This window comes from Leptonychotes weddellii, chromosome 1 (assembly GCF_054177405.1).
Source record: "Leptonychotes weddellii isolate Sample4059 chromosome 1, ASM5417740v2, whole genome shotgun sequence".
In the NCBI taxonomy this organism is placed as follows: domain Eukaryota; kingdom Metazoa; phylum Chordata; class Mammalia; order Carnivora; family Phocidae; genus Leptonychotes; species Leptonychotes weddellii.
The window spans coordinates 172,427,948-172,572,126 of record NC_138369.1 but is presented as its reverse complement, the minus strand read 5'-3'; positions in this window follow the sequence as shown (position 1 = coordinate 172,572,126).

Genomic DNA, 144,179 nt, shown 5'->3' with positions numbered 1-144,179 from the left:
TTTCTGTGCATTGATTTTGTATCCTGCCACATTACTGAATTGCTGTATGAGTTCTAGTAATTTGGGGATGGAGTCTTTTGGATTTTCCACATAAAGTATCATGTCATCTGTGAAGAGAGAGTTTGACTTGTTCTTTGTCAATTTGAATACTTTTATTTCTTTTTGTTGTCTGATTGCTGTTGCTAGGACTTCTAGTACTATGTTGAACAATAGTGGCAAGAGTGGGCATCTTTGTCGTATTCCTGATCTTAAGGAAAAGGCTCTCAGCTTTTCCCCATTGAGAATGATATTCACTGTGGGTTTTTCATAGATGGATTTTTATGAACTTGAGGAATGTTCCCTCTATCCGTATACTCTGAAGAGTTTTAATCAGGAGAGGATGCTGTATTTGTCACATGCTTTTTCTGCATCAATTAAGAGGACCATATGGTTCTTCTCTCTTCTCTTATTAATGTGTTCTATCACATTGATTGATTTGTGGATGTTGAATGACCCTTGCCTCCTGGGGATAAATCCCACTTGGTTGTGGTGGATGGTACTTTTAATGTATTATTGGATCCTATTAGCTAAGATTTTGTTGAGAATTTTGGAATCCATATTCATCAGGGATATCAGTCTGAAATTCTCCTTTTTGATAGGGTCTTTGCCTAGTTTGGGGATCAAGATAATGCTGGCCTCATAGAATGAGTCTGGAAGTTTTCCTTCTGTTTCTATTTTTTGAAACATATTCAGGAGAATAGGTATTATTTCTTGAAAACTTTAAATATGCATGAGACACTTTATCTGATTCCCACTAACCCTATCTCTTTTTACCTTCTTCCTTCGTCTTTATTATCCTTACATTCCAAAATTCTGAACACTGAGGTTTGTTCAACATGCCACATCTTTTTATGTCTCCATATATTTTACTCTACTAATCCCTGTAACATGAATGCTCTATTTTCAATTGGCCTTTCCTCTCTAATGATCCAACTTTCAATACCTATGCAATATAATCGTGAAGATACCTTTTCCAATTTCCCTTGATTTGGCAACTAGGATTCAGGGATAAAGAAAAAGAGACAATAAATACTCCATCTTCCTAAGAAAGAACCATCAATGTATTTTAATAATCAGTCATAAACATTTCTGAGAAGTTACTAAAAGATGATCACACTAAGTCTATAACCCCACAACCATTGCCCCAGCTGCCCATTCATCTTTGTTTATATAGATTGCAGAGAGGAATAAATGGAGAATCATGTTACCTGGGGATTTCTGAGACATTTCCTTTCCCATGCCTGAGCCAAGTCTAGAGATAATCAGTCATAGATAACGAAGTGTCTACTGACAAGGGAAATGAAATCTTGATCCCTGGCAGGAAGTTTGATAAACTGGGGAATTAGCAGTTTAACCATGCTGGGGAAAGTGTGGGGGAGGGTCCACAGGACAACTTGGTATCATGTAATTTGGGGGGGGACAACTATGACCACAGAGACTGGTGTTTGCTTCTTAGCTGGAGATGTTTGAGCATGAAATTGTGGTTTAAACAGCCCATGCCATCAGAATGAGAAGGGATGACCAAACAAACCCTGAGTTAATTAACAGCCTATGGGAAGAAGAATTAGAAGACTTTGGAAGTCTCTGTGAATTTTCTTATTTAAGACAACACTCAAGAATATTTTCCTGTGAGTGCATTGTTCATGAATATTTTCTTAGAGAAAATATGAAGAATATTTCAAAAACAGTTTTGTGAATGTATTAGTCACATCTTTTCCTGAATATATTAAAAATATCTTCAGTTAATATATTCTAATTATATTGTCAACAAATACAGGCAGTATATATTCCTATATTCTAAAAATGTATACATTTATTGAATTTGTATTGAACAATACATTTATTGAGTTTTATACTTATGATGGACTTTGTCTCTGGGTGCACAAGCAGAGAACTCTGATAGACACAAATTAACAATACTTAAAAAGTTATTAAAAAGAGAGAGAGAACACTGGATACCAGAAATTGAAAAAGGACAGGTTTTTCTAGAATGAAATCATACTCCCCCCCATCTCCCACTCAAGGAGACTGGAGTTACACACTTAGTGAAACATTGCTACATTTCCTCACCCACTCCACATCCTTAGTACAAGCATGCATAGTGCTGGGGGAGCACAGGAGATGAAATCTGAGTCAAGGTTAAGATTGGTATTCTCATCCAGGCTTTCATCACAGCCTTGGGAAGAGGGATGAGGGAGAAACTTGATCTCATCGAGTGGAAAGAGCCTGAGCTTCAGAAAATGATAGAAGTCAATACTCATCTATTTCCTAACTTTGTGACTTAGTCATATTATTTTCACTTAGATTTTTAGTTATGTTAGAAAACTGGACCATTAATTCTATCTGGCTAGACACATTTGGCACATGGTTGGTGTCCAAATCTTTTATCTCTTTTATTGGTACAAAATTTCCTGACATTTCCTTTGGCAATTACTTTTTCCTCTTCTCTCTTTATTATCACAACTAGCCTCATTATCATATTGTATTCTAATAATTAATAATTTCAAAATTTTTCCTATTACTCTGTCATCTCCTTGACAACAGTCACAGTATTTTCATCATCTTGGAATCCCCACTTCCCAGCACAGTTTTTGATATATATTAATTTAGTTCTGATGTCCAAGCAATATTGTCTGCTTGCTGTGTTCTAGCACTTGGTGATACAGAAGTCAAAAGAAAGTGTCTCTTAAAAAAAAAAAAAGTCTCTTACAAAGTAAAGAAGACAGGCAAATCTACAGGAAACTTCAGTAGAATAGACATATGCTTAAAGTATATGGTTGTTCATAAGAAACACTTGCTCAGACAAGTGGTGATGACCCAATTTCAGCATGCAGTGTGCACATTTCTTATATTTCTTGTATAACTACTGCCCATTTAAATCTGGAACATAAATAGGGATGAGATAGTTGAAAGAGTAAAAAGGTATTATAAGTCAGGGGTTGGCAGATATTTTCTGTAAAGGAAGAGCCAGATAGTAAATATCCTAGTATTTAAAGGCCATAACTCTCTATTGCAGTTCTGCCAATATAGAATGAAAGCAGACATAGACAATGCATAGGGAATGGGTTTGGCCGTGTTCCCATAAAACTACAAAAACAGAAAAAACACTGACCTCTGTTTTAGGCAAAGACATGGGCATAGGATGGCTAAGTATAGTTTGCAGAGGGATCTAGAAATGAATGGCTATCAGTGATAAGTTTTGTGAACATGTAAGAAGTAATGAGAGTTAAAATAAGGTTTTCATATTGAAGGGAGAACAGGATAAGCTTTATTTATCACTTTAAGCAGCGTGGATTTTTGCCAATAACTCAGGGTGAGAACGGATAGCTAAAAGGTAGTGATGAGGTCTGAAGCAGAATCACCTAGGAAGATTTTGAAAGGAATAATTTCACTTTATGCCATATAATAATGGGGAAAGGAGTGGGAGAGGTTGGGAATACTCATGTTAAAAAATTTCTGTCGCTAAGCTTTTCCTTTTGAGAAGCACCACAATGTAGGCCAGGATGACATGGAGGAATTTAAATCACGGTGATGGCACGACCATATTTCCTTTTAGATGTATCATTCATGGGAGATTATGGACACTTATTTAAGGGGGTCAAATGGTTAAGAAAAATTCTGAGATGGTCCAAGTGAAGGATGATGAGAAATTTTACAGGTCAAGAATGGGGAGGATGGTGAGGATGGTGAGGATGGTGAGAACAAACAAAAATTATTAACATTTTGGAGATAAATTTTGCTGAATGGGTAATTCATAACCATCAGGGAAGACTGAAATAACACTATCCAGTCTCTGTATTTTAACTTGAGCTAATTATAGGAGGTAAAAAATTCAGGAATGGAGGAAATTGGTTACATGTGTGTACAGGGAACTCAATGACTTCATTGTTGAAAATGTTAACTATTTTCATATTAATTAGATAATATAAAAACAATGACAATAAAATTAGTGTTCCTCAATAGGAAAAAGAGATTGATTGTTTTCTGGTGGAACTGCGTACTTGATTTGCCTATGAACTCTTGTTTTTTCAAGTAAGAATTAAGGTTAGAGAAATGCTGCGTTCATGTGTCTTTTTTTCTGAAAAATTAGACTTCACTTGGGCAATGTCCATGTTATTAGTCTTTTCCTCTTGGAAAGATAAATGTTGCATCACATCTAAGTCATGATTTTTTTTTTTTCTCACAGTGGGGAGAGGGAGAAGGAGAGGGAGGGAGAGGGAGAGACAGAGACAGAGAGAGACAGAGAAAGGGAGAGATGTGCACTATGGGGAAATGAGTCAAAGGGGTTTGAAGAATGACTTTATATTCCCATGTAGCTAATTATAATTTTCAGGGGCAGAAATTTGACAACAATTTTAATAAATCTCGTGATTTTGTACATATCTGTTTTGACATATGCCTCTAGTTGAATGTCACTAAAACATTTGGTTTCTTCTTTCCTTGGCAGCACAGAGCTATTCAGTGCTAAGTATGACAAGAGTGAGTGGTAAAGGGTCTTTCAAAGGATTTAAAGCCATTGCTGAGGGGAGAATGAGAAGGAAATTCCATTTATAAGAACCAAAGAAGAATAAAATCCCCATTAAGAACCCAGACTTGAACATCACTTAACAGTGTCTCCTATCTGGTCTCATGTATCACTTGACATGTATTGAAACTTCAAGGAAAAAGTGGGATAGGGTAAGATTAAAGGTCTAACAATATCCATTTTAGAGTGAGTTTCCAGGAAGGATAGCCTAAGATCACAATTCATCTTGACTTTTCTTTGTAGTTATTGTTTTGGGGGTATGTAAATCATACATGTCTTTACATTTTACTTATTATTTGTAGGCATCATGCGTACATTCATAGTTTCCAAAGTGGCTTGAAAGCATGATACAGACCAGGAATAGCTCTAATGTCACAGGATGGTGTCAGAGACCAGTATGAGTAAACTCTTCTATCTTCCTCAACACATCACCAGTAACTGAAAGAACAAAGAAAAGTTGGATACTTTGCATACATTATCGTTCCTTTTGGATTTTTCGGGGTTTAGATAATAGAGCATTTATGACTTCTTTTTTCCTTAATATATTTGTCTTAAGGATTAAAAAATGTCATCCAAATGAGGTCATTTGAATTACATTTATTTCTATCCATTTTATATATTTATTAACACTCTAACTTTATTCCTCAAAATTTTGAAGTAACATAAAATTACACACAATATAAACTTTATTTTTCTTTTTACAATTTAATATTATGTTAGCTGAAAATTCAGGAAGTAAGGCTAAAATAGATTTAAATCTATAAATCTAGGCAAACGTGATTGGTAGGTAACAAGAAAATAAAGTATATGGCACAGGATAAACCATATGATTAATTTAGCTGGGATGTCAGGAGTCAAATGCCTGACATCCCAAGCTGTGATCATGAATCAGCTGTGAAACTGAGTAAGTTATTTTACCTCCCTCTGTCCTGTGTTATCCATTTATAAAATCAGCTACTTCCCATGAATGTAATGTAGATTTAATGAGTTATTAAATATAAATCACTTAGAAAACCAGACAGTACATATTAAGTAATGAATAAATGCTAGCTATTTTCAACTATTAGCTATTAATATCCTTTTCCCATAAAAAATAATTTTGAGAAAAATCCATTTGCTATATTTCTTTCATTGTTTTCCATGGCATACAGTGTAATATAGTTTATAAAGTGAATGCAGAGACACTAAACATGTCTGTATTTAACATATGCATTAAACATGTCTGTGAACAGATACTAAATTTCATATTTAATGCTCTACTATAGAAAACACTCTGATTCACAGAGAAATTAACCTAGACTGTTTCCATGTAAACTTCCATGGAATGATTGATGTTGTTATTCAAAATAAAATGAAGAGTTGGCGTATTTTCCTGGTTAATATAGTCTCAAATATTTATACTGAAAGTGAGCTCTTTATACTACTTCTAGCTTCCGTTCCTGCTAGGGTTATCTAGATTTATAGTAATCACTATGAGAAAAAAGAAATACATATTAAATATCCAGGTACGTGTATAGGCACATAGATATCTGTAACTATAAACATGTTTGGAAGCTTCTGTCCCCAATATACACACATTCTCTCTCTCTCTCTAATATTATGTTAATAATTATTACATTAATGTATTATAACAATAATTACAGGAAATATATATGTGTGTGTGTGTGTATGGCCAAGTATATCTATAAAGCTAAACATAGTTATAAAGCTAAATATATATACATACATATAATTTATATGTGTATATAAACCATATATATGTGTGTGTGTATATATATACATATATAGATAGATAGATTTATTTGACAGATATCCTCAATCATGCCTCAGTATTCAGGGATAATCCAACAGAAAATTACTGAAAACAAATCATATTTTTGAGAACAAGAAATAATCTAAAATTGGGCGCCTGGGGGGCTCAGTTGGTTAAGCGACTGCCTTCGGCTCGGGTCATGATCCTGGAGTCCCGGGATCGAGTCCCACATCGGGCTCCCTGCTCGGCAGAGAGTCTGATTCTCCCTCTGACCCTCCCCCTCTCATGCTATTTCTATGTCATTCTCTCTCTCAATAAATAAATAAAATCTAAAAAAAAAAAAAGAAAGAATCTAAAATTGTCCAAATTAAAATGGGAGCATTTCTTTGCTTGTTTGCTTGTTTGTTTTAACACTGAATCACTTCTGGCAGCTGTGTTCTTGCTATATTTCAAATTCTATGGATATGATAACATCAGTGTAGTTATCTGTGTTGACTTACTTCCTTTATTCTTTGTAGGGGGACTGGACATATCTCTCCATATATAAGCCAGTCTAAACAAAACTGTCAACAGATCATGCTTAATAAAGACAGAGTTGGAGCCATCATTCTGTGCAGACTGAAGGATCATCTCTGTCTGTAGATGGGAATGAAGGGCATTACTTTGATATTAGCTTATTTTTAAATCTCCCTGAGATTTACCAACCTTCCCAAAAGAATCAGTCCTCTCTCTGCCTCAACCAGAAGATAGACATACAACTCTTCTCTCAATGACTTTACATTGCCATTACTATCCATGTGACATGAGGGGAAAGAGACCCGGATATTGAGAAGTGGAGCATGACTTTTTCTATATCTCACTTAAGTAGGTCCCTTTCTGAAATATTTCCATCTTATCAGAAATATCTGAAAAGAGAGGTTGCTATGGGTATTTTTAAATTTTTGTTTTTTAGGGATGAAAGGAACCTGGTTCAACGAGGACCTACATTAGGTGAAGTCTCTGGAAACAGTACAATTTAGAAATGCACCTGAGGAAGAGATTAGAATAGACATCCTAGAAACTTAGGCTGGCAGATTTATGGTAGATTAACAGCCTCAATATTTTTGGTTCCTCCATGGGCACCTGGGTGGCTCAGTTGGTTAAGTGACTGCCTTCGGCTCAGGTCATGATCCTGGAATCCCAGGATCGAGTCCCGCATCGGGCTCCCTGCTCAGCAGGGAGTCTGCTTCTCCCTCCCCCCTCTCATGCTCTCTCTCTATCTCATTCTCTCTCTCAAATAAATAAATAAAATCTTTAAAAGAAAATATTTTTGGTTCCTCCAGTAAAGATCACAAAAAATATTGCTAAATCGCTAAAACACCTTTGCAATAACCTAAGTGCTTACAGCTTTATTCCAGTGTGTCTCAGTTACTAAACTGGAGCAAAAGCAATTCTCTTGTGTAGAAAAACTGGATGACTGTGGCTTCACAGCAGATTTGCAATTATTAATATTTATGCCAATAATAGCTTAACAGCACATCTATTAATATATATGGAGAGATAATGCACATAGACAGATGTGTAAAACTGGAAAATAAACATATAATAAAAGAGATACATCTATTGAACAGATAATATATACATGCACATCAAATAAAGCAACAGCACTAGTGACCATGATATTTATTTCTCATTTTAAGATTGGCTACATTATTGACAACCTGGAATGGCAATGGACAATATAGCTAAAGGGAAAATCTCAATCAAAGTTTAAAAGTAAAGAGTATGTATAAAGTGTGTTTCTTTCTGCTTTTGTAATCTTAAATTGCAAAAATTTATACACTTAAGTAGCCATCTGTTTTTTTCAAGTAGAACTCATTCTCTTTTCTCTTTTTCTTACCCTGAAGACAGCTGTCAGCCAGGAGGGCAGAGCTGAAATTTGTTGTTCACATCACATGAAGCATGGGACAGACTTCACTATTCCTTCAGACTCAAGGGGGTGCCGGCCTGGCTCAAAACTTTTCCTCTTATAAGGTTGCCTTTGTTTTGCCTGGTTGATCATCACCCTCTCCTTTTTCCTTTTTTGTGCTTTTCCTTTTTCCTTTTTCTGGTAATCCATTTCGCAGGTGACTAGGTTCTGTGTTAGTTAAGATAATTCACTGCTAGTAATTGACAATTAGTCACTATCTGCGTGTTTGAAAGGTAGCCATCATTTTGAATTTTAAAACCACATGTTAATTTTTTGGCCTCTGTTTCGATGTTTTTTTCGTTTTTTGTCTTTGGAGTTTTTTTGGTTTGGGTTTTGGGTGTGTGTGTGATTTTTTTTTTTTTTTTTTTTTGTAAATGTCAATTCAGTTTTTTTTTTCCTGAGGCACGCAACAGTTCTCTCATGCATTTTTAAGCTGAGCTAAAATCTGTACACAGTTAAATATACAAATATTAAGTGTATGATTTGATAAGTTCTGACAAGTGTACATTCCTGTGTAAACGACACCTCAATAGAGACACCTCAAATGTCCTTAGAATCACCTAAGGACATTTTTGTGTGTGTGTGCCCTGTTCTAGTCAGTATTTGCACACCATAAACAAAGGCTATTGTGATTTCTGTCTCCTTAAATTTATTTTGCCTGGCTTTAGCATTTCATATAAAGGGGATCATATGGTGTACATGTATTTTTTTGTGTCTGGTTTCTTTCTCAATCAGCATGTCCTAATTAAAATTCATCCATGTCACGTCATAGTTCATGGGCACCAGCTAGCCAACTAAGAAAGATGGTTTATAGAGTTCCATCCAGCCTTAGCATAACAAACCTGAACATAGAAAGCTAAGCTTGAAGCACATCCCTAATAGTTTAATAAACGGCACAAGCAAAGAGGTAAGTATGAAGGCTATTATAATCATTGATAGTGCATGGTCAAGAATGAAGAGAAGGTAAGAGAAAAAAGAGCATGGATTAAACAAATACAAAACAGTTTTTGACTTCAAAATAGTTGTGGCAGACTGAGACCAGAAGCTAGCTTAAACAAGCAAACAACTAACTAACTAGAGTGGAAACATGGAGATATTGATACCAAAATTTGGAAGCTATTCTTATTGACTACAATTGTTCAACTATGATTTGACTTAGATTGGGAAAAGTGATTATGGGCTTACCCATACTTTACTGGTGGGAAATCGAGAACACTTACCAGCAGAAACATAGAAAGAAATTTCGTTTATTTTCTAACTTTAAAGTCTGACCCAGAGACCCAGATCTCCACTAACTGGAAAACCAGATAGTTATCATTATGCTGTACAGTTGATACAGTTTGAAGAGGTTTTTTTGTACTCTTGCCCATAGTTTTATAGCCATTTGGGAATTGCAATCCTAAGAAATCAATGCAACAGGGAGTGAGAAAGACTGAAAGTGGTGAAGAAGGATACAACATTGCAGCCTAGAAGCACTTTCATCCAAAATAAAGCACTTTCAGCAGGGTGGAAATGAGAACATTCCTGGAAATATTACATTCTCAGCATCCTGCTATCCCCTATTTTTGATTATCAGAAAACCAAGCAATGGTCTTAGAGCTTAGTACAGGAAACCTATGTTCTATGGAGGTGGTTGGCTTATGGGAATAGGGCAGAACACTGCATTTTGTAAATCAACTTTTAAGTCTAGATATGAGGAGGGGATTTAACTAGTGCTTATATGAAAAGTGTGCCCAGATAAGGCATATTTTCATATCTTGATTAATGAAATGATGCACCTGAATAAATTTCTACTTGATCAATCTATAATAAAGAAATTAAAGAAAAAAGGGTGAAAGTTCCTTTGAAATTCTAGGTAAAGTGAAGTAAAGAAAGCACTATCAGGAAGATGCAAGAGAAGAGCAAATATTTGAAAATTATCTATGGCAGAAACCCAAAGAAAATTAGGATATTTTTGTCACAGAAAAAAGTGACATTTATAAAAGAAGAACATAAGCTAGTAAGCACAAAATAGGTAGCTTGCCTAAGTCTAAGAATTTTTGGTTGTAAGAAATAGAAATCCACTTCTACCAAGATTAAGGTGGGAAAAACACATGGGAGATTTTGTGAAAGGATCCAGGCTGTGCCAGGGAATTCAAGGGTAGCAAGCCCTCAAAGGGTCTCTGTCTAGGCAATGGGAAGTATTTGGGAACCTCTAGCATGATGGTCGTTCTGTTTGTCTTTCAGTCATATTCCTTTACATTTGCTTCACTTTTCTCTCCACAGAGGAGTTGCCCATGGAACACGGGCTTAAAAATGTTCTGACCAAAACAACTTGGAGCCCTGGAGAAAATATCATTCACCAGATATTGCTTGTTCTCTATCAGGCCTTTATATTCCTACCTCTCTCAGTCATCAGATACGGGCTGTCCCAGCATGTGACCTTCAGTCAGGCAGCTCTCTATGGCTGAGATGAGGGATGAAGGAGATGAGCCGCAAGTGCTTTCTTGAAGGGGAATCTGGATGGAGCATCTCTGTGACTACCACAGTCCACCCCTTGTGCCTCCTGGATCTATGTCTCCATACACTTTTGGTGATCAGCTCCTCCATGAATCCATGGGGCTCTTTTCCAGAAGGGAAACAGAAGAGAGAGGTTAGCTGGACGAACTACAGGCTCAATACTATAGCTATTCTCTAGGCCCAGCTGACACTCATAGATTCTTTCCTCCACTATCAGGCTCTTGCACCTTCATCCTCAGGTACTACTTCTAGGGGCTTCCAGGATGACTTAGTGATTGGGTCCATACCCCCAATTTCTGAGAGTTTGACCTCCTTATCATCATGACTTCTCAGGTTGCTGTATTTGTCTTCTTATAGTCACCATTGATCAAGGAATCACCAAGAGGCACCTAACTGGACTACCTGGCTTCCATACATAGTCTTAACTTCTCTTACCTTTTTATGATGATCAGGATCAATTACCACTGCTAAGATGGTGATTTTACTTCTTATGGACTTGTCTGTTATTGACTTGTCTGGGCACTTTGTCCCCAAAGTGCCCAGGGGACAACTATAGTTTATAGGTAAGTGGGACACCTACTGTTTGTCCTGGCAAGAACATTAATCTTTTAGAAACCTAAAGACCCTGGGGTGCCTGGGTGGCTCAGTCGTTAAGCGTCTGCCTTTGGCTCAGGTCATGATCCCAGGGTCCTGGGATTGAGCCCCGCATTGGGCTCCCTGCTCCATGGGAAGCCTGCTTCTCCCTCTCCCACTCCCCCTGCTTGTGTTCCCTATCTCGCTATGTCTCTCTCTGTCAAATAAATAAATAAAATCTTAAAAAAAAAAAAAGAAAGAAAGAAACCTAAACCTCCTATTCCAAAGAGCCCAGTGTTGCAGAGATAAGAAGTATAAAGTCCCTTAGTGGGTCACTGGAATAATGGCCCCTGAGACTCCTCCTGATTCCTGCCCTTGTATTATAGAATGATGTATTCTTTCTATTGGGAACACAGAGCCATATAAAGATTTTTGAATTAGTGCATATCCTGCCTCCAGGGTGATGACATCCCGTTTTCAAAGAATATTGCCTCCAGACTGCTGACTTACATATGTATCAGCCATTGTTTCAATTGCATATCAGGTCAGTAGATCCTGACTGGTATAGAATATAATCTGATCAGTGGATCCCATGGCCATGTGTCTACTCATGTGCTTAAATGTGTGTCTCTCGGTGCCAGAGAATATTAAGTGGGGTCCAACCAGATGGATTAAACACTCTGCAAACCCTCAAATAGTGGTACTTGTTGAGGTCTTGAGGCCAAGAAAGGCAAACTCATATCCAGAATACGTATCTGTTTCTATGAGACCAAACTGGTGACCGTATTGTTATGGAAAGAACCTAACATAGGTATCTTGCCAGTGAATGACTGGATTGTCTCCTAGAATAGTGCCACACTAGGTCCTCAGTAATGATCTTTATTTCCAGCAGGCTAGATTTGACAATGGCAGTAACTAGATCAATCTTAATGAGTGTCCATTCTGTTGGACCCATACATATTCTCCACTTCTGCCATAGTGACCACTTCTTTCTTGTGCCTATTGTTAGTTCTGGGATGGTCAATGGCAGAAGCTGTTAGATATTAATCTACCCATTGATTTTGTCCTCTTGTTGGTTAACTTAACATCTGTCGTGGAATATCCTCGGGTGGTTGTTAACATGTAATAGACAGATCTTCACACTGTGTGTCCACTCCAATGTGTCATCTTCATGCCTCTCCCCCTGAATTCCTTGCTCTTCCAATCTTTTTCTTTTCAGGCCCTTGACCAACTGACCAAGCCATTTGCACCTGCCATATGACCATATATTTGATAAACCTGAGTTCCTTTTATTCTACATAAAGTAGACTATGTGATGTTGCTCCTGAAATTGCCCATTGGGAGCATTCTTACTAAACTGTATCTTTGAAGATCACCCTTGAAAGAAACATAATGCAGTCACCATCCATTTTGAATTTTTAATCACATAGAAATCCAGGTCATCTATAACCAAATGGAGTGTTTTTTTTTTTTTCCTCTTTTCCTAAAATGGCCTTAAGGAATGACCTATGTTGAGGCATGAGTTGAAAGAAAGCACTGATGTAACAGTGTTGAATGTCATGGAGTTCTGGTTTACCTGCTTGTGCATCTTACTTTTGCCTTATAGTCACACTCAAGAGCTCAATCGCAAATGTACCATTTCTTTGTTAAAATGGATGGTCCTGGGTCCATCTAACCTAATGACTTGGTAAATCTGATAGGATCTAGCTAATCATGGACTGCTCTGGTCTTACGGTCACATAGTATTACATGGCCAAGTATTCGTTCTCTATAAGTCCAGGATCTGTTTTTCACAAGGTTCATAATTCTCTACTGCTGACAACATCATCTTGTTCCAGAACTCCAAGGGCCTGTGTTATGATTTCCCACTGAGTGTTAATACAACCTCTACATTTCCATTGATACCTCCTATAGTACAGGGTCTTTTGGATAGTATGGGCCACATGATAGGGCTGTTTCCTCTGAAGCCTAGACCTGCTGCAGACTCTTGTCCTTCTCTGAATCCTACTTAAAGCTTGCAAAATCAAAAGTGTATGAACCATAACAATATTTACAGGTACGGAACATGTTGCCACCAGAAACCCCAAAACGTAACAGACATTATACTTCCTTCTTAATGGTAGGACTACAAGGTGTGTTACTTTTCTTTTGTATTTGAGAGGGTGCCCTTGATGACTATTTCCCTAAATATTTTACTTATATGGTAGGCCATTGAGTATTCATGGTGCTTTTCTCATAGTCTGTGGAGCACATGTGTCCTACTAATCCCATTGGTGGATTAGCCACATCTAGCTCATCCAACCAAGCAATAAACATGACTTCATCAATATAAAGGATCAATGTGATATTATGCAAGATTTCCAACTGGTCCAGGACAGAGAATACTATGACGAAATGTATATTATTAGTGTTGCAGGGTGATTCTTCCTGATCACGTAAACTGACACACAGTTCAGAGTGCAAAATATTCACTAGGGAACAATACTTTTAAAAGGAAAGGAGAACAAGTAATATTATGAAGAGGGATAAATTGAACTGCAATGTAGGCTACCACTTTGTTAAATGCTGAAGTGAATATTGCTCATGAGGTTTGTCCATCTGGACTGATATGGCTAGGCATTTATAGTCCCACCACACTCTGTCACCAGATATGGGTTGTCCCAGGAAAATCATGACCTAGAGCAAGACAGTTTTGTTTTTGTTTTTTTTGCATTGGAGATTGACCCTGAAGAAGTTGACAGCTGGAGGCTGAGTGAAAACTGTCTTTCCTGCAGGTGAATAGTATGTTTTTTCCTGAGTACTATCTAACTGACATATCTCACTATCTATCACAGAGGGCTATATCTTTATGAAAGAAGGTGTTTGGAAATTGTGCAGACACCCAAAACCGTATTTAATATTGGAGTAAAAATGAAGACCAGATAAGATGAAATAAAAAAAAGAGGATGATAAAATAAGATAGAATTGCAAAAACTTCTTAAATAATTTTAAAAGAACTGACCAAGAATATTAAAATTTAGGATTTGTTGAAGTGCTCTGCCCAAATTTAGGCAAGGTCAAAAGAGATGAAGGAAAGAGATTTTCATAAATATTAAGTCAAGGAAAGAAAGAATTAATATTCCATTTTTCCCTACATTTTAATATTTTTGAAAGAAAAACAAAGAGGCTTACAACAAATACCATAATTTAATTGGCAGGGCTTCTATTTCCATAGTTAAATATAAAATAATGGTATATTGTACCCCTGATGAGGATATGAACTGATAAAACTGGGTAAATGAAGAAAAGGAACTATCAAAAAAACAAAAAAAAATGAAAGAAGCAGAATTAAAAAGACTGAATTTTCAATTTGGATATAGATTGAAAGGAACCTTCACCTCGAGAAAAGACCAGAAACTAGAATTTAAGTTCTATGAAGTCAAGCATTTTGTTTACTATTGTATTCATAGCTCCAAGAATGTTGCCAGGCATATAATTGAAACAAATAAATATTTTCAATTAATTGCATAAATTCTCATATCAGTTTAATTTATTTAAAAAATTATTTATCCTTCCAAGAAATTTAGCATATGCTTTAAGAGTACTCTGGAGCTACAATGTCTGGAATTGAAACTCTGGTTTTGCCATTATCATAAATACTTGTAAAGATTACTGATAACTAAATCTCTTTTCCTCCAAACCATGTGATAGGATTATATTTCTGAATCACCATATTTGTAGTTAAGGCCATGTGACAAGTTCTGTCCTGTGAGTTTGGCCAGTGTATGTTACTTCTGTTTGAGTCATTTAGTTGCCAGTGCAAGACCCTTTTGGCCTTTCTTTCCCTACAACTTTGGGCTTCGAAGCACACATTGGGCCATCAGGTCAAAGTAGTTGAACTTTGAACTAACATAAGGAGCACAGTTGCTTTGAAAATTATGTGATTCTGCACAAGACTTTTACAAAATGTAGCCTTTTGTGGATTTTTGTAGTTGTTAGTTACCACAACATAATTTAGTTGTATCGACTAATAAGGCATTTATGCATTGAGTGACATTATATATTTAGCCTTCTATAACTCGGTTTTCTTATCTTCAAATTGTTAATGATCATACATACCTCAAAGTTTTTCAAGGATTAAATGTGCTAATCTAAGTAAAGTAGATCTGAAAGTTCCTGGCTCATATTCAGAGCTTATTAGGTAAAGGAACATTTTATAAATACAGGAAAGTTATCCACATGGGAGGAAAATGAGATGGGCCATAATTTGATAATATAAAGGAGTAATGTGTTCAGAATTAAGAAGGAAATAGTCTGCTCCCTCAGTAATTTTATCACAAATGAAATTGTCTTTTACATGTGAAGGCCACAAAAATATTCTCCTATATTAGAACAGAAAATTATAGACACTTTGAAAAACAGATGTTAGACAAATGCAAAGAGGTTAATCCACAACATTAAGAACTCAAGGTTGAGAGAATTATAAAAATGGCTTATCTAGATTTATCTCACCTGGTTTGAATCTCATTCTAATGAATCTTGTTAGGTAGTATTTTGTTAAGTATTTCAGTTGGATTCCACATCTCTGAGGTAAAACTAAGTTCTACCTGATTTTGCACCCAATTTCTTCTTCTCTGTCAAGGAATTAATAGAAGGAAGAAAGATGTATTTTTGAGTGGGTATCAGGCCTAAATAAAAAAAATATATTTTAATTGGAAGATTTTAAAAGCTAAGAATGTTTTATGTGTGTGGTAGGTTGAATAATGGCCTATTGAATTGTCCCTATCCATCGAGATCCCCAGAATCTGTGACTGTTACCTTATACAACAAAAGAAAGTTTGCAGATGTGATGAAGTTAAAGATTTTGAGATGGGAAGATGAATGTAGGTTATCCAGGTAGGCCTGTAAGGACAGCGGTCCGTGTATATGGGACGCAGGAAGAGTTTGCCAAACCTAAGGCAACACAACTATCAAAGCAGAGGGACAGAGAATGAGGCTTGAAAGATGCTGTACTTCTAGGTTTGAAAATGGAAGATGAGCCAAAGAATGTAGGTGGCCTCCGGAAGTTGGACAAGGCAAGGAAATGGAGTCTCCCTAAACCACAATCCTGGTGACCCATTTTAGACTTCTAACCTCCAGAATGGATAGGTGTTGTTTAACTTGTTACAATAGTAACCAGAAACAAATATGTGTTATTTTGAAAGATGATTTTTATGAAGATCATTGTGTCTTTTTTTTTAAATAGTTGGGTTTTGAGCTTGTTGGTTATCAATATCTTGTGTCATTGAAATATTTTGAATATTTAATTGTCAGTAATATAAGTAGTGTGATATACTTGCCATTTTTACATTTAGTTCCTAAACTCATTTGTTTTCTCATTTTCATGAGCAAAAATAACCATACACAGCTAACATTTTATATTTCTTTGAATTACATGCCTGTGTGACTATATAATTTATAGTCCTATTCATGCAACACTAATAAATAAGCATATTTAATATATCAAAAATGAAATTCAAATGGAAGAGACAGAACACATGTGAATAGAATATCTAATACCTTCACTTCCTTCAGCACTTCAGTGGGCCATATTGTAAATCCCTTGGAATTTTGCTTCTTGCATTAGAAAGCACTGTATTAGATAACCAGTACAGATCACTTCCTACTGTTTAAATGATTATCTCCTTTTTCTACTGTGAGATATTAATGCCAAATGTAGTACAGATTTAGTTAGATGCTATGGGGTATGATACTGAATAAGCAATGTGACTAATCCTCATTGTGTATTCCCAAGCTGACTCTTAATACTCTATTTTCATGTCTCTTGAGCACTATAGCTTATTAAAACTGTCTATTTCTGCAATGTTTCAGTGAAAGGTATTATGATGCAATGCATTTTCTTTCTCAATTTGCAAAGGTGATGAACTAAAATTATATGATCATTTGGCTAATGACATTAATTTATCTGTGTGAATATATATTTTTGAAAAATCACACGCTGTTATGGCAGGAAATAAGATTAACTTTCTCACATTTTGAAAAATCAGATAATATACATGCCACAACTAAAAAGACATTTTGTTGAATGAGTCTATTTTAATCTCAGTATGATGATGCCAGTCTTGAGGTTTTTCATACTAGAGTGAAATGTAGAACAGAGCTTTTCTATTTCTAAAAATCCTGGGTTTCTTTCAAAGTTTCTGGCCTTCAGACACCCTAAGTGACCTAACCCATCATTACAACGGGCCTTAATTTACATGAAAGAGAAAAAACAACCCATAGTTGCTACCATTAATGAGATGGCTCCAACTATCTGCCAACATTGAATAATTTAAGTGCAAAATGACTTAAAAAGGACTGCAGTGTTTTGAAATTTAAAACATCTGCTAAAACTTGCTTTTCACAAAGGACCCTAGTAACCTCCTGTAGTATAACCAAACTCCTGGCAGTAATATTAAGGTCATTAATAACAAAGACAGAAATAACAGGCAATCCCCATTAATGCATCTTTGCCTTCAAACTTAAACTTGATTTTTTTTCCTTAAAATGAGTTATTTTGCTACCTTGGGATACAATTATGTCTACAGACTATTATAGGTTCCATCTTGCAATCAATACCCTGAAATCATCTCTCTTGCATAAGATTCACATGGACATTGATAATTACAAAATATTACATCTGACACAAAGAGTAGGACTGTCTGAAAATGACCCTGAAACTTTGCCTTTGGCTACAAGGAAAATGATCCAGGGGGATCTGGAGGGAAATGGTACCACCATGGTGCTCTGGTAACCTTACATGTGTCTACCCAGGGAATCAGGGCAAAAGCTTGAAGCACTATTGTCTGAATCTTGACAGATTTCCTTGTGGTCTTCTCTGAACAGGAGAAGATGGGAGGCTTGTGAGGCATTACCTCAGGGCTATCTCTCACTTGCCCCCTTTTTCCCCTCGGAGGCCATATTGAAACAGTTTCTTGTTGTCTCCAGTGTTCTGAAGAGGTGTCTCCACTCTGCTCAGGATAGAGCTACAGACTGTGGAACCAATGAGCTGCAGGTGAGAATTAATTTTCAGTGGATTTTCCCACAACTGGCACTGCAGCCATTTGGTGCTTTTTGTTTCAGTGTCATCCCTTTTGGTAAGTGGGTTATGGATATAACCACCTTTGGCTATTTCTTCCTTTCATTGTATATATTAAGTAATAAACTGTCTGAGTCTTAAAGTGGCTGTTGTATCTTTACTGGCTGAACTGTCAGACATGGCCTTGGCCTTGCTTACTGTGGCCTCACCTTCACAAGACCATGACCATTATTCTTCTAACAGAAGTGATTGCAATGACATTTAGCTCCTGCAGAACTGAGAGGGATTCAACTTTCAACATGTCCCTATTTTCAGACAACTCTTAAAAACAAGTACAAACCAATCCAGACTGCCTGGCATCCAAATCTGTAACTCATGTGTGTTCCTCCATGGATCAGACTCCTTACCCTCAGAGAGTCTTTTCACTAGAGTATAAACCCATCTCGTGTGCCTGGTGGATCACACAATCACCAGCATGATGAGAGGATGGGCGAAACATGCTTGTTCTCCCTTTGCTGAGTCTTGGCTTCTAAAATTGTCCTTTCTCTAAGTCCATTCTATTGAAGGTATGAAAATTTTCCTGACACCTAAGGTATGAGAGGTAGTGCCCCTGATGAGATACACATTTTAGAACCCTAATATTTAAGGAAATAGGCTGTTATGGGCTGAATTGTGTCCTTCCAAAATTCATACGTTGAAACTCTAAACTTTAGTACCTCAAAATGTGACTGTATTTGGAGATAGGGCTTTTAAAGAGGTAATTAAGGAGAAATGAAGTCATATGGGTGGCCCTAATCCAACTGACTGGTGTTCATATAAAAAAGAAGGAATTTGGACATATAAGGAGACACCACAGATGTATATGCACAAAGGACCAACATGTGAATAGGCAGCAAAAGGGCAGCCATCTGAAAACTAAAAAGAGAAGCCTCAGAAGGAATCAAACCTGCTGACACATTGATATTGAAATTCTAGCCCTCAGAACTGTGAGAAAATAAATTTTTGTTTTTTAGGCCACCCATTCTGTTGTATTTTGTTATGGTGGTCCGAATACACATGCTAAATAGGAAAGAATGATGGAGCTGAAATTATGAATGCACTGACATGAGAAAAGTCATTTATAGAAAATTTTTATGTAAAAATTACCAGCTTTCATTTGCTTTTGAGCTTAGAAAACCCAACTCACATAGAGAAGGACACCTCAGGAGCTAGAGATGTCATGCCTCATCATGCTGATACTTTCTCAGGTTAGAGAGTTTCTGCTCTAGTCGAAACTGCTGACTCTGGCCACACCACAGCAGTCCTTGAAACTAAAACATGCCATGTTTTCAACTTTCTGGACCATCTGAAATCTGACAAGGGTGGACTTTTTGATACAAAAACAATAAAACAATAACTGATTCTCAAGATATTCAGAGGATCTTCCATGTTCCTTACCATCCATAGACATCTGGTATTTTTGAGCATTCTTCAAAAACTGGTGTAAAAAGTTTCTGACTACTACCTTTATCTCTTCTTTGTTCACACAGCTTAGTAAGGGAGTTTTGTCATTGAATGTGACTATAACCAGAAAGGGATAATCCACTCTCAGTTGTTTCCTAGGTACTGATTAGGATGAACAAGTTGGGAGTTATATACACCCAAGTCAGGTTTCTGCCCCCACCATTCTTGGGTATGATGCTTCATTCTTTTCCCTAAAGGCAATACCAGGTCAGCCTGATTAGTATATACTTTGAGTGGCAGCTTGGACAAAAGGTTCAGTTACCTGGAGTCTATGTCAAATTAGCATAGTCCTAGGTCATAAAGATAAAGACCACATGATTGAATATACTACCGTGTGCCATGCCCACTGATTTTGTCCACGATTTGATCACTACACTCCTTCACCTTATAGATAAGTTTATCGAAAGCAGTAGAGGCTGGCTCTTGATCTTGCATCTTCCAAGGAAAACACCTGTTAACACAGTTGTACTATTTTCTCCATGCCCATTTCTATGGCTGTCACCCAGTCATTTCACATGGACAGGAAGGCTCTCTGGTTGATAGTGTGGACAGATAGTATAAATTGAACTTAATGCCCGCAATAGGCTCTCCAGAAACAAGGACTAATCCACTCTATTCAAACTAAACTGGGAACTTCTGGACTATAGTTCTTGAGTGGAAGCCAGGTATTTACCTGCCTCCTTTCCAAAAACATAGCTGACTTGTTCATCAAGTGTTTAAGGAAATACTCCTCTTGCCCTAGAAGACTTTCAGGCTATCTTCAACTCACTGGCCAGTTTGGATGTTGTTTGCCCTAGAATTCTTTCTTATAGGCAAAGATGGGGTCTGTGTAATTGGGACTACAGCCAGGTACTACACCCTGTGGCACTGGATTAATGCCTCCGGCCATGTGAAATAGCCAGTTCAGAAACCTGAGGAGAGCAGCCCATGGCTTCCTAAGGTATATCCTGATTTGTTCAGCTGGTTAAGACCAAGATGCTAGGGCATGTTTGAAAAATGAAGGCAGGCCTCGTCCTGCTGCTTGGAGTCATGTCGATAACACTCTAAGGCAAATGCTGAAAAAGAAAAATTAAACAGATTTGATCCCAGCCACTCACTATCGGATTGACCACGGTAGTCAAAGAAGAGGTGTACTTATGAGGAAATTTCCCAGAAATCAAGATTATAAAAAATGAGGGTCAGATATTGTTGGGAGACAATCCCCGATAGATGTCTTTTATGTCTGCCTATCTTGGTATAGATTCTTTTCAGTGATGTTTGCACAGCAAAGAGACTTGGGAGCTAGAAATAATATCTCCCTTCAAAACAGTAGAGAACATCTAGGCCTCTTCTCAGTATTTGACACTGAGACATGCTGCGAATATAGATAGCCCAGTTCTTATTCTTTAAAAAAAAGAGAAATTATTACAAAACCTATAGAGACGATATCCAGTCATTACTTAGTATTATCTCAAGTAGAAGATTAAAAGAAACTTGCTTAAAACCCCCTAAGAAAATGTCTGTCTTGGGATTTTTAAAATTCTTTCTTTGGCACTTTTATATAAAAAAAAAACATTTAATTACTTTAATGCAAAGCATGGGGAAAGAGTATCCCCTGTTCTTTGGGAAATAAGCCTGTAAGAAATTGAACAAAAGCACTATTGAATAATACAATAGAAAGAGTAGGAAGGAGGTCTACTGATGTAAAGGACTCTGGGAAGTGGTGCAAAGGGAAAAGGCTCCCAAACCTCTATCTCTAATACAGCTTGTTCTCATAATCTGCAGGTCCACATATTGAGGGTGGTGTTCATCCTGGTTGCGTGGGTATTGCTGTGAACATGTGAAATACACTATGTTAGGCAGTTAAAGCTGCTGTCCCATGCACTTAAGCACCGTCTGCTTGGACTGGAGATCCTTGCTCCAGCCCTGCTATGATGGACTGCCAACCATCCAGCACTTAAGCTCCTCTTTCCCTCCCGGCCGGCCTGCAGGACCTTACTCCAGGGAATTAGCCATCCACCCTGGTTAGCCACCACTGCCTGTGCTCTACTAGTTATTAAATTCTTTGAATATCATGACTAATTATTAACTTAGGGATCATACTGAAATCTCAGTTAACATATCCAAAATCAATATTCTTTTCTTCCCTCCAAAACATATTTTCCTCTTCCTCTGAATTCTAACTCAGGGAGAGTCACCACTAACCCCAATCAGCCTGTTGCCCAAGGAATTTTTTATATTTTTTCTCTCTTCTCCACATCCAAATCCTTTTTACTCTACTTGTTATCCTTGTAATATACTTCTTACTTCCTCCTTATCTCCTTTATCACTGCCTATCTCCCTCTGCCAGTTTCACCCTCCTGCAATCCATCCATGCTCAAGACAGCCACTGGAACAATCTTTCTAAAATACAGTCTTACTTGGTTATTCTCATTTAAATTCTTCAATAGCTTCAGTATGAATTTTTTACCTGCAATTTTGAAGCCTGGTCTCTGGTGACCTATTTAACCTATTTCTCACCAATCCACCACTCATACTTTTGCTTCAGCCATAGCAGATTACTCTTTATTCTCTATAGTTGTTCCATTCTCTTAATGCCTCTGTACCTTTACCACCAGGAACAGTTTCTTCACTTCTTTCCTGTGTTAATTTCCACTCAATTTTAAAAAACTAGGTGAATAAATAATACCTCTTCTCACCTGTATTATGCCATTTGTATATTTCTTTCTGTATTTGTTGTTTGGTTACTTTTTCTAGCTCTTACAGTTCTTTTTAGTGTTGGTTCATGACACACTGTAAGATCTCAATAAAGGTTTGTTAAATGAATACATTTATTCCTACTGAAATATCTTAAAAGTTAACTGTGGGTATTGTGTCAGTTCTTAAAACTATACATGACAGTGTCATGTACCAAAAAATCCTGAAATCTTGATAAAGAGAGTAGCTATCAAGTTTTCATCATGTCATAGAGTATTCATGGTAGTAGGATACAAATAGAATATCAATAAAAAACAAAAGATGTCCAAGTTATGGGAAAATCCAGGAAAATTAATATAATAAATATAATATAATAATAAAATATAATATAATATATAATCCAGGAAAATATAATAATTGTAACATAGTTCCCTAGGCTCCACATCCTCTCCCCAGAATGTTCATATATAAAAGGCCCATAAAAATTAATGAAAAATTTTCACATGAAAATGAAGATGTATTCCAATAAATTATTTTCCTTAGATTTAGGTTAGGAGAGTGCTTACTCATTTATAATTGTTTTTATTATTTGTTTAATAATAAATATTTTAGCAACAGGAAGAGCTAAAGAATAATTGTCCTAGAATGTGAAAGTGTTTGAGTATGTCAGTAGAAACTGGTTGATGATTTGTCTTAAATGTTTAAAAGTATGTCATTTGCCTTTATTTGGTACTAGTTTTAAACTTCTGTCTATATTGAATTTAATGGACTAGAAATAAAGCTATGAAGTGAGTCATGGATAACTAGCCATCCCAGCCCCCAAACAGAATGGTTTCTTTTTTCGGTGGGGAGGGGGAAATTCCAATTATACATTTAAATTTCAAGGCCATCTGTGTATGTTTTCATAGTATTTCTTCACAAGGAATGGTTTCAAGGTTCAATGTAGGTGAAGAATAAGATGCTGATATCTGTGGAAACCTTCAGTAATTAATCCAGGTAATTTCTGGGTGAGCAAATACAGTCCTGGTAGATTATAAAAACTCTTCCTAACTAGATGTGTTAGTGAATTACATTAAATTAAAGTGGAAGAAACTCTGTATTCTGGTGAATTTTTAAGCTACATCAATGCTGTTATCCAAAGATTACTATAGTGTTGTTCAAGTTATTATACACATGTTTTCTTATTCTTTTCCTTCCTGGCAGCTAAATTTAATTGCATTGAGTTAGGAAAAAATTATTCTATATACTTAGGTTCAAAAAGAGAAACACTTTCCATGTTTCAGCTTTCTGTCCAGTTATTTAAACTTTATACTTTTCAATTACATTTTTTTCTCTGTCTTATATTTAAACCATGACTTGGTCTCATCCATTTTTCTTAATGGAAGAGTCGAGAGCTGTGGATATTTAAAATATTGCTACTTCGTTTTGTTCAGTCAAGGCACATTCCAGAATCAACATGGACTCAGGGAAATCAGGCAAGTGATTTTCTTTTAGTTGGACAATGTATCCAAATTCTGTAGTCCTGGAATGTGTCTCTGCATCTAAAGAAGCAAACAACTTCCACAGTGAATTATATGTCACCTTAAAAAATAATGTGAATAACTAATCTAGCACAGCTTCTGGGCAGCTTAAGTCCTTCTTCTCTGAAAATATATCCCTATCTTAGACGGTTGGACTAACAATATTTCCAGGCAAAATGATGTCAGAATCTTTGATTGCACATGGCTCAGAGACTTATGATTAAGTCAGCTTTCCTTCAGGTTCCCCTTTAAACTGACATTCTGATTCCAGAAAATGGCACTTTTTTTTTTTTAAGATAGTCATCATTCCAGAAGCTACCAATAAGTTCTGTTGACATCAAATGTGTTATATGGCATACACCCTGGATATTGAACACTGAACTTCCTGACCACTGCAGGCAACCCAAATAAGATATTCTTATGTTGGTCACTGTGGGGTATTCTCTCTTGCTACTCTGTTTCAAAGACCTGGAACTTGGGAAAAAAGGGAGACTCCTTAGAAGACAATAATTAGGTCCCAGTCTCTTCCTCTACATCTGTTTTCCATTCTACTCCTATATCTGATGCCATGTCACCACTATTAGGGTTATGTGGATTCAATTTTTTTTAAATTAAAAATCCTCAGATATAACTTTAACCTAATTAAAATTCCACTAACAACTTTGTTAGAATGATCTCCAAGTATATGGTTTTACAAATTTGATGCATATTGCTTTGCATATTATTTGCCAGTTGTTGCCCACAATCTCTATCATAGACTGACTTACCATATCCTCCAACCAATCAGCACCCCAAACGCATTACATTTGATAAAATGTGGAATGAATGATAATTACTAGGATGCTTAGAGTCATAGAACTTATTTATGGCAGGAATTGCAAATACCTCTCTACATTTACCAGGCAGAAAATTTAAGTGTGTGAAGCTGTTAGGATGCAGACTCTTGTTCTAACATTGAACATGCTGGAATGCAGAGAAAATTATGGCATTGGTTTTGTCAAATTTATAATATTTCAAAATAATTAACATTGTCATTTTTATATAACATCTCCCATTGTTAAAATATTGACTAATTTTTTAAAAATTCCACAGATCAAACAAAACATATCTGAAGACCAAATTTTGCCCTTAGGCCACCAGTTTGCCATATCTAATTTAGAGATTATTTTTTGTTTCTTGATTTTTGTTCTCTCTTTTGATGAGTTGTTACTTCCACACATAATCTGAGAATATTTCATGAGAAAAATAATTCATAATAAGGAAATCATTTGTGATTCATAAGACAATTAGCAAAGAATATTTAATGTTAAATCTATAGTTAGATTTTATGTAAACGACATGTTCCCTTTTACTACTTTAACCACATACATTTATGAAATGCTATAATGTTAGATAGAATTAACATTTATCTCTGAAAGAAACATGCTTTCACTTGATTGCATTTACCTGTAAAACTTATTTAAAAAAATACTGTTAATGGATTATTCTGCGGAGCTTCCCAGGGTGTGTGTTTAATATAAACTTGTGCCATAAATGAAATACTGTCATCCATTTAAGGATTACTTCAATGGCCAAAACACTGATCTCTCAACTGAATCTTCTTAAAAAAATGGATGTAAATTAAAATCACCTAAAGCAATATTAAAAATTCATTTGAAAGGAGTCAATCTGAAAGGATTTTGTTCAATTATCTGGAGTATATTTGCAGGTGGATAGAAAAATCACTCAAAAATAAAGAAGGACAAAGGAGTCTGAATATCACAGTTATCACACTGGAACTAATTGACATATGTAGAACACTGAACCCAACAAAAATTGAATTTACCTTCTTTTCAAGTTCATATGTAAGGTTCTCAACATCAGCCATATGGTGAACCATCATAAAGCCTCAACAAAATTTAAAATATTGAAACAATTTGAAATTTTAAAATACTTGAGGCAATTTAAAGTATATTTTCTAATTATAGAATTAAGATGGAAAACAACAACAAAACTGTACTAGAAAAAGATGTACTACCTGGAAATTACGTAAAACATTCTTAAACAACTCATGGATGAAGGAATAAGTTAGCATAGAAATAGAATATTATTGAGCTGAGTTATAATAAAATATGACAGATCAAAACTTGTGCAATATAGACAAAGCAGTATTTAAAGGGAAACTTAGCCTTACATACATGTATGAGAAAGAAGAAAGGGTAAAAATCAACATTTTAACTTTCTATCTTAATAAGGAAGAGTATGAAAAACAAAAGAAGGAATACTAAAGATGAAAACAGAAATGAATGAAATCTTAAAAATACTGTAGAATAGAGAAAATAATAAAGCCAATCATTAGAATTTTGAAAAGACTGAAAATATAAATTGTTGATAAATCCTTTTTATTTAATTTATTTATTTGAAGAGAGAGACACAGTGAGAGAGGGAACACAATCAGGGGGAGTGGGAGAGGGAGAAGCAGGCTTCCCACTGAGCAGGGAGCCTGATGTGATGTGGGGCTCGATCCTAAGATCCTGGGATCATGACCTGAGCTGAAGGCAGACACTTAATGACTGAGCCACCCAGGTGCCCCAATTGTTGATAAATCCTGAACAAAATTGATGAAGGCAAAAAAAATTGTAAACAGAAAAACAAAAATAAAAATGGAAAAGGGGGAATAAATATAGATCTATAATATAAATAATAAAATAACATTATGAACAACTTTAAGCAAAGAAATTTGAAAATTTAGTTAAAATGAACAAATGCCCCCACAAATACAATTTACTGAAGTTAAGGGATGACAAATAAAACCTCAGTAGTGAGGCATCTGTTAAAGAAATTAAATTTGTTATTACTTAAAAAAAAATTCCCACAAGAAACTGTACAACCAGATGGCTTTAATAGTGAAATCTCTTCCAACTTTAAAAAGAAATAACCTCAATCTTGCACAAAGTCTTCTGAAAACAGAAAAAAAAATGAAGGTAACCTTTTCTAACTCCTTTTATGAGGCTAACAAACTTTCAATTCTAAATCCTGTCAAGAACATTCAAGAAAGAAAAAAAAAAAATCACATCACGAGAAACCAAAAAGAAGCATTTGACTAAAATTCAACAACCTTTCATGAAAAATCTTTTAGTAAACTCAGACTCAGTGAACATTTTTAAATGACAAAGAATATCTACAGAAAATCTAGAGGGTGGGGCACCTGGGTGGCTCAGTTGGTTAAGTGACTGCCTTCGGCTCAGGTCATGATCCTGGAGTTCCGGGATCGAGTCCTGCATCAGGCTCCCTGCTCAGCGGGGAGCCTGCTTCTCCCTCTGACCCTCTCCCCTCTCATGTGCTCTCTCATTCTCTCTCTGTCAAATAAATAAATAAAATCTTAAAAAAAAAATCTAGAGGGCTATACATTTAGTGTTTAAAAAAATTAAAAGACTTTACCCTACAGAGAGGGAAGAGGACACTATTTCCACTTTAATATAGTAGTGGAGAGTCTGAACATTGCAATATGGCAAGAAAAAAAAAAAAAGAGACAGACAGAGGAGCATAAATATTGGAAAGAAATAAATAAAACTTATTTTCTTGGAGATAACATGACAACTAAAAACTCTAAAATATTATATGAATCACTATATTAAATTAATGTATATACAATTATCACTGGACCCTTGATCAATATGAAAAAATATATTTCTATAGAAATAAAACAAAACAGTTGGAAATTTAAGGACCAATACCCTTTACAAAGCAATAAAAATAATCAAATATCTCAGAAGAAATCAAACAAAGTTTTACAAGGACCTTAAACTAAATAAATTATTATTGAATAAACCAATGACCAAAATAAACAACATAATTATGTATGAAGACTCTATATGGTAGATACATCAGTTCTCCTCAAATTTATTTATTTATTGGCAATACCAATCAAAATGTTCAGAGGCTTTTTTTTTCTCAGAAGTTGATAAACAGATTATAAATTCATAAGGATAGGCAAAGTGCCAAGAAAAGACAAAGTAATCTTCAAGTCGAAGAACAAACTAGAGATATTATAGTACCAAATGTAATTCTATTATAAGGCTATAAAACTATATTAAAACCTTGCATCCTGAAAAAAGTAATAGGAAAAAAAAAAACATGATGGAACAGGATATAAATTCTGGGAGTACATCAAATCTATATTATGACATCTAATTATGACAGTGACCACTGTCATACTTCAGTGAAGTGGGAGAATGATTGTTCTATCAATACATATTGACTGAAAATCAACTTATGAAAAGGAAATATCTTTACCTTTACCTCACACTACACACAAAAATGAAATTCAGATGGATTGCAGATCTAAATGTAAAAGAAAAAATCATAAAGTTCTGGAAAGGAGATATCAAAGAACAACTTTTATATCTTGGAGTAGACAATAATTTTTTAAACAGGTTGTAAAACTTGCAAAAAGGACAAATTAAGCTGCATTAAAATTAAGAGCTCCAGTTCATCAAAAGGCACAAGTAAGAGAGTGAAAATTTGAACTACAGAGTGGAAAACGATATCCAGAATTCATATATCTAATAAAGATCTTACAGCCAAAATAAATAAACTCCTACAAATCAAAGAAAACAATATAAATCTTTTTTAAAATGGGCAAAATACTTGAAAGCTTTGCAAAAGAGAAGGTTAAAAAGGCCAACAACCAATAGAAATGTGGTTCAATCCTAGTAATCATCAGGGAAATACATATTAAAAGCACAAGGTGATACTACCATTCACTCACCAAATGGCCGAAATGGAAAAGACAACATTAAGTATCAGTCAGGATGGGAAGCAATGAGAACTTAAATGTAATGCCAATGAGGGTATATTTTTAAAGCCATTTTGATAACATTATGGTAGTATGTTTCTATCCATCTAACTATGCTTCTATCTATCTGGAAGAGGACTGCAACTACCTCCATGTTGACCTCAAATTTTCTAATTGATTAAGTTCTTCTTTCCAGCTTATCTCTTAACTCAGGTAAAAGACCCAGTGGGCAAAACATCCCTTGATGGGAACTGAAACTTATCCCCTCCAGCAATAAGGACTGCCCTGAACCAGCAAGACGCCTCAAGACTGACAACTATCAACCTGATATTTACTGCCCACTTGCAGTATCCACTGAGTTTTGTCCCACATTTTCCTTATATAAATCTAGCAATATTTTCAGCAGTTTGGAGACAGTCTTTGAGACTATAGTCTGCTGTCTTCTGGGTGTTGGGCTCACTGAAATAAATTCCTTTTTTGTTTCACCATCACCACCTCTCTGCCTTCAGATTTTGTCAATGGTAAGTGGCAGAATCTGGTTTGTTTGGGACCCCTGAAGCTAGGTGCTCTTACACCCCTGTGCCCGGACTACATATCTATCCATGTTATATATGTTCCCCATATATCTCATGTTCACCAACCAGGAAGGTTTCCAAGTTTCATTGTTCAGGAGTTTTTAGAATCCAACATCTAGTCCCCTTCCCTCTCCAGAAGTCAGAGGGTGGGGCTGAAAGTTCCAAATCTCTAATCCTGTGTTTGGCTTTCCTGGTTATCAGTCTCCATCCTGAAGCTATCTAGGGGCCCCTGCATGAGTTAAACCCTATAACATAAACTCAGGTGTGGGACTCTTTATGAAAGCAGAAGACACTTCTATCATTCAGGGCATTCTGAGGGTTTTAGGGGCTCTGTGTCAGGAACCAAGAAGAACAACCAAATACCTATGATACCACAGTTTTCTAGAAAGAACATTCTCTAGGTTTGAAAAGACTGCAAAATTCTCCTGAGATTTGCATTTTTCCAAATCTTCTGCAGCTTTTAAGTGTTTCCTTAAATCAGGTTTCAGTTAAAAAAAATCATTTTAGAAATGAAGCACCATCTATTTTTTGCCGATTTGTATGCACAATATCTTACAGCTTTTTCCCTTTCTGCACAAAAGGAACCTGTGTAATTTCATCTGATACAGTGTTTCCTACATATTTAAATATAATGTCCTTTTGTGTGTTTGTGAAATGACTACTAAATAGTTTTTAAAAAAGTTTTAAGGAATATAGATTTGAAACACAGTCATTTTCATTTTTTTGTCATTTTCATTTTTTACCTCTTCTTTATATGATGTTAGGAAAACCTGTTCTCAGGGGGAAAAAAAAAAGTAAGTTTTCATTCAAGTATTATATGTAAAATTCACAAGATAACCAAACCTAAATTCCCAGTATTTCTTACATTTTTTATGATTCTATAATATATTTGTCTATTTAAATATGTTTTGTGAACTCATTTCCAATTCAAATTTATCTAACAGTGTGAATGCTTGCATATTTTATTTATTGACCATGTTTGGGGATATACTTATACCTAGGCATATATTTATATTTTTGTCAGTGTTTTAGAGGATTTGTTCCTCTGCTTCGCTGAAATTCTACTTCCTCCCTTCAAAAAAATCAAAGTATCCTTTTGTTTAACTCAGACACAATAACTGTCCTCATAGTCTTGATCATTATACCTTCAGTGCAGGTCTATAGAAGGAATTTATGTTTCCCAAAGCAGTTGTATGATATATGGACTTAATCTGGGCATCGCCAATGGCTTCCACCTCCATTTCCTCAAAGTTTAACCCGCAAATACGATCTTTGAAGGGCAGGGCAGGAGATAAACTGCCCATAGTCATCATCACAAGTGCCCCAAGGCCTAGGAGGTTTCCTCACAGGTAGTCCTGTTGTTGGTTGACTTTATATAGTTAAAAGCTCCAACCATAACTGGTTCTAACTATATTTCCTGGGGTTCATCATTATATGAAAATTGACCTTCCTGCAGCAGCTAGTAGTTATGTGAGCCTCTCAAATTTCATATCAAGACTAATCATCCAGTTTTAATTCCTTGGAAGAGAGAGTGTGTGTGTGTGTGTGTGTGTGGTGTGCTTATTCTTAAATTTGTATATGCATATTTTTATGTTTATGTGAGCGTACACATACATATAAATCAGTTAACTAGCATGCCACTTGGAAATGTTTTCTGAATTTGTCCTTTACCACTGTGTGGGCATTAATGCACTCTCCCTCCTGAATATAAAGAAATGGAGTATGAAACTGGTGTTTCCATTTGTTAGGATTTTGAATGACTAGAGAAGAAAACACACATGGCACTTTCACTGACTGCTCTGCTCTGCTCTGGACTGAAAATTTTCTGCTTATTGGATAAATTTCTGTTATATATCTTATTTAGGAATCTCTTTGATAATGACTGGAGATAGTCCTTGAAATTTTGGTTTCCGTCAATTTGAATACTGCCAAAAATAACAACCTCAATATTATTTTCTTTGTTTAGAATGCTTTAGAATAGAGAACCCCATACTAGAGAATATATTTTTCCCCAATGTCCCCCAATGCCCACAGTCTTCATAATGAAGTATCTCTGAGGCTATGGTTCTCTGCCCCAAGTATAGGGCACTGGACTATTTTAAAGTATCTATTAGTGAAAAGTATGCCTTTCCAAGACCAGGATATTCAGAATATAAAAGTTTATAAATTGCCATCAGAAGGCCACTTTTCTATCTTCTTCTTCTTCTTTTTTTTTTCTGTTTCCACTTTCAACCTCCTTACTGAGTTCTGGGCCAATGTTCTATATGAATTTGTGATGGTTGTGGAAGATGAAGTTAGCAATATTCCAATTTCTACTTACTTTAATGTGGCTGCCAAAGTAACAATCTTCTTTGCCCTGTGGCCCTCTCTTTTGCTCAGCATTGTATGAACTTGAGTCAAGACACCATCTTAAACTCCTGCTATGAATAGTGTGTGTGTATGTGTCGAGGGGGGGGGTTAGGTAGGGTGGACATTTGTGTGTTATGACTTTCGCCTTTCCACCTGAATTAATTCTAGCAATAAAGGGGAATTTTGGTTGGGGGGGGAACTCTAAAATTCCTCGAGAGTCAGGGATTGAGGCTAAAATAACCCTTATAGGTGAGGTGAGTCCCACCTACAAGTTCTTGATCATTGCCTGGCTTTCTGAAACTCAGTCCTTGGTCTCCCCTCTGCACTGCCTTTTGTAAATAATATTTTCATATTATTACAAAACTTAAATTCTTTTCAACTTCTTATGCCAGATGGTCTCACACTCCACATGTGTTTCCTTGGCAATTTCTCTGCTGTCAAACTTCATCGAGTGCCAGTAACCAGTCATGTACAGGTAACGTTGGAGTCTTGGCTTTCACCCCAGGCACCACCTCAAGACTAGGCCCCCAAAGCTTACATCAATTGTCAATGTTTCTCAAGCTCTCAGAAATTTTATGTTATAATATTTCTTTCTTATGTTCAGTGCACCATTCAAATGCTTCATTTTTCAACCCTCACTTTTCTTTCCTTGTAAAATTCCTCAGTTTTCTGAGCTGGTACAGTCCAGACTGGGCTATATGTAGAAAAAAGTTAATGTACCAGACCTGAGACTGCTATCCTTTGAAATACCTGCTTGTAATATTGGCCCTTGTCTGGCATCTGAGATTTAGGGAGGGTTTCTACTATTGCCCAAACTAAGAATGGCTTACTGTGCCTAGACTGTTTGTACAAACAACATGGTTTATGCTGAACACTTGCTTACCTTCTGGGAGTCTAGAAGTTTAGAACGTGCTAGACAGAGGGTGCCTATGTGACCTGCCCTCAATTAAAACCCTGGGTATTGAGACTCCCACAAATTTCTCTGGTAGACAACATTTTACACATGGTGCCACAGCTCATTACCAGAGGAATTAAGCACTTACTGTGTGACTCAACTAGAAGAGGACTCTCTGACTCTTGTACCTAGTTTCCCTCTCAAAAGTGCTATATTAGTTAGTTTGGGTATCCATGACAAAAAGCTACAAACTGGGTGGCTTAAACAAGAAATTTATTACAGTTCTGGAGGTTGGAATTCTTAGATCAGGGTGTCATCATGGTTAGGTACTGGTGGGAACTCTTTCCTGGCTTGTAGTTGGCTACCTTCTCACTGTATCCTCAGATGAGGGAGAGATGTAGATATAGATATAGATAATATAGATGATATAGATATATAGAGATCTAGAGAGAGAGAGGTGAGAGCCGGCACATGCTGTCTACTATCTCTTCTTATAAGGCCCACTAATCCCATCAGACCAGAACTCTACTCTCATGACCTTACCTAATCTTAATTACCTCCTCAAATCCTTATCTCCAAACACTATCCAGTAGGAGTTAGGGCATCAACATATGGATTTGGGAAGAATGTAAACATTCATTCAGTCAATAACAGGCCCCACATACCTTCCCCTTTGCTAATTTTGTTTTTTCCTTCTGCTGTAATAAATTATATCTTTGAGTATGACTATGTATTTAGCCCTCCTAATGAAAGACAACCAAACCTGGGATTAGTATTAGAGACCTAAAACACAGCATGCATCACTTGAGATATACTTTATTCCAGGGCACCAGCCCAGATACCTGGTGCTTCCTATGTCTTATCTGTTGCTTTGAGTCTTCCCACCAACTTCATGATATTGCTCAGGAATCTATCTTCCTTTTCTAGAAGCAAACCTACTTTTTAAACAGTTACGTGTTGGACAAGGCATGTATGTGAACTATTGTCCACAAAGCTGCTTTGCCTTGGATGTCTCTTATAGAGCCCTGTCTGATAAAATCACAAGGCAAAAAAAAAAACAACAAAAGATTCACTTTTCTTTAGGGATTCATTCTCAAAATAAGACCCACCAATTAACAAAGTTCTAGAGTTAAAATCACTGTTGTTCATGATATCCCCTTCCTGAGAGAGTTAATCCTAGGGCCATTATTGCTTTTGTCAGATGCCTTTTTGCTTTGACAAAAATTAACAGTTTAGCTGCTATGACGACCTGAAAATTGACTTAATTCTACAATGTGCTTTAATACAAATTCAGCACTATAATATGCTTGGAGACATACTGCATTCCAGGTCAATTTTCCTACAGATTAATACTCCAAGAGACTTATTCTTAAAGTTTACAAGAAAGCAAAGTATAGCCCATAGGTCTTAGATGATCAAATTATCCTCTTCTTTCCTTCCGGCAAAAAGAAGGTACACAATGCATTTTTCTGTTTTCCTTTGCTCCTATCAGTCTGTATCTAAATCTAACTCAGATAGATATAAGGAAAGTCTTTCTCTGTGATCTCTTTTTCTCTTCCTCCATTGTCTCAAACCTTTCTGCTCAACTTTTGCAATGGGATCTGCTTCTTCATCCTTTAGTCCTATGATTCAGGCTGTTTTTTGTTTGGTTGTGTCACATTTTCCTTCCATTGAACTAAAGACACATTACATTTTTGCTTAAGGAAACAGGGAATTAAGTGACAGTGTCCTTACTGATCCTTCACAAAAATCCAAACTTTCCATGGTTTATATTGATCAAATCATGGTATTAATGTGCAGGGCCTAAATTGTTATCTATGACCATGAAACTCACTTTTAAGAAACCTGCATCTAACAAAAACAAAACAAAACAAAAACAAAAACAAAAACCCTCTCGTCTCATAATTGGCATATAAATTTTATTCTTGATATCTCTACTTGATTTGAACAACATGTCCCACCTTAAAATCATGATTGACTCCTTTATTCCCAATATAGTCTTCTTCAGTGTACCTCCATCCATCTTTTTTAAATAAATTATAAACCTAGAGGTTTTCCTTGACATTTTCTTTTCTCAGACCCCTTAATAATCAATCCTTCACCAAGCCCTATCAATTTACCTCAGAATTATGTCACATCATCTTCTCTCTTTCTCTCCGTAACACCAACATCTTCATCTGGAATATTGCAATATCCTTCTGAATAATCACTTTTAACTTAATCTTGATCCCATACAATCTATTCTTCACACATGATAGAACACACTGTTCATTTTTAAATACAATTTGATCATGTCACTAATCTCAGTGAAATATTCTCCAGCTTCCTATTGGCTTCAGGACACAGGTCATAAATGAGCCATTACCTATTTGAGATCATGTATATATGATCTCTTCCCCATTGCTCTTTTGCTTTCTTTCTGTACTACAGCGTGCCAGTCTTCTTTCAGTTCCTCAAGCATGCCATCTCCCTTTATTTGCACAAGGAGAACTGTATGCTAGAACAACTTCCCCCAACTCTCTCTATGTAATATCTATTACTTCTTCATTTCCCAGCTAGGTCATTTTTTCCTCTCTGATGGTTTCCATAATGGTTATAACCAAGTCAAATCCTACTATTAATGGCACAATTCATCTCCCTTTTATGGAGATAACAATAGTTTGTAAGATTATATTTATTTTTGGGTGATTATCTGAGTACTGTTTTACTTACAAAGCTCTGGTCTCCATGGGGGTAGAAAACATCTGTGTTTATTTACCATTGAATTCCCAATACCTAGTATATACACAGCTCATAACTGGTTCTCAATAACTATTTTATGAATTAATAAATGTATGGACTATTCTTTTGTGTTATTATTCAAAAAGTATCTATTTTTTTTTCTTTTCAGCTTTTCTAAAGACCTCATTCTCTTAACATAACTTGGGATTTCCCAGGGATCCAGATGTAAAAATGAATATACACAACATCTTGCAATATATGCATATGTGGAGGGAGGAAAGAATGGAGGAGGAGGATAAAATATGTAAAAAAAATTCTAATACATTTCACATTAAAAAATAATCTTGGTTTTACAAAAAGCAGTTTATCCAAATGTTAGATTTTAGATTTTAAAACGAATCCTAGAACCCAGAATAATCGTCTTTAAAATATCCCTTTGATAATTCTTTTTAACTAAGCACAGTATATATTTTAGTATTACTTTCAGTCTTTTCAGTAGACACATCCCTGAAGCAATAGTCAACTTATTTTCCTCTCTTTGGCAAGTGGTGAATGGTACTTAACATTATCAATGTAAGACATCCAAACCTAAAGAACTGTTACATCTTTGAGATATGATAACTGCCACATCAGGTTAGGTAATTTTCTATCTTTTTTGTTTCCCTATATACTCCTAAATGTTAATTCTAACTTTATACAAATGCTCTTGTATCTGTCTCAACTGACCTCTCTTTCTTCTGTGCTCCTTTCCATTTCACAATTAAGCAGGTTTTACTTTTTCATTTTTGCCTTATGACTAACTTTACAGCTCTTTTACAGATGTGAACAGTTGTAGACTCTTGTCTCTGAGGTGAAATTTGATGCCAAATGTGTGTATATATATATATACACACACACACACACTTATATTTATATGACATATATACACATATATATTCTTATATTTATGTGACATATATATGAATATATATGTATATATATGTATTATATATATATATAATATATATACATATACATGAAGAATAGGAGGTAAATGAGTCTTATCTGTAGACTCTATGCCCACTCAGTCATGATCCTTACTTTAGGGATTTAATTAAAATTTTATATAGGGGCACCTGGGTGGCTCAGTTGGTTAAGCGACTGCCTTCGGCTCAGGTCATGATCCTGGAGTCCCGGGATCGAGTCCCACGTCGGGCTCCCTGCTCACCGGGGAGTCTGCCTCTCTCTCTGACCCTCCCCCCTCTCATGCTCTCTATCTCATTCTCTCTCTCAAATAAATAAATAAAATCTTTAAAAAAAATTTATATATACATTAATGAAAATATTGGTTTGCTTCCTTTGACTTTGGTCCCTATCTCCCTCATTAATGCTATTAATTTTGAATTGTAGTGTCTTTGATGTAAGAAATTGCGACGAAGCTCTCTGTTTTTCTTGGGTTATGAGGTATAAAGCTTTCTAGACAGGTCCATTTGCAAAATTCCTAATATATACTTTTTAAAAAATTCCTTTTTACATAGATCTAGTCCTTCTCTGAAACACAACAAAATACCAAACTTTTTCATAAGAGCTCAAAATATATGTTGAATCCCCAAAGGGAGGGACAATCGATGACACTGTGAAGTTCTAAAAGCAAAATCAGGAAGACCTGCTCAGCAGTGACCAAAAACAGGTTCTCTAACTCTTATCCTGCAACCACTTTTAGCCAACATATCCAGACAGAGAAGTTTATGAAAGAGGATATTATTTGTTTAAAGATAATCCTAACCACTGCTGTGCATTTACCCTTTCTGTACTTTCAAGCCACATAGGTCCACTGAGATTGAACTGTAGGACTTGGGGAGTATGGGAGTGTCTCCCAGGAGGAGGAAGCCAGATTCTCATTAACACGTCTTGGTCCAGTGTTGCTATAGCACAAGAGTAGAGCAAAGAAAGTATTTGGAGGGGAACAACTTGAATTATGGGAATTTTTGGAGTACGAAAACTGTGCCTGACTCTTTCTTGGAAAAATCTAAATAAAGATGAGAGGCTGCTCTGAGTTGCCTATGAAGATAATAAAATCTTTTTTCCAGGCTATGTTGAGAGCCACATTTGTTTCCAAAGTTTGATGTGGCAAAAGTAAGGAGCCCTTTACTGAATTAAGTAGACAAGGTAGAAGGAAACGAATTCAGATGTATTTTGATCTTTTCCAAGCAAATTACTTTTGGAAGTTAGGGGACCAAAGAATGGGTGTACATAGTTGACTTCTGTTATGGGAAATCTCAAGGTGAACTGGAGTAGATGTCATCCGGAAGTCCCAGTATGACTTTTTGGGAGGTAGGGAGTGGCATGAGAAGAACACACATGAAAAAAGAGCTGTTGGTTTCAGAGGGACACCAATGACAGTTAACAGTGGTTTCAGTCAAGCACTATCTTTGGTTCCCTTGTTTCTTTTAATACCGGTCCCTTTCCCCACCCAAATCTGTCAATTGCTAGATGTTAAGTGTAACTGAAATTTCATCTAAACCCTTTTGCTTTTCTCATGAAACCCAACAAGGTCATGAATGCTCAAGGTGGCACTTCCTTCCTTCTACCTCTTAAATATTTTTATATATTCTGTCATGATTCTACACAAGCCCACAGCCACAGTAAATATGAATAAATTCTGTTCTATGAAAATAACTAGGTGTGGAAAAGGGTTTATTTTTTCAAACAATATTTAAGTCTTGTCTTGCTGATATGGCTATTTGTATCATTTCTACAAGGCCCTACATGAAAAAAAAAATCATTCTGAATATAAAGAATTAATAAAAGCTGTTAAAATCCCTTAGAATTAACTAATGGTGGGGCGCCTGGGTGGCTCAGTCGTTAAGCGTCTGCCTTCGGCTCAGGTCATGATCCCGGGGTCCTGGGATCGAGCCCCGCATTGGGCTCCCTGCTCGGTGGGAAGCCTGCTTCTCCCTTTCCCACTCCCCCTGCTTGTGTTCCCTCTCTCGCTGTGTCTCTCTCTGTCAAATAAATAAAATCTTAAAAAAAAAAAAAAGAATTAACTAATGGTATTAATTATTAGCCTGATATGATTTCATTACGTATTAACACAGAATAACAAATGGCGATATGTAGAATTGTCTTCTTTAGAGGTAGAATTCTTGGACCTAAGCACATTTGTTTGGAAAGAGTAAATGTGGTATGAAGCAGCTGTACAGTTTTGCTTTTCTTTTTTCTTTTTTTTTTTTTAAGATTTTATTTATTTATTTGAGAGAGAGAATGAGATAGAGAGAGAGAGCATGAGACAGGGGAGGGTCAGAGGGAGAAGCAGACTCCCTGCTGAGCAGAGAGCCCGATGCGGGACTCGATCCTGGGACTCCAGGATCATGACCTGAGCCGAAGGCAGTCGCTTAACCAACTGAGCCACCCAGGCGCCCCGCTTTTCTTTTTTCATCTCACGTAATTTCTTGAAACAATTGCCTTTTTCTGTAAATACTTACACACACAGCAGTTAGCGTTTTTTACCTGAGGCTTTATTTTAAAGCAAACGATGCCATTTACTTTTCTTCTCCTTCACTTCTGCCCCCACCATATCGCTGGGTGTTTTCCGAAGGTGTGACTAGACCTTCACTTAAGCCAAGGGAAAATCACCCGGGTAGTTTAAACAAGGGCACTTTCTCTCTAGAACAAGGAAGATCACTTACAGTTACAGCAGTGGTGAGAAACCTCAGTTTATCAAAGTAAAAGCAAATTTCCCAGCGATCAGGATGGATAGCTCCAGTATCATGGTAAATGACCAGCAGTAGTGTAAGGTTAGGAGAAGTAGCCCCTCACGTAACACAGCAGAGGTGAAGCAACCTTAACATCCACCAGCGGCTGGCAAAATATGAATGCCAGAACCTTCATTGACTGTGGATTTCCTTAAATGAAATTGCATAAAACTGAATCCACAAACAGGTCAACTTTCTCCTTTGTATGTTATTTTTCTGAGTTAGTCAGAAACAGTAATGACAATGCAATCTTAAATCAGTAGCTTCCTCTCTCATACTAGCGATAAAGCCGCTGTCTGTTCCTTTATGAGCTCACAGAGGGAGTAGACAAGTCTATGATCACCCATATACTTCTGCTCTAAAGCCAAACCATTGGCCACATTTAGCTGTGAGGGGTGGGGAGGCAGGCTAGTCTATTGAGAAGGACGTGGCTAGCAACTCCACGGTCAGTGAGGGCTGCAGTACGTGATGGAACACGGATGCCTTTCCGTTTAGGCTACCACGTGAATGTGCAAGAGGGTGGCCCTGGAAAAATAATGGGGTCTGACTTTTGATTTTGTTGCTTATTTGTAGGTGACTTGGGCAAATTACTGTAATGATAGTGGTCTTAATTTTTGTTACCTTAAAACTGGGCTAATTAAACCTAACTTCTGTGGTACTTGTGACAAATAGAAATACTGTTCCTGGCACATAGAAAACAATGAGTTATAGCCATAAATATGCTAGTTTACAAAGACAGGTATCAAAAGGATAGTTCTAGGGGCGTCTGAGTGGCTCAGTTGGTTGAGTAGCTTACTCTTGGTTTTGGCTCAGGTTCCTGGGATGGAGCCTTGCGTAGGGCTCCATGCTCAGCAGGGAGTCTGCTGGAGATTCTCCCTCTCCCTCTGCTCCTCCCCCATTCGCATTCTCTCCTCTCTCTCTCTCAAATACATAAATAAATAAATCTTTAAAAAAAAACAAAAACAAGGATAGTTCTACCAAGTTAAAAGGACAGGGTGATAATAGAATCATGACATTAAGAAGTGATAAAATAGTGAATATATAGTGAATATAGTAGAAATATCTAAATGAGAAAATTGAGACCCTGGGAGATGAATGACTCCTCTCTATTAAGATTTTTTTTTAAAGTGCATAAGTATTCTTGTATGTCTTACTTCTTAATTCTTCTACGTATTTCTCCTCCCAGAGACTCTAAGTGGGACAATATTTGACACACATGATTGTTAATAATATGTGGTAAAAAAGCCTTTTCCAGACTGTTCAGATGCCCCCTTAGAATTCTTAAGGCATTTTTTTAATGTTCTTATAGTTAGTACTTATTTAAAAGAACTATAGATAATCAATAAATAGAAAAACAAAAGCCATGTGTAATCTCCCTATTTGGAGAAAACCAGTGTTATATTTTCCTGTTTTTGTAATTAGCCATTTTAAAATACACATAAAGATCAATTATATATTAAAAATCAGCCAGTAATGGGGCGCCTGGGTGGCTCAGTCGTTAAGCGTCTGCCTTCGGCTCAGGTCATGATCCCAGAGTCCTGGGATCGAGTCCCACATCGGGCTCCTTGCTCAGCGGGGAGCCTGCTTCTCCCTCTGCCGCTCCCTGACACTCTGCCTACTTGTGATTCCTCTCTCTCTCTCTCTCTGTGTCAAATAAATAAATAAAATCTTTAAAAAAAAAAATAAGCCAGTAATGAAAACTTTATGGTGAACTGAAGAGTATAAAAATATGGCATCATTAATATATAAAACTGTACATTCAGTTCTAGTTCTCTGTCTTCACTACTTTGGGTAATATTACTTTTTTGTGTGGTTATTTTAAATTTTTACATTTTTTAAATTGTTATTATGAAGTATGGTTGACATACGATGTTATATTAGTTTCAGGTATATAGCAACAATGGTTCAACACTTCTGTATATTACACAATTACTTTGGTTAATATTGCTGGAGATATTAGGATATAATATAGAAAATGCAATATCTGTAACAGAAAACACTAAAGCAGCAAAATTTTAACTTACACAATCAAGTTATTATTATAGTTGTGGTAATAATGATAAAAATCTGAACATGTATTTTTAAATAAAAGAAACATCATCTTCGGGTGGAAATAATGACATAAATTTTTACCAACAGCATTGGTAAACAATGTTATCAGTGGGTGCCTAAATATCCCAACAAAACATAACCAAATACTATATGATTTGAAGAAGGAAGTTTTCAAAAACATGTGAAAGTTCTGCTTAAATAAGAGTAATTACTTCAGGTTTATTAAGCCTCTATTATAGAGGAGCTAGGAAAATAAAAGGAATTGGTAGCTTAGAGAGAAATGAGAAGTTGTGCTAGCTTTCTACTAGTAACAACACACTGGTTAGAAGGTGAGAGCCATAACATAATGCTTCTGAGTTGCCCACTCTGTGCCTGGATATTTACCTGATTACTTCGGACTCAGAAGAAAGAGTGTTCAAAGCACTGTACTTTGCAAAGTAGGCTTCTTTTGGGTCTCTAACTTTTCCTCTATTGGGATTCAGGATGAATTCAACACAGTCCTATTTGCAAGGCCTGGTCAGCAGAAGAAGAAAAAGCTGAGGTTTCCCTCAGCTGCCCACAGAGAGCATTGTCAGGGCTTAGGGACATATGAGGCTGTTCATATTCTAAGGGACATTGCCTGCTCTTATTCTTCATTACATGAAACAAGTGTGAGAAAGTAGTCTTGTGAGTGGAGAAAACAAAGGGAGTTTGGTCTCAAGCAATCTAGAATTTTGATGCCAAGTACTGACGGAAGTTGTCTGGGAATATCAGCTGCACAGAAAGTTTGGCTCCCATGACATATTCTATCCTCTTTGTCAAAGAGCAGCAACAACTTGTCCCCTGGGAAGCTGAGATTTGGTGCAGTCCTTTCTGGTGAGACAATGTGGCGCTAGGCGGCTGGAGCTCCCAACTGGCTCGGTGACCAGGAAATTCAGAGTGAACACCCATGGTCATTTTTGGACAATTCTATTCATTTCACCACAAAATGACTGGAAGGAGGCATTTATTTATTTATTTATATTAATTTTTTCCCTATATATATATATATACTATTTAAATTTTAGTTAACATACAGTACAATATTGATTTCAGGAGTAGAATTTAGTGATTCATCACTTACATACAACACCAGTGTTCATCACAACAAGTGCCCTTGGAAGTGGTCCTTTAAACCAAACCAAATTTTCAGTGGAAAAATTCACAATAGGATAGCATCTTCCTTTGTACTATATCAGAACAATTAGAGTAACCCAGTCTTTTAAAAGACATGATGCTTTCTTAGGGAAGTCATGGACTGAAATGTGACTTTAGGCTTTTATGCTGCTTCTATGTTCTGGAAATACAGAAGCAATAAATCTCCAATAAATAAACAGAAGGATTAGGCAGAACATTTTTGTTTTAGGTACAGAACAGAACTGAAACAAATGTGAAACAATGTTGTAGATAAACAGTCAAAACATTGTCAAACCTAGACAAAGAAACAAGAGCATAATCCTAGCCAACTTCTAGAGAGCCAGGGCTGTATACAGCAGATGGCTTTAAATAGACCATAATGAGGCAGGGTACAAGGTAGTTTACATCTGGGTGAGTAAAATATGTGAAGCAGCTTTAGCAATCATTGGTTTGAGGAATCAGAATCATAGTGATCCATGCAGGCTTCCTACACCCACAACTGGCTTCCAGAAGTAAGTGAATGTCTTTACCCATGATTTGTTCTTTTAAGAGGTGATAATGAAAATGATGGAAAGGAACACCATGGAGTTGAGCTCTTAAACTTGTCAGTCACAATTTGAGTCCTACCTTATTTGTAAAATCATTATAAGTTTTTCCTAATTTAAATATTGGAGTGACAGTCTAGGGTGGATAATAAATGTGAACGGACACTGAAAAACATACACTTCTATTGTTTTATTATTAGATAGAATTTTTATCTGTTATCAGATCTTCAAGAACATAGTACCTCTAGAAAACTTGTTTTGTTGGTAAAGATTTTTGAAGTGCTCATTGGTTTCGGTGAGATCAGTATATTAGGAATCACCGTTTTTCCATTAGCCATCCACATGATCCGTGATATCCTTGAAAGGCATAGACTTATCTTTAGAAATCTGTTTTTATTCTCATTTCCACTAGGTGGTCATTCACACTTCACCATCATCTTCATCCTCATCCATCTACTAAAAGCAAAATAGACCTTTCTGCCCTAAGAGAAAATATGCTTTAGTAAAAGTGAAAGTGGCAACTGATTTCTAATTTTTTTTCTGGTTTTACTGTATCAGCAGGAATTATTCATTGAAAAGCAGATGCTTTCAATATGACTTCTCTGGAGGGGTTGTTCTATCATGAATAAAAATTTCACAGACAAAGAAAGACAAATACCATATGACTGCACTTTTATGTGGAATCTAAAAAACAAACAAATGAAAAACAGAAACAGAATCATACATTCAAAGAACTGGTGAAAACTGGTGGCTGCCAGAGGGTAGGGGTTAGGGGTTGGGTGAAATAGGTGAAGGGGATTAAACAATACAAACTTCCAGTTATAAAATGAATGAGTCATGGAAATGTACAGCACAGGGAAAGGTACAGTATAGTCAATAATAATATTGTAATAACTTTGTATGGTGACAGGTGGTAACTACACTTATTGTGGTGAGCATAGCATAATGTAGAATTGTCAAATCACTAGGTTGTACACCTGTAACTAATACAACATTGCATGTCAACTCTACTTTAATTTAAAAAAAATCAAAATTTCATATTTTATTCAGGATAAATGACCTGTGATTCATTCACTCGTTCATGCATTCCACAAGTATTGTGAACGTGCTATCTGTAATCTTTTTCTTTTCTGGCTGATAGAATGAAACAATCTTGGAAACCGTGATTTGAACATTTCTTCCACCGTTCTGTCACTCCTGAAGACTTACCTAAACTCTCAAGCAAGATTGGTACTTAAAACTCTTTTTAAAATGATTTTATCTTGGAGGCCTATTTGTTACAGTAGCAAGTAATACCCTAACCAATACAATTGTGCAGGAAGCACGAAAGAATGAGTAGGCTATAGAGTAGACAAGTAATTTGATATGTTGCAATACTCTGGTATTGTGTACCAATGGTAATAGGATGGCAGTTAGGGAAGTGCAGCAGAAATTAAACTAGGAATGTAGATTGAGGTAATGCAATTTAAAATTCCCATCTTTTTTCTTTTCAGAATATTGAACAGGCAAATGCATATGTGAAATAGATCTAATCAAAAGTTGTTTAGAGTGTGCGTTCTTGTGTCTGATGGCTTTTTTTGGATTCTGGCTTGACCATTTATTAGTTGTGTATCTTTGGGCATGATATATGTTTGCACATCTATGTGAACATCTTTGATATCAGTATCTTATAGTTGATATTGTCTTAAAATTGCTCTCAACCAGAGAGCAATCATGGCATAATAGTCACAGTCTGTACATACTGGGAAGATGAATATCCAGTTTTAAAATCTGTAGAATGGATGGCAGAGACATAGAAGATAATCTGAGTGATAACATGGGAGTTTTCTTTTTATCTTCCAGATTGACCTAGTTTGGGGCAGGCCTCAGGTTGCTGGTGAATCAAACATGGAGAGCAGTAAGCTCAGTGGTGGCATTTTTACGAAGTTAGCTTAACATCACATCATCAGTGGTTTTTAGTTAGTTCATAAAGTCTTTTAAGAAATATTGAGAACTCATAATGACACAGAGGAAAATATTATTAGTATTATCAAAAAGTGATTATTATATTCTGAATTTTTTTTTTAAAGATTTATTTATTTATTTGAGAGAGCGAGAATGAGAGAGAGTACATGAGAGGGGGGAGGGTCAGAGGGAGAAGCAGTCTCCTCGCTGAGCAGGGAGCCCGATGCGGGACTCGATCCAGGGACTCCAAGATCATGACCTGAGCTGAAGGCAGTTGCTTAACCAACTGAGCCACCCAGGCGCCCTATATTCTGAATTTTTAAAAAATATTTTATTTATTTATTTGACAGAGAGATAGAGAAAGAGGACAAGTAGGCAGAGAGGCAGGCAGAGGGGAGAAGCAGGTTCCCCACTGAGCAGGGAGCCCGATGTGGGGCTCGATCCCAGGACCCTGGGATCATGACCTGAGCCGAAGGCAGATGCTTAACCAACTGAGCCACCCAGGTGCCCCTATATTCTGGATGTTAATTCATTTTAGGAATACCTGAACTAATTACTTTTACTTATATTTCTACTTATATATGTACAGTGGTGACGGCTGACTAATGAAATCTGTGTCTAATTTGCTTAAAAAGCTCTAAGTGATAAGGAGGAATTGTGTCAGATTAATTAGCACTTTAAAATTTCTTTCTTGCTGATCTTAGTATCTTATTTTTTATGAGAAGTAGTAATAATACATAACCAAGAAAGATTAAATTATTTAACCCATGAAAAATGCCCTAACAAAGAGAAAGAGGTCCCTAAAATATATTATTGTTTAGTGTCAATGGAAAACTATGGACATAGACCATAAATCTGAAATAAAATAATAATTTGATGATATAAATTATTTTAAAGTATTCCTTGCATTATCCAGTGTTTATTACTTTAGGATTTTTAAAAACTGTTAATGAGCCAAGTTAAAAGTGCTCCATTCTGAGGTTGCATTTGGAAAACTTTACAGGTATGACTCTTAAAGCAATCTGAAAGAAGAAAACGATGGTCTGGATTATCTGAAAGAGAAGGAGACATCAGCATGGAGCAGAAGAAGTTTATTTATTCTATCTGCTGAAAAAGTTCTGATTTTTTTTTTTTTTTTTAACAGACCTCCTGGTCTAAACATGAGTGGTAATAACTGCTAGCTGTATTACTCTTCCCCTGAGATCCTATTAGTTCTTTTGTGCTTGACCTTCCCTGGTCTGGCAGTTTTATTGGCCAGTTCTTCCGGGAAACTTGGTGCACTTGTGAAGCAAAAGAAGCACTAAAATATCCTCAAGTCCCGCTTCTGTTTTGTTCAAAAGATAGTGCTTTTTTACCACAGTCCTACCCATTAGCCATTAGCCATTGTGGGGTTGTGGAAACAAGTCACGTGCAGTTCTAGCTCAGCTTCCAACACAGACTGAGCTCTACAGAAACTGGGATGAGGGAAGGGAGGCAGGGAAGGCCTGTCACATCCCTCTAGGACGCCCATTTACATTTTATTTTTGAATGACCTGGACGGCTCTCACAAATACCAGTACTTTGTAGTTTACTACATTCTTCTTTCCTTTAGATAAGAGTGCCTATTATTTTAAGACCGATCAATTTTATTCTATTTATAGGCTTAAATAATAAATCAAATCAGCTTTCAGATTGAGGAAATATCGTTACTACTAAATATTCATTGGGAGTGAATACAGCAGTATGTCTTTGTTAATATGGTCTTCTGGGTTTAGTTTTGTGACTTATTTAGCTAAATTCAATTGAACTTAATTGATTTAGCAAAGCCAGGCATAAAATATAGAGAAACGGAGTGCCTATGAGAGAACAAGGCAGTTATGAATTCATAAACAGAGACGGATATAAGAATTAAAATAAGATCCAGGATGCAGAGCATAAAACTTAAGGAGATAAACACTGAAGAGTTTATGACATGTTTGCCTCAGTCAATCTATTCTCATTTCTCTAAAAATATTTAACTTCCGCATCTCAGCAGCAGATTAATTTTGACCCATCCCCCCACCCTCTGCCCTTAATTGCATCATTTTGTTTCTAAAAGCAGAGCTAATGTTTCATGATGCTTATCTGGAGGCAGGGGCCTTCTTTAGAATCATTCAAACATTTATTTTATTCCCAGGAGCAGAATTCCTTAATTTATTCATTCATTCAAAAATATGTTTTGAATCTCTACTATCTGCTAGATACAGATTGGATCTGATTGAATGCAAGGAAAGGAAAAAAAAAAAAAAAAGAAACCAGCATGGTATCCAGGATTCTACTATCTGAGAAAGGAAACAAAGGATGGAAAGCGAGTTTGAGGCAGAGGTGACAGAGTTTATGATCTCTGTTTTGATTGTGATGAGTTTGAATTATCTGTGGGACATATCAGTGAAAATAGCAATTAGGCAATTGGATACATGGGTGAGAGGCTCAGAAAAACTATCTGACCTAGGGATAAATTTTGAAAGCATATAGAATTAAAAAGGCATATCTTATTTAAACAGTCTGTAAATATAAAACAAGGACCTATTTTTTTGTAGGTGATATTAATTATTCAGGGGTACTTATTTTTTTAGTCAGGTTTATTGAGGTATAATTTGCATACAGTAAGATTTACTCCCTCTAGATATACAGTTCTATTAATTTTGAAAAAAGTATATAGTTGTGTAACCGCCACTGAAGTCAATATAGAGACAATTTCCATTATCTCAAAAAGTTTCTTTATGTCTGTTTTCAATCTCTTCCCTCCAACCCCAGTCTTTGGCAACCTGTAAACTTTTTCCTGTCCCTTGAATTTTACCTTTTACAGAATATTACATAAAGGTAATCATACACTATGTAATATTTTTGAGGGTGGCTTCTTTTACTCAGTGTAACACCATTGATTTATTAATGTCCTATGTATCAATAATTCATTCCTTTTTATTCCTGACTAGGATTCCATTGTATAGGTGTACAACATTGTGTTTACTCATTCAAAATGTGGTGGACGTTGGAGCTGTTTCCAGTCTTGAGTGATCATCAATACAGCTGCTATGAACATTCAAATATAGATTTTTGTGTGGATGTACATTTTTGGTTCTCTTGGGTGAATATCTAAAAAAGGATTGCTAAGGCATATAGTTAGCATGTTTTAACCTTATACGAAATTGCCAAATGTTTTCCAACTGGTTGTGCCATTTTGCATTCCTACCAGTAATGTGTGAACACTCCAGTTGGTTTGAATCATTAGAATTTAATATTGTCAGTATTTTTAAAAAATTAATTCTAATAGGTCTGTAGTGGTATTTTATTATGATTGTAATTTGCATCTCACTAATTATGTCATGCATTTTATTGTGTTTATTTGCCATTAGGATATTTTCTTATTAAAATATACTCTGTGGCTTTCAGTGTATGTCTTACAGTTTTTGATTAAGTTTTATGCTCTTTGATGGTACTGTTAATGGAATTGTCTTAATTTCATTTTTACATTATTCATGTTGATTTTGAATCCTGCAACATTTCTAAAATAATTTATTAGCTCTACTAGTTGTGTGTGTGTATTATTTTATCATCCACAAATAGAGATAGTGTCAGTTCTTCCTTTTCAATATATATGTTTTATTTTCTTGCCTAATTGCCCCAGCTAGAATAATACTGTATATTATTGAATAGTACAATATTGGATAGAAGTGGCAAAAGCAGACACCCCTGTTTTGCTCTGGATCATAGGTGGAAAGCTTCCAAGATTTCACCATTAGCTGTAATAGCAGTTGTAGGTTTTTGTAGATGCCCTGTATCAGACTAAGTTTCCTTCAAATCTTCCTATCCTAGTTTGAGTGTTTTGTTTTTATCATGAATATATGTTGGGTTTTGTCAAATGTTTTTTTTCTGCATCTAGTGAAATGATCCTTTTTTTTTTTCTTTATTCTATTTATATGGTATATTGCATGGATTGGCTTTCATATGTTGAAACAACCTTGCATTCCTGTGATAAATCTAGTTTGATTGTGGTGTATAATCCTTTTTGTATGCTGCTCATTTGGATTTGCCGAATATGTAAGCAATGCTAACATTTTTCATCAAATTTGGGAAGTTTTTGACCATTTTTTCAAAAATTCCTTCTTCCTTTCTCTCTCTCCTTTCTTTCTGGGATTCCCATTATGAATATGTTGATACGCTCCATGGAGTCCCACAGGTCTTGGCTCCATTCATTTTTCTTCATTATATTTTCTATCTCAGATTGAATAATCTCATTTGACCCATCTTCAAGTTTGCTGATTCTTTCTGCTCAAATTTGCTATTGAGTTTCTTAATGACTATTTCATTTCAGTTATACTTTTCAACTCCAAAATCTTTATTTGGTTCCTTCTTATAATTTCTATACCTTTATTGATATTCTCTTTTTGGTGAGATAGTATTCTCATACTTTCCTTTTTTAGACATAGTGTTCTTTAGCTTGTTGAGTATGTTTCAAATAGTTGATTTAAAGTATCTGTCTAGGGTGCCTGGGTGGCTCGGTTGGCTAAGCATCTGCTTGCAGCTCAGGTCATTATCCCAGGGTCCTGGGATTGAGAGCGTGTGGGGCTCCCTGATCAGTGGGGAGCCTGCTTCTCCCTCTGCCTCTGCCCCTCCACCTCCCCGCTCATGCTCACTCTCTTTCTCTCTCTCTTAAATAAATAAAATCTTTTTTCAAAAAAATAAAGTATCTGTCTAGAAATTCTTATGTTTGGCTTCCTTATGTCTGGCTTCCTCAAGTATAGTTTTTATTAATGGCTTTTTTGCCTTGTTTATGGGCCACACTATCACATTACTTCTCATGTCCCTTCATTTTTTTTGTTGAACACTGGACATAAAACACTGGAAATGAGATATACTTCTTTGCCATGTTTTTTTTTTTTTTTTAAGATTTTTTTTTTTTTTTTTTTTTTATTCATGAGAGAGAGAGAAAGAGGCAGAGGGAGAAGCAGGCTCCCAAGGAGCAGGGAGCCCGATGTGGGACTCGATCCCGGGATGCTGGGATCATGACCTGAGCCGAAGGCAGACGCTTAACCATCTGAGCCACCCAGGCGCCCTGCCCATGGGTTTTTATTGCTACTGCTTAATGTAGTTATTTTTGTTTGTTTAATGACTTTTCTTCACTAAATCTGTAAAGTCAGTATTTTTTGTTGTGTTTGGCCACTGAAGTCTCTTTTCTATTAGCTTAGTAGTCTGTTCATGGTTGGGCAGTATTTCCTTAAATACCTAGAACCAAAAAAATCTTCCAGTGTTTGCCGAATGGTTCTCTGTACATGTTGGGGTGCACCTTCAACACTCAGTTTACAACTTTGCCTTAACATGCACGTTCTGCCTCCACATAGACTTAAGATTAGTTAGAGTTAAGTACTGAGAACTTGTTCAGGTCATTTCTGAACATGCACATGACTCAGGGCATGTGTGCGAACTTCTAGATTCCCAGGAAGATGTTGGGGCTTTTCAAAGCCCTTGTGAATATTTCATTAAGCATCCACTTCTCCCGAGCTTTTCAGTTAGTCCTTCACGTTCTCCAATTTTTATTTATCATCTCTGGCAGCTGTGACTAAAAGATTGTCCTATGAACATCTTTGACAAACAACCTACAGAGTCAGATTTATCATGGAGCCAGTTCTGAGTCAGGTGAAATGCAAGATTTTTGAACTGGTCTTCCAAGGAATGTCTAGACCGGTAAAAAAATAATAGTACTAATGACAATTATTTTCAAATGAGGTCTGTTCTGTTCCCTCCAGTACAGGGAATGTGGGCTGTTATTTTCAGATATACTGCTGAACTAGGGAATGGTATCAAACTGGGATAAGTTAAAATACCACACAGTTTGCTGTGCTTACTGACATTCAGCTGTTTTTCTTGAATAAGCACTCTCTGTCTTGCTGCAAGTCTTTAGTTACGCACCAGACTTTGAAAGAAAATTGATTTTGACCAGTTTCCTTCATTGCTTTTATAGAAGGGTGAGGTTTTGAGTTTCTTATTCCTCCATTTTGCTGATATTCCCCCCTTGTCCCCAGAACAATAAAGTGAATTTCTTATATACGCCATACATTTGGGGCATGCTTTCTTATCCAGTTTGATTAATATTGATTCTTTTTTTTTTAAGATTTTATTTATTTCTTTGCCAGAGCAAGACACAGTGAGAGAAGGAACACAAGCAGGGAGAGGGGGAGAGGGAGAAGCAGGCTTCCTGCGGAGCCGGGAGCCTGAGGCAGGGCTCGATCCCAGGACCCTGGGATCATGACCTGAGCTGAAGGCAGATGCTTAACGACTGAGCCACCAAGGCACCCCTAATATTGATTCTTAATTAGTATGTTAAACCATTTACATGTAATGTGATTATGGATGTTGTAGTATTTCAGGCTATTATATTGCAGTTTTTTTCTATTAGTCCTATTTTTATTTTGTTCCCTCTCTTTTCTTTTTATTAATATTATCAGAACTTCTGTATCCTTGCTAATTTTCTGTCTGATTGTTCTAGCAATAACTCTCTTCTTTTTTCTTGGACTCTAATTACATGATGTTAGACTATTTGATATTGTCATATAGATTCAAGATTTTTCTTCCAATATTTTTTCTCTTTGTGTTTCAGTTTGTATAACTGTATAATATTCAGGACTACTCTTGAGATGGTTGAAGAAAATCTTCATCGTTGACATCATGACTCTTAATTCTACTATTTCAATTTGACCCTTTCTTATAAACCCCCCTCTTTGCTGAAATATTCATCTCTTCCTATATGTCATCTACTTTTTCTAGTAAATCTTTACCACATGGCAAATTTATCTCCCAGAGAGGTTTTCTCTGACCAAGCTCCTCTATTGGGTCATCTAGTTTGTTATTTCAGAGTTTTTATTTTATTTTATTCATTTATTTAATTTTATTATTTTATTCCTTCAATTAAACTTAAGTTCCTTCAGGGTAATGCTTCTGTTTTGCTCAAAACAACTATACCTCTCACCATTTCTAACACAAATAATTAAGAAACAATATATTTAACTGATGGTTAAACACATGAACACTGATCTTTTTATACTCCCTTAAGATGTGTTTAGTTGCTTCAAAATGCATAATAAACTTCTATAGATAGATCTTTGTGAGACTCCATATGATAATAAAGTTTCATAATATGAGGACTCCACGTGACACAGCTCATTCTCTTGAAATGGTGTGATGGATTGAAGGGGGCAGTATGAAATATCTACACTTACCTTAAGATTTCTCCTTAATGTTAGCATGGTTTGGTATATCGACCCTGTCTCTGATATTTTGTCATAATTTCTAGAAGATCCTAAATATTCTTGCTACTATGTAGCTGAACCCAATTTAGAAGGTTTAGAGGAAATTTTAATTTTTTTAGAGGAAATTTTCTGCCAATTTAGTGTGAGATAGAATAACACATACACAAGACATCTGATCTTGGTTCAACTGACAGCTTTACCACTTACAAACTGCATGCTTTTGAGCTGATTATTTAATCTCTTTAATATCTCACCTATAAAATGAAAGAAAAACTAAGAATACATAACTCACTGTGATATTGTATGAATTAACTAAGAGATAATCTATGTCATACACAGTATCTTAACCATTCTAAAATAGTTATAGTTGCTGTTGCTATTATTATTGTAAATATTATCCTTCTTAGGACTGAATCAAAATCCTCCCCAAGGGTTACATCAGGACGTCTTCAAATTTGAGTTAAAAAGAAAAGTGTGCTTTTTTTTTATTTGCAGAAGAAATTTGACCATGAGCTTATTCTGTTAATTGGTCTTTTCCTGAAAAATGTATTGACCCGTGAGTTTTCCATCGGTATACTTCTGACTCAGTTTTTCTTTATGCTTACACAGCAATTTCTGATATATAGGAAGCTCTCATTAAATATATCTTGAATAACTAGATATTGAATTTTTCAGTAAGCTACTTATTTCAAAGTATAATGTAGAAAGAGAAAAACAGACATTATTTTTTTTCCTCCTATGCATTAAATTTCCCAATTTTTAATATACACAGCAGTCACTGAGGAGTTTTTAAAGAGGAGACTCCTGAGCTCCATCTTAAAGCAGGTGAACCTGAACTTCTGAGTGGATCCTGGTTCATAGAACAAGTAGCCCCAAACCTGCTCTTTTAAAAATACTGCACTAGATTGTGATCCGATCTTGCTAGTTTTCAATCAAACACAAGGAGGAGAAGGAAACACATTCTAAGTTAATTAAGAGAAACCACAGACAAGTTATTACATTAATCTTTTTCCATAAGCTTAACAATAGCATGAGTAGCAAGTCATGAAATGATTGAATCTGGAAGATGTACCTAATGACACAATGGTAATTGAAATACATGCTTAAATTTTTTCAGTTAAAGATGCAGCCTCAAATTTACTTATAAGGAAGTCTAAACAGAATTATTTACAGTGATGCTCAAAAGTTAGAAAAGGTTATTCTTATGGGAAGTAGCACATGATTTGTGTCTGAAAATACGTTCACAAGTACTTTTTTTTTTTTGAATATTTTTGATAGATCAATCCAGAGGTTAAAAAAAAATAATGCTGAACAATCAGTGGAATACACAAAAGAGGAGACATTTATACTTTTGTCTGTATTATGCATAATACCTACTGAACTTGATACGAGCTAAAAACATGTATGTCAGTCTCATAATTGAGTATCATTATTCCTTTTTATGTTGAATCTCAACTATTATTTTCATGACAAATAAATGATTTTAGAAGCAAACAATACCATTCAACTAATGGTAAAGAGTAAGAAAAAACATAACTGTCCACATTACCAAAGTCGTTTTCAAGTAACAAATAATATGCTTTTATTTTTTTACATTTATAGTAATTATAGTTTTGATAACTTCCATTTCATCGTATTTTAACATGTGTCAAAACCCCCATATTATTAAAATTATTAATTTTTCATTCAATGCTTAGAAAATTCTCTCTTTCACACACACACGAACACACATTCCAAACAACCAGCCCCAGGAACAAAAGCACTGCTTTTGCACTACTTTGAAAAAATGAATTTACTATTTATGTTTTAGTAAACTAAATTTGCTGCCCCCGAGCTAAAAACATTCCCTTAGTCAAATAAAAGTACAAAAAGCAATAGTTAGATCAAGGAGCAGACTAAGTTATTGTTTAAATAAATTAATCACATATTAATTTCTATCTTTAAAAATTGAACGCATAAGAGCTTTTGGTGTCTGGATGGCCTGGAATTAACACTCAACTAATTGGTGGAAGCAAGGCTCAAATCCATGCTCCTTCTTACTTCAATGTTTGCTGTGCAAGAATTTTTGCCTCTGTCAAGAAATCTGGCAGCTAAAGTCATGATTAACAGGGGCATGGAGGGGTGCCTGGGTGGCACAGTTCGGTTGAGCTTCTGACTCTTGGTTTTGGCTCAGGTCGTGATCTCAGGGTCATGAGATCTGACCTCAAGTTGGGCTCCGCACTCAGTGTGGAGTCCATTTGAGACACTCCCTCTCCCTCTGTCCCTCCCCCTTGCTCTTTCTCCCTCTCTCAAATAAATAAATAAATAAATCTTTTAAAAAAAAATAGCGGCATGGAAATGTATTTGTCTTTCTGGGTTTTTCTTCCTTTGATTAATGGACTTCAATTCTTAAAGCAGTTTAGTTTACTATACAGTACAGTGTGTTTATTTAGTGATTGAAAGACATCTTGGTTGCATCAATATGGGACAATTATGAATAAAGTGGCTATAAACATTTGTGTGCAGGTCTTTGTGTGGATATGTGTTCAACTCATGTGGGTAAATACCTGGGAGCGTGATTGCTGGATTGCATGGCAAGAATATATTCATTTTGTAAGAAACCACCAAACTTTCTGTCAAAGTGTCTGTGTTATTTTGCATTCTTACCAGCAATGAATGATAGATCCTGTTGCTCCACATTCTTGTCAGCATTTGGTATTGTCAGTTTTGTGATTTTAGTCATTCTAACAGGTGTAGCATGGTTATCTCATTATTGTTTTACTTTGCAAATCTCTAATGACATGATGCTGATCATGTTTGCATATGCTTCTTTGTCATCTGGGTATCTTCTTCGGTAAGCTATCTGTTCAGATCTTTTGCCCAGTTTTACAAAATTAAATTTCCGAGAACTAGACATGCAAGCAGATGAATTAAAGAAAAATTATGTTACAAAATCACTTTTGTTTTACTTAAAAACTCACCGTAGATATACTTTAATGAAGTGCTTTAGAAAATTCTAAATATTATCTGATTTATACAAGTTTAAAACCTATCAGTAGCACAAAACAAGATGCAACTATATTACAAATTTAGACAAAATGCTCAGAAAATGCACCATTTCCTACTATGTTCTTCAAGAAAAACACAGTTATTAATTTTATGTTTGGTATTTGATATCCTAATATAATTCTTGATTTAATATTTACAAAGAAAATCACTTTGATTGTCCTCTTCTAGCCTGATTATCTCCTTATAGGGAAACATGAAGAGAAGATCCAGGCTGATCTTACTTCTAAGCTTACCCTTAATGACAAAAAGCTTTCTTTTTCTTTTTTGAAATTTTATTATGTTTAAATTCAATTAATTGAGATATAGTATATCATTATTTTCACAGGTAGAGTTTAGGTATTCATCCATTGCATATAACACCCAGTGCTCATTACATCACATGCTCTCCTTAATGCCCATCACCCAGTTACCCCTTCCCCCCAGTTACCTCCCCTCTAGCATCCCTCAGTTTATTTCCTATTGTTAAGAGTCTCATGGTTTTTCTCCCTCTCTGATTTTGTCTTATTTTATTTTTCCCTCCCTTCCTCTATGATCCTCTGTTTTGTTTCTTAATTTCCACATATGAGCAAAATCAAAAGATAATTGTCTTCCTCTGATTGACTTATTTTGCTTAGCATAATACCCTCTAGTTCCAGCCAAATCATTGCAAATGGTAAGATTTCATTTTTTGATGCCTGAGTAATATTCCATTGTATATATATGCCACCTCTTCTTTATCCATTCATCTGTCGGTGAACATCTAACATTGGGGTGCAGGTGTCCCTTTGGATCACTATGTTTGTATCCTTTGGGCAAATACCTACTAGAGCAATTGCTGGGTCTATTTTTAACTTTTTGAGGAACCTCCATACTGTTTTCCAGAGTGGCTGCACCAGCGTGCATTCCTATCAACAGTGTAAGAGGGTTCCTCTTTCTCTGCATACTTGCCAACATTTTTTGTTTTTTTGTCTTGTTAATTTTAGCAATTCTGACTGGTGTGAGAAACCACTCATTGTGATCTTGATTTGTATGTCCCTGATGCTGAGTGATTTTAAGCATTTTTCATGTGTCTGTTGACCATTTGTATGTCTTCTTTGGAGAAATGTCTGTTCATGTTTTCTGCCCATTTCTTGATGGGATTCAAGATCTATAAAGAACTTATCAAACTCAATACCCAAAAAACAAATAATCCAGCATTTATTTTTCTTATGTGAGGATCATGTCTCAAGCCACCACAAACACCAAGCTTAGAAATGGGAGATTGGAGAAATACCTCCCATCCCTAGGGAATTCCTGGGAAGTATACAAGAGAGCCAAAGAGCAGAGGATTAAACTCACAATCAGAAAACCAAGTTCAGGCCCTGCTATGTTTTAGTCATATAATCATGTTCATATTTACTCATATGTGTTCATTGTAATCATATAACTGTGCTCATTTTGATGCTCTGGCTACCATTCCCTTATCATTCCCTGCTAGTTAAACTAGCAAGTATGTTCAATGCTTTCTAAGGTTTGCTAGCTGGTATTCTGAGATTCAAAATTCTTGGAGAGCTGCCCATATATAAACTGAGCCTTTACTCACACTGTGGAAAATAAAAATATGTGGAAATATGTGAAATATATATATATGTATCTTAATATGTGTGACTTTTTAGTATTGTGATTTAAAATATGATTATTTTAATGCAATCTCTGGTATCACCTTTTCTGAGAAAAGAAAGAATAAAAATAAAGAAAAAATAAATTATAAAATACAGAATTATCACCAGATTATTCACAATGTGATCAGTAAATTGAGAGATGTTTTGAATATGGATAAAATCATTTCTCAAAAAATATATATACACACACATATAAAGGTAAATGCACACCTCAAGCTTAACCAGTTCAATAAACGGTATCAAAAATAAACCCAACAGCTAAACAGGGAGGAACTCAAGTGTCCATAAACATATGAATAAATAAGTAAAATATGCTATATGTATACAATGAGATATTATTCAGCCTTATAAAAGAAAGAAATTCTGGCACATGTTACAACACAGATGAAACTTGAGGACGTTACGTTAAATAAAATAAGCCAGACACAAAAAGACAAATGCTGTTTGATTCCACTTAAATGAGGTACTTAATGTAGTAAAAATCATAGAGACAGAAAAAAGTAGAATATTGTTTGCCAGCGACTGGGGAGAGGGAGGAATGAAGAGTTATTTTGTAATGGGTATAAAGTGTCAGTTGCATAAGAGGAAAAAAATTATGGAGGCGGATTGTGGTGATATTTGCACAGCATTATGAATATACACTGAACTGTTCACTTAAAAATGATTAGGATGAGGGGCACCTGGGTGACTCAGTGGTTAAGCAGCAGCCTTCAGCTCAGGTCATGATCCCAGGGTCCTGATTGAGCCCCACGTCGGGCTCCTTGCTCACTGAGAAGCCTGCTTCTCCCTCTCTCTCTGCCCCTCCCCCTGCTCATGCTCTCTCAAATAATAAGTAAAATCTTTAAAAAATGGTTAAGATGATACATTTTATGTTGTGTGTATTTTACTACAATAAAAAAATTGGAAGAAAAAAACAATCAACATATCCATTAAACTACTATATAGTAGTAGTTCAAAATCAAAACCACCAGAAACCCAGAATTTGAATTTATGTTCATAAATGTAGTCATGCATTGTTTCCTTTTCTTATTGCCTTGTCCGCCCATTATGTTTGTGGACTAAGCATGCTGTTGTGTGTTCCTATAGTTTGCTCGTTTTATTGCTCTAAAGTAATTCACTACCACTGCTTACCCATTTTATTATTGATAGAAATAAATTTACACTACATAGCTTTGTAAGTAATGCACTATCAGTGTTTAAGTTCATGACTTTGTGCACATTTTTGTTGGGCATACTCCTAGGAATAAAATTACTGTATAATTTGGCATGTCTATGTTCAGGTTTCGTAGTTAATACCAATGAAGCTTCCAAAACGGTTTAACAATCTATGTTCCCACGAGCAGGTATGAGAGTTCCTGTTGATGTACATCTTCAACAACACTCAGTAATGTCAGGTTTTTAAATTTTCAGATGTTTGGGTGGGTGGGTAGTGTTGTCTTATAGTTTTAATTTGATTTCCTCTGGAAACTAGTAAGATTTTGCACTTGTTCATGTATTTGTGGGATACGCAATAATCTTTGGCAAAATGTGTTTAAGGGCTTTTGTTCTGTATTAAGATTGACTTGTATTATTTTATTATTTAGAGAATGATAGTATATAATCTGAGACTACATATTTGATGATTAAATATGTGGGAAATGTAGGCCACCGCCATGTCCTGTATTTCACAGATCAATGATAGCTATTGATAATAACATGTCCTAATTTAGACATTGTATAATTTCTTCATGTTTAGCTCTTTTTATCCTGGTCAAGAAATGTTACCTTATTCCAAGTTCATGAAACTTTTTTATTAAATTATCTGCTGGAAGCTTTTTCGTATTATCCCGTAGAGTTACTTCTTCGACTTCCACCCTCCACCTGGAGTGGGTTTTTGTATATGATATAAAACAGAGTTCAGAGTCATGATTATTCATTGGTCTGTAGTGCCCTTTGTGTCATAATCAAAGAGTCTATATGAGTGTAGGCCTGTTTCTGGACAATCTTATCCCACTGAATTATTTTTCAATCCTTGTACTTAAGGACATTGTTGTAATTAGCCATGCTATTTTAATTAGGATAAATTTATAAGTATGTCATCTTGCAATGTGAGCACTTCAAATTTGGCTGCTATTTGTGATTGCAAATCACTTTTAGAATCAATTTGTATGATTTTACACACCTATACGTGCACATGCGCACTCAGACAATGCTGAGATTTTGTCTGAGATTATAATGAATTGATATCGATTTGGGTATATGTAGAGAGAAGTAATATCTTAAAATATTGAGTATACCAATCCATGAACAAAGTATATATCAAATTACTTTCAGGATTACTCTCAATTATTTATTTATATTTTTCTGTACAGAGATTTTGTATACTTCTTAAAATAATTTTAAGCATTTAGATGATTGTTGATTTATTAGAAATTATAATTTTATTTTGTTTTCTGATTTTTTGTTTTTGATAATATGGAAACAAAATTAATGACTGTAAACTGACCACGAATTCAAAGATTTTCCTGAATTATTTTATTCATTCCAATTGTTTATCTTTATTTTGTAATTTCCATGAAATATTTCCATCTGAGAAAAAAACAGCAGCTTTATTTCTTCCCATTCCATCATTATATGTTTATATCTTTGTTCTTATTCCACTAGTAAGTACATCCAGAACAATGTTGAATTGAAGTGATGATTGCAAGTATAACTAGATATGATTCCAGTTATAATTGCTGCAAAAACTAATAAACTATAGCAAACATTCTTATTAAAATCTAAGCAAAATAGTATTTTTAGAAGGAAACTAATGTACCAAAATATAATAGCAAGTAATATCCTAAATATTGGGATAATACAATCATTTCTCTGTAAATTAACAATTAAACAGGATTGTCCATTTTCACTGTTGTTATTTAACAGTGTTGAAATTACTAAAACATGCCATGAGAAGGGAATACTGATGATTTATAAACATTGCAAAATATAAACTTAAAAATTCTCTTGTACTAGTGATGTATTTGTCCATCTAGAAAACTCAAGTGGCCTTAGTAAATAACTTCTAGATAATGATAAATAAGTGATAGAAAATTTAAGTGTACAAACAATAGATTTCCTCTACTTTGGCGATAGGTATGGAATAGTTATATGTAAAATGAGAATAATAAGAGCACCTATTTAGTCAATAATTGTGAGAAGATAATAAGTTTAATGAGATAATGAGTTTAAAGTGTATATCCTACTTCAGACATAGTGCTCAGTGAATATCATGTGTTTTAATAAGCCATATATTCAGGTTTATATCTCAAGATTTTCATACACATTGACTGTTCTCTTGGCCTAGCTCAAGCTAACTGCTGCCTATGGGCCAACAAACTCCTGCCTATTTTACTGGAAAACAGTTGTGCTCATTTGTTTATTGTGTATCATCAGTGACTGTGTTCCCCGGCAACAGAGACCATGTGGCCTGCTAAGTGGAAGATATGTATTCTATGGCTCTCTTATAGAAAAGCTTGATGCCCCTGGCCTATAGTGGTCTATCTCTAATTTTCTTAGCTGACTGTTATATTCTTTTGGTTTTATCTTGTATGTCACTCTCTTAGTTAGATTTTATATTACAAACTAGACTATGTTCTCTCTCCATACGACCCAGCAATTTCACTACTGGGTATTTATCCCAAAGATACAGATGTAGTGAAAAGAAGGGGCACGTGTACCTCAATGTTCATAGCAGCGATGTCCACAATAGCCAAACTGTGGAAAGAGCCAAGATGCCCTTCAACAGATGAATGGATAAAGAAGATGTGGTACATATATACAATGGAATATTATTCAGCCATCAGAAAAGATGAATACCCACCATTTGCATCGACATGGATGGAACTGGAGGGGATTATGTTAAGTGAAGTAAGTCAAACAGAGAAAGACAATTACTATATGGTTTCACTCATATGTGGAACATAAGCAATAGCACGGAGGGCCATAGGGGAAGGGAGGGAAATCCAAAGGGGGAAAAATCAGAGAGAGAGATGAACCATGAGAGACAATGGACCCCGAGAAACAATCTGGGGGTTTCAGAGGGAACGGGGTAACAGGGTGATGGGTATTGAGGAGGGCATGTGCTGTGATGAGCCCTGGGTGTTATATTTACTAATGAATCATTGAACATTGCATCAAGGACTAATTATGTACTATACAGTGGCTAACTGAACATAAAGAAAAACAAAAAAACCTTGTAGTTCTTTATGAATTTTTATAATGTGTCCCCCCCATAATTGACTATAACTTTATAAGGACAAGGAACCTACCTTGTTCATTGCAAAACATTATCTAATTTCTGACATAGCCTTTAAACACAGTAGTTATTCACTAAACAATTTTTTAATTAATGAAGAATGAGTGAATGAATAATCTAAAACTGCAAATTGTCTTTTATAATTGGTTTAATCCAATTATTTTTATTAAAATATAAAAATAAAAACTAAAAATAAGCAAACTCATTCAAAGTTCTGTAATCCAAATGAATCACAGTTACCATTTTAGCATATGTATCTCTATATATCTATAGACATAGATATATCACAAAGATGGTTTCATAGTCTATAAAATCATACTGAATTTTAGCACATATATATGAGATATATATCTCACAAAAATGGTATTTAATTTTATAACATTATAGTGGATGTTGCTACTTTTTAATTTTTACTACCTTTAAATTCACTTTCTACTTTAGCAGTATTTCTATTGTGTGAGTCTTGCTGAGAGCATGTGTCTTTCCATTCTACTAAGGAATCTTAAAAGGCCAGATAATGCTCAGATGACTTGAGCATGTGGCCAGGACTCAGTAAATTGGATGTTCATCAGAGGTGGTGGCACTATGAGGTGAGTGGTGGTGAACCCACGTGACCTATAGCAATGCCACCAACATATCTCAGCCACTTGTTTCTGTGGGGTATCTTTGAATTTACTTCTTAGTGCTTGGCCACCTTCTCTAAGTTTTTATCTCTAAGTTTCTCTAAGATTAGCTTTTATCTCTAAGTTTCTCTAAGATTTCCAGACACTCTGTGATCTTTCTATTATCTTTCCAGTGATAATTTTTTCTACTTAAGTTAGCTGGAGTCCACTAATCTTATTTTGACTGATAATAGTATTCATTTATGCATCTATCCATCCTTTTAAAGAAGTTTTAGCCATGTGCCAAGCACTGTGCCAGGTACTTGATATCTACTCTTTGTAATTGTGTATAATACTAATTAACTTGATTTTGTTCCTTTTGCTTGGGCAAGATCTCAGTTTGTGAATATGTCTCCACCACTTTGGAGAACTATTTCTGAGAATGATAGAGGAAATTTCGTTGTAGATTTCTGGAGGCATGACATTTCTGACACTACCTGATTTTATTATTGCTAATTTTACAATAATAACTGTGTTTTTAAGCCAACTTTTCATTCATTATCTGAGCTTATGATTTTCATCTGTGACATATTCAAAGAAAGAGTAATGTGTTCTTATAAAGGAGGTTTGCTCCTGTCATGGTTAGTATTTCTGAGGAAACGTGTGCTTGGATTGAAAGCTAATGGTTACTGAAAGTCAATTAGAGGGCAAGGTATATAATCAAGATTTCTTGGCAAAAATTAAAAAAAAAAAAAAAAAAAAACACAGCACCAAATGGCTCCATTGCTACATGTCACCTACTTTATGACTCCTTAAAAACATCCTTTCAAACTTCAACAGCCACTTCCTCTGGAAGGTTTATACCTCTGAAGTAGATTGGATCAAAAGAAAGCACCAATATCAGGAGCTAAAGAATTATCTTCTGAGGCCTTAAAATATTATTTCAAGACAGATCTTTTGGTTTGCTGACCATGTTTCGTTATCTCTGATTCCTATACTGCTTAGAATTTAGCTAAATCACTACAAACATAGCCTAAATTGCTCAAATTAAAAAAAAAAAATGGTGTCAAACACACACTTACATTCCCTTCCCCAAAAAATTATTTCCTTGCCTTCCTCTCAGACCAAGGAAACTCTTTTTCATTTATGTAGCATAACCCTAAAAATGGAAAGTTTTTCCAATAATTTTCATTTATATCTAATCTTATTAAATTGGTTTCTAATAGCGTCTAAAATCTTTCTGAAATTTAAACTAGTCTTAAAAACATAATCTTTTCAAAATGTTCTTATAAAATAGTTTGCATATGTATGCATTTCAATTTGGGTTATTTCACTGGTAGAGATAAAGATTCTGAAAGACTGAAGTCCATGGCACATCTACCTAAGCCACTCCTTGGTAGCAATAATCCACCCCAACACTTAACTAGTATTTACACTGTCCCATCACTATCCCTTAGTGTTGCTACAAAATTCACCCATGGCTCATTCTCTTTGGGGGCTCTTTTCTGATTTAAAGTGCCCACTCATTGGGGTAAAGAGTTTGGCCACAGCAGGATCTCACTCGTAAATCGTTGTGTTTGAAGTAGTGTTTTCACAAAACTGAATCAGTTGCCTATTTTTATTTTTTATTTTTTTTAAAGATTTTATTTATTTATTTGAGAGAGAGAGGATGAGAGACAGAGCATGAGAGGGAGGTGGGTCAGAGGGAGAAGCAGACTCCCTGCCGAGCAGGGAGCCCGATGCGGGACTCGATCCCAGGACTCCAGGATCATGACCTGAGCCGAAGGCAGTAGCTTAACCAACTGAGCCACCCAGGCGCCCCTGTTTTTTATTTTTTTAAAGATTTTCTTTCTTTCTTTCTTTCTTTTTTTCTTTCTTTCTTTCTTTCTTTCTTTCTTTCTTTCTTTCTTTCTTTCTTCTTTCCTTTTTCTTTTTTCTTTCTTTCTTTCTTCTTTCCTTCCTTCCTTCCTTCCTTCCTTCCTTCCTTCCTTCCTTCCTTCCTTCCTTCCTTTCTTTTTAGAGAGAGAAAGAGGGGGAAGGGGCAGGGGGAGAGGGAGAGAGAGAATCTCAAGCAGACTCACACTGAGCCCGGAGCCCAACACAGAGTTGATCGCATCAACCCTGAGATTAAGACTTGAGCCCAAATTAAGAGTCTAACACCTAGCTGACTGAACCACCCAGGTGCCCCAATTGCCTACTTTTAAAATGTAGGGAATTCACATTAAAATTGCAATTTCTAGCTCTTGGAAAATGTCAGAAGATCTAGAAATGCTGTGCTGACGCCCTGATGGAATCCATTGGCTTGAGCTCAGTAGCAGTTGACTGCTTAAGAAGGGGTCACTCAACCCAACATAACCCTATGCTTGTGTTACTTGCTTGGTCCCTGTTGGAAGTGGCATATTCAATCCCTAAAGCACAGAATATTAGTGAATGTCTCTAGAATCAGACTGCCCAGATTCCAGACCTGGGACTTTTGAAGCTTTAGTGTTGCAACTCTATGTTTGTTGGTTTGTTTAAGAGGAATACGATTGGAAATGACCTTTGGGGTAATATGTGAATTTGTACCATCCTCTTAATTAGACCTATTTTTACACTGTGAATTTTTAATAAAGATATCTGCCTTTTATCTTTCACAGGTGAATTAATGAGGTAATATATTGGAAAAGGTTTTTGTAAATGTCATAAAAAAACTGCATCAAGTTTAGCTGGTATAGGAATAAAAATGTAACACGGCTTGAGTTGCTTCTGTTCCATCACTTTTAACTTAAGAAATTTGTACACTGGGACCCAGGTCCTGGAGCCAGCTTCTGTGTCCAGCTGTCAGGAATGTCACAACTGAGTCAGGGTGTTTTATGGGGACATCCTCCTATTCCCTAGCTAAACCCAGGGTCTCTTTTCCATTGCCTGGGCCATCTATTGGTTGGACCTTGCCTGCCTTATAATAATTATGCTCTCAAGCATAGTGAAAATTGAAACCAAGTTCCTTCTTGTGTTTCCAGGGGTTTAGACATTTCTGTCTTTGCAATCATACTGTACTTCATTATCTTGTATGAGCATTGTTTTTGTGGCCAGCATTGTTCCAGAAAGTGCAGAGGACCCTGTCTGAAAGTGAGTCCTGGAGTGTTTCCAGTTCTTCTAAAGGGCAGTTGATGTTATAGCAGTAGCTGACATTTCAAACTGTAATACAAGATGAAGAAAACAATATTTCAAAAACAGGGGTCATAATAATAGCAAACACTTCTGTAGTACTTTCTATGTGTCAGGCATCATTCTAAATTATTTCTAAGTCATATATATTAATTTAATTCACACTACAACCCTACAAGGTAGGTACCTTTAACTACTGTTACAACTCTAGAAATTCACTTACTCTTTTTGAATCTTGGTATACTAGTCTGAATAATGACGATAAAGTGGAATATTATTGTTCAGGACATAGAAATACTGTCATTCAGGAGAAAAACAATCCACTGTGAGTTTGTGTATGTTCGTGTATTAAGCATTTGAAATTGACTTTATGAACTACAACAGTAATTTAGTAATGCTGTAAATCAGATAAGGCTTAACATATAAGGGTTTGGTTTTCATTCTTTCATTGTTCCAATCCACAAAGCATCCTGTGAACAAACCCGGTCTAGGTACTTATTTAGATGGCAACTGATTGGTATGTATCTTCTGCCAATACAGGCATTTGATAGAGAAAATGACATTGGGGAAATTAATTCTGTGCTTTTTTTAAACTGGTAGCTCATAACAGAATAGCTAAAACAACAGATATTAAGGGCACTCAATTACAGGTTTCTTTGCCTCATGAATTGTTAACACAGACTATGGTCTATTGGACTCCACGGCTTTTTGTCGGTTAAATACAGGGTGAGCTGAGGTTACAGTGTAGATACTGTATTAAAATGTTTGCCCACATGATTGGGTTGATTTTTCATTGCATGTAGGCGTCAACTGCTGATTCTTTCCTTAACAGCAGATGCTCCACTCTGTTCTCCTCAGGATCCTCAGATAATTACACACAGCTCTTGAATAGTCCCATTTTCTCTGGGTGTTATTGCCCAATTTGCTTTTTTTTTTTTTTTAAATATTTTATTTATTTATTTGACAGAGAGAGACACAGCAAGAGAGGGAACACAAGCAGGGAGAGTGGGAGAAGAAGAAGCAGGCTTCCCACGGAGCAGGGAGCCCGATGCGGGGCTCGATCCCAGGACCCTGGGATCATGACCTGAGCCAAAGGCAGACGCTTAACGACTGAGCCACCCAGGCACCCCGCCCAATTTACTTTTTAACAGACCCATATCATTGTTGCTAAAAGATGTGCTATACTCCAGTAGTGAATCTCCCTGACAAAAACAGACATACAAGGAAGAAATAAGGCACAAAAATTTTCTTGTTAATTGCTATTAAATGATTATAGGTCCACTCCATTTCTCCCTGACACTCTTATTAAATAGTGTAATAATATCAAGGATTCCCATAAAGACTAAAAAATTCCCCAGCATTGAATCATAATTCCTTTTATATAACTAATAATCTCAAAGATTCCTCTAGTTTTCCTTGCAGGCTCAATTACAGAAAATCCACCATTTTTCTAGAGATAATGCCACAGAAAGGAATCATACACAGTACATAGAAGGGTATATTAAAATTACATGGCAGAACAAAAGGTGAATTGGGTAAGTCAATGTGACATTTAAAAGTCCTTGTTATGATGGCTTTTAAAAACTCAATTCTTTAGGAACATTCATTTTCAATTCTCAGAGGAATAATGACCCAGTTATCATTATGCTAGTTGAGGAAACTCTAAGGGTATGACATGAAAATGATTTGCTTTTGAAACTGGGTGTATTTGTCATATTTTTTTAGTGCTAGTAGAAGAAGTATTTCATAAAATTAAAAAAAAAAACATGAGCATGAAATGCCTTTGGATTTTGTTCTAGAAAAAAAATAAATAATCAAGAATAAGAATGGTTATGTGGTTTGTAGGCAGACCAAGGGGTGAATTTTTAGTAGGTGAGCAGATTCAGAATTGTGGTACCTTTGCTCGATATACTCAGGCAGTTGTCATATTTAGGTGTCATAATTTGACTGTCCATATTACCAGGAATCATAGGGGAATTTATTAACTCAGTTAATCCTGCCATTTGTAAGAACAGGGATGGACCCTGAGGGCATTATGCTAAATGAAATAAGTCTGAGAAAGGCAAGTAATACTGTATGATCTCATATGAGGAATCTAAAAAACAAAAACAAACCAAACTCATAGAAAAAGAGATCAGATTTGTGGTTACCAGAGGCAGGGGTTGGGAGAAGGGAACTGGAAAAAGGTGGTCATAAGGTACAAACTTCCAGATGTGAGATAAACAAGTATCAGGGATGAAATGTACATGATGATTATAATTAACACTGCTGTATGATATATAGGGATAGGTTTTAAGAGAGTAAATCCTAAGAGTTGTCATCACAAGGACAAAGGAATTTTTTTCTTTGTTTGCTTTTTTTTCTTAATGCGTTTATGTGAGATGATAAATGCTCACTAAACTTATTGTGGGAATAATTTCACAATATATGTAAGTCAAAAACATTATAATGTTAAAAAAATTTCTCCCCTTATTTTTTGCTCTTTTTTTTTTTTTTTTTAAACTGGGACTGTAGTCTACATGCAGTGAATGGACTTTACATACCTGTTCTATTCAATTTTGGTGGACATTGGTGTAATCAATTTACAGCTGTAGGAAATAAGGCACAGAGGGCTTAATAACTTACCAAAGTGACAAAACTAATGCAGTAAACCACAGAATCAGGATTGGAAGACAGGCCACACTCAAAATCTGTAGTTTAGAATTTTGTGTTTTTTTGTTACAGAATAATCGTATTCTATAACCATTTTAAGAGTTACATTCTGTATTTAGTGTCAGAATAGTTATCTACTAATTTGTTACATTTTAAGTGAGAAAATAGAAGCCCAGGCCTCTTATCCTAGGTATTATTTAAGATAAAATGTGAATATCCCATTTTGTGTTGACAAAACTCGTATCATTGGTTATCAATTTATAGACACATTACCAATGTTAGAGATAGAAGTCTTACGGTTTTAAGGTGTTTAAACACTAACAGACATCATTCTTATGTTTTTTCATGTTTACATGTGCCTGTTAGGACAAACAGTAAGTGCAACAGCCAGATGCAGGCTATGCTCAAATCTTCTTTTACTCAGAGAACTTCTAAATGCTTTATTTCTAATCTCACTGGATGACTGTAAGTGATTGTACAGAATTGTGCTTTGAAGGTTCGAGACATTTTCAGGCATCTCTGGTTCCTGTCTACAATATCCTTTATGATGACAATACTGCCTTTTACCTTAGCCTGGTTATCCTGGAAAACAGTGAAGGTTAAGACACCCCCCCTACCCCCCACCCACATTTTTGTGTTCTGAAAAAAGGCCAACTGTAATAAGTCACCCTTCCCCACATGACTTAGATAAGGTTCTTGGATGTTTCCCTAGTTTTCCTATGACAAAACCAGACACAAACTCTCCAAATTCCTATTCTTGGCTTCATAAATGAGCAGCTGAACTACTTTTCCCCACTGGTCAATCAGAACAAAATGCTTGTTAAAACAAAACAAAACAGAATAAAACAATTTGGGGCAAAGCTTCTCTTCTTCCCCAGGTCCCTAACTTTGGCTGGCATGCAACTCCTTAACTGTTCTCCTTCCTGAGAACAGGTTGGCCTCAGACTAAAACATTCTCTGATCTCCTATCCGATCCTGCTTCTCTTTCATCCCACTTCCCCCACATGGTTCTTTTAGCCTTGTTCACCACTCTCTAGAACAGAAAATCTCTCTTTGCCTATAATCTTTGAGACACTCTAAGATCTTATGATCAGAGTGTTCTCATTATTGAAATTCTTCCCCTCCGCTCTTACAAGAGTCCTTTTACCCTTGGAATAATCCTTTCAAGTCAAGTCTCTGCTTACTAAATCCACATTTGTTTTTTTGTTTGACAATGATGAAGAGAAAATAGAAACACGGCACCTTCATTCCCTTAGTATGTAGCCTCTATGATAAAGTGTATGAAGAGGGGTGTTATGCTAGTACTGAAAAATAAAATGAATAAAATGAGATGCTTTCATTCAGATCAAAATTAGTAGGTGTCATGTAAGCCTGGCTTTAATGGTGGGTACTGGAGCAAGGCAGGATGCTTCTCTTTTTTCTGTGAACATAACTAACAATCTTTACGAATCTAAAGAGAGACTGCAGCTCATAATAAAACATGATTTCAGTAAGGATTTTCTTTACCTGCTCAAAGATGAAATTGTGGCTCCTGGTCCACAATAGCATTATAACTACCTTGTGTCATTTGTGATGAGCAGTTGACAGGTGGCACTTATTTTTCTGAATAACCACTCTGAAGGAACATGAATACCTTTCTTAATAAAATGGATTCATTTTGATAGCACCCTTTTCAAGGAATTTTACATCCAAATGTAGAAATGAAAGATATGGAACAATTATTTTGTGGTAATAGGAAACATGGATGTGGGTAGGAAATTGTTATAAAATTAGCTAAAATAATTCCACCAAATGACTCAGCAAATAATCTTTGACTGGATTGGGATTCAGTCAAAGAAGCTAAGTAGTTTGGAGACAAGTGAGCCACCATCAGTCTACTTTGTGCCAGTTATAAGAAAGAGAATTCCAGGTAATGTAAGAAGGCTATAAACTTTGCATCATAAAAACTTCTGATCACTCATGGTCACTCAGACATTAAAAACTTCCCAGCAATCATGGCCTCAAAGGAATGTTGAAGAAAAAGAGGCCTCTATCCTAGGGCAGACCATCTCTGACACAGGATACTGCACAATGCATAAGCAAAAGACATTTTCTAAAACTGTAAGAGTGTGATTTCACAGGCTCCTCAGCAGCTCAAATATTTTCCTGCTTTTTGCAGTAGCAGAGCCTTGCTTTGTGAAGCATAAACGTTTTCTTTTTATTTCATATTAAAAACAAAATATTTCAGGGGTGCCTGTTGTGACTCAGTCAGTTAAGCATCCAACTCTTGGTTTCCACTCAGGTCATGATCTCAGGTCCTGAGATTGAGCCCTGCGTCTGACTCTATGCTCAGCAGGGGATCTGCTTGAAGAGTCTCTCCCTCTGCCCCTACCCCCCACTCTCTCTCTCTCTCTCTCTAATAAATAAGTAAATAAATCTTTAAAAAATTTCATTAGAATGGAAATGCATAATTAATTCTGTCTTGAGACATTCTCAGGTGAGACTGATTTTTATATCATTGATTTCTCAATATTCTCTGTGTTTTCTCTTTCTGGAGCTCCTTCAATTTGGATGTTGGAACTTACATGATTTCTTTAAGTCTCTTACCTTTCTTTATACATTCCAGCCCCTTTTCCTTTTGAGAACAATCCTCATTGTTGACTCCACGTGCTTATTAACTTTTGAGCAGTACCCACTTTGCAATTTAGTCTATGTATTGAGGGTTTTTTTAATTTTTATTTTATGGTGTCACTCAATTTGTATGTGTATGTATGTTTAAAGTCTTACTTTAAAATCCAATCTTATAGTTTTGTTTCTTTGTGTTAAAATGTTTCTCTTCATTGAGCCTCTTGTTTTCTCTGTTCTAGTGTCTGCTTTCCTGTCTTGCTTCATCAGTCTTGATACTGTTTTGCTGGGATTCCCTGCTGAGAATGGAGACTACATTCACACAGCTTACAGTCTACATTAACAGGCCTTTACTCCTCCACTGACTTCATGGACTTAATTTTAGTATTGCAGAAAACTCTTGCCCCAGAAGGTGAAAATTGCAAATAATTTCATTTTTCATTCTCGGATCTTTCTGAATGTGAAGACCCTTTGTAATACTCACCTCAAAATTCTCTCCTCCCTATGTGCACAATCCTAACCAATGTTGTTATGGTTCTACCCAATCTTAACCAAGCCTCCCCACTGAATGATTCACCTTATACAAGACTTTAAAATCTCATTAAGTGCTCTTTCGCTTTTGTCAAGGTGGTGTTCTTTACCATGGCAAGAAATGAATCCAGGTTTGTCTCATCTACTTGTTTTGTTGATATTTTAGAAAACCAGCACTGAATATTGCTTATTTATGAGCAAATCGTGTAGGAGCTAGGAAATACTGACTGCTTTGTGATGTTTGTAGTGAGAAGAGAAGCAAGTTAGCCCTGCTGCTGGGTGGGATGTCCAGGCAGGGAGAAATATCCATTCCTTCTGCATGATACCACCTCTCAGGATCTGCCTTCCTCTCTCTCTAGTCCCCCATTCTCACTGCTTGCCAACTGAAGTCAGACATCACAGTTACTGCTCACTCTAATTAGACTGCCACCTGTAAACCAGAAATTTAGAAGCTATAATGAATTTATACCTAATTGTGAATCAATTCTAATTGAGTTTAGGCTATTAAAAAAAAAGTGCAAATAATTGGATATCAGATTTTTTTTTTTTTTTTGACTTACAGACAGGGACTGTGACGGAAGCAGAAAAGCCCCAGACAATGGTTGCTAACAGAAAAGAAAATGATTGTAGAAAATGATTCTGTCAGAAGATAAGCCTCAAGGAAGTCATAACCTTGATTAAGGTGGCCCCAATTTATTTTAAGTTCTTTGGGGAAAAAGGTACTGAGGGCTTTCCATTAAAAAAAGACTTACATAGACAGCTGTTTTCATTATGAAGATTCATTCTATGTTTGAATAAAATAATTTGGTTTTAAAGGAATCTATTCTTTGAGGAAATGTTATATTTTATACACTGATTATTTTTCTGAATTATTTTCTACAAATACTATATACTTTATTTTACAAAATATCTTTGAAGTTTCACTTTGCAATATCCATTGTAAAAAAAGCAAAAGTAAAACCAAAACCAATTTTTTCTTTCCATCTTCTATTTTTAAAATCTCAAGTTTGCTGCTACTTATTTTATTTATTGATTTACTGCTAAATGTCAGGTCCTGGAGATTTAAGATGGCTTATACAAGTACTTTAATGGAGCAGGAAGATTTATGTTTAATTTCCAATTCATCATTCTTTCGTAACATTAAACCATTAGTAAATGCTTAGATTAATACAGTTAATATTCCACATATTCACCTCCATATAACTCGGTTTGATCTTGAAAAGTGACAATTTAATATAGTGTCTCCAAAGCTGGAGGACTTGTCTGTTTAGATGTAATTCTAAGAAGGTCAGGATAACCTGAAACCATCAGTCTTCATCACTGGTAATTCTTATACTTGAAAGCAGTTTTTGATCTTGAACTTGTACCCTCCGTACAACATTTTAATCCATATAATAGCATCATTTAAATACAGTTATGATGCTTTAGTGGAAATGAAAGTTTTAAACAAATTGTCATTCACCCACTGTCTTACAACTTTCTTCCCTAAATAACTGTCATCACATTCCAACACCTTTCACAATTTTATTTTTTTCATACTGATAAACATTTTGATATTTGAAGCAATGATTAAATGAATGAAAGATAAATAACGGCACAGTAAGGTTGCAAAATCAGTGATGGACATAAGCAGCTCATATCTACATATTCCTCTACAATTTCTTAACTTCAAGATAGTATGCTTTCTTTTTTATTGAGCATATCCCACTGATGTAGGTAAAAATAATGGTACTCTTCCCACTTTCCAAATGTGTAAACTAAGATTAAAAGACTGTTTGATTATGATCAAATTGTTAGTCAATAGAGTTGAAAGGGACTTTTACATGTTAATATATATCTTAAAATTATTCAATTGTTACCATAATTCCTATATACCTATAGAAGTAAAAAGTATTTCTCTATTCTTGATGTTTTCAGAGTGAAGATTACTTGTCCTACTCAGAACTCATGGTGGTCTTTCAGTTTGAGAGCACATCTTCCTATATTTCTGGAAAAAAATTAATTCACTTCCTATTAAAGTATAGCCTCTCTTCCTTATCTCTTTCCTCCAATTTCTAGTGTTCCTTTAAAGACATATATCCAGGTTCTGTCCTGTCTGCTTAACTCAGTCTTCATCTTTAAACTCACTGTGATATATTTTTGATATTTTCCTCAGATCTACTGACCAAATAATCAATTAAACAACAAGTAACTTATTAACTCTCTAATACATCACTTTTTAAATTTAAACACCAATGTTATTTATTTCTGGAATTTATGTATTTTTAAAAATGTCCTAGGCCCATTATGAAATCTATTTCTTTTTTTATCTCTCTGAATAATTTAACTGTATTGTAAAATAAATTTCAGATTGTCCTAAATCTCTAGATTCTGGCTATGGATTTTCCCTTTTATTCTCCTAATTCACTTTTAGAGGAAAGGATTCATTCCCATGCTTTTTGATATTCTGCCTGAGCCCTTCTTTAAAGGCATTGTCTTCAGAAGGAGTCTCATGTGTTCCTTAGGTTCTAGAAGCATCTGGGGGGACTGGAGTGCATTCAACTCTCCTGGGCCCTGTGCCAATTTCCAGGGTTAAATGAGCATCAACTGCACACCCTTTTTGTAGTTTCCTCTTCACTATGGAGGAAAAGCAGGGAACTACTTTTTTCTAGAAGCCCTGAGTTATAGTTCATCAATAAGAGAGCTCATATAATATTTAGAAGGTATTTTCTTCCACAGTTATGGGCAGACAGCAGTCACAGGAACTTCTCAGCAAGAATGTGAGAAACTCCCGTTTTGGTGCTGCTGATGAGCCAGTCAAGAAGAGCTCTCTACCTTTCATGCCAGCTCTTGAGAACCAACCGATTGAGTGCTTAAGATGAAGATTTTGAGTTTTGCTGTGCTTCCTTCCCACCTGCAATGGCCTTGTATTTGGTGACATTTCCTCTGATGGCAGCTCCCCTATCTCTCCCTACAATCATGTAATTCCAATGCACTTATTAAACCAATCATTTCATTAAAGCGACTTCGTTTTCCCAATGGAATCAAGACTGATAACAAGGTCTTATGGAAACCCTTGATGTTAGAACAATTTTCATGTTAGGATTTTAAATAGAAGATCTGTCATCAGAAACTTTGGAGTTCAGACTTAGGTTTCTGTTTAGCCACAAATGATACTCTTTCAACTCATAATCTGTCACTTCAGTCAGCTTTCTGGTAATAGTCAGCAGTGTCTTTCCCCATTCACAGATAGGATGATTTCTTTTGGTTTTGTCACGGTCCATGGTCTTGTATCCACCATCACTTTCCAGGTGGTGCTATTAATTATGGCAGCACAACAGACATCCCAGGCAAACCAGGTCACCTTATGCACACACCACACAGCTTCTGCCCCTTTTCCTCATTTGCTACTAGATGACCTGAACATTCCCTTTGTCAATATCAAGCTTCTCTCTCTCCATATCTAAATATATTACATATTATACATATTGTTCATATATCATATTCAGCACTTGTATGTCTCAGTAGCAGAAACCCAGCATTCTGTCTATCATCTTAGCCAGATATCTGCTCCATGCTTCCTTTCATAATTATACTGCTTTTTCAGGGTAATCAACAAAGACACTTCCTTATACAGTTGCTAATACAGTAAAGATTTAAAATAGTCTGTCACATCATTTATACTGATAACATATTTTAGTAGAAAATCCCAACTTATGATAACTATATAGAAAGCTCTAAGCTGGAGGCCTAGAAACCTGGGTCCCAATTCTTGCTCTGCTTCTAATGAGCTGTGTAGCTAAGGCAAACTCTTACACTACTCAGTAGTTTCCTCTTTGTAGAGTATGTGTATAATAATTGCTAGTATTGGGTATCTCTTCCACTTTAAAGATTCAAGTTGATAATTCAAGTAAGTATATTGTTTTTTTTGTATGTACCCAAGGAAACGTATTTCAGAGGTAGTCTTGAGACTAGAGGAAATATTTGCCCTTTGATTATTAAAACATGACCTCTGAAATTCTCTTGTTTTTCACAGAATCAAATTATTTCTCAAGTATGGAATATTTGCCTTTGACAGCTCTGTCAGTGGTGAGCTAGGCTACAAAGCCTAATCAGGATTCAAAGACTGACAAGAATGACAACTCAGACTCAGCGAAAGTTGCCGTCACTTTGGTTGACCACTGTCCTGGCAGATAAGAAATATAAAAGATATACAAGATGAGGATGTATGTGTGGGAAACAGCTCCTGGTGCTTTCCAAGTACCTTCCTGACACCAGGTGAAGGTCGTTGTTGAATGATATATCCCATGTAGAATGAAAAATTAATCAGGTCAGAAAAACAATGGGCTTGCTGCCTTTTATCACTTTCAGCTAATCAGGGACTCCATCTCTCCTAAAAAGCAATGCCTCCCTGCCAGAGTTTCATTCTTCAGTAAAATGATTCCTTCTGCCCCATTTGGGCTTAAGGTGGCCCTCATTATGGCCTACCACAGTATTTTTGATGGTCAGATGTCAGTCTGTAAAATAAATACACTTCTTTTCAGAAACAATTTAAAGAAACATATACTTTAAATTTTAGAAGCAATGACAATGGTTAGCTTTGAGTCTTGCTGGGTAAGAACTACATATTAATTGTATTTTACTTTGGATTTTCTTTTGATTTATTAAATTAAGAAGGACACATTAAAAATGTGATGGTCTAGGTACTTAAAAGTGATGATCATTATAACAGTTATAGGTTCTAATATTAGTAAATAAAACTTATAACATTTACAACTATGTGAATGTTAGGTGCCAGAAACCAATAGTTATTAAAATGCTAAGTAATTTAGCTATAATTTAATAGGTCACTCATAACTATATTGACTATATTTAATTGAATTTGTATTAACAAAATAGTGAGGGGTATGTAGAGAAGATAAACTGTATCTTTTTTATATATAAAATGTCTTTAAGGTATTCAAAATTGTTGAATTTATCCAAAGTCAGTTATTCACAAAGATGCTTGTGTCCTTTGGAAACACTTAAAAAATGTTATACTCACATAAAATTGCAATGTACTAACTAGGAACACAGTTTGAAGAATAAACGTCTGAAATTAGTGTGTATTTCCAATCTGGTTCATCGGTTTTCCATTTAAGCTGCCTTATGTATTTTTGTGGAAAATTAAAGCTGGCCACAAATTCTTGACACTTTTCTATCCAGAGATGGAGTTGATGTTCCTTCTCTTTGAATGTGGGAGGTTTGTATGACTGCTTTGACAGATAGCATATACATCAGAATAATACTATGACAGCTTCTAGGCTCAGGCCTTAGAAAAGTAACAATCCCCACTTCATGTCTTTTGGAAATATCTCTCTTAAACCCATCATATCCTAAGAAGAGCCCCACTTCAAGGAGACCCACCAGGAAGGGAGCTGAGATCCATGGCTGGCAGCTCTGACTCAGCCAGCAGCCATATGAACAAATCATCCTGGAAGTCTAGCCACCCCAAATATTACTTTGTAATATTTGTAAAGTAAAGAGGAACCATCCCACCCTAGCCCTGGAGAACTGTAGATCTGTGATCAAAGTAAATAACTGTTGTTGTAAAGCCATAACTCTCGAGGTGGTTATCTACACAGTGATAGAAAACCAGAACAGTAATGTTGACAACTTCTGATACTACTTTACTTATGTATGCTCAATGCAATTCAGTGATATACAGCATCCCTTTATTAACTTAGAATATATTTTCGGTCTCTATTTGTGGCTAACGTGTAGCTAAAAATAGCGGATTTTTTTAACAAGATTTTCTATATATAATTTATGTACTTCTAATGTTTGTTATTTGATATGGAGATGCTGGACATTTGCAAGAATATGTAAGGTTTTTCATTCTGAAATGTGGGCAATTTGGATAGATAAAATTTTTGTACGAAGGAATTGGTGAGATATATCATATGATACTAAACATCCATTTTATGAGACCCAAAAGAATGATCAACAAAGTTCATAACTTTTTTGTTAATTTTGCCTAATCTTTACTAAGTGCTATTATAATAAACTTTGAAGTTGAACTTGGGAGAAATACGAACTTTTCTGAAATTTTATTCATTTCATCCAAGTTGCATTATTATAAGCTGATGAAATATCCCAAAGTAAATAAAGTTTCCTAAACGTCTAGAGGCCAGACTATTTGCCAATGCCATAAATTATTCTAGGCCTACTGACACAGCTTCAGCTAAGAGGAGAGACAGAAATGACAGAGATACAGATAGACATGGAGACAGAGGTAAAATAGATTGTGTCAGTGAGAGCACTAAATACATAGCTGGAGAAAAGGTTTTACTGAAATAGTGATACTGAACGATAGAGTTTTTGTTTGCAGCATCTTATAAAACTCACATGCATATTCAGGCACATCTTTCTGTCTCTGCCTATTATACACACACACATGACTATGCCGAATCCTTCCAGATTTTCAGGTTGGCTTTTAGCCTGAAGAATTGTAAAAGTGGTTTTCTACTGAGACACATATAGAGATCTGAAACCAAAGAACACAGAAATTCCTCATAAGAATAGCTAAAGCCTTGAGTTACTGTAAAGAGTTGATTTTATTTTAAACCAACCTCTTCTAGAACTTAATATTAAAGCTGACAATTGCCCATGGCCTTAATTGAGTACTAATTGATACACATTTGAGGTACCACAGATTCCCTACCCTGCTTTCAGATTTTTACACTCCTTGAAAGGAAATGGAGCACAAGATTTTCTCTCAGAACATATTTTCTTCAATAGAATTTTGGAAGCCATTCGGGGCTTCTGAATCTTTCTTTTGCAGGACATTTTTTTTAAGAATATACATTTTAAGACGCTTGCAAATAATGTGAGTTTCCCCATTTTCAACATTCTTTATATTTTAAATGTGTTTGTATTTTTTTCTTTTCAGTTTCCAGCCCTTTCTATCTTTTCATCATTAAATTGTGGACCTAGCCAGTACTCTGGCTCTGTTTTCTGTTTTTCATTTGCTTCTTAGGCTTGTTTTCAAAAAACTAAAAACAATAGAAAATAAATGAAAGCACCGTTTTCAGTTTACAGCTGGGATTTTGCTCGGCATGTAATACTAACTGCATCTGTGCGGAAAGTCCACCATATGGGTGGGAGGGGAATCATTTAATTTAGCTCATATGCATGAAGGAAATGAAAGTTGACTATATTTTAGATCTTGCCAAAGTCAAGCAACAACAGAGCTAGGAACAGAATCCAGAAAGTTTCATAATCCATCTTATGCTCTTCTTGGTAAACTTCTCCATTTTTTAAGGCTGTTCACTTGTACACTACAAGTGATATATCCTTAGATTGAAACTGTATTTTTTTAAATGTAGTTTTTGCATATTAAACTGTGTAAAGAGTAGATTTTATCTACAATTTTTAACTTTTGATTATATGCCTTTGATTTCTTTATCAAAAGGTGTCTTAAATTTAGACAATTTAGACAATTCAGGCACATCTTTCTGTCTCTGCCTATTATATACACACACATGACCATGCTGAAATCCTTCCAGATTTCCAGATTGGCTTTCAGCAATTTAGAGGAAATTAAACTGTATATAATACTCAAAAATGGCAACCATTTCTGGAAAAAAATCAACATGTATTGTATGAATAAAGATATAATTTAACCTAGCCCAAGTATGTAATTTAGCTGATGTTAAGGCTGTAGAGATTGAAGGAAATATATGAGAGCTGATACTGAGTATGGGACTTGGAGGAACATTTGTCAGTCAGAGATAAAAGGCAGAGAGAACTGAATGTAAGAAAGACTATCTCAAGAGCAGAGACCATGGACCTAGAGAGGAAATTTACTATGTCTCTCTCTCTTCTTTTTTAATTTACTGTCCTTATATTCAACAAAGTCACTCAAAATATACCATTTACTTTATAATAATCTTTCTACAAATTATTTCAAGGGATCTTTGAACATAAGTCTTCAGTTCCCTCATCTGTATTACGGAGATCATGGCTATCAGGTGGCATGACTGTGAATATTAAAAGGAAGTTATAAGCATCTGTTTTATATCTACTTGGAGAAGAGACTTTTAAGGAAGGTGGATTCACTGTTCTTTTTTTTTTTTTTAACTTTATTTACTGCTATGGAAAAAAAAATATGTCCTCTCTGAAGTCTTATTTAATTATGGGAACATCATTCAAACTATGAATTGAGTCATTACGTCAAAATAAAACTACGGGATTCACATCTATTAAACAAAAACAAAAATAAAAAAAAAAGGAAAGGAGAGTACTTCTTATATACAAATAGGTATTGTTTTAATAAATTCCCCATGTAGATGTTCCACATGGTAGTATCTACTTGCTATGAAAGCTCTCTCAACTAGGTGGCAGCGAAGTAGCCATTAGGATTAATCCACATTTTCACTGCCACGTTCTTGTAATTACTAATTTAAATGAATAATTTAATAAACTAATGAAAAATGTTTGCAAATAGTCATTTATTTTATTCTATTGAAAATAAAATAAATGGTTAACTTGAAAAAGGTGAGTGATTTAATCAGTTGTCATGTTAGAATTAGACAAGGCAACTGTAAAATTTATAAAATTTACTGAATATCCAGATGTTTTAAAAAATCCTTGCTTTTTAGTTATTTCCTATTTGTCTTTAATTTCTTATTTAAACTTTTAATCAACATAATATGAGTGTGATTTATTAAAGAAAGATTGTATAACCTTGAAATCATTTAAAAACTTTAGACAGTAAATGAATAGAGGTACTAACTAGATAGACTACATATGCATCTGTCTTATGAGTCTCCATGTTAACTGATTTGCTGATTAATAAACTAATTACCAACCCCAATTATGTAAGAACATAATAAGGCTTCTTCTGTATATTCTATAATGTATTCATGTATTATAAGTATTTCAAATGTATTTTGTGGGGCACCTGCGTGGCTCAGTTGGTTAAGCATCTGACTCTTGGTTTCGGCTCAGGTCATGATCTCAGGGTCATGAGATTGAGCCCTGCATCTGACTCCATGTTCAGCATAGAGTCTGTTTGAGATTCTCTCCCTCTGTCCCTCCCCCTGCTCTCACTCTCTCTAAAATAAAATAAATAAAATCTCTTAAAAAATAAATTAAAATGCATTTTGTGACCTACAGAATCACAAAAGTTTTTGAATAGCATAAGACAAAAAAAGTTCTTTGAAGATTTTACTTAGTTTCAACTGATGATGATGTAGAAACTTTCAGCACAATATCCCTGCCAGTTAGTCATCAAACCCTTATTTCATGGAGTATTTAGGTCACATTTAGGGGATATGTTCCGGATTTTTGGTTGAGTTGTATATATTGGGAGGTAAAACCATGTTGTATAATTATGCATTTCATTATACTCAAACTAACAAATATTTGGGTACAAAGATGGGGAAGAGGATAACATGAGAGTGTCTCACAGAAGTAGCTAATATGAATCTAGGTATTTTTTTAAATAAAATCCTGTGTTACTATTGTACTATTGATTTTCCTTAAACCAGTATGTAGAGTATTTGTAATTTAGTATTTGTCTATTCAAAGATTGAGAAGAATAGCTAAATATTTCCTAGTAACAGTACCATAGCATTTAAGGATACAGATGAAATGTACTGAAGTATTACTTTATTAAGAACTTTAAACCCATTGCTTCATTAGTTCTCACAAATTCCTGTGAAGTCAATCTTACTATGACAACTTTAGAGATGTATCATTATTGATAGAAGATACAAAGAATGCACAGTGAGAGGATAAGAAATTTTGAAGACAATTATTTCTGAATTAAGGTCTAACTTTGTGGTGGCAGGCTTGTTAACCATTTTGTTGGCAGGAGTTAAAATAAGCAGAGGTTGGAAAATGGTACAGTGAGAGAAGCATTTTTTATTTTATAAGTTTCGATTATAATATCTATGTTTGAGCTGCATGGAAGAAGTCCAGGTCCTAGCTTCTATGATGTGACAAACATCAGAGTTTCAATAAATTGCCTAAAATCCTGAGAGCCAAAAAATTCTATGTGAGAGTTACTATCTAGAATCGAAGACTCTATTGCAAAGTGATCTTAGTAGCTACAAACATCTTCTAGTGATCTGGACAAAACTCATCACATGAAGCAGCTTATTTATTTAATTTTTTGGATGATAAGAGAAATAACTGCATGGAATATTGACTATATGCTAGGCATCATATTAGGACTTTGCATATGTAAATATCAGTTATTCTTTAAAACCATTTTGTGAGGGGTGCCTGGGTGGCTCAGTCGCCTAAGTGTCTACCTTCATCTCAGGTCATTGTCCCAGGGTCCTGGAATCAAGTACCGCATCTGGCTTCCTGCTCAACAGGGAGCCTGCTTCTTCCTCTGCCTGCCATTCCCCCTGCTTGTGCTCTCTCTATCTCTCTGACATGTAAATAAATAAAATCTTTTAAAAATAAATAAATAAATAAAACCACTTTGTGAGACAAAGATTACTAAACCCATTGTAAAGACAAAGTCCTTAAAGTTCAGAAAAGTTTCATGGGATCAGAATTTGTGCACAAATATGTAATGACCCTATGCTCTGTACCAGTTTAAATAGTTTAACCATTCTTTTTTTTTTTTTTTTTTTTAAGATTTTATTTATTTGACAGAGAGAGATACAGCGAGAGAGGGAACACAATCAGGGGGAGTGGGAGAGGGAGAAGCAGGCTTCCCGCTGAGCAGGGAGCCCAATGCGGGGCTCGATCCCAGGACCCTGGGATCATGACCTGAGCCGAAGGCAGACGCTTAACGACTGAGCCACCCAGGCGCCCCGAGTTTAACCATTCTTAACCATTCTTTTGTGGCTGGAATGTGGAAAGGGAGTAATTCTCCATCTTCTCCCTCTCCATCTTTTAAAGGAACTTTTAAAGGACTTTTAAAAGAAACTCAGCTAAGAACAATTTGCAAGCCACATGTTGCTTATTGGATATACATAACTCATAACCAACTTACCATTACATCGCTCTCATTTTTTAAATACTATATGTCAAACACTTGAAAGCTGCTGGGGATATACAGGCCAAGTGGTCATTGCTTTGAAGGTCCCATAGTCTAGGGGAGAAATAAATATGAAAGCAATGAAATATTATGTATCTTACGTACCCTTTAAGAAATAGGCATACATACACTGGATGGACAAAGAAGAGAATTGTCAATTTATTCAGGAAGCTTGAAAGAGTCATCATACTGTGGGTGATCCTTCATGTATATCTTAAAAGAAGAAGTCTTATGAGATTTTCAGTAGTTTTGCATTGAGAGTTATAATACTTTCTGTAGCTTCTAAATAATCTCTATTTAGAGATATCATTATAATTCTGTTTCAATGACCTAAATTACATTGGAAGAAAAAAGTTCATTTATACACTAAAAGTCCTTCAACAAAAATTTCAAAATTATTTCAGGTGAAGTTGAGAAATTTTGGGAGAAGCTTTGTTTTCAGAAGTACAGTAGAAGTATTGATAAGTTGATTTAATAAGTCATATCTTCTATACAATTCACCTCAATCATTATTGAGTACCAATCTTTTTTTCTAGTTGTTGGGACATTCTAGTGCAATGAACAAAGGCTTTCTGAACAGAGGAGGTAGAATACTAAATGCTTCAAGGGGAAAAAAAAAAAAAATAGTCTGTTTACTTAAGTAATGGACCATTCTACCAAAGAAGAAACTGGATCTCAGTGAGATAAGAGACTTGCCCTAGGCCATGCAACTGAAATGGCAGATTTGAGATTGACTTCTGGTCTTCTCTTTCAAGTCTTGATGTTTCTATCACTGAAAAGGACCAGACATTTTCTCAGATTTTCATAAATCATTGCAGCTTGGATTGTTATTTTTCCAAGATTAACCTTTTCCTGAAAACAATGTATATCACTAATGATTACATGTATCTCTCTCTCTCTGTCTCTTTCCTTTTAGGAAACACATTATGTGATCTACTAACCTTGATTTTACAAGTTGGATTTTCCAGAGGCAGATTTTGAGATGGAGTTTGGGGTGCAAAATATTTAATAAGAATCAACACCTGTGAAGAGAAGGATGCTGACTCAGGATTTGTCAGGAGAAGGCATGAAATTGCATTTACAGTCTTGACAAAGCCTGGGCCCATCCCATGGGAAGCTCTGGGGTGAAGACTGCTTGTCAGGGTGCCCACATTGAGCTGACACTGCCAACTTTATACCCCTACTTGAAAAGTTACTGAATGCAGGCTGCTCAGAAAGAATGTGGCCTTGGAAAGTTAGCTTTCTGCAGCAGAGATAAGGTCCTTAAAGGGACTGACAGCCGGAGTCTATTGAGTGACTTCCCAGAATTGGCAGCAAGTACTCTCTTACAGGGGCATCTGGGCCCCACATCTCTGTGTCAACCACATCTTCCATCCTGGCAATGACCTTGAGTCTCCTCTATTTCTTTAGAAACTTTGTAATTTAAAATGTCTAACTTTCTACTAGAATTATTTCTTCTATCATATTTTGCAATCACCCAGTTTCTCTAATGACTCGGTAAAAAATTGAGAGGAGCTGGTTTTGCTCAAACCCTTCTCCAGCTGACTGTTCACAATGTATTCACAATGCATACACATAATGAGGGCCCTTGAGCCGGAAGGTCAACATGACCTACAGATGGCAGGTCCCTGGAACAGTGTCTTTGCCTTTTGTAACTTTGCAATCCCAATGTGACCTAATTGTACTTCTCCCAACACATTTCTAAAAGTTCTTTTTGCTGGTTAACTGTATGAATCCAGGTTCTTAGTCACACAGGTTCTTGAGGAATTGTGCCTTTGAGCTCCCCTGACGGCGCCCCATAAGATCCTTTTTAACCCCAGTTGAACTCCCGCACATTAGTGCTTGCTCAGCCACAATTTAGCCAAGACTAAAAATTCAACGAATCCAGAGACCTTTGACCAGTCTTCCAAAATCTCTTAGTTTATTACACATTTTTTTGCCCTACAACTTTTCCCAGCTGAATTCGGTATCAGAGCCAAACACTACTTCATCAAATGCAGAGGCTACAACGTTCTTCACCTCCTTTATCCAGGAGTGGGAATGAGGAAAGCCAGGGAATAAGCAAGCACTTGGCGTTAGTATTTTAAGTTATACAACTTTTGCAAAGTACTTGACTGCTTTTTATTTTTGCTGCTGTTGTTCCTTTGAAAAGGGGGGTAATAATGCCCTATAGTAGAATACTGACGCAAAGGTTAACTATGATGCTATAAAGTTCTTGACACACGTAAGCTCTCATACACTTTGACAACCTTTGCTTAGCGTTCAATTTCATTTTATTTCGCTTTCCTCTCATTCAGACATTCCCACTGTCACATCTCCTTACAACAGTCTTACTGTAATTTTAAATGGTACTATTAATCTTGCTCAGTAAAACATTGATTGAAAAAAGTAGAAAACAAATGAAAATATTCCACTTTATTCTACTCTTTTTAAATTTGGCCCTTTAATGTACACCTTTTGTCATTTATCTTTAGAGTATACTCCCTAGAGAAGAGCCATCATAATTTTTCTTTTCTTTTTTTTTTACCACTCCAAAGTAGATTTTTCTGTTTCTCAGCTCTTATACAGAACACAGTTTATTCACTTACGATTTTGACAGTTATCATTAACTGGACTTTACTAGCATTACAAGAGGGATGACTATTACAGTGAAAATGTAATGTTCTAGATACAAACTTCTGCCCACTTTTAAAAATTTAGCTTCCAGTCTTTAAACAACATGGATACCCAGAAAGATAAGAAGATTGTTATAATTCAATTTTATTTAGAAGCATCCTTAAAAAGACGGATCTCTTCAGCTTTTATCTGCATTTTATTCAGATAGGTGAATAGTAAGCAAAAAAAAATATCTACATGACAAAAGGCTTGCCAATGTTTTCTTGACTAGGGAGTGAAGCAAATGAAAGAATAGCCAGTTTACCACCATTTCTGTCTCTTTCAAGCTATTTGATAGAGTTGAAGATAGTAACTTTGAATTGAATTATGGAGACACACACACTCACACACACAACCTCACATAAATACATGCAGACACAAAAATAGTGCTTGTAAAGTTATAATGTAGTTTAGAGTGTATAACATCTAATATATCGTTTAACTTCTTCCCCGTTTATTTCAACGCTTTCATGAGGTAAGAAAAAACTACATCTTGTTTATTACTCTTATTTATAGTTGATTAGATAAGTTTGTTGTTTGGTTTTGTTTACATCAAATTAATCTCTTAGTAGTTGCCTAAACTGCAGATTTATCTTGAAAAATTCTACTTGGAGTTATGTCTGACCTTATTGGTTTCATTATGGTCAAAATCCAATTATGGTCAGAGAAATACATGTATGTTTTGAAGTAAAACTGTCTGAGGGCTAAAACAGAAAAATTCCAAAACATTTATTACTTTCATGCTTAGGTATGAATCATCTAAATTTATAGTTGAAAGTGTTTTAAAAAAATAGCTTGGCAGAATTATTTGAATATAATGATTATTTACTTTTAGAAATAAACACACAGGGTTGCCTAGGTGACTCAGTCCTCTGCCTTTGGCTCAGGTCATGATCCCAGGGTGCTGGGATGGAGCCCTGTATCAGGCTCCCTGCTCAACAGGGAGTCTGATTCTCCCTCTGTCCCTCCCCTACCCCACTTCTGCTTGCTCTCTCTCAAATAAATAAGTAAAATCTTAAATAAATAAATAAATAAATAAACATACAAGTTAGATGGTAGTGTTGTCTTTTTTCTTTTCAAGTGACTGTGATTAAAAAAAAAAAAAAAAAGATAGTGAAGTCCCAGCCTTACAAAGAACTTACCCATCAAAAGGATCTTTTTGGGTAAAAGCTCTAAGAAGGAAACTATTACACAAGATGAATTTACAGATGTTTGCAACAAAAAAGCTTCAAACACATGATTTCAGAGCAGTTATGAATAAGCCTTCAGAGTAACATGTTAGAAAATCCAGTTATAGCTTTATCCATTTTTTTTAAATAAATAGAAAGATTTTTGTGGTAAAGTATACATAACGTAAAACTTGCCATTGTAACTATTTTAATTATACAGTTCAGTGGCACTAAGTATATTCACATTTTTGTGTTACCATCGCTACCATCCACCTCCAGAACTTTCTTCATCTTCCTAAACTGAAACTCTGTACTGTACCTATTAAACACTAACTCTCCATCCCCCATTTGTCCCAGCTCCTGGCAACCACCATTCTATTTCTGTCTCTATGAATTTGACAACTCTAAGTTCCTCATATGAGTGGATTCATGTGGTATTTGTCCTTTTGTGACTCACTTCTTTCACCTAGCGTAATGACTTCAAGATTCACCCATGTTTTACCATGTCAAAATTTCCTTCCTTTTATTTTATTTTTTTTGGTGTGTGTGTGTGTCTGTATGTTTGTATGTGCTTTTTTCTTTTATTATGTTATGTTAGTCACCATACAGCACATCATTAGTTTTTAAAGGCTGAATAATATTCTAAGTTATACACATACACCACATTTTGTTTATCCACTTTTCCACTGATGGAAAATTAGGTCGCTTCCACCTTTTGGCTATTGTGAATAATGCTGCTATGAACATGAGGATTTCACAAATAACGTGGAAATTAAACAAGGTTGAAGAATCTGCCTCTCTGCAGGTTCCTGAACTGAGACTTGTGGAGGCTAAGCCCCTGGAGGCAGAGAGGGGATATCAGTACCTTTGTCTGTGTCTTTTCCTAAAGCCTGGTCACTCCAGGTTTTTGAATTTTGAAATATTGAGGAGTGTACGTCCTCCTATGACAGCAATATCTAGCTAACGTCAGGGGGCGTGCTCTTCTCTTTCTCTTTTCTTTTATTACTCTCTTAATTACTTGAGGAGGGCTTGGTCAAGATTGTAGGTTCTTACCTGCTTCTCAGTTGTCTCTTTGTGAAGAACCAGCACATTTTGCTGGATATTAGCATTCATTCTTTCCTTCTACTTTAGCTTTGTTTTCTGGGTAAGACTTTTTTTTTTTCATGATATAATCTAGCAGCCATTGTCTTGTGATGGTGTATTGGGAAAAGTGTGCACCCTCTGCTACTTCCTAGCTGTGTGAACTTTCTTTGACCATATTTCCTCAAGTAAAATAGGGCGGAGAGTTGTGATGTGTTATGAATTAATATGTATATACACATACATCATAGTATCTGACACATGAAACTGATATTCTGTCTTTATATTTTAGTCAAATGATATTCTCTCTGTCTGGAACACTGCTCACTTAGAACTTTGAGCTGCTCATCTTCGAAATTCTGCTTGGCTAATTTGAACTCTCCCCCTGCCTTTTTATTTTTTGGTTTCTTTTGTTTATGTGTTGGCCCAACTCCCCTACCTTTTGGAACCCAAGTGCAAAAACCTGGATCAATCAAAACCTTTGATTCATTACACACTAACTTCATTAGTACCAGTATGGGCATATGTTATTAATTTAGCATCTAAAAGATTTATTATAATGATCCGATGAAATCCACAAACACATCGCCAAAGAAGGGGCCTAGTTAATGACAACAACTCCCCTTGATCTGTGTGCCCCCACCTATGTATCACTCCTAGAAGTAATCCCTACTTTGAATGTGGAGTTTATCATGGCCCATTTTATTTTTTAATCAATATATGTGTATCTAAAATATAATATTTTACTTGTATTTGAACTTTATATAAAATTGTCTCTTATAAATAGTTTTCTAAGACTTGCTTTCTTGACACAATATTTGTTAGTGATATTAATTAGGTGGTCTCTTCATTTTCACTACTGTGTAATATTTACCTGTGTGATTTTCTACCATATGTTTACCCATTCCCTACTGGAGTAGTGTCTCATTTGGTCTGAGTGTATCACTAGAACAATCAGGGATCCTGTTCTTTAGATGCCTCTAGGTACATAGATATTAAATATTTTGTTGGGCATATATAAGAAAGAAATGACTGTATCTTAAGGTATATATAACTCTTCAATCTAACTCTACAAATCTAAGTTGTTTTTTCCAAAGTAGTTTTACCAGCAAAAAACATCTTATCCACAGTCACTCCAACTCTTTGTGTCTTCAGATTCCTTCATTTAAACCAGGTGAATAGGTATAAAATAGTATTTTATTCTCTCCTCCTTTCTATTCTGATATTTATAATAATTTTTTTAAATTCAAATCCTCTCTGTTCTTTCTTGATTTCTGGAGCAAAATTGATTTCCAGGTTATTTTGTTCATTTTGTATGAACAAAAATTTTTAAGTTCTTATTTATTTAAGTAATCTCTACGCTCAATGTGTGGCTCAAACTCACAATCCTGAGATCAAGAGTCTCATGCTCTTCCAACTAAGCCAGACAGGCACCTCTGAAAAATTTCCTTTTAAGTCTTTGATTTGAAATAATTTCAAAAAGTTGTTTATCTATTTCAACCAAGGAATATCACATACAATAGACAGGCACCATTGCTTTGAAAATTTGTTGTTGTTGTTGTTTATACAGTGTTCTGCTTTTCCTTTCTGTAGGTAAAGACAAAGTTTTGATGTCTGCCACCTAAATGCATATTCTGAATTTATGTAGCTAGTTAACTAGAGATCATGTGGGTGCTAGAATAATTTTTGCCTATGAGAAAAGCCACATGGATCGAAGAGGTTAACTTATTCATAGTTTCTTCCTTTGGCTCTGAAAATGGTCTAAACAACATAGAGAGGAAGTAGGGTTGAAGATGCTTGCCTGATAGCACTTACCAATACAGTGGGAAACCCCCTAATGAAACATGGCTTTTTGTACTCATGGCTGAGAAACCAAGTCATAGATACCTAAGAGGCCTAGATACACGAAGACTCTTTCTTATAACTGAATCTCTGTTTCAGTAGTACCTGGTTAAGCCTGGTCAAAATGAGATTCACAAATTCTAGCCAAAGCAGTTGGTCTTTCTTACCTAGATGTTGTTTGCCTGTCAATTAAAACTAGTCAAGCAACCATTAAACAAAAACAAAAACAAAACAAAACAAAAAAGTCAGTAGAAACTAACCATAAACCATCAGCTCAAACTCATTTGGCACACATTTAGAACCAGGTCCTATAACAGACAAAGATTCTAAGTCTCTGTATGTAGCCTTGCTCCCCCAAAGTAATCCCTTATCTATTTCTCATGGTGCCTGGTTAATGCACCAAAATGTGAAGGTCTAAGCAAATCAATTAAATAAGAACTATTTTTCACTTTCACACTTCAGAACAAATTGAGAGTAGAGATTCTCCTACGAGAAGTGCAAAGTTAGGGAAACAGGAGCTTCCTGAAACAGTAGTTAGCAGATTAAGTGAATTTATTTGTCTTAAATGTCAGTATCTTCTGAGTTAATCATGTGGTCTTGATAGAAGAATAGAATATTTGAAGTGTCTTTAAATCCTACAACTTTCTGCAAACCAGCATGCCTTCATCTCTTGGGGCTGAATGAGTCCTAGAAGAGATACTAAACAATTTGTGGACAAAGTACAAGGAATCATGAATCACATTGTGAACCAGCACAAAATGAGGTCATCTTAGATATATCACTAAGAAGATACACACAGTACTTATTTCTGGGGTAAGCTGCTCTGACCTGGACATTCCCTAAAATATAGGATGTAAAGACTTTAGCTTTCTAGGCCAAACTGAGATATCAAATCACCTTAACTCTAGAGAAAATAGAACCTTAGCCCTGAGAAAATATGTGGTAAGTGAAAGAAAAAAAATATACTGAAACATGTTTCTGTGTCATATTCATTTTGATAACCACTTTTAAAATATATTTCTGTGTTTTTGAACTTGAATTTTTCAAGTTAATTCCTTTTTAAGGCATTTAAAATAAACTATTTTCCAAATTAAAGTTATTCAAATACAATTATGCATTTTTAAAAGAATGGTTTGTAACACTAAGTACTACTTTTCTTACAGGTCATTTTTTAAAGAATTCTACAAATAGAAAAGTAAAAATAGACCACTGCCTTGTAGCTTCTGTGCTGTTCTGGGGAAAGAAGAAATAGAGGAAGAAGAGGACAAATGGAATATCCTTGATTTTAAAAGTAAACATTTTTTAATAGGAAGCAAACTCCCTGCATTTTCAAGGTGCTTTCCTGAAATCTTTGTTTTGAAAGGTGATATTTTATTTTTCTTTTCGGGTATACATGGTAAATACTTTTATCTCAGTTCATACAGAGAAACCATTCTAACAAATCATTTCCTTGATTGATTTTGAAGATGTCATCAGTTATATATGAAACGTCCACTAAGTGAATCAATTGTTTTAGTCGATTTTTGGCAGTAGTTCTCATCCATAGCTATGCATCTGAATCACCAGGAGTGCTTTAAAAAATATACTGATATGTGGGTATCAGTGCTTTTTAAAATATCCTCTGGTTATAGGAATAAGCAGCCAGATTTGAAAACATTGCTTCAGGGAAGCCCTAGAAAAAATATAACACTATTTAAAAATGTGATATAGAAACATGCATACTTTTAACAATCCTTGTGAGAATTCATACTTATTTGATCTTTTTAGAGTATTAAACACTGGAAAAAATGAAAGATGGATACAGGGAGACAAACCCACATGCGATGGTACATAATATGCAAGTCAGAAGGTAGAAGGGCAATGAGAACTGCCACACAATCCAGGCAAAAATGACAAAGAATGGATGTTTGTTTTTAGAGGTCTCCTATTTTCCCTTTATATGCTTCTTTTCTTTTTCCCAGTTACTTTGTGTCCTCAAATTTCTTTTTGAGTCAGTAAAATACTCCACTTCTCTCCCAAATACACACACACTTGAATGTTCACTTTCTTTCTTCTATTACCATACATGTCATTAAGATGAGCATTTTCCAAATCAAAACCATAATGAGATATTACCTTACACCTGTCAGAATGGCTAAAATCAAAAATAACAAGAAATAACAAGTGTTGGTAAGGATGTGGAGAGAAGGGAACCCTTGTGCACTGTTGGTGGGAATGCAAACTGAAGCCCCCACTGTGGAAAACAATATGGAGGTTCCTCAACAAATTAAAAATAGAACTACCATATTATCCAGTAATTCCACTATTGGATATTTATCCAAAGAAAATGAAGACACTAATTCAAAAAGATACATGCACCCCTATGTTTATTGCAGCATTATTTATAATAGCCAAGATGCAGAAGCAACTTGAGTGTCCATCAATAGACAAATGGATAAAGAAAATGTGACACACACACACACACACACACATTGGACTATTATACAGCCGTAAAAAAAGATAAGCTTGTGCTATTTGAAACAACATGAACCTAGAGGGTATTATGCTAAGTAAAATAAGTCAGACTGAGAAAGACAAATCCGTATGATTCTACTCATAAGTGGAATCTAAAAAAATGAATAAACAAACAAAAAGTAGAATCAGACCTATAAATATAGAGAACAAACTGATAGTTACCAGAGATGAGGAGGGTGGGAGTTGAGAAAAATGGGTGAGGGCAAGTGAGAGATACAGGATTCCAGTTGTGGAATGAGTAAGTCATGGGAATAAAAGGCACAGTATAAGAAATACTGTCAATGATATTGTAATAGCAATGTAATGGTACAGATGGTAGTTACAATTGTGGTGAACATAGCATAATGTATAAACTTGTCAAATCAGTAAGTTTTACACTCACAACTAATGTAACATTGTGTGTTAACTAAACTCAAAAATAAATGCCCATTTTCTTCTATTCACCTCAGAATGGTAGAAGGAAAACAGCCAACTAAACTAAGCTGTACAAAACAGACAGTCCTTTAAACTATCAGATTATTTATGTTAAAAAATAGAGAACCTTCAGCTTAAATGAAAATATAATTGGTAATATTTGAGCTAATGTGACCAACGTAAAAAAAAAAATACATATTTTGGGTGGTTTAAAAAACAGTTTGGGTAAGGCACATTTCCTAATTTAAAAGATATTCATTGACTATTAACCTTATCTATTCACTGAAATAGGTGATAATGATACAGAAATTAATAAAGGATTGTCCCTGGATTTAGGAAGTTTGTAATCTAGTAGGAAAAATATGTAAGTAAACAGTTGAGTCAAATAGAGCATACTTAATTCTGTATTGAAAATTTGTTAAAAATGTTACTGATCACCTAGGAGCACCTCTTGGTGGAGCAATTCCAAAGAATACCAATGATCCTTTTATCCCACCAGTTAAACAATGGATAACGTTCCTTCTATGTATGGATAAAACACATTTTGTGTTTCTTTAAAAGAAAATGATTAATGAAGCAAGAACGCATTGTCCAGATTAAATATTTTTTGGAGAATCAGAGAACATGTTTATTTTTACATTCTTAAATTGAGAAGATAAATTCAAAGTGTCACATATTTAATAAAGTACATTAATTAAACAATGTGATTTTGCTATCTTTAAAGTTATTTTATATTTCCCACTATAAACCTCCACCATGTTTCTACTTTTAATCTTCATAAGCTGAGAGAGAGAAAAATTTGGAAATACTGAGGTGAAGGGAGTGAGATGATTTGATGACAGGTAATAATATCTAAACTTTAAAAAATGTGATTTATGTGAAAAGAATGTGTACTTTTCAATAAGTGTATGTATATTCATCAAAGTAAAAGGCAAGTTGTCACAATGAAAAAGAATATACACTTTATAGGGAGAAAAATCTAAGCAGTTAATTTAGAATTTTCATTTTAAAGATTTGTTACTTTAATTATAATAAGGTAGATTAATAATATAGAGAAAATTCTGGTATCAAAGTAAAAGAGTAGTATTCAAGTTATATTCTTATACTTATTTGGATTTAATCACAGGGTTCTTTCAAATGCTTTCCCATCCTATTTGCATATTCAGACCTGTTTTATGCAATAAGGCACCATGTCTAATGAATCAGATTTATTTATAGACAATAAAATCCAAATAATAAAATGAATTATCAAAATATTTATGAACAAATTTTATCTATGACAGCTTTTGTTAGCCCTGATCAGGTGCTAGTTATTAGCTGAGATGATGTTCCCATCTCATGTCCTAATATAACTCTGGAATATCATCGAAGTTTAAGGAGGCATTTTTCATTTTGTTTGGAGGAAAAGGTTTTGTATTATCCTTACTCTTTTATGACTCATATCAAAACTTTTTGTTTCACTTTAGGTAGCTCATGGTACTTTTGTCAGCCTGCCTCACCCCATGCATGTCCTACATAAAGAAAATACGGAGTGTCTTTTTGAAATAACAATTTTCTATCAGTATGTCACTCTTTTTTTTTTTTGGTAATTGAGGTAACATTTATAGAAGACATACAATATGGTTCATCACCATGAGAGCCTATGGACTCTGAGAACAAACTGAGGGTTCTAGAGGAGAGGGGGATGGGGGGATGGGTTAGCCTGGTTATGGGTATTAAGGAGGGCACGTATTGAATGGAGCACTGGGTGTTATATGCCAACAAAGAATCATGGAAGACATACAATATGATGAGTTTTTATATTTGCACAAACCTGAGTAACCCACTCTGGTACAAAGATAGAGAAAATTCAAAATTTAAAATCTCAGTTGGAACGATCTCTCAAGTCCCTTCCCAGCCAATCCTCACCTTCACAATTCCTCAACTAATGATTACTTGGATCCTTATCCTGTCCCCACTTTACATAGATGAAATCATGCAGCATTATTTTTTTCTGTCTGACATCTTTTGCTCAGCATGTTGCTGAGGATCACCCACGTTATGGTAAATATAGTTTTGGTTTTACCTTTTTGATGATTCAATAATATTCCATGGTATTGGCATATCACAATAAGTGCATTCCTTATTGTATTCCTGGACATTTGGATTGTTTCAGTTTGGTCTACCATGAAAAACATTTTTTTCTACAAATATTTCCACATAAGACTATTTCTTTTCTACACATCTTCATTGCTTTGGGGGACATCAGTATTTCCAATTTAGGTCATTTTCATAGGGGTTAAGAGTTCTCTCAATGTGGTTTAAATCTGCATTCCCCTGACAACAAATTTAATATTTTAGAGCAATAAGTTAAATGATACATGCTTAGTGGTGTGTAACAGATGAAGCCAAGTTAAGGGATGGTCATTAAGCACAGCTTTTTGTGTCTTATCAATGTCCTTGTGGTAGGTGTCCCTAGGAGACTGTCATTTTAACATTAGATAATATTTTGAACTTGAGTGGAGGGCTGAAACAGTAAATTAAAGTTACCCAAAGCACTGACACTGTCATCTTGATGAATTAATTATAGGACAAATTATTCCTGTACTTATAACATTTTAAAACCAATGCATATTATTTAATTCACTTTTCAACAAGTATTCTGTTGCTTCACGTTGAAAAGCGTTTAAGTTGGGGAGAAAGATGAGAAAGGGTGGGGCTTGGAGAAGCTTCATAGGTTGAGGTAGAAAATCTGTTGTAGCAAATAAGACTGGCCTTAAGACATAAAGTAAGAGCCAGACTAAGGACATCTCAGCTAATGCAATGGGTTGAAATGGCAATGTTAGAACCAGATAACATGACATCCCAACCATATGTGTCTCTTTGGATGAATATAAGGAGATATGTTGACCAGATATCAGAGGCTTCCCTGTCAATGCCCTGACTGTGCATCTGCCTTTTCACAATTTTTACCTATCCTGCAAAGGAAGGGAAGAAGGAAAATGAGTTGCCTGATAATACTCTTGACTATTTTGGTATCAAATGAACACACACATTAGAGCTGACTCTCACGTTAGCATTAATTTCAGGAAAAGAAATTTAGAGTTGTATTTTTGGACATATGTGTGTGCTGAGGTTTTTACTTGTGTATATCCTTTTTTAGTTTCTTTAAGACCAACTCAGACAAACACTTAGGTTTACCTCCTATTTCTAGATCTATCTATCATGTGTTTGACTGAAATTAAATGCATTAGGTGTGTTGTAACTCAGATGCTATTACATTTTTGATAGCATCATAAAAAATGCTAACTGCCAAACTTTCTTATTTGGAATTGAAAGGTCAACTGCTCACGTTTTACATAGAAAACATTGATATAAATCCCCTTATTGTCTTTAGTATTATCAAAAAGAATATCCTCTTTCAATTCACCTTTTCATATGTGAATTTCTTGCACTTAAAATATGAAAGCAGACTCCCTTTTTGAAATTTGAAGTGATGATTGCTAAGGAAAGATTCTGACACATTCTTAGTAGCTCACATTTGGCTCAGGTTAGACTGCCACTCTGTGCCCCCTAGACTGCTTATTACTCAGAAGGAACAAGAACATTGTCTAGACTTAAAATACTTTTCTATTTTCTTTCTTTCTTTCTTTTTCTTTCTTTCTTTCTTTTTCTTTCTTCTTCTTCTTTCTTTCTTTCTTTCTTTAAGTGAAACCTTGCCTTGATAGCACCTGGGATTGTAAGAAATTGTCAGCCGATTCTTGAGGTATTCTTAGTACAGATTCATCATTTTCTTTTTTTTTTTAAAGATTTTATTTATTTATTTGACAGAGACAGAGATAGCGAGAGCAGGAACACAAGCAGCAGGAGTAGGAGAGGGAGAAGCAGGTTTCCCCCCCGAGGAGGGACTTGATCCCAGGACCCTGGGATCATGATCTGAGCCAAAGGCAGATGCTTAACGACCGAGCCACCCAGGCGCCCAGATTCATCATTTTCTATGAGTGATGTTAATCAGCAGAGGATATACAAAACTTTTGGACTAAGAACTCTGAGATAATCTGGTTGAAACTAAGTTATTCATTTTCAAAGATCTGTTTAAAATGAATTTAATGGTGAATTTATGATTGTACTTCGGTGAATATGTAATAGAGATCAGTTATTAGCAGCAACATCAGGAGCCCCTGAAGATTTTATAAAAATATATAAGTTCTCTGATCTTCCATCCCGTTGGTGAAGATTTCCTCCTTGCCTTTTTTCTTGTGTACATACTTTCCTAATCTCTCCCCTCCTTCTTCTGATTTCTTTAGCAAACCTTTGTGATTCACAGACTTCCTTTAATATCTGCACTTACTCTCTTTCATTTTGTATTCTTTCTGTAGGTTCTGCTTGCTGCCCAGTGAGTTATACTCAAAAGGAGCTAGAATCCAGGAAAGACACATGTCAGTAAATTAGAATGTGCAGTCCTCTGGTATAAATATGGAGTTATTTGGCCATTACAATGAAGACAAGCGCAAAAAAAAAAAAAAATCCAATTCATTGCATGATGTAACGAAAATATACCTATATCTTATGAATAGAAGTCTTGATGATGTGGGAAACAAAGATCGAAGAAAAATTATTAAATTTCCACACCACCTACAGCCTATTGACAAGTCCTTGAAACAGGAGAGTGACCTTCCTCTAGGGACTCAATTGTCTCAATGTTAATACTTAGCTAAGGTCAAAAGGCAATCTTACCCCAACCCCCAAGATCCTGTAAGTCTACTTTAACATATAAAAATTCCTTTGGAAACTTCCTTTATCTCTACTCCCCAAGATACATGTTGGCAATCATCCCCCAAGCATATGACCACCAATATATATCTGAAGGGTTTTGTTAGACAGTAATAAGTGACATTTTTCCCAACAATAGCTAGCCCTCTCAAGGTCTTGGAAACTTTGCTTCCGAAATTCCTCAGAGGCTTACACTATCCCAAACTCCCTCCCAACTTGAAAGTCTATAATGGGCCACTCCTCATGACGATGGTGCAGCTCTTACTGTGCTTTAATAAAACCACCTTTTGGCACCAAAGATGTTTCAAGAATTCTTTCTTGGCCTTTGGCTTCAAACCCTAATGTTCTTTCCTATATCACTGACATATTTCAGAAATTAATATGAGACAGTAAAAGAGGAAGGGATTTGTTAACAGTTTTTTCACTAGTTTATTCACAATGTTTAAGATCTATTTATATAATGGAAGCTAGGTTGGGTCCAAAAATAGGAGAAAAAGTTGGCTCAGAGCCTAAAATAAAGTGGAACTACCTTGAAAATAAAGCAGAGTGTCATTTACCTCAATGCTTTTCTACACAATATATGTTTCACCTGGTTTCAATTAAAAAGAACTGTTAATATTCTATCAATAATTGCCAAATGCCATGATCAGCTCTTTGGAAAGTGATGAAGTAGTGTCATAAAGAAATTATATAATAGGTTGAAATCCAAAAGGAATCGTAATTCATGCAAATAAAGTGAGAAACTTAGAGGTATTTTCAAATCCTTATCATTCTATTCCTAATATCCTTTGGGATTTCTCAGTTCAAGCAGAGGCTGAAATGTTCCACTAGTTAATTAGAAAATAAAAATATCAGGACCAAATATGTATTGGATATCTATTACCAAATATGTATTGGATATCTATTATTTTCAAGTTACTATTATTTTCAAGGGTTATAAAAATTTTAGAAGTCAGGGATATCAAACATAAATAGACAATAAAATAATAATTAGATAGTATAGGAACTTCATAATTCAGTACATGGATTTTTGTTACAACAGTGATGCAGAAAAAATGAGTTTTGATTTAAATGCTAGAGAAATCACTGTGAACTGGCTATCATGGGTGAGTGACATGGAAGGATATTTCAGGACTGACCTAGCTTACCCTATTGATTATTATCAATATTATCTTAATGAAATGAAAATGAGATTGCTTATTGTCCTTTGAAGTCTCTCAGTTCAAGCAGAAGCTAATTTATATTCGCCAGTTATATAATCTGACCATCTACACCTTGAGTATATTATTGACAAAAGGGGAGAAAAAATGTATACCACCTTCAAAATATGCTAACCAGGAAGATTTACAGTCAACAGTCTTAGCATTCTAAAAGGAAAATTAGATTTTACATATTATATATTTTGAACTGAATTTTGAAAAAAAAAAACCTAAAAATGACTTGGATGACCCATTTCTTAAGTGTTCTATTTTCATCCATGAGAAGGGATTTTCCCTAAATCCTCCTGGCTGTTTCCATCACCCATCTTAGGAGTAGGATGTATCACCTTGTAGGGGTCAGAGTCTTCATCTTAATTTTTCAACTAAGTGGAGCTATCTGTGAAGGCTGGTTCCATCAGGATGGCAAGGTGGGGACACTCTCCAGGTCAGCTTCTCTTCTGGTAGTCCACCTCACACAGACCTTCTGTGGGGTCACCGTGCTCTGGCAGGCTGACCTAGCTTGCTAGCTTCCACCATGTCCATGCTGACCCCCAGAAAACACTTGGCATTTAAAAAAAATCCCCCAAATAAGGGAAAGTAGCAACATGGGTCAATAATGTCTATTCTGTAGTTTCAAACATTCCTTTGCAGGGGCTATTCCAAGAAGAGTAAGAAGTTATAAAAACCACTTTTATCTCAGATAAGTTACATCTTTTATCAGTTAAACAAAACAGAGTCAAATGCTAGTTATACATCTGCTAATTCCTTGTTTTTTTTTTTCTCACTTGACTCAAAACTTGATGGAAAAGAGTGATTCTCTGCATTTACTTATGCATTTTAATCAATAGTTTTAAATTCTTACAACTTTCACTACATTGCCCAAAAATCTTCCTCTGTAACCATCCCTTTTAATAACTTTTTGATTTGGGAATTAAATGCGTATTTATAAAACGAATTGTAAAAGTTCAATGTCAGAAAGCATATGGTTATTTTCTGATTTGACTGCAAATCATTCCAGTTCCTATTTGAAGGGCTAACATTATTTTATATAAAAGGAATAAGGTTAACTTTATTTATCCCACTAATATGGTTCATCTAATACCAAATATTGTCATAAAAATATCTGCATGCAGTTAAAATTTGCTAAGTAAAAGGAGAGAAATGTAAATAAAAGACAAACCTTGAAAAATAGTTCGTGTCAATTAAAATGAGACTAATATCAGGGAAAGTGATCAGAGATAAAATTTACTTATCATTTATATCAACAAGAGAAAATGATCTATTTTTTATTTAAAAAAAGGGATTTTCCAATTAATGTTGTGGTCTGTGTGAGAAGGGGACCAATACTTTTATTTAAAAAAATCTAGAAATGGTTGTTTGCTTATAGTTTGTATTATAATAAACAGTGATATTTTTTTTTTGTTTGTTTTTATTTTTTAATTATTTATTTATCTGAGAGAGTGAGTGTGCATACACACAGAAGGGAGGGGCAGAGGGAGATGGAGATGGAGAAAGAGAATCTCAAGCAGACTCCCCTCTGAGCTTAGCCTGACACCATGGGGCTCAATCCCAGGACCGTGAGATCACGACCTGAGCCAAAATCAAGAGTTGGACACTTAACTGGCTGAGCCACCCAGGTGCCCCAACAGTGATATTTTGAACAACATAACATTAGAAACTATTACTATAGTATTTGGAATTCATAAAATAGATCATATTGCAATTATGTCATTATTCTCTTGTATGCTGCTAAGTCTGTGCCTTCTTTCTCTCCTTCTATCCCTTCTTCTTCCTTTTCATGTAAACATTGGGATAATAATTCCTAGGTTACGGAGATGTTTTGAGAATCAAATGAGAAACTGCATACAACTGTAGTGCTTGGAATATAGCTGACTCTCAATAAATGGTAGCTTATTACAATTATCTTAAGTGGTATCACATGCTTGAATCTATTGTTTTAGCTATAAAAATACATAAGATGTTCATCTTATAGATAGATTTCTTATAGAAATAAATTTCAGGTAGGATATTTCTTATTGATTCCATATGGCAGGATTTTATGTCCTGAATCATAAGAATTGAAAGTTTGAAATTTTATTCTAAATTATAGATCATAGTTGGTGCCATTTGTATGTCAATCTTTTGTGTGTGTCTTTCGTTTTTAATATAGCTACAGAATATGTTTCTATAACTTTTCTTGGTACTCATTCTCCTGTCTACACACAAACATTTCTCACAAAACTATGAAAATTAAAATTAAAAAGTAATGAAAGAAATATGGCTAAGTGTTTCCATGCTTATGATATCACTGTGGTGGTATAAATCACAGTAAATAATCTATAATATTTTGCTTTCTTCTCTTTAACATCAAGTGTGTAACAGTCTACTAAAATCTTACCAGGAAGTTGTAAAAATTAGTATTCTAACAAAACATTGTGCATTAACTTTTATTTAAGGTGATGCAAAAAATGGTAGGCACATAAAAGTGGCATCAAATCTGACAGCATTTAAAATATTTTTTCACAAAGTTAAATATATGAAAGTATCAAATTATTTTGCACACATCAGTAGTTTCTAATGAACTTAGTGGTTATTCATAAACCTAGACAGAATTAGGTTAGAGAGATGGAAGCTTAGGAGTTCACATATATTTTAGAGAAATACATATTTTTCATATTACTATTAAATATAATGAAGTGGTGTAGCTAAACCAAGTAATATAATAAAAAATCCTCCAAACTATTTAGCCCTCCTGAAATGAAACTTTAAATTATACTTTCCTTCTCTCTCGCTCTCTTTTTATTTGCTTTGAAATCAATTACACCATTTTAGATAAGTTTGAAGCAGGTATTATTATTATTATTATTATTATTATTATATCACAAATTGAAAAATTAAGGTGAAAATACATTTCTTTCCCAAAGCAACAAGCAAGTTAATGAAATAAAAAATGAAGGAAAATACTGAAGAATTTTTATTGTTCCTCTGATACCGTATCCCTTTGCTCATAGTGAATCATTTCACAATTTCATTACCTGTTAATATACCTGAGTGAATAGAAGAAACTAATGGATATCCCTGAAAACTCAGTATAGAAAAGACTTCTTGAAAATAAAGAAAATTATTGTTAGGCACTATTACTACTAATTGTAATGTTTAAATTACATTACAGACGAAGAGTAAGAGATTTACTTAAATGATATTTTATAAATGAAACATTTCCTATCTGATGAAATTATTTGCCAGTCAAAAAATGAATCAGAGATAACGTGTCAACATAGCATTTCTTGAAATTAATTTCATAACTTTATAAACATTAAAAATAAATTGCTTTAAAACTATCTTATTTGATCTCTATGAATTCTATGGCCTCTGGCCTTACAAAATTGAAGGTCACTATAGTTTCTCCCCCAGTATTAATATTCTTTTGTCACTACTTACAAAGTGGTCATTCCCTCTTTGCTGACTCTATTTTCTGTCTTGGTAGTTAGGCTCATGTACTATCTTGGAATCCCCTTGTCCTCCTCTGCTTCTTTTTCGCCTCTTCTATTTCTTTTTGGTGGATTATTTTCTACAATTTTCTGGAAGTCAGGTGATTCAATATTCAGTTTTTGGCCATTTGTGCTTTCACTTTTGCAACATCCTTGAGAGCTTGTCTTTTCTCACAGCTTTAGAAATCAACTCTCGGGCGCCTGGGTGGCTCAGTTGGTTAAGCGACTGCCTTCGGCTCAGGTCATGATCCTGGAATCCCAGGATCGAGTCCCGCATCGGGCTCCCTGCTCGGCGGGGAGTCTGCTTCTCCCTCTGACCCTCCTCCCTCTCATGCTCTCTGTCTCAAATAAATAAATAAAATCTTTAAAAAAAAAAAAAGAAATCAACTCTCTACTTGGGATGATCCTAAATCATCTCTTGCATTCAAATTTTTTTCTAAATTCTGGGGCTAAATTTTTGACTGCCTCATGAGCCCTTTCACTTGGAATTCTTACTACCATCCCAAACTCAAGGTACCTAAAACAAAAGTGAAGTCCATTCATAAATTTTTTCTTCTCATCCATGTTATTAATATCCAGATTTGTAATTTCTAAGGCCATAGTTCTAACTTCATGACTACTCTATCATTTTTTCCTGACTCTGTCAACTTCTGTATAACAATTATTTTTTCTAATTTTTTATTAACCCCTTTTTACAGTAAATGCTAAAATTGTAGTTAAACCAGTGTCCCTGAAACACAAGTGATTAAATAACTTTGTCTCTATTCTCACTGTTATTAATAATTTAAAAATATATGCCATTAAAGAGTTCCTAGTTGGATATAAAATATGTACTCATCCATTAGTTTTAGGCTCCAGTCCTACAACACTTATTACTGCCCTCTATTAAATAACATCTACAATAGCCAAATTATGGTAACAGACCAAGTGTCCATCAAGAGGGGGCATATATATGCAACGGAATATTACTCAGTTGTAAAAAGAATGAAATCTTGCCATTTGCAACAACGTCGATGGAGCTAGGGAGTATTATGCTAAGCAAAATAAGTCAGAGAAAGACAAATACCATATGATTTCACTTATGTGTGGAATTTAAGAAACAAAACAAATGGGCGAAGGGAGGGGAGAGAGAGAGGCAAACTAAGAAACAGACTCTTATGTATACAGAACAAACTGAAGGTTACCAGAAGGGAGGTGGGGGGGGATGGGTTAAATAGGTGATGGAGATTAAGGAGGACACTTGTGATGAGCACCACCTGGCATGGAAGTGTTGAATCACTATACTGTACACCTGAAATTAATATTACACTGTAGGTTAACTAATTGGAATTTAAATCAAAACTTAAAAAAAAAGACATACATACCATTTTATACACATACATATGTATATATTTAATCTTACCCTCTCCCTTCACTCATATTTTCAGAGATTACCAAAGGTTAATATGGAATAATTATGGGACTAATATGGAGTATTTTCCTTCCTTCCTTCCTTCCTACTTTCCTTCCTTCCCTCCTTTCTTCCTTCTTTCTTCCTTCCCTCCCCTCCTTCCTTCTTTCATTTATTCCTTTTTTCTTCTTTACTCCCTTCCTTCTTTCCTTCCTACTTTCATTATTTTTCTCATTGAAAAGTAATCTATATTAATGCACTCAAAACCTACACTTGCTTTTTCACTTGTTAGGTTATGAACTATCTTCTGGGTAAGTGAATACTGTCTTTTTTTTTTTTTTCTTTTTCTTTTTTAGCATAAGCAAAATCTATTTTATGTCTATACCACAATTTAGCTAACCATAACAATTCCCTTTCTAATGGACATTCAAGTTATTTCCAGTTTTTCTGTTTGTTCATTTTGAGAAACAGTGCTATAATAACATTCATCTGTGTGTGCATAAAAAAATAAGTAACATCTTTCAAGTATATGATCATTCTGACGTTTTCACAGGGCACCTCGTTATGTAAATTTTACCCTAACTCCTTTAAAATTTTAGAATTTAAAATTTCACATCTCTAGAATGTAAGCTCAGTAGAGTGGAATTTATAGTCTACTTTGTTCAATTAGGGTCTCCAGTGCTTTAAAAAATGCCTAGCACATGGTAAGTGTCAACAACTATAAAGGGGCTGAGATTTTATTCTCCTTTCAAGCTAACAGAAGATTCCTACATCAGAAACAAATGGGTTTTTACACACAGCAAAACAGATACCATGAGCTTCATGTTTGCTCTGGTTCCCCATGCTTCTCCAGGTCTCACGGCAATGATTCAGATGGGTCATGGTGGATGTAACACAGGAAGTATTTTTGCTCCCATCTGAAGAACTCCAATTTCAGAAAATACCCATCTTTTGTCAGGTGATACAATCAAACCCACCCAAACTTTGCCCCAGAGGGAGACATTAACCTTATTATTGTGGCTAGCAAACAAGTCTTCTCTTTGCTCTGAGAAAGACGCCGTCTCTATCTTTCTGGGTGGTTCACTGCATAGACAGTCTTGAAAATACGGTCTGGAATAAAAGTTGTCAGTGCCTTTGCTTCCAAGATGTTCAGAAACATAAGGGACCAGTAGAAAATCTTCTCCCAGGGCGCCTGGGTGGCTCAGTTGGTTGAGCGACTGCCTTCGGCTCAGGTCATGATCCCAGAGTCCTGGGATCGAGCCCCGCATTGGGCTCCCTGCTCTGCGGGGAGCCTGCTTCTCCCTCTCCCACTCCGCCTGCTTGTGTTCCCTCTCTCGCTGTGTCTCTCTCTGTCAGATAAATAAATAAAATCTTTAAAAAAAAAAAAGAAAAAAAAAAAAAAGAAAATCTTCTCCCAAAAGGTGGTGCTCTAAAACTATTTTTAAACTGAATGAATAACAGAAACTCTTGAATTTACCTAAGTGGCCATTTTGATCTTGTTTTGTTCTCTTGCATTAGTCCTCTTTCCTATATATTTGGCTTCAATTTCAGCAGTGTCTTCTCTGTCCTCTTCCAATACTGAATCTTCTCTTCATTTTTTTAAGGCTGAGTTCAAGTTCAAGTTTAACTAGACATAGCCCGTTTTATTTCTTCTCTGAATTTTATAGAGATTAATACACAGTTCAACCTCCTTCACTTCTATAAATATAAATTTTACTATGTTTAGGGAAAACTGAAAGGGAAACAATGCATTATGACTCCAAAGAAATCCTTTCCTTAGAATTAAACTTCTCCCTGCACAAAGTTCTAATGCTAGATATTTATTTAAATTTTACTTTAGCAGGAAAAAATTTCCTAATTAGCTAATGTGAGAAAGAAAACTCTAGATCAAGTATCATTCCTAATAAATTAATCAACCAATATTCTTTGTAGTTTAAGATAGGACAGTCTGTCAGAAATAAGCCACTGCACTTGCCTCCTTCTGAAACAAACTAGAAGTTCATGTCATTGTAATGTGGACTGGAAAGAAGGGAAGGGACATGCTAGACTTATTAGAATCTTCCACTTATGATGATACATTACACTTTGGATTTTATAGATACGAGGTTTTCCACTCAACTGCCAATCTTTAAGCCTCTAGTCTAAGAAAAACAATGATGAAATCCAGTTCATTTTTATGACACCCAAGTATTAAAAGGGAAAAAAAAATCCTAAATTTCATGGGGCATTATGTACCAGTTCTAATTTTCCTTCAGGTAAAGAAGAAAATATCTCTCTGATTAATCTTTTAAAATAAATTTCTCTTTGGTTCTTTATAAATTAATGTGGCCTTATATTATAGGTTACCTGCTAAATCTCTATTACAATTCTTCCTTATGTGATTAACTTCTAAAATGAGTTTTGTGTAATTAATGTTATCTTCATTAGAGCTTAATAATGTTTTTCTTTTTTCGTATTGTTTCCTGAACTATTGTGTACTCTTAGAAGTAGAAAATGAATGATTAAACTCAGTATTTCTATTATGATCATATAAAAATATTAAATAGTGGTACCTGAATAAAATTAGGCTATTAATTTGTGAGTAGCAATAAGTATTAATGTAAGGCGATATAAGAGTAATTCACTTCAACTTACTGAACATCTTTCTCTCTCTTTCTCTCTCTATATATATCAATATCTATATCTATCTATCTACCCATCTATCTACTATCTATCTATATGATTAGGGAATGATGAACGAGCATTAATGCATTATTCCTTAACAGAAATCCTTTTCTTAAACTTCCTATTGTACAATGATTTGTTAATATGTACTAGTCACACCAGATTTGCTTTTCTTTTTTTTAAGATTTTCTTTCTGGGGCACCTGGGTGGCTCAGTTGGTTAAGCGACTGCTTTCGTCTCAGGTCATGATCCTGGAGTCCCGGGATCGAGTCCCGCATCAGGCTCCCTGCTCAGCGGGGAGTCTGCTTCTGCCTCTGACCCTCCCCCCTCTCATGTGCTCTCTCTCTCATTCTCTCTGTCTCAAATAAATAAATAAAATCTTTAAAAAAAAAAAGATTTTCTTTCTTTATTTATTTGACAGAGAGAGAGCACAAGCAAGGGGAATGGCAGGCAGTGGGAGAGGGAGAAACAGGTTCCCCGCTGAGCAGAGAGTCCAACGTGGGGCTCAATCCCAGGACCCTGGGATCATGACCTGAGCTGAAGGCAGACACTTAACCACTGAACCACCCACACGCCCCACACCAGATTTGCTTTTAATTCTACTTCAGTAAGGAAATTGCCTCCACATCTAGTGTATATAGTCACATATTTGGTAAATATATATCAAAACATATAAACTGATATGTGGTAGGTAAACTCTGGTTAAGCATGCATTATTTCTAATAAATACATTAGCCAATAACTTTTGTAGTTTAAGAAAGGACAGTCTGTCACAAATGAGCCTCTGTACTCTCCTCTTCCTAGGAATAAAGTCCAGTGGTGGGGCCCACCATGAAGGTCGGGGAACTGAGAGATTGCCCTTTTAATTGAGAGGGGACTTCTTTATTGACTGGTTGGAGAGAAAAGAATGTTACCCAATAACTATGGCTTCCATTTTGTCTCTCTCTTTTCTATATTAATGTAGGATTCTGAATGGCTTTTTTAAGTTTTTGGATATAATTACATCAATAATCATCTGAAACTGTAAATATATACTTCAAGTATGTGCTATTCATTTCAGAAATTAAGTGTGGTTTATTGGAATAAAATAATAATGATATTTTTCACATAAAATTATTTATTTATTTATTTGACAGAGAGAGAACAAGCGAGAGAGAGGAGCAAAGGGGAAGGTCGGGGTGGGGGCGGGAGAAGGAGACTCCCCGCTGAGCAGGAAGCCCGATTTAGGGCTCAATCCCAGGACCCTGAGATCATGACCTGAGCCAAAGGCAGACGCTTTACTGACTGAGCCACCCAGGGCCCCTTCAAAACTTTTATTTCTTTGCATTTTGTCTTCTTGGATGATTAACCCAAAGGTTACTGTGGCAAAATGGATAAAAACCTGAAATTTAAGTTAATAAGGAAAAGGTTTTTTTTTTTATAAGGAAAAGTTTAAAAACATATTTCTGTATACTTTAATTCATAGATTTTGATAAACATCTGCTTCCCGTGTGATACAAAACTGTTCAATATACCTTACCAATAGTATAATTTTCTAATATAATTAAACTGTCTGAAAAAAATCCTATTTTTATTACTTTTAACATAACTTCCTATTCAATTTCTATGTCCTTTTCATTTTTTTTACCAAAGATAACTTTCAATTGAAAAAATAAATTATTCATTTACTAATGAACGTTGGATAACTAAGCAGGAATCAATGTTAAGAATAAAGGGTGAAAACTAGAAAGATTATCAACGTTAGAATAAACTCATGCAATTCACACTGTAATCGCGTTCAGGACTTTAAATATTTACTAATGCTAGACTTTTGTACCTGTGCTCTGGCTTGAAATCCTATGCAATTGGGGCGCCTGGGTGGCTCAGTTGGTTAAGAGGCTGCCTTCGGCTCGGGTCATGATCCTGGGGTCCTGGGATCGGGCCCCGCATCGGGCTCCCTGCTCCGCGGGAAGCCTGCTTCTCCCTCTCCCTCGGCCTGCCTCTCTGCCTACTTGTGCTCTTTCTCTCTATCTCTCTGTCAAATAAATAAATAAAATCTTTAAAAAAAAAAAAAGAAAGAAATCCTATGCAATTAACCTATTTTGAGTTTACTCACAGGGAGCCAGTGCTGCAACGCAGTAACTCTTCACATAACATCATCGTCTCTCTTTTGGTTTTAACAAAAAGAAACTGCCTGTAACATATATTTTGAAAAGGCCCAGGTAGAAAAGGTATCATTTTGCATAGAGTTTATCTTATAAAAATAATAACGACTTACCAAGGCAATTAATAGTTGAAAATTTAAGTAAGATGAAAAAAGGAAACAAAGTTGTCTTTGTTTTCCATTTAGAATAAATATAAAATATAAACTCAGAATGTTCTGCTAGTTTATCATTTATTACTATGAAGTATTTTATTTTATTTTATTTTTATTTTTTTAAAAATTTTATTTATTTATTTGACAGAGAGAGACACAGAGAGAGGGAATACAAGCAGGGGGAGTGGGAGAGGGAGAAGCAGGCTTCCCGCGGAGCAGGGAGCCCGATGCGGGGCTCGATCCCAAGGACCTGGAATCATGACCTGAGCCGAAGGCAGACCCTTAACGACTGAGCCACCCAGGCGCCCCTACTCTGAAGTATTTTAAAACCTTGATTAGACAAATTAATATAACTTTGCATAGTTCCAAATTAAACACCGATATTTATGAGAAAAGATGACTGTTCTTAATATTATAACTCAAGATAGCTTTTGAGCTGTCAACAACTATACTTTTTAGGCTCATTTGGATTTATATATAATCCTTAATGAATGTGCAAGGACTGAAAGAAGAACTCAGTAATTACTTTCTCAAATTATCTATTTTAATTATATTCTAGCTATATGCAAAAGGAAGCAATGTAGCAGTTCTATATATAAAAAAAAAAATACACACAAAAATCAAAGATTCCCTCTATGTGGTTGCTTTCCTTAAAGATGGCTGAGTAGTGATTGCCTCAAGCTCTTAATCCCCTCTCCCACCAAAATCCCACCAAAATGAGATTTGACATATTAGTAAGCAAACTCTCATTTTAAAAAAGGTTTATTTAGTGGAAATATGGTGTGGCACAGCTCCGCCATCTTCCCAACTACTAAACATTATTTCTCAAGAATGGCACAAAACCAGAGAGGGAGACAAACCATAAGTGACTTTTAATCTCAGGAAACAAACTGAGGGTTGCTGGAGTGGAGGAGGGTGGGAGGGATGGGGTGGCTGGGTGATAGACATTGGGGAGGGTAAGTGCTATGGTGAGCACTGTGAATTGTGTAAGACTGATGAATCACAGTACCCCTGTACCCCTGAAACAAAAAATACATTATATGTTAATAAAAAAAAAAAAGAATGGCACAAAACATCAGCCTTGTTCTGCAACATATGAGCCTCCCATCTTCGATATATGTGTGATTTAATTGGGTTTCCAAAGAAAATCCATCACTGCACACTTTGCCATGAAATTGATTGTAATTATCTTTTAATTTGTTCTAAGTAATAAAATAGTTAAATGTAGGGGCGCCTGGGTGGCTCAGTCGTTAAGCGTCTGCCTTCGGCTCAGGTCATGATCCTGGGGTCCTGGGATCGAGCCCCGCATCGGGCTCTCTGCTCCTCGGGAGGCCTGCTTCTCCCTCTCCCACCCCCTCTGCTTGTGTTCCCTCTCTCGCTGTGTCTCTGTCAAATAAATAAATAGAATCTTTAAAAAAAAAAAATAGTTAAATGTATAACTTACTTGCTTATAAATTGTTAGGCAAACTCATGAGAATTTTGAGTAAATGTTAAAATGACAAAAGCTAACAATTTTGTTGGCATATACCCATGTATATATTTAGTATAGCAGCAAGTATACAAAATTACAACATTTATAGATAATGGAACTTCTTAAAAGCATAATGTTTCCCTGAATTTAAAAATGTTCTAACAGAGCCTGGTTGATCTGTGTAAAGGCATACATGCACAATTATTGGGTTAGATGACTTCAGAGATCCCTTTAACAGATATATAAATCAATAACAATAATAATAATAATAGTGAAAAAAAATACAACTGCCATCCTTGAACATTTACGTCTTAGCATTTCATTGAGTACTACACAAGTTTTGCCTAATTTAATACCCATGGTTACACAAATGAAATCTTCACTAGGCTGATTGTTCAAGTGATAGAATTGAAAATTAGGGAAAATCAGTTACTTGCTGAAAATTATACAGATGTTAGAAGTGGTATTCAAATTGAGATAAGCATTTCTATAAGCCCACACCTCTTTCTCTAACTCTACTCATTATTCTTCTCATTTGCTCAGATTTCTAGTAAATAAGATTTAGTTATAATATGCATCAAATGTACACATATAAATAGTATGCACAGAGGAGTAATATGCAATATTATGCATTTCTAAATCGTTTAGGGTTTTGGTTTTTCAACATCTGAAAGAATGAAAATAAAACAAGCTCTATTACCACTTTTTAAACATTTTAAATTACTTGCTTCTTAAAATTACTTTTCAAAAATCTCTCCTTCTGCATTCTAACATGTTATTGGAGATAGTCTGAAAAATTAAAGCTATTTTAAATCACTACCAACACATAAAATTTTAAAAATGTACCTTTTTATTATTATCACCAATGCTATACCATGTTATTGTTCATGCATTTGTACACATCTAAATGATTTTCCTCTAGGTGAAATTTTCATAAGTGGAACCACTTTATCAAAGTGCTGAATGCACATATCAAATATTGATACATACTGTCAATTTGAATGCCCTTGATTTGTATAAAGGTATATTTTCACCGATAATCTATTTATCACCTTTACCAATCACACAGATAAAATAGCTCTTGTAGTATTAGACCATAAACCTAGTTTTGGAAGTCACAGATTTAGTATAGCTGAGTTAATGCTAATCTGACACCTCATGTTCCTGGATAATTTTACGGAGCAGAGAAACTCTGCCAACATTAGAACATTCACCACTGGCCCTTTTTTGTGAAAGAAATACAGTCTACAACATTTGAGCAATTGAGCATTGTTCCTTTTGGACTCTGAATTAATAAGGGCCTCTCAGATTTATCTCCAGCCGTTTGGATCATTATACAGGCTCAAACTTGCATTATGCAATGGTACTAGTATTTGCTACCCAAACCCCATCAATGATGGGAGCTCCTTTCTGTTTCAGCTGTGTATATATCGGTTTTTTAATCCCTGAAATGATGTTTCTTAAATGATTTTGGGCATAAAAGGGAATTCAGAAGATGTTTGCTGTAGTTCATCTACTATCCATTTGTAAAATAGTAAAAACCCTTCAGCATATTTGCTCTGCCATGCTCTCCCTTACACATTTTTCTCCTTGTCATTTGTTTTTAAATCATGTATTTTTAGTTAATGCTCTCTAGTTTTTGAAGATTAAAAACATTATTTTCCTTTTAGGAATTCAGACAATAAGATATTATCTAGTCAGTGGAAACAAAAAGGGAGAGCTTTGTATCCTCACATGGAATAGTCGTCTTATTGATCTCTGTCTCTAACACACAGGCTTGCACACACACTCACACACACAATATACACACTGAATACAGAGACACTTTGGTATACAGCACCTCATTTTTCTCACAAATATCTCTGTTTAATTTAAGGTGGGAAATTTCTAATAAAATGAAATAAATATATGGAAGGTTACAATTAGGGGATCTTAGTTTACACTTTATGCATTCTGGACATTTTACATTTTTTAATAAACATTACTCTTTTTTTTGGTTTAGAGAAACACAAATGTTAATATTTTTAAATAAAGGTTTTGCTTCAAAATTCAGTTTAATTCCCAAATATGCAATCTTTTAGACAAGTTATTTAACATAACCAAGCTCTCTTTAAGCATAATTATACTTAAAATATTTAAGAATACTATTGTCTTCCATAGGCAATCAATTTACCATGTAAGAACTACTATATAACTTAAAATCTACTGTTTGGAGGGGCGCCTGGGTGGCTCCGTCTGTTAAGCATCGGTCTTCAGCTTGGGTCATGATCCGTGGGTCCTGGGATCAAGCTCCACATGGTGGGGGAGCTCCCTGCTCATCAGGGAGTCTGCTTCTCCTATCCCTCTGCCTGCCACTCCCCCTGCTCTCTCTCTCTTTCAGATGCTCTCTCTCTCTCAAATGAATAAATATGATCTTTAAAAAAAAATCTGTTTGGAGAATCAAAATTTTAATTTCCACACGTTTAAAGAACTGATGTCTGCACAAAAACAGGCTGCTCAATATCTTTTTTTTTTAAAAATAAAATTCTGTTCATTTTATTTGCTAAGTACAAAGCACTGTTTCACCATATAATAGTTTATAAAGTTTGTAAAGAGTAAGTAATAACATGGATCATAAAGTAGTTTAAAAAATAAGTTAGTAGGGCACCTGGGTGGCTCAGTTGGTTAAGCGACTGCCTTCGGCTCAGGTCATGATCCCGGAGTCCCTGGATCGAGTCCCGCATCGGGCTCCCTGCTCGGCAGGGAGTCTGCTTCTCCCTCTGACCCTCCTCCCTCTCATGCTCTCTGTCTCTCATTCTCTCTCTCTCAAAAAAAAAAAAAAAAAAAAAAATCTTAAAAAAAAAAAATAAGTTAGTAAAGGCTAATGATGTTTATCTTAAGGAATATAATGATATCTTGATGATCTGAGTAATTTTCATTTAGAAAATGAGTTTATAGAAAGGTAAGAGATTATAATTAGAACTTATATAATGCAGTGTGAAATAAATTGATTATGATATACTTGAGTGTTCAGTAGTTTCATACATACACAAACACACACACGCTTATATCAATATGCCCGTCCGTGGTTGTTCATTTGCTTTTGCTTTTAAATAACTAAGTGTAACTTACAATTATTTATTATTACTTGTATTTATAAATATATAATAATCACTTACTGCCTGTTCTTTTTGACTCCTGCTCAGATACACAAATTAATGGATTAAGTGCACAAAGGAATTTTCTCCTTTGTGCTGAAACTGTCAATAAATCTGTAATTTAAAAATATAACGTTTCAAAGAAGATATAATTTTCTAAATATCTGAATAAACTTATGATAATATGTTCCTGGCTACAGTGGGTAAAATATTTTATTAAGTTAGTACTCAGGCTAAAGAACCCAAAATATTGTCCTATAAATGATAGGGTTTGTTTTTATTTTCTGATATAATATCAGTCTATTCATGTGCTCTTAAGATCCTTCAACTTCTAATTATATTGAAATTTACAGAGTTAACTTTCATGGATATAGTCAAGAAATTTTAGGATAAAATGGCTTCCTGAAGTGCAAAGCATTAAGGAGTCAAATGAGCTTTATTCTAGTACTATATGAAGCATGCAGCCAGAATGAGCTCTTGATCATTAAATGGAAAAAACAAAACAAAAACAAAAAACAAAGTCCAATCATGCCACCCTTCCTCCTTCATTTTCTTTGATAACTGCCTATTTTAGATAAGGACTTATTACTAAAACAGAAAGAAAAAATTATATCCACTTCAGAGTCCCAGTTAAGACAATCATGCTATAATCATCATTCTGGAGTTTACTTTTGAAAACAAATTTAATCTGGGGAACAGGAATTTGTAGACTGCAAAAATGAGATTTGGGTGAAATACAATTTCTGGAAATGGACATTTATTTTCTCTTCTAATCCTTTTATATAATTGGTTAGTCTGTTTTTTTGGGGGGCTGCTAGATATAAGGTAATTCATATGTAATAATAAAGACTGCATGCACAATAGTAAGAAAAAATGCAAGCACAGTACACCTAATGGAGATCTGGCATAATGCTTTGTCAGAAAATGCTTGTGCTTAAAAGAACGATGCACAATTTATTGCTCATTACAAGAATTGTTAATGTTTTTGATGTTTTCCAAACAATCAGAATATGTCTTCAAGGAAATTGTCCTTGTTTATTCTTTGACATTAAACATGCATTGAAGACAGTAATGCCTGTTAGAAATGTGTTCAGAAATAAGGGTAAATTTCAAGGGTTTATGCTGAAACAAACTGAAGAAATAAATGCCACATGTTCTGCAGTTTGCAGACTTCACAGTGAATTTCATGTGTCCCTTAACTTTGATCTAAACAATTGCAACTGATAAATGGAATACGATCTTGTAGGCAAGGGAAGAGACATTTCCCCAATTTCTAAACAATTTAGCTGCTTACAGGCTTTCTTTGGAAGAGACATTTCAATTTACACACTAGTTCCTATTCAAGAGAGTTGGATGATGACAGAAATATTTTAAAAGACTAGAATTCAAGATTATTGATAGAAGTGTGAAGTGGTTAATTCAGAACAAAATACAGGAGTGCAGTTTAGCTGTAGAGTGCAAAGGAAAAGGGATAAATCCTGGTTTCAAATTTGCCTCTGGCTCTTAAAAAAAAATCTCAGCTTCACTGAGGTATAATTGACAAATAAAATTGTAAGATATTTAAAGTGTACATCCTGCTAATTTTATATACATATTCATTGTCAAAGATTTTCTTCATCTACTTAATTAACATACCCATGTATGTATGTATGTTTGTATGTATGTATGTATGTATGTAAGAATATCTAAGTGCTACTCTAAGCAAATTTCAATTATACAGTACTGTGTTATCAATGATAGTCACCATGTTTTATAGACCGCATTCATCTCATAGTTGAAAGCTTATATCCTTTTACCACCCTCCCCAGACACTGGCAACCACTTTTCTATGAGTTGCCTTTTTTTTTTTTTTAGATTCCACATCTTAGTGATACTATGCAATATTTGTCTTTCTCTGTCTAGCTTATTTCACTTAGCATAATGCTTCAGGCTCATCCATATTGTCACAAATGGCAAGACTTCTTTCTCTCTAATGGTGGAAATACAATCCATTGTGTATAGATACAACTTCTTTATCCATTCATCCATTGATGGACACGTAGGTTTTTTCCATAGCTTGCCTATTGTGACTAATGCTGCATTTACCTCTCTTAATCTTTTTTAATCATTTCAAGTTGTTTGTCCTCTTTGATCCTCAGTTTTTCGCTCTTAAAATACAATAACAGAACCCTTGCGGGTTGTAAAAATTAAAAAGAAATCAGGTTTATAGAAAATAAAATTTAAGATAAAAAGTATTATATATTTTTAAATAAATTTTATTTGATCTATGGTGATTAGAAATTAGTCTGATAGCAAATAATTTCAAAAGTCTTTAAGAGCCAATCAAATCAAATCTACTTGGAAAATTTTAAGAGACCAACCAAATGTTCGTTTTATTTTTTTTTTAAGATTTTATTTTATTTATTTGACAGAGAGAGACACAGCGAGAGAGGGAACACAAGCAGGGGGAGTGGGAGAAGGAGAAGCAGGCTTCCCGCTGAGCAGGGAGCCCAATGTGGGGCTCAATCCCAGGACCCCGGGATCATGACCTGAGCTGAAGGCAGATGCTTAACGACTGAGCCACCCAGGCGCCCCCAAATGTTTGTTTTAGAATAGAAAAATAGAAAATATCCATAATACTCTAAGCAAACAATGGTTTAAAAGAATGAGATAGACCAGACACACTGGCACTGGATTCTATCAAAGATATATTGTAGTTATACACACACAAATTATAGAATATATGCATTGTATGACCACATTCTTATAAAAGTGTATATTTAGGAAGTTGGCTAAGGGGTTTTAATAGTTACAATGATTGAAATGGTGCTACTGACATTCAGGGAATGGTAGTGAGAGATGTTAAATATTCTGCAGTGCAGTATGCAACAGAAAAAACTTACCAGAGACTTCACAGCTTTAAAAATATCTCACTACATACCCATGTAGGCTAAAACAAAACAAAACCAAAAAAATAGTTAATCCTTATCTGAGCCTAGTACTTAAATCTAATTTGCATATACATAGTGGGAAATATTTAGTTTAGTTTAACATGCATTTAAAAAAAAAAAAAAAACTAAACTAAACTAAGGGGAGCAAGAGGTTTCCAGAATGTTGGAATAAGGAGTTCAGCAGACACTCTCTTCAGCAAACAACAAATTAATTCATGAATTTTTAAAGTCATTTAAAAAGTCTGAAGAGTCTGAAATAACTGTTAAGTGGCAGGCCTTCCTTGTGCTTCGACTCCTGCCTGCATTGTCTCTTCTTTTCCTTTCCACCTGTCTCAATCTTACTCTTTCGGCAAGGCTCAGTTCCAATACTATCTTTTCCATGACATTTCTCTACAAACTCTCATTACTCTCTTCTTTTCATCCTTAGTATAGTTTTGTATCAGTAATGACTCATGGCCTGTTCAGCAGACATTTATAGGCATTGGCTATGAGAAAAGCTCTGTGCTAGGCATAGTGAGATATAATGAGAAGACATGGTTCCAATTTGAAGGGATCAAAACTGGTTTCAGGAGATATTTACAACTCTTGAAGTATGGGGCATGATGAGATAAATGCAAAAAGTAATAATAATAATTAATTTAAAAAATAGAAACTCTGGAAATTGTCCTAAAAACAATGTAAATAGAGGAATGGTCATTCAAGAAAATATAATAAATCCCTTCAAAGAATGGCAAGAATCTGTGGTCTTTGAGCCATGACCTCATCCCTTACCACCACTCTCTAGCAACATGCATGCACCGGAAGCTCTATACAAGGCATCTTACTACAGGGAAATAATATCAAGAAGATGGGTTCCTCCTCTCAGTTATCATTCTGGGGTTGTAGTTTCACCCTGGGAGGGGTAGGCTACCTGAATTTCTCACTTACTGCCCCAGCTCCTTGTTACAGAGGTTCTTTTCCATGTAGGTGCCCATTTGATAAGACCAGTTCTTCATTCGCCTGACATTCCACTTATATGGTGGAAATTCTTACCCAGGCATATCAAACCAAGAATACTAGGGCCCCAAGTACCCCTGCCTTGGCTCACTTTCAAGTTGTAGGGAAAGGAGCAAGCTGAGAAAACCAGTGGTTACCACACCTACCCCATGTCAACTCATTCCAGCAAAAGTTCTGCCTGAGAGGGCTGATATTATTTGGATCAAAGAATGGAGGCCTCCATGCCTAATGGTATTGTCAAAAAAATAGAGATCTCATTGGAGAGAAAATAAGAGGAAGGTGATCGGTTAATTATACAAGCAAAATGGCAGAACAGCCAGAAGTTTAATAGATAAGATAAAAGGAAGAGAAAGTCAAGAATAGGCTTTTAGGGATCATTGTCAACTCTGGGAATTGGGAACTTGTGTACATGCATTTGGTGGAACTTAGTCAGGCAGGATGTGGGGTAGGCTTGAAAGCATCCCCAAGCCACAAACAGACTTTTATAAAAAGACGTATCCATTTATTTTAGAGAGAGAGAGCATGGGAGTGAGCAGGGGGAGGGACAGAGAGAGATGGAGAGAGAGAGAGAATCTCAAGCAGATTCCCCACTGAGCATAGAACAGATGCAGGGCTCAATCTCATGACTCTGAGATTGTGACCTGAGCTGAAATCAAGAGGTTGGGCACTTAACCAACTGAGCCACCACAAACAGACTTATAAACACAGGGTGGAAAAGCCACTGTTACAAAAGGTTTAAACAAAACCTCTGGCCAAACACTGACTGAGTGATAAACTATTCTAATGAGTTAATTCAAAAATTCAGAGTGAAATGCAAATTCACCCTCATCAGGTTAGAAGACTGAGTGCATGCCCAAGGCTAAACCTTCTTGGGAATGACCAGAGAAGATACCTCCACGCTGGTGATCTTTGGCTGAAACTGGGGACGAAATAAGCCACAGACATCTAACAGGAAATGGTATAATCTAAATGGCCAAGAGGACTTAAGTAAAACCTTTGTAAAATGCAGCTTATACCAACTCAGGGATGACCCATAGATAGCTGGACTAAAAGATAAAAGCAAGGGGAAATGATCTGAAAGGGGACATCAGAGGCTTCAAAATGTAGGAAAAAGTGATTTCACAGAATTAGCTTTGCAAAAATCACTAAACAAAAATTGACTAAACTAATAAAAACAAAAAAACCTCTGGAAAGGGGGAATTGGTTCTCAGAGTGGCTACACCGTATGAACTAAACTGTCCGCTTTTTACCAGAAAATGACAAATCATGGAAATAAACAACAAAAAAGTATGACACATACAGGGGGAAGAAAGCAGCATTAGAAACTGCCTGTGTGGGGCGCCTGGGTGGCTCAGTTGGTTAAGCGACTGCCTTCGGCTCAGGTCATGATCCTGGAGTCCCAGGATCGAGTCCCGCATCGGGCTCCCTGCTCAGCAGGGAGCCTGCTTCTCCCTCTGACCCTCCCCCCTCTCATGTGCTCTCTCTCTCTCATTCTCTCTGTCTCAAATAAATAAATAAAAATCTTAAAAAAAAAATGAAACTGCCTGTGAAGGGGCCCAGATGGTGTATCAGAACTCAAAGACTTCAAAGTACGTGTCATGAATATGTTCAAAAACTATGCTTTAAAAATGAAAGAAAGCATAAATACAATGTACCATCAAATAGAGTATCAATAAAGACATTTGTATTATTACAAATAACAGAATGGAAATTCTGCAGTTGAAAACTATAATGACCAAAATGGAACATTTGTGAGAGAAACTTAACAACCATTTCCAACTATAAGAAAAAAGAATAAGCAAGTTTAAAGAAAGATAAATAGAAATTATGAAGAACTAATAAGAGAAAGATTGAAGAAAAATTATAACATCTAAAGGAAATGTGAGACACTGTTAACTGGACAACAAACGTGTAATTGGACCAGAAGAGAGAGAAAAAGAAAAAGAAATATTTGAGGAAATACTGACTGAAACCTTTCCAGATTTGATGAAAGGTTAATGTGCTGACTCACTGAAGAAGCTCAATAAACTCTAAAGAAGATAAACACAAAAAGCTATACACTCACATGCATCATAGTTAAAATATTAAAAGTGAAAGGAAAAGAGAAAATCTTGAAAACAACAAGAGAAAAACTAGTCATTATTTATGAGAGTCCCAATAAGAAATAAGCTCACTTATAATCAAAAACAACAAATTCAAAGAAGCAATAGAACAATCCCATTTACAATTGCACCAAAGACCATAAGATACCTACGAATAGATCTGCACTCTGAAAGCTGTAAACTGATGAAATAAATTGAAGATGACACAAAGAAATAGAAAGAAATTCCATGCTCATGGATTGGAAGAACAAATATTGTTAAAATGTCTATATTACCCAAAGCAATCTATACATTTAAAGCAATCCCTATCGAAATATCATGAGCATTTTTCACAGAGCTAGAACAAACAATCCTAAAATTTGTATGGCACCACAAAGACCCTGAATAGCCAAAGCAATCTTGAAAAAGCAAAGCAAAGCTGGAGACTTCGCAATTCTGGACTTCAAGTTATGTTACAAAGCTGTAATGATCAAAACAGTATGGTACTGGTACAAAAACAGACATATAGATCAATAGAACAGAATAGAAAACCCAGAAATGAACTCACAGTTATGTGGCCAATTAATCTGCAAGAAAGCAGGAAAGAATATCCAACTGTAAAAAGATAATCTCTTCATTAATTGGCATTGGGCATGCAAAAGAATGAAACTAGGCCACTTTGTTAACACAGTACACAAAAATAAATTCAAAATGGATGAAAAACCTGAATGTCAGACAGGAAACCATCCCCAAAATCCTAGAAGAGAACACAGGCAGCAACCTCTTTGACATTGGCTGTAGCAACTTCTTACTAAATATGTTTCCTGAGACAAGGGAAACAAAAGCAAAAATAAATTATTGGAATTTTATCAAGATAAAAAGCTTCGGTACAGCAAAGGAAACAATCAACAAAACTGAAAGGCAACCTTTGGAATGGGAGAAGATATTTGTAAATGACATAGCTGATAAAGGGTTAGTATCCAAAATCTATAAAGAACATATTAAATTCAACACCCAAAAAACAAATAATACAAAGAAAAAATGGGCAGAAGACATGAAGAGATATTTTTCCAAAGACATCCAGATGGCTAACAGGCATATGAAAAGATGCTTAACATCACTCATCATCAGGGAAATATAAATTAAAACTACAATGAGATATCACCAGTCAGAATGGCTAAAATGAGTAACACAGGAAACAACAGATGTTGGCAAGGATGTGGAAAAAGGGGAACCCCCTTGCACTGTTGGTAGGAATGCAAACTGGTGCAGGGCATTTTGGAAAACAGTATGGAGGTTCCTCAAAAAGTTAAAAGTAGAACTACCCTATGACCTAACAATTTCACTACTAGATATTTACCCAAAGAATACAAAAATACCGATTTGAAGGGGCACATGCACCCCAATGTTTATAGCAGCATTGTCAACAATAGCCAAATTATGGAAAGATCCCAAATGTCCACCAACTGATGAATGAATAAAGAAGAGGTGGTATATAAAGAAGAGGTGGAATATTTCTCAGCCATCAAAAAGAATGAAATCTTGACATTTGCAATGACTTGGATGGAGCTAGAGTGTGTTATGTTAAGCGAAATAAGTCATTCAGAGAAAGACAAACACCATATGATTTCACTCATATGTGGAATTTAAGAAATAAAACAGAAGAACATAGGGGAAGGAAAAAGAAGAGAGAGAAGCAAACCATAAGAGGCTCTTAACTAGAGAGAACAAACTGACGGTTGATGGAGGGGAGGTGGGATAGGCTAAACAGGTGATGGGTATTAAGCAGTGCAGTTTTGATGAGCACTGAGTGCTGTATGGAAGTGATAAATCACTGTGTTCTGTATCAGAAACTAATATTACACTGTATGTTAACCAGGTGGAATTTAAATTAAAACTTGGAGAAAAAGAAAGAAGCGATAGAACAAAATGATGAAAGTAAAAACCAAAACATAAACCTGTCAATCAAGATTCTGTTATCCATCTTACACTAATTATAACTAATTTCCCAAATTATGGTAAATGAAGACATTTCCAGATAAATGAAAATAGAATTCATTGCTTGGAGACATATCTTACAAGAAATTCTAAAGGAAATTCTTCAAGATGAAAGCAAGTGACATCAGAATGAAATCTAAAACAATGCGTTCTGTTAAAGATAATTATATAGGTAATTACAAAATGCTGTATAATTACATTTCTCCTCTTTTCTCTTGACTAATTTAAAAAGCATTTGTCTAAAACAATATTATGTGATTGTATTGCTGGACCTATAACATATTGACATGCAATATATTTGACAATAACAGCACAGAAAAGGTGGATGAAGAAAAGCTGTACTGGCATAAACAAATGACACCAATTAGCTTCAAATCCACAAGAAATGAAGAGAAAAGAACAATGGTAAATAAAAATGTTATTATAAAACAAACTCTGTAAGTACATATTTACTCTCTTCTCTTAGCTTCTTTAAAATGCATAATATAATAAAAAGTAATAATTGTAACAGTGGATTGTCGGATTTAAAGCAAATATAGACATACATATGTATACAAATAATAGCATAAAAAGTGGAGGAGGGAATGAGCAATAGAGGAGGACAGTTTTCATATCTTCACTGGAACGAAGTCCAAAAGCTGGAGTCCAAAAAGTTAAGATTTATATTGTAAGCCCTACTGCAATGACTAAGAAAATAACTCAAAAGATAACTTTAAATCATTAATTAAATTAAAAATTTACATGACACAATATTCATTTAATGTAAAAGGAAGCAGGAAATGATAAATAAAAGAATTAAAAGATAATAAATATATAGAAGACAAGAAGCTAAATGAAAGATACAAACCAAACCATAACAGCAACAACATATGGATGAAGTAACGTCCAAAGGGCAAAAGTTGTCAGGCTGGATAAAATAACAAGATTCAGATATAGGCTTTATACAGGTGACGTATTTGAGATTTAAATATACAAATAGATTGAGCGGCACCTGGGTGGCTTAGTCGTTAAGCGTCTGCCTTCGGCTCAGGTCATGATCCCAGGGTCCTGGGATCCAGCCCCGCATTGGGCTCCCTGCTCAGCAGGGAGTCTGCTTCTCCCTCCCCAACTCCCCCGCTTGTTTTCCCTCTCTTGCTGTCTCTCTCTGTCAAATAAATTTAAAAAAATTAAAAAAAAAATACAAATTGAAAGTTAAAGGGCAAAGAGGAAATGCCATGCAAATCACATAAAAAGAACTGTAAGACTGATGAATCACAGACGTGTAACTCTGAAACAAATAATACATTATATGTTAAAAAAAAAAAAAGAAGATAGTAGGAAGGGAAGAATGAAGAGGGGGACATTGGAAGGGGAGATGAACCATGAGAGACTATGGACTCTGAGAAACAGACTGAGGGTTCTAGAGGGGAGGGGGGATGGGTAAGCCTGGTGATGGGTATTAAAGAGGGCACATATTGAATGGAGCACTGGGTGTTATACGCAAACAATGAATCATGGAATACTACATCAAAAACTAATGATGTAATGTATGGTGATTAACATAACATAATAAAATTAAATTAAAAAAAAGAACTGAAGAGACTTATCCTAATATCAGACAACAGTTTTTTAAAGAATAAATGTTACTAAAGGGATATTTCATAATGATAAAGGATCGATCTATATTTTTATCTCGCTAGCTGTGAAGCAGAAAACCCAGGAATCCCATTCCCTTCTCTTTTCCACTGATTGAAATCACCCTCTCAAACATTAAGCACAATGGTTACCATTCTAAATACCTTCCTGATCTTTTCCAGTTTTCTCTACCCCCCTTACATGGTCTTCTATGACATAAACTTTTTGAATCTCAATTGCCTTGATAGACAGCAAATAGTTTCTTTTGGTTTTAATTTGCATCTCCCTTGTAGCTAATGCAATAGACTTTTAATTTGCCTCTCCCTCGTAGCTAATGCAATATGAATGTTTATGCTGCTCACCCCCATATTTGTATGTTGAAATTTAAACCCCATTGTAATGGTATTTGGAGGTGGGGTCTTTGGAAGATGGGACCCCTAGTAAAAAGACCCCAGAGAGATTTCTTGCCCCCAACTATATGTAGTTATAGTGAAAATTCAGCCACCAGACAAAATCTGTTGGTATCATCTCAGGACTTTCTAGCCTCTAGAACCATGAGAAATAAACTCCCGTTGTTCATGAGCTACCCAGTCTATGGTACTTTTGTTATAGCAGCCTGGATGGACCAAGAGAGGTTATTCTTTCAAATCTGTCTAAGATTTTTGTGAAGTGTCTGATCAAGACTTTGAGCCCTCCCCCTTTTTGGTGTTTAGAGTTTTTTGTTTCTTCTTTTTTATTTGTCTTACAGTTATTGATTTCTTATATTCTGGATTCAACTTCATTGCTATATATATATGTAACATACATATTTGGTGAATGTTTTCTCTCCCTTTGGGGCTTAACTTATAAATCTGTTTTTTTACTGTGTTGTTTTATAAAAAAAATATTTGATTTAAATAAAATCTAACTGATCATTTAAAAATTGTTTTTGTTTTAGAAATATTCACTTGTCTATAGATCAAAGACATAGTCTCTTATGTTTTCTTCAAGAAGTTTCAGAGTTCCACATTTCACATTTAAGCATTTCTTACAACTCGTATTAATCTTATGCATGATATAAGGTAAGGCTCAGGTTTCATTTTTTTTTAAATTATGGATTTTAAGTTGCTCTTAGTACAATTTATTAAAAATGTATTCTTTTCTATCTTGAATTGCTTTGATAGCCCTATAAAAATAAATTGGCTGTATTATAGATATATTTGCTGGCTTTCTATTTTTTCCATTGGTATACTCATCTTTTCTAATGCCAATACCACACTTTCTTAATTAATATACCTTTACAGTAAGTCTTGAAATCAGGTACTGGATGTTTTCCAAGTTTTTTTATTCTATTATTTTTAAAGGTTATTTTAGCTAAGTTTGTTCTTTCACTTTTTTAAAATAAAATTAAAAACAAGGCTATCAGTTTCTAAAAGAAAATTATAAAAACTATTTGAATTTTCTGCTGATTAAATTGAATCTATAGGCTAATGTAGATAAATGACATTTAAAAAACATTGAATCTTCTAATTTAGAAAAGCTCTTCATTTATAAAAGTCATCTTTCAGAAATATTTTTATACTTTTTAATGCAGAAGTCTTGCCAATTTATACCTTGTTATATATATAACAGTTTTGTCTTTTCCAGAATGTCATGTAAATGAAATCATACAGTATTCAGCCTTTTCAGACTGGCTTCTTTTACTTAGTAAAATGCATTTAAGGTTCCTCCATGGCTTTTTTTTTTTTTTTTAAGATTTTATTTATTTATTTGACAGAGAGAGACACAGCGAGAGAGGGGAACGCAAGCAGAGGGATTGGGAGAGGGAGAAGCAGGCTCCCCATGGAGCAGGGAGCCCGACGTGGGGCTCGATCCCAGGACCCTGGGATCATGACCTGAGCCGAAGGCAGACGCTTAACGACTGAGCCACCCAGGCGCCCCCTTCCATGTCTTTTTATGGCTTGCTAGCTCATTTATTTTTAGCACTGGATAATATTCCATTGTCTGCATGTACCATAGTTTATTTACCCATTTACCCTTTGAAGGACATCTTGTTTTCTTCCGAGATTTGACATCTTACAAAGCTGTTACAAACATCTGTTCTTAGGTTTTTATGTGGACACAAGTTTTCAACTTTTTTGAGTAATAACAAGGCGTGTGATTGTTGGATCAAATGGTTAAAGGAGTGTTTAGTTTTATAGGACACCATTGAAGCATCTTCCAAATGTCTATCCCATTTTTCATTCCCAACATCAATGGATGAGAATTCCAATGCTCTACATTCTCACCAGTCTTTGGTGTTACCAATATGCTGGATTTTGGCTCTTCCAGTAAGTGTGTAATGGCATCTCACTGTTTAAATTTGCATTTCCCTGATGACATGTAATGTGAAATATATTTTCATATGCTTATTTAGCATCTGTGTATCATCTTTGGTGAAGTGTCAGTTAAAGTCTTTGGCCTCTTTTTTTGAATTGGAGTGATAGTTCTCTTATTGTTGAGTTTTAAGAGTTCTTTGTAAATTCTGGATATCAGTGCTTTAGTGGATATGTCTTTTGCAAATGTTTTCCCCAGTCTGTGGATTTTCTTCTCATTCTCTTGACAGTGTCTTTCACAGGGCCAAAGTTTTTTAATTTTAATGAAGTACAGCTTATTAATTATTTCTTCCATGGATCATATCCTTGGTGTTGTGTATTAAAAGGCAATGCCATACCCAAGGTTATGTAGGTTTTCTTCAATGTTATCTTCTAGGAGTATATGTTATAGATTGACTATTTACATTTAGGTCTATGATCTGTATTGAGTCTGTGATCTATATTGAGTCTATGATCTATATTGAGTTAATTTTTGTGAAGTGTGTTAAGTTCTGTGTTTAGATTCATTATTTTGCCTGTGGATGTCCAGCTATGCCAGCACCATTAATTTAAATAAAACTGTCTTTGTTCCATTGCTTTGCCTTTGACCTTTGTCAAAAATCAATTAACTATATTTGAGTGGGTCTATTCTGGGCTCTCTATTCTGTTCCCTTGATCTATCTGCATATTCTTTCATCAAAACCACACAGTCTTAATTTACTATAACTTTATAGCAAGTCATAAAGTCAGGTAGTGTCAGTTTTCCAACTTTGTTCTTCTTCTTCAATATTGTGTTGGTTATTCTGGGCCTTTTGCTTCCCCATAATAAATTTACAATCAGGTTACCTATATTCACACACATACCTACACACACAAAATTTTTCTGGGATCTGGATTGGAATTGTACTTATCTTTAGATAAATAACTGACATCTTGACAATATTGGGTCTTCGTATCCATCAATGTGGAATATCATCTCATTTATTTAGATCTCTGATTTCATTCACCAGGGCTTATTATTTTTCTCATATGGATCTTGTACACGTTTTGTTAGATTTGTACCTATATATTTCATTCTTTGGATGTTTTATAAATGGTGTTATGGTTTTAATTTCAAATTTTATTTGTTCACTGCTGATATATAGGAAAGTGATTAAATTTATGGATTGATCTTGTGTCCCCCAATCTTCTGTATATCTTTTATTTCCTTTTCTTCTCTTATTGAATTAGTTAGAACTTTTAGTATGATGTTGAAAAGAAGGGATGGAAGTGGACATTCTTGACTTGTACTTTCCTTGAAAAAGCAATAATTTCATAGTTTAGTTTCTTAGGTTTGGGTTAGTGATCTAATAAGATTTCTAACTTTTGTTGTTATATGTAGCACAAAAAATTAATCATTGTGATAAAAGTTTGCATTATATAAAGTAATGAACATGTTTATGAGTATTTACATGATTGATACTACATTTGGTACTTCTTGTTAAGACATAAACAATTATTTTTCCAATGTTTAATAACACTTTCCATTTTGTTAAGTATTCAAAGACTATAAATAACAGTTATATTTATCAATTATAATTTGATTTAATTTATCAGGTTATTACATATTCTTGGGAATTGTGTAAATATAAAACTCTACCATCAAAGTTTTAAATGTTCAAGGATATTGCTCCTTTTGCATTATAACATAAACATTAAAACTCACTGATAGTCATTCTGAACAAAAATAAAACAATACAGATACAGTTGAGTCTTTGTTAACCAAATTTTCTTTGCTCATTTTTTGTGGACACAAATATTTTCTAATCATCCTTACAATTAGATGTGGTCATATCAGTGTGTTCCAATCAAAGGAATTAAACAAGTTATATTTTGTATTTCTAAGTTAGGACTTTTTTTTTTTTTTTCAGATCTATGCCTCCTATATACTCCTTTCCTTTTGTGGAAAATGAGGATGTAAGAGATGGCAAAGCTGAAAGATCAAAGAACTCACCTTTCTGTGTCACAAAGTGGGTTAAAGTCTTTGTTACTGCCCTGAAAATGTAAATTGTCACAAGAAGTCAATCTTTTACTCCATGGAAGCACTCATTGTCATTGTTTCTACATTTGTAATCTAAAACAATCTTTTTTGATATAGAACATTTATGTGGGAAGAAAAAAATCCTAAAATATTTTTATAAGTTTTCTCTGAAAAGACATTTCTCTCTTATTTGAATTTGTTATATTTATCATTAAATTTTAGGGGAAAATAGTATAAAGAGACATACTGACAGAAAATATTTCATTTAAAAAATAACTCTTACTTGTTCCTAGGAAAATTGGCACTAGATTTTTTTTTTCCAGAAACTCCAAAAAGCTGCAAAAGTAATGCACATCCTTAAAATATCAAATTCTAATATATGCTTTTAGTACTTAATGGTACGCATCTTTTTTTTTTTAATGTAGAGCAATGCAACATAATGGGTTTGATAATACTTAACAGAAAACAGCTTCTTAGAACATGAATATAAAACTAATGAAGATTGTTACACTAAAAAGGTAAACATACATAATACAGGCAATAGAATATTCCTCCTGTTACAAATATGTATTAAGCAATTTTTACATAATCCCAAATCTCTCTTCAAATTACTTGAGTGAATTATTTCAATATAACAATGTATTGAAACATTTGGTTTGGGAAATGTTTTCCTAAAAGTAAAATAGTGGTAAATAATTTTAATATCTCTACTTAAATCTTTTTTATTTGCAGTACATGTCTTTTTAAGCATGAGCCTATGAGAGAGAAGCTCTGAATTAGTATGCACTAATTGGCATGTTTATCTCTATTGACTTCATTCTACTCAAACTCTGCTAATTTCATGTAATCATAGCTTATTATAGCCTGAGGGGACCTCAAAGATCAATTTGTGATGCCTAGCCTCTCCGTTACAGATCTGCACACTAAGGCTCAGAGAAGTAAAATAATTTTTCCCAGGTCTCACAGCTTCTTAGCAACAGGACCAGTACTAAAAACTAGGTTGTATTTAATTTTAAGTGCTAAGATAACATTTATTTTTTCTTAATTAGATATCTTTTGTTAAATCATAGATATTTCCATTGGGCTGTCTAGAGAGACATTGAAATAACTAATAATATTCTCTTTATGTCTTCCATACAAAGAAGGGCTTTAGATAATTTTTAGTGGGTAAAAATGAAAGTTATTTTCCTCTTATTCTATTTATCTGTATAAACATATTATAGCCTGAAAATCCTGCAATATATGTTTGGAATAACCATCAGAACAGTCTTCAGTTAAAAGCCTGGTTATAATTTTTTTAAAGATTTTATTTATGTATTTGTTTATTTTAGAGAAAGAGAGAGACTGAGCACGTGCATGTGTGGGGGGAGGGGCAGGGGGAGGGAGAGAGAGAATCTCCAGCAGACTCAGTGCTGAGCATTAAGCTCCATGTGAGGCTCAATCTCACGACCCTGAGATCATGACCTGAGCTGAAACGAAGTCAGATGTTCAACTGATTGAGCCACCCAGGCACCCCAAAAGCCTGGTTATAATTTTATTCTACAATATAATACTGGCTACCCACCTGTTCCTATACTATACCTATACCTTATTTACTTCTAAGTAAGGTCCTGTGCTTGGAACAATGATTTAATAATTTACACTGTGAATATGTATTGTCTAGTCTAAAAGCCCTAGTGAAACCTGTAAAACATGATGTTTGTAATGTACTTTAGCATGTAGATTAGGAGAACTTATTCCTAAATTTAGTTTGAATCCTGATTTTGCCCATTAACTGCAACAGAATCTTTGGGAAATTTCTATTTCTCTTTGTACTCAGTTTCCTTACCTATAAAATGGGTATGATAGCAGATCCAACCTCACAGTATCATTGTGAGGGTTTAGTGAATTGGTTATATGTAATGATTTCAGAAAACTGCCTATCACATAGGGCTCAACAGAGGTAACCTTTTAAAATTTATCATTAGGTATGGAAAATTAAAAATATTACTTTTGGCTTATGAGTTCAGAAGACCATATTAAAGCAAGGCTGTTTAGTACAATAATATGAGTATTACACTCACAGGAAATACCTTCATTCCTGTCAACTTTCCTATTGTTTGTGAATTTCTTTTTAAAAAGGAATACTAAAATTCAGTCTACTTAAAAACTCATATTTTAAATGGTGTGTTCCTAATTTAATATCTTCTAAAACCTGAAGTCAACTGGAGTAGTAAAGGGACTTATAAAATACAGCAGAATCGTGATAGTACAAATGTTTCCTGATTCCTGTTCTTCTGTCTTTATCCTGAAACACAGTATCAGACTACATGTGCTTGTATGTGTGTGTACATTAATTTAATGTAAAATACTTTTCCTTTTCCAATTTTGCAAAGACTGTATTCTATAGTATTTTCTTGAAGCTTCTATAAGACTTGTAAGATTTTGACACAAATAAATGGAACAATAGGTCATGCTCATGGATTGGAAGACACAGTACTGTTAAAATATTCATAGAACTCAAAGAAATCTATAGATTCTATGCAATCTCTATCAAAATACCAATAGTATTTTTCACAGAACCATAACAAATAATTTTAATATTTGTATGGAACCACAAAAGACTCCAAATAGCCAGAGCAATCTTGAGACAGAAGAACAAAGCTGAAGGTATCACAATCCCAGATTTCAAAATATACTACAAAACTATACTAATCAAACAGTATGGTATCAGCAAAAATATGGGTACATAGATCAACAGAACAAAATAGAGATCCCAGAAAAAACCCCACACTTATTTGGCCAATTGATCTATGACAAAGGAAGCAAGAATATACAGTGCAGAAAAAACAGTCTTTTCAATAATGGTGTTAGAAAAACTGAACAGCTACATGCAAAATAATGAAACCTGACCACTTTCTTGCTCACACACAAAAGCAAACTCAAAATGGATTAGAGACCTAAATGCAAGGCCTGAAACCATAAAACTCGTAAAAGAAAACATAGGCCATAATCTCTTAGATATCAGCCTTAGTAATATTTTTCTGAATCTGTCTCCTCAGACAAGTGAAATGACAGCAAAAATAAACACCTGTCAGAATGGCTAAAATTAGCAACATGGGAAACAACAGATGTTGGCAAGGATGTAGGAAAAGGGGAACCCTCTTGCACTCTTGGTGGGAATGCAAACTGGTGCAGCCACTCTGGAAAGCAGTATGGAGGTTCCTCTAAAAGTTTAAAGTAGAACAATCCTATGACCTGGCAATTGCTTTACTAGGTACTTACCCAAAAGATACAAAAAATACTGATTTAAAGGGGTACATGCACCCCTATGTTTATAGCAACATTATCAATAATAACCAAATTATGGAAAGAGCCCAAATGTCCACCAACTAATGAATGAATAAAGAAGAGGTAGTGTGTGTGTGTGTGTGTGTGTGTGTGTGTGTGTAATGGAATATTTCTCAGCCATCAAAAAGAATGAAATCTTGTCATTTGCAATGATGTGGATGGAGCTAGAGTGTATTATGCTAAGCTAAATAAGTCAGTCAAAGAAAAACAAATACCATATGATTTCACTCATATGTGGAATTTAAAAAACAAAACAGAAGAACATAGGGGAAGGGATAATAAAAGAGAGGGAAGCAAACCGTAAGAAACTCTTAACTATAGAGAACAAACTGAGGGTTGCTGAAGGGGAGGTGGGACAGGGATGGGCTAGATGGGTGATAGTTATTAAGGAGGGCACTTATGTTGAGCACTGGGTGTTGAATGTATTTGATGAATCACTAAATTCTTCTTCTGAAACCAATATTACACTATATGTTAACTAACTAGAATTTAAATAAAAATTTGAAAAAAAAATAAACAGTTGGGAGTACATCAAACTAAAAAGTTTTTGCACAGTGAAGGAAACTATCAACAAAACAAAAAGGGAACCTACTAAATAGAAAATATTTGCAAATGATATATCTGATAAAGGGTTAATATCCAAAATATATAAAGAACTCATGCAACTCAACACCAAGAAAACAAATAATCTGATTTAAAAATAAAAAGGGGCAGATGACCTGAATAGACATTTCTTCAAAGAATACATACAGACAGCAAACAGACACATGAATAGATGTTCAACATCACTGGATCATCAGGGAAATACAAATCAACACCACAATGAGATATCACCTTATATCATTCAGAATGGTTGGTATCAAAAAAGCAAGAAATAACAGGTGTTGGTGAAGATGTGGAAAAATGTGAACCCTTTGCGCACTGTTGATGGAAATGTAAATTGGTATAGCCACTATGGAAAACAGTATGGAGGTTCCTCAAAAACTAAAAATAAGAATACCATAAAACCCAGTAATTCCCCTTCTAGGTATTCACTCAATGAAAACAAAACCACTAATTTGAAAAGATATACACACATCTATGTTTACTGCAGCACTGTTTACAATAGCCAAGTTATGGAAGAAACCCATGTGTCCATCCATAGATGAATGGAAAAAGATATATATATATATATATATATATATATATAATGGGATATTACTCAGCTATAAGAAAGAGTGTATCTTTCCATTTACAACAACATGGTTGGACCTACAGGATATTATGCTAAATGAAATAAGTCAAATAGAAAACAAATACCATATGATTCACTTTTATGTGGAATCTAAAAACCAAAACATATGAACAAATAAAACAGAAATAAACTCATAAATACAGAGAACAAACCCGTAATTGCCAGAGGGGAGGAGAATAGGGGATGAACAATTAAGGTGAAGGAGATTAAGAGGTTCAAACTTCCAGTTATAAAATAAATATGTCACAGGGATGAAAAATACAGCATCGGGAGGATAGTCAATGATACTATAATAAGATTGTATGGTGATGAATGGTAACTATACTTACTGTGTTGAAAATTTTGTAATATATATGACTCTGTTGTACACCTGAAACTGATATAATATTGTATATCAGCTACACTGCAAAAAAAAAAAAAAAAGGACTTGCAGATTTTGCTGCCATAGTATTTATCACTTTCTATTGGAATTGCCTGTTCACTTCTCTGTCTACCTTATATAAACCGTTTTAAGAAATATGACTGTCTTATTTCTCATACTATATGTTTCTAGTACAAGATAAATATATGTGCAATAAGTATTCAATTGCAATTCACTGACTCTACTAATAATAAAACTCCCTCTGTTTAGTTCTGTATGTATCTGACAATTTTTATATCCATAGTCTTCTGACTATGAAGGGAGGGCGAACTAATGCGGGCTCTTTCTCATACAAGCCATTCAAATGCTCGCATTTCTTTCCTTTTTGGCTCATTACCAAAGTGTGTTTTATAAAAACATCTCAAAAATATGATACATAGGGGCGCCTGGGTGGCTCAGTCGTTAAGTGTCTGCCTTCGGCTCAGGTCATGATCCCAGGGTCCTGGGATCGAGCCCCGTATCGGGCTCCCTGTTCCGCGGGAAGCCTGCTTCTCCCTCTCCCACTCCCCCTGCTTGTGTTCCCTCTCTCGCTGTCTCTCTCTCTGTCAAATAAATAAAACTTAAAAAAAAATATGATATATAAAACATATCCCATGGTCCTATGGAATCCACCTTACTACAAGAAATAATTAATTTATAAATAAATCTGTAGGTATAGAAATAGATGCCATTTTCCCCTATATACATTTGAAAGTAAATCTTTGAAATTAAATTTGTCAACAAATGAAATGTTTGGTTACTACCACATATTACACTTCTTCACAGTAACTCACTGATACTGCATAACTTTAGATAAATGACTTTACCTGAAGGGAAACCCAGTGTTAATTCACCTTATCAGAACACAGTATTTCCTCAACTCTATTTCAAAATAAAAAGCAGGAGAGGAAGAAATTTTACAGAAGTTTATTTTTTTCTTCTAAAAAATGATCATAATTGTCATTATGATCTGTGTAATATCAATCATAATAGCAAGAATTAAAGTTTTTTATAGTTATTTCCAACCCCACATGACACAGAATGTTTTGTTTTATACACAAAAGTCTCTCCAACCCACCCTTAGACAGACAAGCTCAGAAAGGATCCTTAGTGAACAGAAAATTCTGATTATTTGTCATATGATTCCTTTCACTGATATGAGACAGGAGTACATGCACCCAGCCATGTTCTGATATAGTACATCCATACTGAACTGTAATTTATTCACTGTGGTCAATTCTGGATGTACTCTGGATTCACTTCAATTACAGTTTTGTTATATACCACCAGGGAGTCCTAAATTTTATGGAATTTTTATTTTTAACAAAATGAGATTGTCTTCATGTGTCTCTCAAATGACAGTTACCACTTACTGAGTTATGCTAGACATTGTGCTAATTATTTTGCCTTTATTATCTCAATCTTCATAATAAATCTATCAGTTGCATAATATCTCTATTTCACAGATAATATAACTAAGGTTTACACATTGGACTGCTCTGTACAAGGTTATGAAAAAAATCCATGGAAGGGCTATAATTTAAACCATATCAGTCTGCATCAAAAGCCCCTAAATATTTCTTAAAAATTGAGATTATAATTAAAATAAAGACAGAGTAGATGGTTTAAGTATAGATATATCTGCTATATTTGCTTATGTTATATGGTTTTAAGAAACATTTTCAGTTATATTCTATAAATATTAAGTATTAATATTTAAACTTTAGCACTTTAAGTCAAAATCATAGATTAAAATACCAAGCAGTTAGGGCGCCTGGGTGGCTCAGTTGGTTAAGCGACTGCCTTCAGCTCGGGTCATGATCCCAGGGTCCTGGGATCAAGTCCCGCATCGGGATCCCTGCTCTGCGGGGAGCCTGCTTCTCCCTCTCCCACTCCCCCTGCTTGTGTTCCTTCTCTCGCTGTGTCTCTCTCTGTCAAATAAATAAATAAAATCTTTAAAAAAAAAAAAATACCAAGCAGTTAAAGATTTATCAGGAAAAACAGATCCTCTTCCATTCTACATTCATGTCTGTTTTACTTGCTTCTTTGAGATCATATGCTAAAATAATTTCACTTTCAATACATTGTCAGATTTCCACCTTCATTGCAAGTAAACTAGTTGTCAGAACAATTGTTAACATTTTAAGCTCCTCCTGCTACTGAAACTATTAATGTATATTAAAATTATACATTTCAGTGCAAAAACTTCAAACAAAGCCATTGACCTTATAAATCCTAATTAGTTTATGCTTACAGTTAAAGTACTTAGAACAATGTCTAGCACATAGTGTCACATATATGTTGACAGTTACCTGCATGAACATAATTATAATTATATGCCTGTTTGTATGTTTTAATAGTATTATAACATTGACAGGTTAAAACACTGAGTATTGTTAAAGGCAGTGTGCATGTATAAAAAGAATAATAAATCAGTGGAAGAAGTAATAAACTTTTTCTTGTGATTTCTAGCATTCATCACTTATGTAAAAGGGGTGGGTTTCAAGACCAAATTTTGAGACAGTTCTATGATGGAGGACACTGGGAATCTGGATGGGTCTGTCTTAAAACTCAGGGCAAAGGTTTAAAGTTGTGGTTGTGGGAATAAAGAAACCAGTAGATCACCTATATGGTGCCTGAGAAAGAATAAGACCTAAGAACAGTGACTAATTCTGTAGTTTTTAATCCACAGAAACCCTTGAATTCTTCCACCAGGCTTATTTTGCCCTTAGTATTCATCACACAGTAAGAATAAATGCACAACATACTTAAACGGAATAAACACAGAGTATGTGTAACTTTTCTTGTGGAGACTGTTTGCTGCAGCAATATAATTTCTAATAATGATCATTTTCTTTTTGAGAGATTGGGTTTATCATACAACCCCGACCTGAAAATTATGTAAGGTATTTTTGTGAGCCATGGTGTTTGATTTATCAATCATTATTAAAAAGAAAAATAATTAGATAATGATATAAAATTAGCTTAGATATTAGTATTGTCACATTAGCATATTCCCAAGTATCAAGAAAGTAATCAGTTTAAATAAAAATACTCTAACAATGACTAAAATAACTCCCACAAAGGAACCATGGTTGGCATTGTATATTGCTGGGCCTTTATTTCAGTCAACATGGTAATCACATGGGATAAATTTATTTTCAGGCAGTGGATCCATGCTGCTGTCAACACTATTCCAATGATTTATTCTAGAATCCAAGTTTCTATGAAGCATCATGCTTTGCTCCCAGGAGAGGATAATTGTTCCTGTGTCCTAAGGCTTTGACTCTGTGTCTCACTTAACGTTAGTCAATAAAATAACAATTGTGTTAAGAGGGAACTCAGCCTCCTTGTTCCTTAGTCAATGTAGTAATTGCCCAGATAAGCCTATTCCTCTCAGAAGCATTTTTTTACATATGTGATAGGTTCAATGGCCTCTTCAGAGACAGAATCAACAATAAGAATTTGAAAATATTTTCACAGGTATAAATTCACATGGTTAAAATGGCCTACAATTCAGAGGATTGTTTTTCTTGTTTGTTCACACACACACACACCCACAGAAAAAAATTTATATTTTATTTAATACACAAAAAAACAGTAAGTTAGTCTAAAGCTATATATTGAAAGGATCTAAATAATTACTTTTTTTTAGTTAGTCGACTGATACATATTCAAAATTTTAGTAGTTGTTTATCTCTTTTTATTTTATTATTTTTCTATCCCTGCTTATCTCTCACTAGTTTTCTAGACATATTAAAAAAAGAAAAATGTTGGGCACCTGGGTGGCTCAGTTGGTTAAGCGACTGCCTTTGGCTCAGGTCATGATCCTGGAGTCCCGGGATCGAGTCCCACATCGGGCTCCCTGCTCGGCAGGGAGTCTGCTTCTCCCTCTCCCGCTCCCTTCTCTTGTGCTCTGTCTCTAAAATAAATAAATAAAATCTTTAAAAAAAATGCATAAATGGCCACAAAAATTTTGTTAATTCTTTCCTGGGCTGGTATTCTAATACTTTTCATATTAAATTCATTAAAGATGTAGACAAATATATTTGATCACAGAATAACTGACCCTACCCTGCTAAATAAAATACTTTAGATTCAAATTTTTCTCTTTCTGAAAACAGAAGTTTTTAGAAAATGTAATCAGTTAAAATTACAAACGATTATCCATTTAAACATAAACATTTATGTATATGGAGAGACTTTTAAATAAACTTACTGATACATTTCTTATAAAAAATGTTCAAAAAATGTTATTAAACACTTCACATACTCTCTTTTCTATTAATCTATTTAACCTACCTCTTTTTAAAATAAGATTTATTTATTTATTTTAGAGAGATTGAGAGATAGAGAGAGCATGTGGGTGGCAGGAGGGGCAGAGGGAGAAAATCTCAAGCAGACTCCCCCTTGAGCGGGTAGCTGGATGCAGGTGAATCTCAGGATCCAGAGATCATGACCAGAGCCGAAACCAAGAGTCAGACACTTAATCAACTGAGCCACCCAGGCGTCCCTATTTAACCTACCTTTTGGTTTGCAATCTTACACACACTCTTCCTTCTATTTATATCCTATTGTTTCTGCATGATTTCACTTACTAGAAGTATAACTAGCAATGTTTGTTACATAAATTAAGTTTAACTTTGATAGACATTTCAGTGAACTTTATAAACCCTATTTAGGTTATGCTAAAAAGTACTAACAGCAATTAGACATATGTTAATTATATGCACAAACATAATTGTGTGTATGTTAATAGTATTATAACATTGAAAAGCATGTATTATTCCATGCCAGGCATTGTTATAGTCACTCTGCATATATGGAGTTACTTAGTCATCACAAGACCCTTCTGAGTTTACAAAGATGGAAAGTGAGGCACAGAGAGGTTAAATAAATTGACCAAGGTAACACAGAGGGTAGGTAGTAAGCCAGAACTCAGCTCCGGGAAACTTGGCTCCAAAGACCATTGAGGATATAAGACCAAAGTAACATTTTCAGAGTGGAAGTATTTGTGTGATTTATTTGGTTTCTTCTTTATATTTTACATGTTTATATATGTTGTTCAAGAAGACTAATCATAGAACTTAAATGCTTGAAGGGATCTTAATTTAAACATAGGGATTTATTTTTATAGTTTTATTGAAATTTAACTCATACAATTCAGTTTACCCATTTAAGCTATGCAGTTCGATGTATTTTAGTATATTCACAAGGTTGTGCAACTATCATTATAATTTAATTTTTAAATATTTTCATCACTCATAAAAGAAACTGCAGAGCCATTAGCAATCACTGCCATTCCTGTTAACCGCCTCCTCCCACTCCAGTCCCATGTTCCACAAATCTTCCTTCCCTATGAATCTGCCCTTTCAAGACATTTCACATAAAGGGATTCACATGGAATTTAATCTTTTAGGTATGCTTCTTTGACTTAAAATAATGTTTTCAAGGTCCTTCCAAGTCGTCATCTGTTTCTGTGCTTTATTATTTTTTATCGCCAGATACTACTTCATTGTATTGGTACACAATATTTTGTTTATCCACGTATAAGTTAATGTAATCTGTGTTGTTTCTGTTTTGGGCTATTATAAATAATGCTGTTATAAACATTTGTACACAAGTTTTTACGTGCATGCATGTTTTCAATTATCTTGGATAATCACCTAAGAGTGAAATTGTTGGGTCATATCGTAAGTCTTCAACTTTTTGAGGAACTGTCCATCTGCCTTCTAAAGTAGGTGTACCATTTTATATTTTCACCAGCAACATGTAGGGTTCAGATTTTTCCACATGCTCATCAACACTTGTTTTGCTTGTTTTCTAAGTATAGCCAATCTCATGTGTGGGAAGTGATATATTACTGGAATTTTGATCTGAATATTTCTAAAGACAAATGATGTTGAAATTGCTTCATGTATTTATTGGTCATATCATTATACAGTATTCATTGGAAAAACGTTTATTCAAAAATTTTGATCATTTTTTTACTTGGGTTGTCTATTGTTAAGTTGTAGGAGTTTTGTTGTTGTTTTTGTTTGTTTGTTTTTTATAAAATCTGGATGGCAGACCCTAGGAAGCAAAAATTTTTTCCTGTTATTTGGATTGTATTTTCACTTTCCTGATGGGGTCTTTTAAGCATAATAGTTTTAATTTTTAATAAAGCCCAACTGATTTTTAATGTTAGTATTATATTCTATTTTAAATATGGCAAGCTTATTTATTGGTCCTAATTGTTTTGTGGACTCCTTACAATTTTTCCAGATATAAAATCAAGTCACCTGCAAATAGAGATAGTTTCACATATCCCATTCTCTCCTTGGTGAATATTATTTATTTTTCTCTTGCCCAACTTCCATGGTAAGAAACACCGTAAAATGTTAAATAGAACGGCATGAGCCACTTGTGTCCCTGATGTTAAGGAGAAAGTTTTCAGTCTTTCACCATTGAGTATGATGTTAGGTGTTGGGTATTTATATATACCCTTTATCAGATTAATAAAGTCCCATTTTATTTCTAGTTTGTTGAGTGTTTTTATCAAGAAAATGTGTTGGATTTCACTAAATGTGATTTCTACTTCTATTGAAACACTAATGTGGTTTCTGCCCTTTATTCTGTTGTTGTGATCTATTACATTGTTTTTTGTATTTTGAACCACCTTGCATTCTGGGAATAAATCCCAAGTGTTTTTGTTGTATAATTTTTCTTGTGTGTTGCTGGAATTGATTTGCTAATATTTTGTGGAGGATTTTTACGTCTCTAGTCTTCAGTGCAGTGGGTTTGAGGATTTCAGGTCTGATCAAGGAAAAAGATACGACTACAAGGTGGCAGTGGCACACGAGTTTTATTTGGGGAGCACTTTGACAGGTTTGCCTGTGAAGATAAGTCCCTCACAGCAGAAGACCTTCCAGAGACAACGATACAGGGCCACTACCCAGAAGACGACAGGGTACTATGGGACACAGGTGAATTGGAGAGGGGCTCTACCCGTCCAGGGGTTGTAGCTCAGTAGCATAATGAGAGCTTCCAAGTCAGAGAATTCTTAAGGGCAGCAGTGGCTTGGGGATTTTGGGGGGGTTTTGTAGCCCCAGGGTTTTATCTATAGATAGATTTGGGGTACAGTTTTGTGGAATATGTAAAGTTAGGCAGGCTCTAAATGCCTACAAAACTGCTTGATTGGGGGGTACCTGTCTGGCTCAGTTGGTGGAGCATGTGACTCTTGATCTCAGGGTTGTAAGTTCAAGCCCCACATGGGGTGTAGAGATTACCTTAAAAAAAATAAAATCCTTAAAAAACAAAAGTGAAAAAAGACATTGCTTGCTTGGGCCATATTTAAAGCAGCTAGACTTGTAAATATTTGAGTTTGTTTTCAACAGGCTTTTGAGCTAGCAGTTCCTAGCTACCTGTGAAGACGCAAACACCACAGGGCCAACACACAGGAACCAACTTTGGCTTATTTCTATAATGATAAGGAATATCAATTTGCAGTTTTCTTTTCTTTTGATGTATTTTCCTGTCTGGGGTATCAGAGTAATACTGGCCTGATGGAGTTAGTAAGTATTCCTTCCTTTTCTTCATTTGGAATAGTTTGAGAAAGTTTGGTAGAAGTCACTAGTGAATCCATCTGTTTTGGGGCTTTTCTTTGTGGGAAGTCTTTAATTAATTTAATATCTTTGCTTTGCAAAGGTCTTTACAGATTTTCTATTTCTTTTTGGGTACACTTTAATATTGGTGTCTTTCTAAGAATTTATTTCATCTAGGTTATCTAATTTGCTGACATATACTTGTTCATAGTTTGTAATCATTTTTATTTCTGTAAGGCCAGTAACAATATCCTATTTTCATTTTTCATTCAAATTTTGTGAATTTGAATCTTCTCTCTTTTTTCTTGGTCAGTTTACTTAGATGTTTGTCATTTTTATTGATATTTTCCAAGAACCAACTTTGGTTTTGTTGTTTTTTCTTTTCTATTATTTTTCTCTTTTCTATTCCATTTATTTCCTGTCCAATCTTCACTATCTCCTTCTTTCTGTTTGCACTGGGTTTAGTTTGCTCATCTTTTTCCAATTTCTTGAGGTAGAAGTTGAGGTTACTGATTTGAGCTATTTCTTCTTTTTCAATAATGCCTTTTATAGCTATAAATTCCCAGATAAGCCCTCTTTTGCCATATTCCATTAGTTTTTATATATTGTATATTTATTTTTATTCACCTTAAAGTATTTTCTAACATTTCCTGTGATTTTTTTTTCTTTGAATCATCATTATTTAGGAGTTTGATATTCCTTATTGTTATAGAAATAAGCCACAAAGTTGGTTCCTGTGTGTTGGCCCTGTGGTGTTTACTTTTCACGTATTTATTAATTTCTTAATGTTTCTTCTGTTGTTATGTTCTGATTTAATTTCACTGTGATCAGAGAACATACTTTGTATGATTTTAAAATGTATTCAAGCTTTTTATAATAACAATAATAATAATTAATAATAGCTTTTTGTAAAATAATCATCTAACTTATGGTCTATCCTAGAAAACATTAGATATGCGCTCGAGAAGAATGTGTTCTGCTACAGTTTTGTGGAGTGTATTCCTGCCATTATGTTATTACTGTCATACAAAATACATCTTAAACATTATAAGTCCATCAACTGCATTTTAAAGTAATTGTTTATGCAGTTGTTTTTAAAATTGATAGAAAAAAGAGTTGCACCAAAAATATATTTATACTCTCTAATACCCATGCTGTTTGCTTTACTGTTGCTTTTTATTTCTTTGCATGGATTTGAGTTACTCTCTGGTTTCCTTTCATTTCAGTCAGAAGGACTTCCTTTTTATTTCATTTTTTAAAGATTTATTTATTTATTAGAGAGAGAGAATGTGAGTGGGGAGAGGGGGAGCGAGAGGAAGAGACTCCCCACTGAGCGAAGCCCGACAGGGGGTTCCATCCCAGGACACTGAGGTCATGACCTGAGCAGAGATCAAGAGTCAGATACCTAACTCACTGAGGCAGCCAGGTGCCCCAGAAGGACTTCTTTGAGTATTGCGTGCACAGCAGGTCTACTAGCAATACGTTCTCTCTGTCTTTGTTTATCTGAAAAAGTTTAAATTTCTCCTTTAATTTTGAAGCACGGCTTAGCAGGATGCTGCTTTTGACACAAAAAAATGTCATGTCACTGTCTTTTGGCCTCCACAGTTTCTGATGAAAAGTCAGCTCACTGGGGTTTTTTTGTAGGTGATAAGTCATTTTACTCTTGCTGCTTTCAATATCCTTTTTCTATCTTGGTCTTTAAATATTTTGAATATAATGTACACAGCTGGATTTATTTGTGTTTATTTACTTGTATCTCACTAAGCTTCTTGAATATGTAGATTTAATGTTTTCATCAAATTGAGAAAGTTTTCCACCATAATTTTTCGAGTATCTTTTCTGCCTTTTTCTTTTCTCTTTCTGAGCCTCCCAATATCCACATATATAGATGCACTTGAGGGTGGCCCACAATTTTCTGAGGTTCTGTTCATTTTTCTTCATTTCCTTTCTTTGTACCCCTCAGCCTGCATAATCTGTATATGACCTATATTCATGTTTGCTATTTTTTTCTTATTTGAGTTCAAACAGTTATTGAGCCCTTCTAGTGATAAGTGTGCTTGCTGTTGTTGTTGTTTGTTTGTTTTTAGATTATTAATTTCTTAAAAAATTCAGTTATTCAGTTATTGTACTTTTCAACTCACACATTTTTGGTGGCTTTTTTTTCATAATTTTATCTGTTTATTGGTATTCTCTATGTGATGAGACGTAACTGTCATACTTCTCTTTAATTCTTCAGACTTAAGATTTCCTTTCTTCCTTGAACATCTTTACAATGTTAACTTATACTCTTTGTCTCCTAAATCCTAAATCCGGGTCTCCTCAGTGAAATTTTCTGTTGTAGCCTTCTTTCTACTTTATATGTGCATATCTTCCATTTCTTTGCATAACACGTAATTTATTGTTAAAAACTGGGCATTGTAGATTTTATTTTATTTTATTTATTTTTTTAAAGATTTTATTTATTTATTTGACAGAGAGAGACACAGCGAGAGAGGGAACACCAGCAGGGGGAGGGGGAGAAGGAGAAGCAGGCTCCCCGCAGAGCAGGGAGCCCGATGTGGGACGTGATCCCAGGACCCTGGGATCATGACCTGAGCCGAAGGCAGTCGCTTAACCGACTGAGCCACCCAGGCGCCCGGCATTGTAGATTTTAGATAGTATTTTGTAACAATCCTGGTATCATATTCTTTTATCTCCAAAAGCTATTTTGCCCCTGTTGCTGAATATCTATTTAGCAACTTCCGTGGAATAAATTATGGATTCTGTATTTCCTATACTGTGTGGTCACTGAATTTTTGGCTACTCTGTCTTTGTATTTTTTATTCAACCTGCCTTCCTGAGGTTAATATCTGCCATTATCATTTAGTAGTCAACCAATGACTGGTCATATTTCTTTGAAGGTCTTGACTGTATGTCTTCTGCCCTTTGACAAGAGGACATGTGTGAGAAGACACAAACGTTCAAGCAGTTTGCAAAACAGCCTCAGATTTCATTTCTTACTTTTACAGCCAGAGGTCAGTGGCTGGTACTTTTTCTTTCTGTAGGTATTCTCTAGGCCTGTTTTCAGTCTCGTACATACCTTCAGGCTTTTAGATCAACAGGAATATGGTGGAGCTTTTCAGAATTACTAATGGTCCTGAAATTTAACTTTTTTGTGTCTTCAGAATAGTTAAATGATGAATCTGAGAAGATGAAAAGTTTATTTAAATAATAATTGGTAGTGGGGGAGGGAAACTGAAGCTGAATATTGAAATAGAAATCTAAACATTCTTTCCTTTAAGTGTAAAAATGCTTCATGGTATAATAAAAAAAAAGTTTGTTATTAATTGTTACCTTAAAGATATTTATCTGATAGATTTGCTAAAATTTAGTGGAAATATGAGATGCCATATTTTTTTCTGACAGAAAAAAAGCTTTCCATTAAATGGACATGAAAAAATTAGAGTTTATGTTTAAAATGTTGATATATCAGAGTCAAGTAAATGATTTTTCATTAAATCATCTGCTAAAAAGATGTAAAATACAAACCTATTGGTTATAATGTATTACTACTGAGGGAATTTGTCAGTACAACTTAAATATTACCTTTGAGACTCAAATTATTATTTATAATACTTGGCCATTATTTTTACCAGTGACTTAGAATTTTTTGTCAGTAAGGTAAGTAAGAAAAGTGGAAATGTAACCTAACCCTAAGCCCTGCAACTTGTTAAACAAGTTAAAAATTGTTTCTAAGAAAATATTAAGCTCAAGCTGTTTTAAACAAATTCAAAATATTCTTTAGAATCTAGCTAGATTACAAAATACATAACTTTTAACCATAGATTTTTATACTTATTAGAGACCATTACCAAAAGGAATTAAAAAACTATTAATTTCACTTTCCAGAAGCAAAAGAATAATATGTCCAAGGTACTTAACCTTTTGTTGATGATCCATGACAGGTAAAACAGACCTTGTACCCATGAGAAAGTTTTATTCTTGAGGACAAGAACAAACTATCCAGTAATAAAAAGGTACACATATACACACTTGCACATACAAAGCCAACATTTTGGTAAGAAGCATTTATTAGAACCAATATATCACAGATGGGCAGTGTTTTCACTTTTCGACAGACTATTTGGTTTTTCTATACAATCTACTTTGGTAACATTTTTGCAAAACATAAAAAGAAAACAAATTGAGAATGCTTTCAAGTCTAAAAAGCATGTGTTTTGTCATGATTAGTGTTTTTGTAGATCTTAGAAGTATGAAATATTTCAGTTGATAGTTTAGAAATGAAAAACAAAAACATTAACATAATTGAAGAGATGTAAAATAGTGATATGTTCTAAAATTTGCATACACTTTGAATTCTCCATGCATTTGGGACAAGATGATTGACTACATATAACATTCTATAAAATTCAATTTTAAAATAATGTATTTTATTTCTAATTTATTCAGTAAAATGAATAGATTATCTCCTGTTTAGAAACGATATTCTTAAGAACTAAAAAAATAAGTATGCATTTATGACAGCTAGCAGGATTATAAATAATATGTACAACAATGAAATCCAATGCACATGAGACATGAAGTCCACATCTAATTAAGTAAATTCTATAAAATGAAATTAATTGTGTTTACCACCAAAACACCATCTGTTTCTAATAACTGAAAATTGTGAAGAAAATGGAAGAGCTGTATTAGGCTGAAAAATATTTCTGGTATTATTTCACTGTGGAAAAACCAAACAAGACTCTCCTAACTGTTTTACATATCATTACAGAATTTTTATAACCAACTATCAATTGTTAGACATAAACTATTTCTGTCAAGTTATTTAACTATGCATATATGTGTGTGCATGCACATTTATATCTATATTCTTTTCCATGCCTATGAATCAAATGCATTTTGCTCTACTAGTGGGAAGGACAATTTAACAAATTATTATTGTTTTCTGCATATTCTGATTTTTTACTCTCACATGGTGAGTATGTAATTTTCTGGGTTAAATAAATGGTACAAGGGTATACCAGTGCTGAATTGCTTAAGATAAAACTACCCACGCACCTTGGTGGCTCAGTTGATTAAGTGTCTGACTTCGTTTGGCTCAAGTCATGATCTCGGGGTCCTGGGATTGAGCCCCTCATTTGGCTCTCCACTCAGCGGGGAGTATGCTTTTCCCTCTTCCTCTCTCTTTTTTTTGCTCCTCCTCCCACTCAGTCACACAAACTCTCTCTCTCAAATAAATAAATAAAATCTTAAAACAATAAAATGACCAAAGAGCTTATATAATAGCTAGAAAGTGGATTCTGTAATTTTAACAGTTATTAATTGGTAAAGTGAAGGACACATATAATTTAATTCTATAAAATGAGACAATACTTTGAGGAAAAATACTATTACTATGATATTTACTTGTTTTTCTGTCTCAATAGGACTGGAGATTAAAGTTTCTAATTCTATTAATATTTTCTCAATTGGAAAGCCATATAATCTGCTTTGCAGTACCACAGATACAGTTCTTGTGCTACTCAAATTGTTTTACAAAAATAGTTTAAGAAATCCCTGGAGTATTACCTTGATAATAATTCTGAGTAAAAATATTCTTAAATTGAAATGGGAATAGGTTGTACTACCTTGGCTCCATTTCTTTTCTCCTTTCATCAACTGGATATTAATACATTACTTTAAACTTTACCTGGAGGAATTTAAACTAAGAAATTGTAGAAATCTGAAAAGCAGGAAATCTCATGACAATTTTTGAAAGAGCTTGCCTTTTGCAATCTGTGAAAATATAGCTCCTACAAAAATTTTGCTTCTGTGTATTTCTAAAATGAGAGTGAGTGATTATAATACAAAGAATGTGTTTAATTAGTTGAGAGTAAAATAATCCTTTTTGAACTAATATTATTTTAGCTACGTTGACATATAATGATAAAAAAATAACACCCAACATCACTACATTAT